This window comes from Crotalus tigris, unplaced genomic scaffold (genome assembly GCF_016545835.1).
Source record: "Crotalus tigris isolate CLP2741 ecotype Arizona unplaced genomic scaffold, ASM1654583v1 scf7180000021055.717220, whole genome shotgun sequence".
NCBI lineage: Eukaryota > Metazoa > Chordata > Lepidosauria > Squamata > Viperidae > Crotalus > Crotalus tigris.
In genome coordinates, this window is record NW_024098332.1 from 151,428 (window position 1) to 289,625 (window position 138,198).

The 138,198-nt window shown below is 38.8% G+C and overlaps 1 protein-coding gene and 2 pseudogenes across 1 annotated transcript; 2 read left to right on the forward strand and 1 right to left on the reverse strand.

Moving 5' to 3' along the window:
• Positions 1 to 17,264: 17,264 nt before the first annotated feature.
• LOC120319962 (vomeronasal type-2 receptor 26-like) lies at positions 17,265 to 64,586 on the reverse strand. The gene is made up of 8 exons (XM_039369364.1): positions 64,465 to 64,586; positions 62,735 to 62,860; positions 30,216 to 30,384; positions 28,411 to 28,702; positions 21,197 to 22,042; positions 20,349 to 20,576; positions 19,580 to 19,706; positions 17,265 to 18,166 (listed from the first exon to the last, which is right to left on the reverse strand). The coding sequence occupies exons 3-8, from the start codon at positions 30,272 to 30,274 to the stop codon at positions 17,265 to 17,267; spliced, it is 2,454 nt and encodes an 817-aa protein (XP_039225298.1). The 5' UTR covers positions 30,275 to 30,384; positions 62,735 to 62,860; positions 64,465 to 64,586.
• Positions 46,387 to 65,142, forward strand: LOC120319963 (annotated as a pseudogene).
• Positions 65,143 to 69,398: 4,256 nt separating this feature from the next.
• Positions 69,399 to 101,043, forward strand: LOC120319964 (annotated as a pseudogene).
• The last annotated feature ends 37,155 nt before the right edge of the window (positions 101,044 to 138,198 follow it).

Below are 138,198 nucleotides of genomic sequence, written 5' to 3' on the forward strand. Positions count from 1 at the left end.
CCTAAGCATCCCCTCCATGAACAATCAGCACCCAGATCAGCATAGATCAGACATGTCAAACTCAAGGCCCAGGGGCTGGATGCGGCCTGCAAAGTGGTTTCATGTGGCCCACAAAGCCATCCTGGAAACAGTGAGGGAACGGCCCCCTCTGCCTTGGCCCTAGCCCAGGCCAGCCGGGAGCCAATGTACAATTTTGTGGTGGCCATCTATGCTGAAATGCATTCAGTCTTAGCTCCATAATCCCCCCCCCCCGCATGGCCTAAGAGGAACAGTGAAGCTCCTCCAGTGGAGCATGCCTTGGCACATGCCCTGGTCCCACTCCCTTCTGCCAGAGACCCTCAGATCTATCCCACTCCTGCCCAGGCCCCCACAGGTACCCTTGAGGTGAATGGTGTAAAGCTGGCCACACCCACCCAGTAGGCCACACCCACTCCATCCATGCCCACCCAGTAGACTGCACCCACCCTGGCCATACCCACCTGGCCCCCTGAGGGCAACCGCAATGCTGATGCGGCCCTCAATGAAATTGAGTTTGACATCTCTGGCATAGATTAACATCAGACCAATAATCAAGCAAACTATACCCCAATCAAGAAACTGCAAAGAAGCCAACAGCAAACAGCCCAATCAAAGAATATCTAAGACTACTTCAACCAAGACTGACAGGCAAGTCACTAGAATATAAACTGACAGCAAACAACACTCCTTACTAGCACTGATGATGAAATCTAGTTTGGGTAATGAATTGTGTGGAAGAAAACAAGCAAGCTCAGAGAGCACCAAGGACCCTGAAATGTTGTCCATAAATATCAGATGCTTAGTAAAGCTAAAAAATTATGTTTCCATTACAGTTATGCTGCTAGCCCAATTACTTGTAGCCCCTTGTAACTTTATGATCCTAGGAATGTATCCAGCAATGTTGGACATTAATTTCAGACCACAGACATAAAAGCAATTGTACCTTGATATAGTGACTAAATATCAGAATGGGTTTGATAATTCCTTTTCTAAATAACCAATTGTATTTATTTAATTTTATTAACTACAATAGGTTTAAACTGCAACTCACAAAAGCTCATACTTTTAAACAAAATTTGTATACATTTTTTTCTTAATCTCAGATCAGTGACATAAACATACCCCAGTTACGTAGGATATACATTTTGTGGTCTTGTTTCCATATGGAGCATAATGGGTGATCCCAATAACTCTGCTTTATCCAGAGTTAAATATTGAGGTGCTGATCTTTCCACCTGGCTACTGATTTTGTTATGTCCTGGGCTGGCAGACACAGGCTACAGCGATTGGCCCGGGGCAGACCATGTGGATGCCCGGGACAAGAAAGGCTGCTCCCAGCCTTGCGTGCATGTGCATGGCGGGAAAAGATCCTTTGCAATGATTGGCCAGCAAGGTATTGTGCAGGGGTGCTATAAAAGAGGGCTGCACCATTTTTAAAATCTGTTCTGTTAGTGTTTGCAATAAAGGAGAACTGTTGGAACTTGTTGCTTCGTCTCGATGCCTCTTCTTCTGAAACAGAACATTGCCGACAAAGGTGGGATGCCTGCAAGGCAAACAAAGTAAGAAGCCAAGCTGACTCACAGCTCGGAAAAGTGTGGCGCCTGGAGGTCGAGGCTCAGCCTGCCAGCACAGAAATGCTGAAGGTGAGCTCAGCAAAGGGGGCCCCTTCTCAATCCTTGCAGCACGAGGTGTGGACGAAGTCCTGAGCTCCAATGATGGCAAAGATAGGCTGGCTGTCAGAATTTGGAGCTCGTATGTGGCCTGGGTGGAGAACTACCTCCGGGTGAATCAAATTTGCGAAGATGACCTCAAAGCTGCCACGCTGCTGTGTGTGTGTGGGCAAGAGACCTTCAAGATTGCAGAGAATCTGGTCACCCCAGCACCACTGGAATCAATCGCCTACACAGACTTGAAGAGGATGCTGCAAGAACATTTTGAACCCAAGCTCTCAGTGATTGCCTGGTGACACGCATTCGAACAGAGGGACCAGAGGCCTGGTGAGTCTGCAGAATTTGTTGCGGCCTTGCGACAAGCAGCTAGGCCCTGTGAATTCAAGGACTTGGAGGAGAGACTGAGAGATCGACTGGTCTGTGGCCTGCGAAGCTGGGAGTTGCAGCAGAAGCTCTTCGTGAAGGAAGGCCTCACATTCCAAGATGCCTTGAGGGAAGTTTCAGCCAAAGAGGCAGCAGGTGGAGCGGTGAAGTCCTTGCGGCTCACCAAGCCCCCTTAAGTTCCAGCCACCATCAATTAAGAGATTGCTCACAAAGAATCCAAACTGGATCCAGAATTGGAAGTGGACCAGCTGCATCAGACTCCAGAGAGAAGGCCTCACAGAGGGAAGGCCCAGCCAGCATTATCCACTTGGTGCATTGGGTGTGGAGACTGCCATCGCCGTGCAGACTGCCATTTCTGCTCCGCCATCTGCAGGGCCTTTGGGAGGCAAGGCCACATTGCCTCAGTCTGTCTGGGTTGCCAGAAGGAATGTTACCCAGGAGAATACCTCAGAAAGGTACCAGGGTCCCCAGCCAGAACAGGGTGGGCTTCTGCATGTCACATAGGAGCATTTTTAGAACAGGGTCCACAGGCCACTTAGAAGAAGCTTCACATCGACGTGAAGTTGCAAGGGGTCCTCTTGTTGATGGAGCTGGATACAGGGTCCACTCTATCGATCATCTCCCTAGACACCTTTAACAAGGTTTGCAGCAGAAGCGGCCTACAGGTTAAACTAAGGCTGTCAAACCTCATCCTCACAGATTTCCAAAATTCCAGAGTCAACGTGAGGGGGGAGGCCACGCTTAACGTGCAGTGTAGGAATTTTGAGGGGCTACTAGATATAGTTGTGGTTGGAGGAGACCGCACAAGTCTCATTGGACCCGACTGGTTTGAGGCCCTGGGGATTCAGGTGACTGGAATAAACAGCGTGCAAACAACAGGCCTGACTGGGGTCTGCAAGAAGTTTGTAGATGTGTTTAGTCCAGAACTTGGCTCCTACAAAGGCCCTCCTATTTCTCTGACCCAGCCATAGCCCCAATAGAATCAAACCACGCAGGGTGCCCTTTGCCTTAAAGGGTAAAATAGATGCAGAGCTGGATAAACTGATTCAGCAGGATATCTTAGAGCCTGTGGACAGTAGTCCATGGGAAACCCCCATAGTTACACCACTGAAGGCCAATGGTGAAGTCCGAATCTGTGCGGACTACAAATGCATGCTTAACAAAGTGCTGCAGCAGCATTCGTATCCGGTACCAATGGTCAGCCACATTCTAGCCTCCCTCAAGGGGGGGGGGCAGATCTTTGCTAAGCTTGACCTGGTTTAGACCTATCAACAATTGCCAGTTGATGAGGCAACAGCTAAGGCCCAAACTATAGTGACTCACAGGGGGGCATTCAAGGTAAAAAGATTGCAATTTGGAGTAAATGTGGCCCCTGGCATCTTCCAGAGTGTAATGGAGCGAACGCTCTGAAATATCCCTAGTGTTTGCCTATACTTTGAGGATGTCCTCATCGCTGGGGACTTAGCTGACAATTTAGCCGAAAGGCTGAGAGCTGTTTTGCTACGTTTCCGCCAAGCGGGGCTTAAGCTTAAGCAAGACAAGTGCAAGATCAGGGTTAGCTCCACTGAGTTTCTAGGATTCCGCATTGATGTTCAGGGCATTCACCCTGCTGAATCCAAGCTGCAAGCAATTCAGCAGGCTCCAAGTCCCAAATCCAAGGGTGAACTTCCGGCCTTTCTGGGACTATTAAACTTCTACCACTCATTTCTTCCCAACAAGGCTGCAATGGCCGAGCCATTACACCAGCTCTTGGACAAAAAGGCCCCTTGGCAGTGGACACAAGTACATGAAAAGAGTTTCAAAGAGATCAAGGCCTTGCTCTATTCAAATGAGGTCCTAGCGCATTTCAACGAGAAATTGCCGGTGTGCATCACCTGTGATGCGTCCCCTTATGGCAGTGGTTCTCAACCTTCCTAATTCCATGACCCTGTAATACAGTTCCTCATGTTGTGGTGACCCCCACCCCCCCATCCAGCTGGCCAGGGAGGGAGGCAGGAAGGCTGCTCCGCCGACTCTACTCAGCCTGGTTGGAGAAGCACCATTCCTCTCCCTTTTTCTCTCTCTCTTTTCTCTCTCTCTTTCTCTCTTTCCTCTCTCTTTCTCTTTCCTCTCTTTCTCTTTCTTTTTCCCCTCTCTCTCTTCTCTGTCTTTCTTCTTTCTCTTTCTCTCTCTCTTTCCTCCCTCTTTCTCTTTCTCTTTCCTTTCTCTTTCCTCTCTCTCTTCTCTTTCTCTCTCTTTCCTCTCTCTCTTCTCTCTCCCTCTTTCCTCTCTCTTTCCCTCTTTCCTCTCTTTTTCTCTTTCCTCTCCCCCTCTTTCTATCTTTCTCTCTCTTTCCTATCTCTCTTTCTCTCTCTCTCTTTCTCTGTTCTCTTCCTCTTTCTCTTTCTCTCTCACTTTCCTCTCTCTTATGGCAGCATCGTTGAGGGTCCCTGTCACCCCTGGCCCAGACTCCGCCACATCCTCAGCCAAACAGGCAGGGAGGGGGAGTAGGAGGGGAGGCAGCAGCTCTGGTGGCAGCGGTGGCGGCATGGCTGCATCGCCGGGGCTCCCCACTGCCCTCGGCCTGGTTGCCACCCCCCTGGGATTCCAAACTGCCTGCCCTCGCCCTCCATCCATCGATGGAGCCGCGGTGGGGACAGCACCTGCCCAAGCTGCCTGGGGGGGTAGCAGGAGGAAGAAGGAGAGGTGGAGGGCGAGGAAGCACTGCCCCAGCCAGGATTCCGCGCTGCCCGGCTTCACCCTCTGCCCATCGATGGAGCCGTGGAGGGGGCTGGTGCTGTGCAGCCCCTGCCAGCCCCTCTGCCAGCCCAGCTGCTCCCCCCAAGCACCCCTCTTGTCCCAGTGCCAGCCCGAGCCGCCTGGGGGCAGCTGGAGGAAGAAGGAGAGAAGGAAGAGGAGAGCAAGAAAGCTGCCACCAGTGTGGGGCCCCAGGAGGAGGCTCTCCTCTCCTACTATTGCTGCATCTCCTTCTTCCTTGCCGGCAGCCTGGACTCCAGCGTGCCTTCCTGGCCAGCGGGGCCAATGGTCGGGTTGGCTGGGGATTGCAGGGGCTGGTCTCCCTTGGGCCACGGCTTGTGGGAGGGCTGGCCTGTTCAGTGGAGCCTCCAGTGGGCTACTCCCAGCAGGGATCCCGGGGCTTCCCTGGGTAGCTCCAAGGTCATGAGGCCCTGGCTGCACTTCTCCCAGAGGGTAGAGCACAGGGCCAATCAGGAACCCTGCAAGAAGTAAGTCCACCTGAGAGAGAGAGAGAGAGAAGGGAAGCAAAAGTGCCTCTCTACCTCTCTCTCTGCAAATGGCAGAGGAGGCCATGCGGAGACGGATGTGGAATGATGTCTTGGTTCCTAAGATCATCAGAAATATGTGTTTTCCGATGGTCTTAGGCAACCCCTGTGAAAGGGTCGTACGACCCCCCCCAAAGGGGTCACGACCTACAGGTTGAGAACTGCTGCCTTATGAGATTGGGGCTGTGTTAAGTCACTTGAAGGCTGATGGAATGCAAGTCCCAATAGCACACTACTCTAGAACCCTATCATCAGCTGAATGCAATTATGCACAGATAGATAGGGAAGCCTTAGCCATAGTGGCTGGTATAAAGAAGTTCCATGACTTTGTATATGGCTGCCATTTCACGGTCTTTACAGACCGTAAGCCACTGCTGGTTTGTTCACAATGAACAAACAAACCCCACAATAATATCCCCATGAATGCTGAGGTGGTTTATCTTCCTGTCTGCATATGACCATACACTTGTTCACAAGCCAGGCAAAGAAATGGGCCATGCAGATGGGCTCATCAGGTTGCCATTACAGCAGATAGAGGCAGATCCAGCACCTGCCAACCGCATCCTGTCTATTCAGGACTTGCCTGAATCTCCCCTCAGTGCTAGGGATGTGGCTGCAGAAACAGCCATTGATCACATGCTAACACACGTGCTGACCTGGGCATTGTCTGGATGGCCTGACACATGTCCAGGCTCAGAATTCCAGAGCTTGTGGCAGAGGAAGCACGAGATTTCCACCTTCAAGGGGTGTGTCATATGGGGTAGCCAGATAGTAATCCCAACCTCATTGAGGACTAGAGTCCTGCAGTCTCTGCATGAGGGACATCTGGGAATAGTCCAGATGAAGGCATTAGTGCACAGCCATCTTTGGTGGCCTGGGCTCAACAAAGACATTGAGGACCAGGTCCACGGGTCTACACCTTCAAGGGGTGTGTCCTATGGGGTAGCCAGGTAGTAATCCCAACCTCATTGAGGACTAGAGTCCTGCAGTCTCTGCATGAGGGACATCCGGGAATAGTCCAGATGAAGGCGTTAGCGCGCAGCCATCTTTGGTGGCCTGGGCTCAACAAGGACATTGAGGCCCGGGTCCACGCATTGTTTGTCAACAGTCAAGGCCGGAGATGCCCCAGGCCCCAGTTCATATGTGGGAGAAGACTCATACCCCATGGTTGAGGGTCCATATCAACTACGTTGGGCCCTTTCAGGGGCAATTCTTCTTTATCCTCATGGACAGCCATTTCAAGTGGCTAGAGGTCATGCCTGTCTCCTCCACTACCACTGCTAGGACCATCCAGGTGCTGAGAGGGATTTTCGCCACACTGGACTTTCAGATGTCCTTGTCTCTGACAATGGGCCCCAATTCATATCATTTGAGTTCAAGGCATTCCTCCAGCCAACATGATTCTGCATGTCACATCTGCACTGTTCCATCCAGCTTCCAACAGCCAGGCTGAACGGATGGTGCACAACCAAGGATGCCTTAAAGAGGATCACTCACGGGAACTGGCATCACAGGTTAGCGGACTTTCTTCTTTGCCACCGCACCACACCTTGCACAGCTACTGGAAAGAGCCCAGCTGAACTCCGCTGGGGTTGCTGCCTCATCACAAAACTGGGTGCAAACACAGCCAGACCAGGTGGCTTCACAGGTGTCATAGCCATGGGCACCTAGGAGACTACAGGTGGGCATTCCGGTCTGGGCAAGGAACTATGGTCCAGAACATCTCTGGGTCACAGAAGTGGTATGCAAGGTCTCTGGGCCGCTGTCATACTAAGTGGACTTGGACGATGGTTGTGTGATCCAATGTCACATTGACCAACTGCGCTGGAGGCTTCCCAGCAACTCTTCTGCTCCTGGCTCTGCTGTCGGGGGGGGGAGGACCAAATGACAATTGTGGACCATGGTGTCTCCAACATCCCCAGGCTTCAGCTATTGTTCCAAACAGGGAGTCTGCAGAAAGGGGGTTCGCCATGGAGGTGGCTCCAGCCTCTGGCACTTCTGGCACATACATGGGGGCCATGGGGTATTGGGGCACATCAGCCACTCAGGCCACTCCAGCTGTTGGTCTAGGGCTTGAGGGGCAGTGCTCCCAAGAGGAATCCATTGTGGGCTTGGGGAATTCCACCCCACCACTGGACTTGGGGAATTCCACTCCCCCAAGGAACCCTAGCTTGGATTTAGCGGATCCAGCCAGTTAGCAGCTGGGTGGGTCCCCTGGGTCCTTGGGGCAACAAAATCCTGGTCTGCCTAGCCTGGCAGGCAAGCTGGCAGGCTAGGTACCCACCGGCCATGAGAAGATCAGGGCAGGCCAAAGGTCCTCGCAAATATTTACAAGACTATGTACGGTCCTTGTCAATTCATGGGCAGGCCTAGTAGTCTGGGTAAGTAATGCAGCTCAAGAGGAGTGGGGAGCATGGCTGTAGCAAGACTGTAGTGTTGTGTATGTATATAGATGCAACATAAGCAATGTAATGGAGTGTTGGAGTATTTAAAATAATAAGTGTGCCTTATTATTTTAGACAAGGGGGCAGGCTGCAGCTATTGGCCCAGGGCAGACCGTGTGGATGCCTGGGACAAGAAAGGCTGCTCCCAGCCTTGTGCACGCATGTACGGCAGGGAAAGATCCTTTGCAATGATTAGCCAGCAAGATATTATGCCTGGGGGCTATAAAAGGAGGCCACACCATTTTTAAAATATGTTCTATTGGTGTTTGCAATAAAGGAGAACTGTTGGAACTCGTTGCTTCGTCTCGATGCCTCTTCTTCTGAAACAGAACAGATTCTACCATGGCCATTGCTTCCACTAAAAGTGAAGCTGTCTTGAGATCACATTTTTTCCCTGAATATGATACACAGAGAGATTTCTCAATTGCTGTGAACTGTGATGCCACTACAGGGACCTACTATGCTGTTTTATTTTTAATTAGTTCAGCTATAGTAGAATCTGCATCTGTTGAGGCTGGGAAAATAAATCCACAATCTCCTTGGATTTTAATGTAGCCAAAGAAGAAGCTTTTTCATTTCAATATGTGGGGATCTGTTATCCAGTTGAAATACTGCAGAGTGTTCTGTAGTGATATACCAGGAAAGAGATGACTTTCTTTAAACTTTCTGAATAAATTCATCATTTTCAGCATGTTAGTGTCTTGCAGTGTATGGATGACTTTTGCTCCAAGAAACATGAACATCAAAGGAAAAAATATAGTGACTGTGGAGATAGTAATCTTAAATGCTGGATTGCTGGGTTGCAGCTTTGCTTCCAAATGCTATGTTATTTTATTGAGGATTGAATTAAACAAAAGAGAGAAATTAATCAGCAGGAAAATACAAAGATATCACATTTGCTTTGGTTGTCTTGTGAATCTTATTACAGTGAGTTGTCTGGTGAATCTTATTACAGTGGGTTGGTTCATATTGTTATTGAAGACATTTAAGTAATTTATTTTAGATATTTATTTTCTATTTCTTTTAGATCAGGGGTGTCAAACTCAATTTCATTGAGGGCTGCATCAGCATCGTGGTCTCCATTGGGGGGCTGGGTGGGTGTGGATGGCATGGGCGTGGCCTACTGGGTGGGCATGGCCAGCTCCATGTTACTCACGTCAGGGGCACCTGTGCAGGCCTGGGCAGGAATGGGGCGCATATAAGGGTGGGGAAGGGTGGGTGGGACAGGGTGAGCACCAGGCATGGTCCACTGGAGGAGCCTCACTGAGCCTCAAGCTGTGCACGGGGCCCCTGGACAGTGGTATGGACTGCCCAGAACCCTGGGCAGTGGAGGTCAAGTGCCCAGCTGCACTTACCTCCTCCTCAATGCTGTTGCTGCTATGCTCACTCTCCTTGGCCAGGTTGCTCATGGTGGGTTCAGGAGGACAAAGTGGGTGGGTCAGAGGGAGGCCCACTCCCTCTCCATGTGAAGAAACCTGGCTTTGTAACCAAAGCATCTTCAGTGATAGGATGGGAGACCACCAGGGGAAGGCAAAAGGGCAACAGGGCTGCTAGTGGCCAAGTGCTAAAGCAGGACTTCCCTAAGACCCTCCCACCTTCCCTCTTACTCCAATCTCCTTTCTTCCTCCCTCCCTCCTTCCCTTCTCTCCTTCCTTCCTTCCTTCCTTCCTTCCTTCCTTCCTTCCTTCCTTTTTCTTTCTTTCTTCCTTCCTTTCCTTCCTTCCTTCTCTTTCTTTCCTTCTTTCTTTCCTTCCTCCCTCCCCTTATTCCCTGCCTCCCTCCTTTTTATTCCCATCTCCTTCCTTCCCTCCCTTACTTTTTTTCCTGTTTCCCTCCCCTCCTTCCTTCCCTCCTTCTCTCTGCACCCAGGAAGGGACAAGGAGAGAGCGGGAAGTTGGCAGCACTTCTCTCAAAGAATAAGAGTTGGAAGAGACCTTTGAGGTCTTTAGTCCAAGCTCCTGCTGAAGCAGGGGACGTATACCATTCCAGACAATGGAATATCCAATCTCTACTAAAAGGCACCAGTGATGGAGCATCCACAACTTCTGAAGGCACACCTTTTCACTGGTTAGTTGTTTTCACAAGTCCTTAGTTCTAGGCTGGTTTTCTTCTTGATTAGTTTCCATCTATTATTTGCCTTCTGATGCTTTGGAAAATAAGTTGACCCCTTCTTCTCTGTTGCAGCCATCAAATATTGGAACACTGCTATCATGTCACCACCCCTAATCCTTTTCACTAAGCTAGACATACCCAATTCCCACAAACATTTGTCATATGTTTTAGCCTCCAGCCCCCTAATCATCTATGTTTACCATCCATTTAGACCAGATGGTCCCCCTGGTTTGGTTTATAAAACAGTGGCCACAAGCAGAGCCTTCTCAGAGACAGCACCCTCATTATAAAACTTTCTCCCAAGAAAACATGAACAGTGCAACCCTCACCCATTTAGAGGCAACTCCAAACACACTGTTCAACCAGACATATGTAAAACAACAACACATTTTATGGTCAAACAGCACTAAGTAAATTACTACTACTATTTTTCTTTCTTAAAATACATACTTCTAATATTGTTTTAAGCAATGCTAGTGATGCTTTACAATAGCTGTTTTTAAGAGTTTTCTTGTAAACCACCCTGGATTTCTCAGAAACTTTTAATTTCAAATTAAATGTTGATTTAATAAATTAGGCAGAAGAAACAAATGTTTAAATACATCTAAATCCCACAGACCTATTGCCTCCTAGGCGCATACTGCAGAGAAAATAAGGCATTGCATTTCTAGCCAGCATAGCCACAGGATGATGGAAACTGTGGTTCATGACATCCAAAATATATTAGTTTGGGTAAGGCTGGATTAAATTATAAAAGAGCAGATGAAGATGTCATCTGACAAAATAATTTGGGGGGGAGTTGACTTGGTCTTTTAATTTCAACTCACACCAATTCCTAACTTCTCATTCAATCCAAAGAGTTTTATTATTGGCTGGATTTTAAGAAGGGGAGGAGGCAAGAATAGACCACAAAGCTAATCTGCAAGTTTGCTCTCTTGCCGCCTGCACACCACCTTCCCGTATATATGTGTATGTGTATGAGAGACAGAGAGAGAGATCCCCTTTTTGTAAGTTGCTTACTCTGCAAGGGAGTTTACTCCCTGCTGGCTCAATCTCTCTCTCTCTCTCTCTTTCTCTCTCTCTCTCTCTCTCTCACACACACACACACACATACAAAACACACACACACAGGTTAATAAGGGGAGAAAGGTGGAAGCTCTCCTTTTTTGTAAAACTCGGCTTCCTCCTCTTCCCCTCCTGGCTCTCTCTCTCTCTCTCTGTCTCTGTCTCTCTTACACACACACACACACACACACACACACACACACACACACACTCTTCCTGTTTTCTCCTCCTCATCCTTTTCCTTAGCTGCACCTGAATGGAGTGGGAGGAACTTAAAAAAAAGAGAAGGGTAGAAGAATGGGGTAAGCTCTCCTTTTTTGTAACACCTCGGCTTCTTCCGCCTCCTCCTCTTCCACTCCTGGCTGGGCCTGACGGGGTTAAGCTGGGAGGGGAGGGGTGGCCTAAAGCAAATGAGTGCTGCTGCACACCACCAGCCCCTAAGCGCTTGCTGTTTCCTGCGCTTGCTCCAAGGCACCCAGCTGGGTTGTGGTGGGCCAGGGCTGGGAAGCGGGGGCCAGTCCCTTGCCATTTCTGGGACAGCCCTGGGGGGGGGCAAATCTGGATTCTCCCTGGCCAGCATCCAGCCCGCGGGCCTTGTGTTTGACATGTCTGAGGTATCAGGTTAAAAACCAGGAAACTATGAATTGTAGTTCTGTTTTATGTATGAAACCAACAAAATTATTACATTTGAAGAGTGAGTTTAAATAATTTGAAATGCATAAGGCTAGAAACTGGGAGATTGTAAGTTCTAGTCCTCTTTTAGGCACAAAAGAATTGACTGACCTTGGGTCATTCATTCTTTCTCAGTTTTTTCTACTCAAAGATAGAAAAAAAAATAAAATAAAAAGCAAGTAAACATGCACTGGTATAAATTACAAAATTGAAAATACTGGATCTTCAGCATAAAGCTTTAGAAAACTTCCGGTTCCAGTTCGTGGCGTTTGCGATAGTGCAAAGAGACTTGCACTGATTTTCTTTCTCCGGTAGCCCCCAAAGGGAGTTGAAAGTTGCCCTGGAGGGGCAACCACCAATGAGGGGGCTTGCTAGTGACTGTGAGAAGGTGGCAGCTTCTCCCGTGGCTCCAGTTGACTCCTTAGGGCTGACGGAGCAAAGATTGTCCTGGAAGATGGCCGATCATCTAGCTGCACCAACCAAAAGTCACAAGAACATCTAAGCATTAAGAACCACCATGGATGATCTGGGTGAGATCCTTCTTTTTCCGCTCTTCACCCTATTTTTTTTTTGCCTGTAAAAAGCCCTCTTGGAACTATTCCCCTGCCTTAAGAGAGCTGCATTTGTCTGAGTGGGAAGAAAAGTGCTGAATAAAAGGACAGAATAATTAACTTTAATGCCTTTAACTTCTAACTGGGGTCCCTAAAAAACTCTTTTATAGGGCTTTTTTCTATTAAAAAAAGGAAAATTCGTTTTATTGGTGTCTGGGAAAGAATCTGTAACCCACTGAGGTCATCTTGTGGTGAAACCTAAATACTGCAATTACCTGAATATGTTTGGAGATGAGGTTGGTCTGACCCTCAAACTACTGTAAAAGAGAAAAGATTAAGAAGTTTGCAGCTGTTAGAAACTGTGGGGGTGGACATTGGTTAACCGTGATTAAATATAGCCTCCACTAAAAGATAAAAGGACTGCTTCTAACTATTACTGAAATGGAGAAACCCTATTTACAACTAAACTGTAAACTTATATTGGAAAAATGGAGCAAGTATGCACCAAAATAAAAGAGATTACTACAGAAATAAGAAACCTCACTATAAACCTTCAAACTGACTTTCAGACTTTAATTGACTACCCTATAGGCCAAAATAAACCAGAAGAGGAATTAACCTACATTAAAGAGGAATCTATATTACCTTATAAGCATCCTATTGAGACTTCTGAGGACCAAAAGGTAACTTTAATCAAAATATACACAACTCCAAAAACGACAGGAATTGATGTATAAACACAACTTATTGAGAATGATGATAACTTTGATAAGCAACCATTAACCATAAAACTGGATACAACTGAATGTTTTATTCAACTGAACCAAACATTGAGACTTGAACTTTTAAAGCAACAAGGGTTTAACTTCAATGGAGTCAGGCTCCTAAAACAGAGGATGGGACATCTTCCATTGACCCAAATGACATCACAAGGAATAAAGGGAGATCTATCTATTGAAATAGAGTCTCTGTTATGGAAGTCGGCTTGGCACAAAAAGAAAGCCAGAATAAGACTGAAAAAAAAGCCTTAAAACTACATATAATGGGTCAAAAAGGTTTTGTAGGCATGGATTGATTTAAGGTTTAAGATCTAGAATTAGAAGTGAGAGAATTTATGAAGTAGAATATATATATGAAATAGAATAAGAATATACTTTCTGAAATAAGAAATAATTTTACCTATGAAAACTATTCTATAATGGAACAAGAATAAGAAATTGGAAGAGGCTTCAGAGATTTGGACTGATTTAACAATCAATTGAGTATGTTAAGTTAGTAAGATGATATTTTGTGTAATAATATGTGTCGTTTAGCTATGATAATTATTTGGATGAGAGTTAAATTCTACCTAATGGACGGAAAGGATTTTGTGTTTTGTTTTGTTTTGATATAGAAATAGATTGATAGACTATATATAGAGAGAGTAATGTTTTTATTTTAACTAGGATAATTATTATGTACTGGAAGAAAATATAAGAGAGATTTGTGATAAAATTAATGATTTATTAGATTAAGAATTAGAATACATCTGAAAATATTTGAATGTTATTGTTGGAATATTATGTGTATTTTAGAAGGGATACCCAAAGTGCTAATAATATGTTTATTTAAGATTAAATTGTATTATGGTAATTGTAAATTAGTAAAGCTTAAAAACAGGATTTGGATTTATAAAAATGTAATCTAGAAATGGACTATTTTAAATATGCTATACTATTTGAGGGAAATAGAGAGGGAATGTTTAAGGTATTAATGTGATTTATATATATATATGACTTTGTCTTTTGATGATTGATTACCCCATCACCACAATGTTTCTAGAGCACCTCATTATAAAAGTTAAAAAACCAATAAAACTTGTTTTTAAAAAAGAAGACAATTCCTAAATTCTTTTTATTTTATTGTCAGTAATTATAATATTAATAATGTAGTGACTTTCTGCATAATATCCAAAAGATGTTAAAGATAACCTTTTCTCATCCATTAAGTCTGTGGACTTGAATCTCTAAAAGTGGGGGAACATCCAAAAAGAACAAAATAAGACAAAACAAGACAAGATAAGACAAGATAAGAATAGACATGCTACCATTGGCAGCAGTTGTTGTAATGTAGTAGCATTTCTACACTGGATGATATTTTTTGATTGAAAAGAATTTATATATTCTTAATTGCCCATTCTTATATTCAGGTTGAAGCTATTGGACCAGTCATGTGAATTGTAGAGATAAAGAAATAAAGAGAAACTTGAGTTAGAATCAGGAGGGAAACAAGAATTAATATAGTGAAGCAGGCAACACATGAGTATGACTTGTCAATAACTCTTCTCACACAACTGACTCCTTGACCAATTACAGATTATAAGACTTATTTAAGAAACTAATTGCAGTTGTCCATTCTTGAGGTGTCTATGGCAAAAATGACTACTAAAAGTCCCCCAGCTATAGAAATGTGCCCAACTGGTGCCTGAGCTATACCTGTACAAAACTTATTGTGTCAACAGCTGCAACTTGTACTTTAAGACAAAGTGAGGAAAGGTAAGGCTCAAAATGAACTAAGGCTTTGCAACCAAAGTCAAAAATATCAAAAAAAGCTTCCTTCAACATGTAAAAAAACAAGAAAAAAGTGAAGGAAATGATTGATCAATTAGTGGGTGAAAGTGGCAAGAAGGTGACAAGCAACAGGGAGAAAGCAGAACTATTTAACTCGTTTTTCGCATCTGTCTTTACACAAAGGGAAAAAACAGACCAACCTATCAAAAATAGTGCCATAAAAAAACAAAATAGAAATACAAGTTAAGATAGGCAAGAAAATTCTCAAGGAACTGGCAGATGTGATCTCAGAACCACTGAACTATCAGAGGACTGGAAAAGAGCTGATGTAGTTTCCATCTTCAAAAAAGGAAAAAAAAAGGATCCAGAAAATTACAGACCTATCAGCCTGACCTCAATACCTGGGAAGATTCTGGAAAAGATAATCAAACAACAAATCAGCAAACATCTACAGGCAAACAAGGTCATTACAAAAAGCCAACACGGGTTTGTCAAAATCAGACCATGGCAGACAAATCTTATTGCATTCTTTGACCAAGTGACAAAATTAGTGGACCAAAGGAATGCTGTGGATATAATTTACTTGGACTTCAGTAAGGCATTTGACAAAGTAGATCACAACTTACTACTTGATAAGGTAGAAAAATGCGGGTTAGACAGCATCACCACCAGATGGATCCGTAGCTGGCTGACTGGCCGAACTCAGTGTGTGGTCCTCAATGGAACCACATCTATATGGAGGGAAGTGTGTAGTGGGGTGCCCCAGGGCTCTGTTCTGGGCCCAATGCTCTTCAACATCTTCATCAATGATCTGGACGAGGGGATAGATGGAGAACTCATCAAATTTGCAGACAACACCAAGCTGGCAGGAATAGCCAACACTCCAGAAGACAGGCTTAGGATATAGGAGGATCTGGACAGACTTGAACATTTGTCCGAAATGGTGTAAGGTTTCCTGCCTGAGCAGGGGGTTGGACTAGATGACCTCCAAGGTCCCTTCCAACTTTACTACTATTACTATTATTACTATTACTATTATTATTATTACTACTACTACTACTACTACTACTACTACTACTACTGCTACTACTACTACTACTATTAAATCTTACAATGCCTATTTCAATACAATCCAGAACCATGTATATAAACCTGGTCATATTTTGTCCTTTCATCAAAGAAAAAAGTGGAGAAGATATTTTAGTTATTCTGACATGCCTTGGACACCCCATAGTTGGATTATTGAACAAGCTCTTCATAGCTTAGCCCCTGAAGTCCAAGCACAAATTACAATGATCCAGAATTTGGTAGCTTATAGGATATTGTGTTCCATTCAGTTTGCCTATGTTAAACTATTGTTGTAACAGCTGCATTGGCTGCAAGCTTATTTTCTTACACAATTAAAGGAATGATTATCAGTTTTAACATCTAAATGGCATAGGGAAATGCTAGTTGCAAAACATTTTGAGAATATCTGCTCATTCAAACAAATTGGATAAAGTGGGCATGCTCCGTGACTAATTACTTAAATGTTGCCATATAGAAGTGCTTGGGAGACCTGCATTTTCCATAGCCACCCCTACCCTGTAAAACCTTCCACATGTCATCCATCTGGCTCCATGCTCTTAACATTGTGAAAATCCTTGAAGATATGCTTTCTTGGCAGGCATTAAGATACTGAGGATGGAGCTTAACTGCATATTATGAATTGGAGGCATGAAACTGATAGTTGTACTATTTGTACTTTTTAATATTATTGTTATCTAGCCAGGAATATTAAACCCCAATACATATGTCAGCTGTATTTACTGGCATACCTCTATCATCTGCAATGCCTCCCCCAAAAATACAAATAAATTTTATTACTGATATTGCCCTTGTAAAAAAATACTGACAGCAAACTGAAGAGGAGAAAACTAAAACAGGAACCTGTGGCCCAATAAACCAGATTAATTTTATCTGCTGACCATATCTCAACTATAGTATAGCTATCCTGGCCTAGTTGGAACCAGTAATTAATAATAATGTCAAAGGAATGTATTTATCCCAGGGATTCCAACATAAAAGCTGTAATTTTCACCATATTTTTATTTTTCTGTAGTCATGTCTTTCATATGCTTTGGGCCAAATGTATACAACATTTGGCCCAAACTCTGGCTCTGCTTTGTTGGGATGCTCAGCTTTGTTGGGCATGCAGTATACTATAGAAATTGTAAATCCATTTTCAAAAGGACATAGTTGTTTTAGATGTCATATTATCACCTCTATATGTGTGTGTGCCAGAAAATGAGCAGAGCGAACATATAAAACTAGGAAGGAAGGAAGTAAACAAGTTAGTTAAAAAGTAAGGTAAGTATACAAGGAAGAAGGAAGTAAGGAACAAAGGAAGGAAGGAACAAACAAACAAACAAACAAACAATATAAATCATGAATATACAAGGCTTTGTCACTTAAATATCTTCTAGTTACAGTATGTTGATGATGCAGCCACTGGAAAACTGAAATCTTCAAGAAATCTTCAAGTTTTATGGCTGATTAAGTGCTCTCTTTTGTTCAGTTCAGGTCTCAATAGAATAATGTAGCACTTGGGAGCAAAGATACAACCCAGCAATCCAGAACTGGAGGTTAAGATAGAGAAGATCTCCACAGTGACCATATATTTTCCCTTTGTGCTCAGGTAAGTTGGAACAAAAGTCAGCCACACATTGCAAAATACCAGCATGCTGAAAGTGATGAATTTGGCTTCATTAAAAGTGTCTGGCAACCTCCGAGTAAAGAAAGCTACAGCGAAGCTGGCAATGGCCAGCAAGCCCAGGTAGCACAAAACAAGATAAAACATGATGGGTGATGACTCGTTACACTGAAGAACAATTTCTTCACTCATCGAAAGCATATCACTATCTGGGAAGGGGGGAGATGTTGCAAGCCACACAACGCATATTCCTACTTGAGGAAAAGTACAAGAAAAAACAATGAAGATGGTCAGTTTTCTCCCTGTCCACTTCTTCATCTTGGATCCTGGATGCTTGGCCATGAAAGCCAGAACTACAATAAAAGTTTTTGTCAACACACAAGAAACTGCCATTGTGAAAATGACTCCAAAGGTAGTTTGACGAAGAAGACATGTTATTGTTATTGGTCTTCCAAGGAAGAGCAATGAGCAAAGAAAACAGAGCAGAAGTGAGATGAGCAGAAGGTAGGAAAGGTCACGATTGTTGGCTTTCACTATGTGAGTATTGTGATGCTTCCAAAATGTCTTCAAGATCTGAACAGTAATAGCAGACAGCAAGACTGTACAAATGGCTATGCTGATACCTAATGGTTCTTCATAGGACAAGTAGCTAATAACCTTTGGAATGCATCTGTTCTGTTCCTTGTTTGCATACTGATCCTGTGGGCATTTAAAGCAATTGTCCATATCTGTAAAAATTCACAAAATTAAAAGGAAAAAATAACAATCTGTGAATTTTTAATTCTTTCTGTTAGTATATAGTAGAAGTGGAATCGATAATCACATTATGTGTTTGTGTATATATAGACAGTGATTTTTTTCTAAAAAAAAAAAGGTGCAAGAATTCACACATGTGATACAACCCACCTTGCCTAGCCTACAAGGTTCCATCCAAAAAAGGTGCCGGAACTCCATTCTGGGCGTTCTATGAGAAAAAAGCCCTGTATATACGTGTGTGTGTGTGTGTGTGTGTGTGTGTGTGTGTGTGTGTGTGTGTGTGTGTGTGAGAGAGAGAGAGAGAGAGAGAGTGTCTTTGTGTGTGTATGTATGTGTATGGCCTAATATCTGGCCTATTATTTAGAATGAACAAAGAACATCACTTTTTATATGACAATCTGTCTCTCGTTGATCTGACTTAACATTCAATCGTATAAATTGTGCCCTGAACAAAAATGACAAATTTAGGCAGTGTTCTGTGTTTACATTATTTCCTGATCTGCATGGAAACCAAGCAATTATAAAGAATAATTAAAAAAAATATTTTAAAGTACAAGGATAATAAAGGAACTCATGATATTTATAAATAATACTGTGAAAGATAACCATTGCCGAGGAGAATGAAAAGAATGATTGATGCCTCCTGGGCAGTATTGTTCCAGCAGATGAAAAACTAGGATACAAGCTAATAGTTGAAAGTTTCTGGCCAAAATTGCCCCATTTTACTTGTGCTGAAACTTATTTCTAGGTGGGAAGAACATCACTGGGACTAATATTATTCGGTTACCAGTTAATATAAATAGATTTTCTAGTAATCCTAATTAAGAAGTGGTTAAACAACTCTTTGGCTTTACATACCATTTTCTCAACACACATGTAGGATACTATATAGACAAGCAGAGTGTGGTTATTCATATTATAAGAAAGGGAGAAAACAGCTACAGAAAAAGATGTTGCATTAGTTTTTTGTTGTAGCTTTTTGTTGTAGTTGTTTTTGTTCAACCTGTTTATTTTTAGCTATCACCTCACCCATTTTGTTTGACAAGGCACACAACAATCATTCTCTCTTTTTTTCCTGATAACTAGCCTGACAATTGACATTACCTACAGAGATAGGTTATGTCTGTTGGCAAGACAACATGAAGAGGAACATCCTCAAAATTTTGGTTTGAGAAACATTAATGCTTGGGTTACATATTGGTATGCAGTGAATTTTTGTAGTTTCTAAGTAGAAGGACTCCTACTGAAACTTTTTTCAAGACAAAATAAGAAAAATCCTTAATATTAAATAATTGAGTTAGCTGAGATTTTTACAGCTTGGGAAAATGTGAATTGTGTGAAAGGAAGATAATCCTGTTGTTTAATCTTTTACCTATTCATCTCACCTGTTTTGTTAGATATCCACCCTTTTGGACAAGGCACACAATTGTAACAACAAAACGGTTCTTCCTCCTTTGTTTCCTTCTGATAACCAGGCTGACAATTGGCATTACACACAGAGATAGGTTGTGACTGTTGGCAAGGTAAGATGAAAAAGATCATCCTCAAAGATATCGGCTCAGAAACATTAATGCTTGGGTTATAATGTTCCAAGCAGTGACATTTTTTTAGTTTCTAAATAGAATGATTCATATTTAAACATTTTTCAAGATGAAATAAAAAAAAATATTCCTTAATATTAAATAACTGAGTTAGCTGAGATTTCTACAGTTGGGGGAAAATATCATTCTTCCGAGAGAGGTATAATTCTGTTTCACAATAACAATCACATAATTATCAGCATTTCCAAATGGTGTTTTTACACAATGGAAATTCCTCATTTTGGAATTCTGAATAATCAATGGAAATGTCTTAGTGTGGTAGAAAGTATCACATTGCTTATGGCTAATACTGACCAAGGAAAAACTTAAAGGTACTTGATTAAATTTTCTGACCCGTTTTCTTGAGTTCCTCAATTGGCTGCACATTGAGGAAAAAGTAGAGAATTCTTATCAGGAATATATGACATTTTCTGGAAGAACTGATATAGGACTCCTCAGAGGAAGGAAATGTATTTCAATCTACATTCACTGGAATTAATGGCATGAAGATCAATGAAAAAAAATCAGGTAGCCAAAGTCTTTCAACGAATGGTAATAAGAGGTTTTTTTTAACCTGGTTAAATCCATGGTGCCATACTATCTCTTCTTCCTTAATGGTAAGTTGTTTGTGTGGAGGTGCCCATGGATCCATCCTTCCAACTTTCACTCCAATGAAAGATTGGTTTGGGAATGTGACCCAATTTATGATATCAAATCTTGCAAGCAGAGAGCCTTCCTGATCAAAGGAAATTTTATCTCCAGCACTGTTGTTAAATGATAATGTTTTCAACAGATGAGAAAGCTGAAATGGGAAACAAAAAGTGATTGAGGTTTTGCTTGATCCAGTTTTGGATTCAGGGACATCTTAAAGGAGGCTCACAATGACAGTAAAAAAATCATTTCAGCATCACATAGAATACTTTTATTTGTTAAACTTCCTTACACAAATTCTTTTCTAGTCATGTTGCTTTATTTTGTGACTGTTAACTTTGGGTTTGAAACCAAAACATGAGAATTTTGGGAAAAAATGAAATAAAGAGTGGAACACTGTATTTTTAAATTCACAATCATAATATAAATTTTGGACTTCAGTTATCATTATATCTCATATATACAATTGTATATATTGTTATATCTCACAGTTTGATGTTCTGCTCTATATAGTATATTGTATTTTATACTATATACCATTGTATCTCACAGATTGATGTTCTTTCTTTGTTAACTGAAATTTCAATCATTTTATGAAAATGAGTTCAGAGTGGCAGTTAATGTTTAATCAATCAGAATACTACGTTCATTACCTATAATGTAACTATAGATGATCATTAATTCTACTGGGTAGGACAGATAGATACTGCAACTCTGCCATATGAAAAGTACCAGACATCATTTTCTATAGCACAATTTTTGAGCCATTACCTGCCAGAGCTGCTGATTCAGATGTTTTCTTCTCTCCCTTCCATCCATTACCTTGTGTCTAGAGACTGATGCATAGATGGCATGTAAGGCATGAGCCACAGCATAAACAGCATTGTAGATGCTATAGCTTTGGCCTGAGATCCTCATTGGAAAGACATGCTCAGGAAGGTTCTCCAGTTTTTCCATCCCTGTGCAGGCATCCCTATTCTTAGGATGGAACCTAGAATTCTGGAATGGACAGTCAAATGTCCGAGCCCAGAAATCTCTGATGAAACCATCCCCTTCTGAATTCAAAGGGTTTCTCTTCTGGAGAAATTGCTGGAATCCCTGGATTTCCTCAGAATGTACTGTAAAGGAATATGAACCATGGAATTCAAGTATAGGCCTCTCAGAAGCTGCAATGATGTTTTTCAGCTCCATCCCAGCAATCATAAACCAAACATGGCCTTTAGATTTTTCTATCAGACACTCAAATTTGAAAGAGAGCAACCATCTCAAAAACATCATGGAACGCATGTCTCCACTGAAAACCATCACATTGGTTTCACTGTTCATGACTTCATAGTAAGATTGTTCTAAACATTTCATGTGGTTTTCACCATGACACCAAATGAATGTATATATGTTTGCAGTACATATACCATTTTTTGCAAATTCTGGAATGATGACGTTCATAACACTCTCTAAATGCATCCCATTGGCAATAAAGAATCCAATCCAATTCCAGTTGAAATGCTGGATTAACTTCATAATCCCTCTATACTGATAAAGTACATTTGGAATCATTTGAAAGTAGTAAAGTAGATTGTCCTTTTTTGTTACCACCATTCCAGAGCCATATATGAACTGAAAAGACATTCAGATAAGAAATAGGGTTTCTCAAAAGGTCAGTAATAGTAATAAAAGACTTCCTTACTGAAACCTTTTGCATTTAAGAGATTTTTATCTTTCCATCCAAAAGTCTTTTATTGTGTTTTTTTTTAATTTCTATATTTTAATGAATCATGTTTCAAGTGAAAAACAATGAAATTCATTCTGACTTTGCAATAATATAGGAGGCAGTGAAATATAATTCTGGGCAAAATATAGACGACACTAAGCTGGCTGGAATAGCTAACACCTTAGAAGGCAACCACAGAATCCAAAAAAGATCTTGATAGACTTGAACCATGGGCCCTGTCCAATAAAATGATATTTAATGTGCAGAAAAGCAAGGTTTTACACTTAACAAGAAAAAACCAAAGGTACAAGTATATATTTGGGGAAACCTGGCAGAAAAACAGTAATTGACAATCATTTAAACATGAGCCAGCAGTGTATATGTTGGAATATTCATCAGCAGGAAAAGTCATGTGGTAACTCAGTCAGCCAATGTGAAGAAAGTGCTACTGAGTCTGTGCAAAAGGGTATTGAGTTAGAAGCTGGATTTCCAGTCTCAGGTCTGTCTCTGTATCTCTCTGTAAGAAGTCTTTTTGAGCTATGTTGCTGTAAAGAAGAATGTATGGTATTGTAAATATTTTGATATTAATATAAAGGAGTTATTTGAATCAGCTAAATGCAGTCAACTGTGAGAGCTTCTGATTTATTTTTTACCAACAGAGAAATTAAAATTCTCTAACAGGTTATGGGCCCAGAGCTTACTAAGGATTGCATTGTAATTTAAAGCTGAAAGAAATTGCCTGTATTTACAAAGTATAAGAACGAGGCAGAATTATCAGAATGGCTGCAATGGAATTTAAGGAAAGCTCTTGCCTCATTTAGGCCAGAAGAATTACATTTTATGGGCTGCAAAAATGGAATGTTTGCTCAAAGCAAAAGAGCTGTGGTATATTGTAGAAAATCCACCACAACCGTTTGCAGCTGCTGATCAGAAAAGTCATGATCAAGCAACGGCTTATCTCATCTTGAATTTAGATGATGAACAATTTCTAAATGTTGCAAATTTAAAAACTGCAAAGGAGATTTGGTTGAAATTGAGAGCTGTGCATGTGAATGTTTCTGCCTGCAATATAGTGCAATTGTCAAGAAAACTTTACAGGGTCTGTTTGCAACCAGGTGAATCTGTGGAACAGCATTTAAATAAAATGCAAAGTTTATTTTTGGACTTAGAACAATGTGGGATTAAATTCTCTGAGTCCCAGAAGGTTTTATTGGTGTTGAACAGTTTAGATAAAATCTGGGACACAGTTTCTGTGATATTTGAGTGTAAAGAAGAGCACGACTTAAATTTTGAGGCTTTAAAGGCATGTTTGCTTAATGAAGAAGAAAAGCACAATTTTAGAAGCAGCCACGAGGAGGTGAAATTCCTGAGGAGGGGGTCCAGACTGCAAGTCTCCGGAGAAGAAACAAGCAGATGGGACCAAGTTGCATCAAAAGAGAGATTTTGCAAGCAGAGGGCTGAGCAAGAAAAGAATTGCTACATTTGTGGAGCAAACACACATCTGAAAAGGAACTGTTTGCAGAGGAACAATTTGCAGTGAAGGACATTTGTGCAAGCAAAAAAGACTGATTTGCAAAAGGAACATTTTGGTGTTGCAAAAGTTTGTTATAGCAATAACAGAGACAAGTGGCTAATAGATAGTGGGACAAGTCAAACAATTGTTAATGACTCTGAATTATTTTGCAGATTTGTTCCAGTAGCACAAGAAGCTGTGGCTTTGGCAAATGGCCAGAAAGCAAAAGTCATTGGAAGAGGCGATGTAAAAGTTCCATATTTGGAATCAAAGTTTACCAATGTGCTTTGTGTACCTGAGATGGAACGTAATTTGTTAAGTGTGTCTAATTTAGTCAAACAAGGTTTTGAGATCATTTTTGTAAATGGGAAGTGTCTCATCAAAAGGAATGGGAATATTTGTGCAGAAGGAATAAAGGAAGATAATCTATATGTATTGCAGGGACAAAAGGTTCAATGTTCCCATATATTTAAGAATGTTGCAGAGCATGATTTGTGTGTTCATCTTCTACATAGAAGACTTGGCCATGCAAGCTTTAAGGTTTTGTAGCAAATGCAAGAGTTTGCAGAAGGGCTAAATTTGAAGGGATGCAAAATATATTTCGACTGTGCAGTACGCAAAGCATCAAAGTCAAAGGCATTCCCAGTTAGTAAATATAGCACAAGACAAACAAAAAGAGCTCTAGAGCTGGTCCATGCAGATCTGGTGGGACCTATGCAAGCCAGTTTGGGAGAAGCAAATATGCACTGGTAATTGTTGATGATTATAGCAGGTATTCATTTTGCTACTTGCTTAAAGACAAAGGTGCTACAACAATTCAAACAGTGGGTAAGTTTTGTAGAGAGAAGGTATAGACAACAAGTGTGTCAGTTGCAAACTGACAGAGGTACTGAATTTATGTCAACTAAATTCCAACAATGGTTGGGGCAGTTGGGGATAAGACACAGACGTACAAATCCTTACAAAGCAGCAGAGAACTGTGTAGCTGAAAGAAGGAATGGTGTTTGCAAACAATGAAAGATTCATTATTAGAGGATTCTGGTATGAGTAGGTCATATTGGGGAGAAGCCATATTGACTGCCAATTATATAGTTAACAGGCTGTGGAGTTCCACCATTAATAATACTCCATATGCCATTCTATATGGGAGAAAGCCATCACTGGCACATTTGAGAATTTTTGGAAGTACTGCATGGGTATATATTCCGAAGGCAATCAGAAGAATGGGACAGCAAAAGGCAAGAAGCTCAGGTTTGTGGGCAGTGTGTCAGGGTCAAAAGGATATCGCTTTAGCGATGGAAGTAAAAGAATTGTAATTTCAAGGTCTGCTAATTTTGCAGAACAAAATTGGGACAGAATTAATGCAAATTCTCACTTAATGATGGTGGTCTATTTAATGTCAATAACTCATCTAATGATGGAAAAATGATTATTGAAGATGTCAATGTTCAGGGAGGAGAGGCTGAACAAGACATGAAACCAGAAAGACTTGAGACACAGGAGCAGTTAATACCATGTAGGTCAGAGCGATGTAACAAAGGAATTCCGCCTGACAGGTATTCTGCCATCAAGGTAAAGGTTTGCAATGTGTGGTATGAGCCAAGAAGTTATAAAGAGGTGTTGGCATTACCAAAAGCTGAACAAGAAAGATGAAAGGAGGCCATGGATAAAGAGATGAAATCCATGGGAGAACATGAAGTATTTAAATCAGTGACTTTGCCACAGGGAACTAAAGCTGTGGGTAGTAAGTGGGTATATAAAAAAAAAGGTATTGCCAGATAATGATGTACAGAATAAGGCCAGGTTAGTGGCACAAGGTTTTTCACAATTAGAGAATTTGGGAGAAATAAAAAATTATCTAGGTGTAGAGATACAGAAAAATAAAAAGGTGGTTATATTCTCAGTCAAAGGAAAAAATTGAGCAGTTATTGGAGAAATTTAATATGAAAGATTACAATACTGCTCCCACACCCATGAGTAGGGATTTTTATAATAGTTTAAGTGTGGACAAAGGTGAAACCTATGATCAAGAGATATATCACTCAGCAATAGGGAGTTTGTTATATCTATCACAGTGGTCCAGACCAGACATAGCTTGCGCAGTAAGCATTTTGAGTTGTTTTACTGCTGCATTGGATGGGTGTAAAAAGGGTTCTCAGATATTTAAAGGGAACTATAAATTTCGGTCTTCAAATACAGATTACTGAGGAATTGAAATTAAAGTGTTATAATGATAGTGACTATGCAAATGACATAAACACAAGGAAATCAAATTCTGGGATTATAATATTGTTTGGAGGGACTCTGATTGGATGGAAGTCCAGAAAACAAACAACTGTTGCTATTTCAACAGTGGAAGCAGAGTTTATTGCTTTATCGGAATTGTGTTCTGAAGTAACATGGTATGTACAGTTATTGCAAGATTTAAATATTAATGTAAAAGAATCTGTAAAGGTATTTGAAGACAATGCTGCCTGTATAAAAATGGCAACTGGTGAAGAACAGAACTAAACATGTAGACATTAAGTATTGTAATGTCAGGGAAGCCGTAAAAGGAAAATTGATTAGTTTACATCATTGTTCTTCTGAGGATAATTTGGCAGACATGATGACTAAACCATTGGGTGGTGTTCACTATGGAGAATGTATTGTCAATAGGTCTGATGTCTCTTCCTGTCATGAAGGGAGGAGTATTGGAATATTCATGAGCAGGAAGAGTCATGTGGTAACTCAGTCAGCCAATATGAAGAAAGTGCTACTGAGTCTGTGCAAAAGGGTATTGAGTTAGGAGCTGGATTTCCAGTCTCAGGTCTGTCTCTGTATCTCTCTGTAAGAAGTCTTCATTGAGCTATGTTGCTGTAAAGAAGAATGTATGGTATTGTAAATATTTTGATATGAATATAAAGAAGTTATTTGAATCAGCTAAATGCAATCAAGAGAACTGTGAGAGCTTCTGATTTATTTTTTACCAACAGAGTAATTAAAATTCTCTAACAGTATAGCAGCAGACAAAAAAAGCTAATACAATCCTTAATTGTATAAACAGAGGCATAGAATCAAAATCACGTGAAGTATTAGTACCTCTTTATAAAGCCTTAATAAGGCCACCTCTGGAATACTGCATCTAGTTTTTGGCAGCACATTACAAAAAGATGTTGAGACTTTGGAAAAAGTGCAAAGAGCAACTAACATGACTAAGGCTAAAACATATAAAGAACAGTTGCAGGATTTTGGAATGGCCAGTCTAGAGAAAAGAAGGATTAGGGGGTGACATGATAGCAGTATTTCAGTATTTGAGAGGCTGCGACAAGGAGGTGGGGGTCAACTCATTTTCCAAAGCACCAGAAGGCAAGACAAGAAACAACGGATAGAAACTAATCAAGGAGAGAAGGAATCTGGAATTAAGGAGCAACTTCCTAACAGTGATAACAATTAATCACTGTAACAGCTTGCCTTCTCTTAATGTTTTTCAGAAGAGACTGGAGAGTCACATGTCTGAAATGATTTAGGTTTCCTGCTTGAGCATGGGGCTGGACTAGAAGACCTCCAAGGTCCCTTCCAGCTCCATTCTGATTCTAATTTTAGGGTAGAAGTATCTTAAATATAGTAAAGCAAAGTAAAACAATGTATTCCTGGCATTAAAAATAACTTCAGTTTTAAATGATTATTACTGATTATTAAGAATGAATTTGAAAATATTTTAAATATATTTCAGTCCAAATGTAACTTCACCAGTTCCAAATTTTGATGGTCATCACTGTGACATAGTTTTGGAACTGATAATGAAATTAAATAAAAACCAAGAACTACTTTTTGGAATATTCTATAACAGCTGAAAATATGGCAAACATTGATGTTTTATATGTTATACTTTACACTCAGAAATGGAAGTCTACATTGATTCCCAGAATGGAGGAATCGTTACAAAAGCTGATGGAGCTAGCAAAGATGGCTAAACTGACAGTACTTATTAAAGAAAAGAATATGAACATTTTTACTGTTACATGGAGACAACTTCTAGTCTTTGTGCTTGAAGTAAAAAAAATGAAATTTTGATTTTGGGTTTTACCAATTAAATCAGTGGTTCTCAACCTGTGGGTCAGGACCCCATGTGGGGTCAAATGACCATTTCACGGGGGTCGCAAAACCACGCTGTCCGCCATTTCTTTCCCTTTTACCTAGCTGTCCTACTCCCTCTTATTGGTGGCCACACCCACTTGGGGGTCACCACAACATGGGGAACTGTATTATGGGGTCACGGCATTAGAAAGGTTGAGAACCACTGAATTAAATAGACTTGATGTTATCAAAGTGGCTAGCTTATATTATATTGTGAAGTTAATAATCAACTTTGCTGCACAAAGGGAAGTCAGAAGTCAAAGCCCTTTTTTTCCCCTTCAAACTTCACTATCCCATTCCCTTTTCCCTTCTCCATCTTTCCCACTATTTACTTTTGTATTTTCATTGAATCATATATTGTAATCTAATAAAACTTTAAATGGTCTAAAAGCTGAGAACATGGCTTTGATGGGAACATACAAAATATACAGATAGAACTTGGCTATCTCCTGTATTAGTGTTTGATGGTCCTTTGGTAGTCCAATGAGTACAACCATTTTGCCATCATTCTCTTCCTTTTCCTCCTCCTTCTTCTCCTCCTCTTCTTTCTCCTTTTGTCAATAGCAGCTATGGGAAAGATGTGCAGATATGAAAAAGCTCTCATGCATTTTCTATCTTCTTTTCCACATATACATATTCTACCTGTGGAATCTTGTAAATGCCCAAAATATTGGGCTTTCGATGGGAGCGTTCAGAGGTCAGATCTTCAGTAACTGCCAATAGGGTGTCCTGGATGCCACACTTGTAGTTGGGTACAAGGTTGTTTTTTGAAGAGAGAAATTGTATTGCAGCATGATAGGTCCATTTGGAACTTAAACAGCTGTCATAAATATTGAATCCCAGTGTAATGTTCGGCAATATCCTGGGGTTTTCATTGAGTTCCTTAACAGCAAAGGCCAGAGCTAAGATTTGCTGGTAATTCTCAGTCACTACTCTGCAGAAAGGTTTTCATTACATGCTGTTAGCATTGGACATATTTTCAATTCACCATTTTATTGTCTGGTTCTTAGTAATTTTCATTGTAATGTTTCTTGTCCATTAAAATATTTTAGATATTGATTAAGAAGGAAATGTTGTTTTAATAGGCAGTACACTTGAGAATGAAATTTCCTAATTTGGGGTCCTTGGTTCTCTCTGAGCTTGCTTGTTTTTTTGCAAACATTTCATTACCCAAACTAATAACATCATGAATGCTGGTGATGTTACCTAGTTGGATAAAGAAATGTCTGCAAGAAAACAAGCAAGCTCAGAGAGTAGCAAATACCCCTAATTTCAACTCTGAGCTACAAATATACTCCTTTATTTCCTAATGTTTGACCAGTTATCTAATCCAGTAAGTTTTGTTAGTCCAGGTTTGCTTAAAAGAGTTTTTTCCCCTTTACTATCACTCTTCAAATTATAAAGGAAAAATGCAAACATATAAGAGAGTGTCTTATAAACTTGACTACAGGTAAAGAAACTTTTTTTAGGGGGGTGGGATTTTAGGTTTGAGTTTAATAGGTCACTTTCTAGTGATTTTAGGCAGATTCTTTCATCCTTTATAATAAGAAACAATGAGAAATAATTAGAACAAAGGAAAAACTATTTGATAGATAGGTATAAAGTGATAAAAATTATAAAGGAAAATAATTTAAGCATCCAGTTTCTCACCATATTGTCAGGACATATTTAAAAAAGCAGGATATTTATCTATATACATGGAGGTATTCCATGTTGTTGGAAACTGTGAATAGCACCTTTTTACCTAATATATTCCTGAAATTCAACTATCCAGTAGATTTCATGTATGCTACATTTCAATGACAGATATTTCCATGCAGTAGAACCATGACAAAATCTATGTCTAAATATTTTTTGTTCACAAGTCCACAATTTAAAATTATTTTAAACAAAATTAACCATTTAATTTCAAAAGTAAAGTTGTAATAATAATAAAACATTGGCATCAGTGGGGAAAATAGAGGGGGACAGAGGATATATTCACTGTCTTCAGTTATTTCTTAATACAACAAAAGAAGGTAAATAAATTTAACAGTAATTCAAATAAGAAATGAAGAGAGAGAGCTGCTTACAGAAACTGGCTTAAAACAGGGAGACCATGACTTCTAATCTACCATTAGACATGAATCAAGTAGAAGACTTTGCCTAGTCATACTCTTCCAGCTCTAGCAAGAAGGCAGTGATAAGCAACTATTGAAAATCTTGCTAAGAGAGTTTCAGGGATTTATGCAGGCAGTCAACTGGATTCAAAATTAAAGTTCTCTTCAGAACAAATGATTGGGTTTCCTAATAGCTTCTCAGAGAAAATAACTATCCCAGGCACTCCTTCTTTTACTGGTTGGGTGGAATTACTGTGTAAGACCTGCTAGATTTGTTTTCTGTATCTTTGGCCCTACCAAGAATGAAATATAAGTAGGCAAGAAAAAAAATAAAGAAGAAATACCAACATCTCTGATAAGGCAGGTTCAAGTGGAAGTTGGATGAAGTCTATTTTCTTGCCCTCCATGATAGACAAAGAAATGATACCTCCATAGATGAAATCTTCTGACTGTGAATATCTGTGAACTCTTGGTGGGGAATGCCATACTCTACATTTAGCATCCTGAGTTTGGCTCACTGTGTGAGGAAACAGAAGAAACAGAAGTATTAATGTCAGTATGGGGAATTCAAATATGTCCTGCAAAGATAGATTCCTGTGTTCTCTCATTCCCTGAATTATTATGAGAATCTCTTACAGCAAAACTATTATTCTGCTCATTTTGGAATTCTAACCTTATATTCCCTGTATCATGACTAAGTAGCAGGTATCAGTAATAATAGCACAGAAACCTTATATCTATTTTAACTACCATATTTATAAAATTCTTCCACCTCTGCTTTGTTCATAACATCCCCATTTCCCTTAGCTACTTTATTTATCTTTGATATATAATTAATATAGAGGAAAAGGACCATATTTCTTGCAAAATAGTATGGGGATTTCGTTGTGCTGCAATGGAAAACTTTTTTGTGTGATCAAGGTTCACAGGGTCCAATGTCCCCAGTGTCTTTTTAAATCATTAACCTACCTCCCTGCTGTGCTGACAGCTCTGCCTCCTCCCCCTCCTGCCTCCCTGCTTCTTTGCCTCTCAATATGATTCCTTCTTCCTCATTAACTCCTATAGTAAAATTAAACATATATTTGCTGACCTCCCAAACTGTTAATGAGACCTGTCCCATTTATCAAGGAATGACTGAATGTTTAAAAGAGAGAAGAACTTTCTTGCTTAGACAGGGAGCCAAGTCTAGCTCCATAATATGTGTGTTTCAAGATAAGAATGAAGGAAAAATATTGCCAAACTGGTGGATCAGATATATCTGTGCAAAACGAGTTGTGTCAACAGCTGCAACTTGCAATTTAAGAGGAAACCTTACAATGCCTGTTTCAATACAATCCAGAATCATGTGTATAAACCTGGTCATATTTTGTCCTTTCATCAAAGAGAAAAGTTGAGAAGATACTTTTAATTATTCTGACATGCCTTGAACACCCCATAGTTGGATTATTGAACACACTTTTCATAACTCAGCCCCTGAAGTCCAACAACATATTACAATGATCCAGAATTTGGTAGCTTATAGGATATTGTATCCCACTCAATTTGGTAGCTTATAGGATATTGTATCCCACTTTGTAACAGCTGCATTGGCTGCCAGCTTATTTCCTTAGATAATTAAAGAAACAGTTATCAATTCTAATGCCCTAAATAGCACAGGGAAATGTTAGTTGCAAAACATTTTGGGAATATCTGCTCATTCGAATAAATTGGATAAAGTGGGCATACTCCAAGACCAATTACTTAAACGTTGCCATATAGAAGTGCCTGGGAGACCTGTATTTTCCATAGCTGCCCCTGCCCTGAAAAACCTTCCATATGTCATCGATCAGGCTACATGCTCTTAACATTGTGGAAATCCTTGAAGATATGCTTTCTTGGCAGCCATTAAGATACTGAGGACAGAAGCTTAACTGTCTATTATGAATTGGAGGCATGAAACTGATCGGTCTTTTAAGCTGTACTATTTGTACTTTTAAATATTATTGTTATCTAGCCAGGGATATTAAACCCCAATACACCTGTCAGCTGTATTCACTTGCATACCTCTATGATCTGCAAACCCTCTCCCCCCAAAAAAACCCACAAACACAAAAATACAAGTAGATCTTGATAGATTATTTAAGTTGCATTATTTGTACTTTTTAATATTAATATATCCCTGAATGAGACCATGCTGCAACCTGCCAAGGATGCCGGATGTGATCCAGCAATAACTCTGGGTGATTGCGGGCAGCAGGTAGATGGGGGGAGCAAGTGAGGGGGGGGCACAAGGTGGCAAGTGGATGCAGACGAGCACAGCACGATCATGAATAACACAGCTGATTGAGGGAGAACGAGGGGCGGATATATTCCCCATTCTCTGTGTTACCCTAATCGCACCAGCTTCCCATCTCTCCCCCAATCCCACTGTGGGCCGCATCCATCTCTTCATCCCTCCACCTGCTGGGATCTTATGTTGCTGTATGGATGGGCACCCCAGGTCCCTCCTATCCCCATCTGCCCTGTGTGTAGGTGATGGTCCTTGCACTTATCCATTCTGCATGCAGCCACACAGCCTCACCACTGGATCACCCCTTCTTTCCCCTCATCTAGTAGCTTTGGTGAATTGCCAGGTAGTTCCATCTAGAGGAATTTCCTCTGTCCTACATCTTGTCCTAATCACACCGGCCCATCATCTCTCCCCTGATCCTACAATGGGCCATGTTGGCATTCCATCCCTCCACCTGCTGAGGTCTCATACCGCTCTATGGGTGAGCGTCTCAGATCACTCCTATCTTCACTCATCCCATGTATAGGTAGCCCTCTTTGTGTTTGCTTGTTCCACTATCTACAGTTGCAGGCTCACCTCTGAGTCATTGCAGGATCACCTCTGAGCAACCGTAGACAATGGAACGAGCAAACGCAAAGAGGGCTGCCTAAGAATGAACAAAGAGCTAATGACTTTTTCTGTGAGAAATCGTCATTGGTTAATCTGACTTGACATTAAAGCCTATAAATTGTGGCATGCACTAAAATGACAAATTTAGGCAGTGTTCTGAACAGCATATAGTAATTTTTGGGTGTTTACATTATTTCTTGATCTGCATGGATACCTAGTATCTATACAGAATGTTTTTCTTTTTTAAAAAAGAAACTATTCTAAAGTAGAAGGAGAACAGAGCAATTTATGATATTTATGAATAATATTGGGGGAAAATATCCACTGCAGAAGAGAATGAAAAAAAAAAAGAGTGATGCCTCCTGGGCATTATGGTTCTAGCTGTTGAAAAACTAGGATACAAGCTGAAGATAGCTGCAAGTCTCCTGGCCAAAACTGCCCATTTTTCTTGTGCTGAAGCCTAGATCTAGGTGTGGAGAACATCTCTGGGACTAATATTATTGGGTTACCAGTTAATAGAGATTTGGCCTCAGAAATATTAATACTTGGGTTACAACATGACATGCAGTGACATTTTCAAGTTTCTAAGCAGAATGTCTCTTACTAAAACTTTTTTCAAGACAAAATAAGAAAAATATTCCTTAATATTAAATAATACATTTAGCTGAGATTTCTACATCTTGGGAAAAAGTGTCAGTCTTCTGAGAGGAAGATAATCCTGTTTCACAATACCAACTACATTATTATTAGCATTTCCAAATGGTGTTTTTCCATAATGGAAATTCTGATTTTGGAATTCTGAATAATCAATGGAGAAGTCTCAGCATGGTATAAGGCATGGGTTGGCAACCCATGGCTCTGGAGCCACATGAGGTTCTTTCAGCCTTATGCTGTAGCTCCCGGTTTTCATCCACCATTTGCAGTCCCACAAAAAAAGTGGGAGTTCAATGAATCAATTCCAACTTCTCATGAAATAAAAAGATCTCGTGAAGTTGAATTTGATTGATTGAATTATTTTGTTTGTGGGACTGCCCACAAGTTTTTGTTTGTGGGGCTGCCCACAAACTTCTTTTCTTCTTGGGACTGCATATGGTGGCAGCAGAGAAAGAGACGGAAGACTGCTGGAAAGGACGTGCGTGCATCAGATGGGGAAATTGGCTGGGTGGGGGGAGCTTCCAATGCCACTGCTATGATCCCCCCTCCCCACCCAGCCACCATTGCCATATTCTCACCTGGCCTCACACTCTTCTTCTTTTCATCTTCTGCACTCTCCCATGTAGAGTTGGATGAGGTTTCTCGAAGAAGAGGGGGCTACCTTGTCCAAGTAACTGATTGAAGGAGCAGTCCGGGTTGGAAGGGGTTGGCCAGACTTGAGCCTAGAGAACCTTTACCTTGCCTCAGTCTTATTGAGTGGGAAGGTGCCTCCGCTACCGCTTCTGACCATCTTCCTCGTGCTCCGAGGCATGAAGGAGGTGGGCGCCTTGTGCATAAACATTCCCACCAGCTGAAGTGACCCATGCCAAAACTAGCTGAGAGCCAGAATTGATCTCCGGCACTGTTGTTAAATGATAATTGTCAGGAGTATCCGCCGTCGTCCACGAAAAGAAAGAATGTACTGGAACACCGGTATACAACGAACTCATCAACTAGTTTATTCCAAGGATGAAATGAAGTTAGCACTGGGGGTGGTAATCCTCTGGTGCTCTATAACTGTGTGCCACACCCTGTTTTCCCGCCCCCGGCCCCAAACCGACATCCGCCTAAACTCAATAAATGCCCTGCCCCCTCCCTGTATCCTCCCTTTCACTGACGCTATCCCGCCTCCGCATTCCTCTGCTTGGGCGTCTGCTCCCTGTGCATTGTTCCCACCCTTCCCCAGCTGGTATCCCACCTGTCCGGTAAGTATCCCCTTCCCCCAATCCACCCTGAGCACGCCTGTAAGGTTCTCCAGTTTTGTCCGCCTCGCTTTACTTTGCAACGCGCTGCCCCGCCCGGGTCCCATGTTCGTGCACTGGCGTTCCCCCAGCAAACTGGCATCAGCTGGGGTTTGGAGCGCGCCGGGAGCAGCTAGTAGTCAGAGGGACCGGAATCCGGAAGCGAGCTGGCGCCTGTCCAGAGCGGTGTGGCGGCGCCAGATAGCGGTTCGTGAGGACGCGCAGCCCCGGGTCCCTGCCTGGTGTGGTCCGCGGTTGTGGCTGCTTGCATCCCAGCATCCTCGGGGTTTGGTGGGGCACCAACCATGTTCTCTCGACCCCGTGTGTATGTCAGGCCCTTGGGGGCTTGACATGCGGCCCCTTCTACCATATCTCTCCCTGGAAAGAGAAAAGGAGAGGTTGAATCTGTCGCGTTACACCAGTCCCGCCCTGGCTTATTTGGGCATCTATGATGAAACTCCCGAAGTAGTCTTGGGGCATTAATATCCCCCACCCCTACCCACGTAGCCTCCGAGATCGGGTATCCCTTCCATTGTAGAAGGTATTGGAGTTTTCCACGCCTCACCCGGGAGTCTAGGATATCTTGTATCTCGTAATGGGACCCCGTAATCAGCCCAGGCCCCCTGGTGGTAGAGACACCCCCCCGCGTTTGTTTAAGGAGGCTACAATGGAAAATGGAATGGACCTTCCCGAAGAACGCTGGTAAGTGTAGTTGGACCGTGACCGGGTTGATCACTTTGGTTATCTGGAATGGGCCCACATATTTTGGCCCCAATTTCCTACACATTACCTGTAGCCAAAGGTACTTGGTGGCTAGATACACCCAGTCTCCCACCTTGAAGGGTTTGTGCTCTGCTCTTTTTTTGTCTGCTTGTATTTTGACAGCTGCTTCAGCCTTTTTCCGTGCTTCCTGGACCCGTTCCCACAACCCTGTTACCTGCGAAAGCCATGTTTGGGGGTCCCGACCCCTATCCGTTTCCAGTGACCATTCAGGAATGGGATTGAACTCCACACCATGCACCACCTTGAATGGGGTATACCCAGTACTGCTATGGACGATGTTATTATAGGCTACCTCTGCAAATGGCAGGAGATCCACCCAATCTGTCTGCTGGAAGGATACATGACTCCGAAGATACCGCTCCACCATCACGTTAGCTCTCTCCGCTGCCCCGTTGGTACTGGGGTGATATGCTGAGCTAAGCCCTTGTGATGAGCCCAGCAGGCAGATGAACTCTCGCCAAAACCGTGCGGTGAATTGCACCCCTCTATCTGATATAATCCATCTTGGTGTACCATGGAGCCGATAGATATGTTGGATGAACAGTCGTGATAACCGTCGTGCAGACGGTAGCCCTTTACATGGGATGAAATGTGCCTGTTTGGAGAACAGGTCTATGACTGTCCAGATTGTATTATAATCCCGGTTGTCGGGCAGTTCTACAATGAAATCCATAGCGATTTCCTCCCAGGGCCGAGATGGGTCGGCCACCGTCTGTAACAGGCCCATGGGCTTCCCCATCTGGGGCTTCACACTGGCACACACATGACAGTCACAGACATACCGTTCTACATCTCCTTTAAGTCCAGGCCCCCAAAACTGTCGTCGCAGTAGATGTAGGGTTTTCAGGAACCCAAAATGCCCTGCCTGTTTGGTGTCATGACCTCTTTGAAGGACTACTTTTCGGAGGGTCTCAGGTACATACATTCTATCACCCTTCCAACCTATTCCATCTTGCTTAGTCAGCCACCCTGAATGCTCCTGTGCCCACTTATCTGTCCGCATGGCAGCCCTCATAGTGTCTAACTCATCGGCTTTCGACCTCTTACGTACACTATTAGTGATCTCCTGCCTAGTACAAGGCATCAGCGCCTGTATGACCTCCTCCTGTTTACTGCGATAATGTGGCATCTGCGATAACACGTCCGCCAGGAAGTTCTTTCCCCCCGGTATATACTTCAACACAAACTTGAACCGAGCGAAATATTGAGCCCAACGGACGTGTTTGGGGCCCAGGCGCCGCGGGGTTTGGAGTGCCTCTAGGTTTTTATGATCTGTCCATACTTCAAATGGCGACTCGGCCCCTTCTAGAAGATGTCGCCATGTTGTCAGAGCCCATTGGACAGCAAAGGCCTCCTTTTCCCAAATAACCCAGTTTCGTTCAGCTGTCGTAAATTTTCGGGAGGTATAAGTGCAGGGCTGTAACATTCCAGTCTCATTCTTTTGAAGGAGCACTGCCCCCACAGCCACGTCATTGGCATCAACCTGTACCACAAAAGGGACACTCAGGTCTGGAAGGCGTAATACCGGCTCTTTTGCAAACAAGGCTTTTAGAGCCTCAAATGCCTTTTGGCAGCCCATGGTCCATTCTAATGGTTGACGTGGATGGGGTTTTCCTGGGAGGTGTTTTGTCTGCAGGAGATCGGTGAGAGGCTGAACTATGGTGGCAAATGAAGGTATGAAGTGGCGATAGAAATTTGCGAATCCGAGGAAACTTTGCAGCTGGCGCCTCGTCTTGGGGGCTTGCCACTCCAACACTGCTTGTACCTTACCGGGGTCCATTTCCACCCCGTTCCCTGATATGCGATATCCCAAATAATCTAATTGCTTTTGGTGGAATTCGCACTTCGATAACTTAACATATAGTTGGGCGTCAAGAAGTTTGTGTAATACTTGTCTTACTAGCTTAATATGTTCACCCATCATTGTGGTATATATTAAGATGTCGTCCAAGTACACAAGTACCCCATGGTACAGATGGTCATGCAGCACCTGATTTATCAGCTGCATAAATACCGCAGGAGCCCCTTGCAACCCGAAAGGCATAACACGAAACTGGAAGCTACCTAATGGGCAGTTAAACACTGTTTTCCATTCATCCCCTGCTTTAATTTGAACTCTGTAGTAAGCTTCCCGGAGATCTAACTTGGTGAATATACGACCCTTCCCTAAGTGCGCCAGCAAATCCTTCATAAGGGGAAGGGGGTATAAATGCTCAACGCATACAGCGTTTAGATCTCGGAAATCCACACATAGGCGAAATGATCCATCCTTTTTCTCCTTAAAGGGCACCGGGGCAGCTATCCGGGAACGGGCTGGTTGAATGAACCCCCGCTCTAAATTCTGGTCAATATATCTGCGCAGCTCTTGTACTTCCTTCGGTGTCATGGCGTACATCCGGGGTTTGGGGAGCTTAACCCCCGGCAGTAGCTCGATAGCGCAGTCCGTCGCTCAGTGTGGAGGCAGTTGATTACATTCCCCCTCACTGAAAACATCTGCTAAATCACCGTATTCCTTGGGGTATGGCTGTTGGCCCCTTTCTCCTGGAGTCACACTATCCTGGGGACCCTGGGGACTGGATTCCCAGCACCCCCCTCCACTGGCGACGGGCCTATCCCCAAGCGTATCTTACGATAACTCCCCTCCCACCATATTGTGGGGGTCCATCTATCCAGCCAAGCCAACCCCAGTATGACAGTTTCCGTCATGCAAGGCACAACGATGAACTGTAAGACTTCCCAATGATCTCCCAAATCCATACGGACCCGTTCAGTAATGTGGGTAGCAGGGGCCCCTCCCAATAGCGACCCATCCACCTGTTCGAATCGAATAGGCTGTTTTAACTTGTATATTCGGATACCACTGCCTACTGCCACTTTCCTACTAATCAGGCACCGTGTGCAGCCGGTATCTATCAAGGCCTGGTGTGTTCCCCGCACCCCCGTCACTGGACTCATTAGGACGATAAGTAGTGCAAATGGGCTAATGGGGTCACTTACCATCGGATCTGCGGAGCCATCGTCCGGACTGTCCTCATCGTCTCCGGGTTGGTAACGTGCCACTGCTGCAGACTCTGTGGCAACTGGGGACCCTTTTCTTGCTCCTGGGCTAGCTTGCTGCATTGGAGCTCTCGGACGCTCCGTGAGGTTTTTCATCGGGGTGGCACTGCCAAGGGGTGCGGCCTTACACGGGCTAGGCACTGGGCATTCAGCTGCACAATGACCGGGCTGATTGCAGCGGAAGCTCCGGAAACCAGCTCCCCCAGTCCCAGCAAGAGGCTTCGGTGATGGCCGTGGAGGTTCCTGGCCCTCCTCTCGAGGCCTATCGCTAGCATGCTGTGGCCGGATGATGTCACCCACTCCTTTGCGCACCTCTTTGAGGCCTACCTCCAGCTCGACCACTACCTTAAACCAGTCCCGAAGCCTATTTGGAACCCCCCGGTACATGCAGGCTTGACGCAATTCGGGATCGAGGCCATCCCGGAAATGGTGCACGAGTAGACGCTCTGGCCATGAGGAATACAACCGACCAGCCAATCTACGAAAATCCCGCACATAGTCTATGGCTGGCCGCTTTCCCTGCTGTAGTGCAAGGAGGTCTGCTTCCGCCCTCTGCGCTCAGGTGGGATCCTCAAACCTTGCATGCAAGGCATCCAAAAATAGACCTGCATTCACCACCTCCCGAGCGTGGTCGCTGTACAAGTCAGCCGCCCATGCTGCCGCCTCTCCCCACAGGGCAGCAGTAACAGCGCCCACCATGGCCCATTGGGAGGTATACAACTGGGTATACTGATCTAGATGGCTTATGGCCTGACCCATGAACATTGCTAGTTGGTCGGGGTTGCCATTGAACGTTACTGGAATAGGAGGGGCCCCCAAGAAATTCCCTGGGGCCCACAGTCCCAGGGGTTGGCCTGGCATGATGTTGAAACGTCTAGGTGCAGGGCCTTGGGGTTCCACACCCCCTCGTACTGCAGGGTCTCTAGCCACATTCCCGAGACCCACTTTGTGTGCTGGCTGCGAGTGGCCCGACGGGCCACCCGTCGGGAGACCCGTGGTCAGAGACCCACCTGCTGGAGGCGGTAACCGTAGTCTTGGTCTGCTCAACCAAAACCAGGACGATGGGGTGTGCACAGTGGAATCCTCCTTCTGATGCCACGTGCTAGAACCGTGTCTATAACTCGCCTCCCCAAACCGGTTCCGCAGAACATCCATCGTATCCTGGCCTGGAGCCGTGGAATAACTCCAGTCTTTGTCATCTTCTGTAGTAACCCGCCTCTCCCGCCACCCTGAATGAGCAGGTTTGGGCCTGGGTGTCCAACTGTGCTCAGCTTGCACACCAGTCACCAGGAGGCTCTGCCACCACTCCTCCTGTGGTCTTGTAACCCCCGTATCTTCCACTCCAGCCCCTTGTTTCGCAGGCAGCAACAGTTTCGGCCACACCACGAGTTGCTCCGCCGCCTGTTCCGGCGCTGGGGCGACATCCGCAGCAGCGCCGGTATCCGCCTCCCCCTCCACCAGGGGCGCTCCCTGTGTGCCTTCCACCATGTCTCCCCTTCACAGCACGTGAAAGGGGAACAGAAGCAGTAGGTATTGATGGTGAGTGCTGACTTACTTGTCAGGAGTATCCGCCGTCGTCCACGAAAAGAAAGAATGCACTGGAACGCCGGTATACAACGAACTCATCAACTAGTTTATTCCGAGGATGAAATGAAGTCAGCACTGGGGGTGGTAATCCTCCGGTGCTCTATAACTGTGTGCCACACCCTGTTTTCCCGCCCCCGGCCCCAAACCAACATCCGCCTAAACTCAATAAATGCCCCGCCCCCTTTCTGTATCCTCCCTTTCACCGACACTATTCCGCCTCCACATTCCTCTGCTCGGGCGTCCGCTCCCTGTGCGTTGTTCCCGCCATCCACCCTTCCCCAGCTGGTATCCCACCTGTCCGGTAAGTATCCCCTTCCTCCAATCCACCCTGAGCACGCCTGTAAGGTTCTCCAGTTTTGTCCGCCTCGCTTTACTTTGCAGCGCGCTGCCCCGCCCGGGTCCCGTGTTCGTGCACCGGAGTTCCCCTGGCAAACCGGCATCAGCTGGGGTTTGGAGCACGCCGGCAGCAGCTGGTAGTCGGAGGGACCGGAATCCGGAAGTGAGCTGGCGCCTGTCCAGAGCGGCGTGGCGGCGCCAGATAGTGGTTCGTGAGGACGCGCAGCCCCGGGTCCCTGCCTGGTGTGGTCCGCGGTTGTGGCTGCTTGCATCCCGGCGTCCTCGGGGTTTGGTGGGGCACCAACCGTGTTCCCTCGACCCCGTGTGTATGTCAGGCCCTTGGGGGCTTGACAATAATGTTTTCAGCAGATTAGAAACAAAATGGGAAACAAAAAGGCAAAAGTGATTGAGATTTTACTGGATCCAGTTCTAGATTCAGAGACACTATAAAGGTTCATCTGATATCAAAGATGTCAACTCAGCATCACAACAGGATTCCTTTACTTGTTAAACTTTCATACATCATTATTTTTCATATTTTGAATTACTTTATTTTGAGATTGGTTAACTTTGGGTTTGAAACCAAAACACGAGAATTTTTGGAAAATATAAAAGAAATGTAAAATATTATATAATATAAATATTATATAATATTTTATATTTTTAAATTTGTGGTCATTAGATAACTTTTAAACTACAGTAGTCTTTAATCTTATATCTCTATTGCATCACACAGACTGATGTTCTTTCTTAGCTAACTGAAATTTCAATCATTTTATGGAAATAAATTCAGGAGGCAGTTAAATTTCATCCAGAAAGAATACAACATTCACTACTTATAAAACCGAACATAGATGATCCTTAATTATACTGGTAGGAAGGATAGATATTGGAACTCTGCTATATGAAAAGTACCAGACATCATTTTCTATGCTACAGTGTTTGAGCCATTACCTGCCAGAACTGATGATTCAGATGTTTTCTTCTCTCCCTTCCATCCATTACCTTGTGTCTGGTGACTGATGCATAGATGGCATGTAAGGCATGTGGCACAGCATACCCAACATTGTAGATGCTATAGCTTTGGCCTGAGATCTTCATTGGAAAGACATGCTCAGTAAGGTTCTCCAGTTTTTCCATCCCTGTGCAGGTATCCCTATTCTTAGGATGGAATCTAGAGTCCTGGAATGGACAGTCAAATGTCCGAGCCTAGGAATCTCTGATGAAACTATCCCCTTCTGAATTCAAAGGGTTTCTCTTCTGGATAAATTGCTGGAATCCCTGGATTTGATTAGAATGAAGTATAAAAGAAAATGAACCATGGAATTTGAGGCCTCTCAGAAGATGCAATGATGTTTTTCAGCTCCATCCCAACAGTCATAAGCCAAACATGGCCTTTAGGGGTTTCTACAATATATTCAAATTCAGAAGAGAGCAACCATCTCAAAATGAGCATGGAACACATGTCTCCGCTGAAAACCAACACTTTGGATTTGCTGCTCATGACTTCATAGTAAAATTGTTCTAAACATTTCATGCGGTTTTCACTATGACACAAAATGAATGTATATATGTTTGCAGTACAGATACCATTCTTTGCAAATTCTGGAATAATGACGTTCATGACACTCTCTAAATGCATCCTGTTGGCAATAAAGAATCCAATCCAATTCCAGTTGAAATACTGAATTAACTTCATATTCCCTCTATACTGACAGAGTGCATTTGGAATCATTTGAAAGTAGTAAAGTAGATGGTCCTTTTCTGTTATCACCATTCTAGAGCCATATATGAACTGAAAAGAAATTCAGATAAGAAATAGCGTTTTTCAAAAGGTTGTGAAGGTCTACTATTTCAATGTGGTGCAGAAAGTGGGATTTCTTCAGTTATATAATTTTCGATTGATTGTTTTTATATTTATTACAACCATTCCAGTTTAATAATAAACGATCTCTTTATCGAGGCCTAACACACTTAAGAGATTTTTTATCATTCCATTAAAAAGCCTTTCCTTGTTTTTCAGTTTCTACATTTTACTGAATCATGTTTTAAGAGAAAAAAATAAAATTCATTCCTATTTTGAAATAATATATCAGGCAGTAAAATACAAAGCTGCACAAAATATCCTTTTTCTAGGGTAAAAGTATCCTAAATATAGGAAAGCAAAGTAAAATAATATATTCCTGGGATTAAAAATCACTGCAATTTACCATGTTAAAGCATTATTACTTATTATTACGAATATTTTTTAAAATCATTTGAATATATTTCAGTCCAAATGTCACTTCATCAGCTTCAAACTTTGATGATCATCAATACAATGTGACATAGTTGTCCTGTAACTGGTAATGAAATTAAGTAAAAACGAAAAACTACCTTTTTCAACATTCTTCAAAAGCTGAGAATGTGGCTTTGATGGGGCTTTACAAAATATACAGGGAGAACTTGGCTACCTCATGTAAAATTTTAAATTCTCCTTCTTTGGTAGTCCAATGACTACATCTGTTTCCTCAACCTTCTCCTCCTTTTCCTTCTCCTCCTTTCTTCTTCAATCAATAGCAGGTATAGAGAATATGGTAGGAATGAGAAACCTCTCATTCTATTTATCATGCATTTTCTATCTTCTTTTCCACATACACATATTCTACCTGTGGAATCTTGTAAATGCCCAAAATATTGGGCTTTCAATGGGAGTGTTCAGAGGTCAGATCTTGAGTAACTGCCAATAGAGTGTCCTGGATACCACACTTGTAGTTGGGCACAAGGTTGTTTTTTGAAGAGAGAAATTGTATTGCAGCATGATAGGTCCATTTGGAACTTAAGTAGCTGTCATAAATACTGAATCCCAGTGTAATGTTCGGCAATATCCTTGGGTTTTCATTGATTTCCTTTACAGCAAAGGCCAGAGCTAAGATTTGCTGGTAATTCTCAGTCACTACTCTGAAGAAAGGTTTTCATTACATGCTGTTAGCATTGAACATATTTTCAGTTCACTGTAATTCTTTTAGCTCGTTAAAATACTTTGAGATATTGATTAAGAAGGAAATTGTTGTTTTAATATACAGTACACTTGAGAATGAAATTTCTTAATGTTTGACCAGCTATCTTTTCCACTAAGAGTAGTATGATTAGCCTAAGTTTGCTTAAATGGGTTTTTAAATGAGAAAAATGTAAATGTACTGTATAATCCTAGGAATATAAGTGGGAATCTCACAGACTGCCTTATTAAACTTGACTACAGTAAACAGGAGGGGGAATTTTATATTTGAGTTGAATAGGTCACTTTCTAGTGATTTTAGGCAGATGCTTTCACCCTTTATAATATGAAACAATGAGAAATAACTAGAATGGAGTCAAAATTATTTGATAGATAGCTATAAAGTAATGGAAAATCATTTAAGCAGTCAATTTCTCATAATATTGTCAGGATATATTTCAAGAAGGCAGGATAGTCATTTGTTTACCTGGTGGCATTTCATCTTATCAGAAATTATGTGAATAGTATTTTATTACCTAATATATTCCTGAAATTCAACTATCCATTAGATTTCTTTTATGCCAGATTTCAATGATGGCAAAATGAAGTAATATCATGGCAAAATCTATGTCTAAGTAATTTGGTTCACAAGTCCACCTTTTAAAATTATTTTAAACAAAATTAATCATTTAATTTCAAAACTGAAGTTGTATTAATTATAAAATGTTGACATTAGTGGGGAAAATAGGAGGAGGACAGAGTATATATTCAGTGCATAGAGTTATTTATTAATATAATGAAAGAAGATTAATAAATAAATGATAATTCAAATCAGATATACCCAGAGAGCCTAGCGCCAGCAAGAAGACAGTGGAACAATTAAAGCAACAATTGTTCTTTCTTCGTAAGAAAGCTTCAGGAATTTGTGGAGGCAATCAACTGGGTTCAAAATGACTTACGTAGAATAATTTTGGGAGAAAAATATATTTGCTAGTAAAAGTTTTTTTGAATTTTCATTTTGATTTCTTAATGTTCCCTTCAGAACAAATAGGTAACTGCTTGGATTCAGAAACAGCTATACCAGGGAGTTTCCCTTTCCCTGGTTGGTTGGAATAGAAATATTGTATAAGAAATGCTGGATATGTTTTATGCATGTTTGGCTCTAACAGATATGAAATATAAGTAGGAAAGATTAAAAAATAAGGAAGAAATACCAATGTCTTAGATAAGGCAGGTTCGAGTGGAAGTTGGATGAAGTTAATTTTCCTGCCATATAGACAAAGAAATGATACCTCCATAGGTGAAATCTCCTGACTGTGAATATCTGTGAACTCTTGGTGGGGAATACCATATTCTAGATTTAGCAATCTGAGTTTGGCTCACTGTGTGAGGAAACAGAAGAAACATGAGTATTAATGTCAATATTGTGAATTCAGATATGCTGTACAAAGGTAGATTCCATTCACTGAATTATTATGAGAGTCTCTTACAGCAGTTTTATTTATCCTGAGAGGATAGATAGCATTATTCTATAATATTATTCTGGTCATTTTGGATTTAAAACCTTGTATTCCCTGTGTCATGACTAAATAGCATGTATCAATAAAAATAGCAAAGAAACCTTATATCTATTTTAACTACAATATTTACATAAGTCTTCATCCTCTGCTCATAACATCCCCATTTTCCTTATCTATTTTATGTTTGGTATATAATTAGTGGAGAAGAAAAGGACCATATTTTTGGCAAAATAGTATATGGATATTTTGATTCCTGCATGATGGCTAACTTTTGGCCATGGATTCTACAGTCTAATGATCCCAGTGTCTTTTTAAATCATTAACTTGCCTCCCTGCTTCTTTGCCTCCCTACCTGTTGCCTTCTGCCTCATTGCTTACTATAGTAAAACTAAACATATATCTGCTGACCACCCAAATTGTTAATGAGACCAGTCCAATTTACCAATGAATGATTCAATGTTTATACACTGACCATATAAAAAAAGAAAAAAATGTATTTTATAAGATCTAGGTATTGAAAATGGATTGGAAAAATAATTAGGGAGCACATTCCTTCTGAATCAACTGCTCTACCAGTCAATGAAAAGGAAATACATTACCTGGACTTCCAGTTTTGCGCCTGCAGTACATGGCTGTGCAACAGCGGACCTCTGCTCCCCACGGCTAGTTTCTTTCTGCTTCAGGGACCCTAGATGGGTCCGAAGTTGCCCCGGAGAGCTGACCATGAAGGAGGGGCACCCCATTGATCACAAAGTGATGGCAATTGCTTTATTTGATCTGGGGAAAGCCCTCCAAACCCAACAGGAGAAAAGCTAGCATGAGATCAGCATTTAGACCAAGCTGCTTTCAGCCGAAGTCCCAGAGCACAAACATCAGTGAACAGCATGCTTGGATCTTCTTTCTTCTATCTACTATCTAAATCCTTGAAAAGATCCCCAAAGCAAGAAAACCTCCAGACGTGAAGGGAGGGGACTAAATCCCCATTCCCTTACAGATGGAAGCGGCAAATTAATATTAAAGGAGGGAAGAAATATATTAAAATTTGATTTAAAATACTACTTTTTAGTTCCTACTTTAAAGTAGGAACTAAAAAACTGTCAGGATTATACCCTAATTTTTTTGATGGAATTATAAAAATATATAACAAAAATAACTTTTGATTGAAAGAAAAACTGAAAAAAGAAATAACTGCTGACATCTAGTGGAGACTCAGATAATAGAACACTAACAACTTCTGCAAGGTAATATCTTTAGGTTTTCCTGCAGATTAAGTGCTCTCTTTTGTTCAGGTCTCAACAGAATAATATAGCATTTGGGAGCAAAGATGCAACCCAGCAATCCGACACTGGAGGATAAGATAGAGAAGATCTCCACAGTGACCATATATTTTCCTTTTGTGCTCAGGTAAGTTGGAATAAAAGTCAGCAACACACTGCAAAACATCAACATGCTAAAACTGATTAATTTAGCTTCATTAAAAGTGTCTGGCAACCTTCAAGCAAAGAAAGCTATGGTGAAATTAGCAATGGCCAGTAAGCTCATGTAACTTAAAACAAGAAAAAACATGATAGGTGATGACTATTACATTGAAGGACAACTTCTTCATTCATCAAAAGCATGTCAATTTCTGGAAAGGGGGGAGATGTTGTGAGCCACACAACACAGATACCTACTTGTAAAAAGTACAAGTGGACCTGGCATTCTTCTCCCTGTCCACTTTTTCATCTTGGATCCTGGCTGTGTGGCCATGAAATCCAGAACTACAATAAGAGTTTTTGACAACACACAAGAAACTGTCATAGTGAAGATGACCTCAAAAGTAGTTTGGCAGAGGAGGCATATTAGTGGTCTTCCAAGGAAGAGCAACAAGCAAAGGAAACACAGTAGAAGTGAAATGAGAAGAATGTAAGAAAGGACTTGATTGTTTGCTTTCACTGTGAGAGGGACCTCGGAGTCCTAGTAGACAATCACTTAAATATGAGCCAGCAGTGTGCGGCAGCTGCCAAAAAGGCCAACACAGTGCTAGGCTGCATTAACAGAGGGATAGAATCAAGATCACGCGAAGTATTAATACCACTCTTCAATGCCTTGGTAAGGCCACACTTGGAATACTGCATCCAGTTTTGGTCACCACGATGTAAAAAAGATGTTGAGACTCTAGAAAGAGTACAGAGAAGAACAACAAAGATGATTAGGGGACTGGAGGCTAAAACATATAAGGAACGGTTGCTAGAATTGGGTATGTCTAGTTTAACAAGAGAAGGACAAGGGGGGACATGATAGCAGTATTCCAATATCTCAGGGGCTGCCATAAAGAAGAGGGAATTAAGCTATTCTCCAAAGCACCTGAAGGCAGGACAAGAAGCAACGGGTGGAAACTAATCAAGGAGAGAAGCAACCTAGAACTAAGGAGAAACTTCCTGACAGTGAGAACAATTAATCAGTGGAACAGCTTGCCTCCAGAAGCAGTAAATGCTCCAACACTGGAAGTTTTTAAGAAGAGACTGGACAGCCACTTGTCCGAAATGGTGTAGGGTTTCCTGCCCGAGCAGGGGGTTGGACTAGATGACCTCCAAGGTCCCTTCCAACTTTACTACTACTATTATTATTATTATTATAATGTGAGTGTTATGATGCTTTCAAAATATCTTTAAGATCAGAACTATAATAGCAGACAACAAGATTGTGCAACTTGCTATGCTGATAGTAGATCAAAATCTTTGGAATGCATATGTTTTGTTCCTGGTTCACATATTGATTTTCTGGACATTTGAAACAATTGGACATATCTGAAAATGTTTAGAAAATTAATTAAAAGTATTTTTTCTAAAAAACAAAGCTATTTAAATAGAGGTTCTATGGTTGTAATAGTTGTGGCAGAACCTGTAATGAGATTTTAAATTCCCTAATAGCCAATAAAAAAATAAGTTAGCATTGCTGGATATTAATATTGAAATAAGCCTGTAAATGGAACACTTGGTGAAAGTGAGTGAAGATGGAGCCCAACTTGAGACCATTGTAGGATTACCCAGATTAACAATTTTCCTTTAATCTTCATTAAGAGATTATCTAAATCAGACAAACACAAGACTCAGGGGCTGCATGCGGCCTACAAAGTGGTTTCATGTGGCCCATGAAGCCATCCTAGAAGCAGTGAGGGAACGCCCCCCCTGCCTTGGCTCTGGCCCAGGTCAGCCAGCCGAAGCCAATGTACAATTTTGTGGTAGCCATCCATGCTGAAATGCATTCAGTCTTAGCTCCACGTGGCCCTCTGGAAACAGCGAGAAACCAGCCCCTGCCGTGTTGGCCCCACCCTGGGTGCATGCTGGGGAGGTGTCACCCTTTGTGAGGAATGAAGAAATGCACCATCACCTGGAAGTGGCCAGCAAATGGCTCTGGCCTACTTCACATATCCGGCTCTGGGGGAGGGGTTTCGGCAGGCAATGGGGTGCTGTTCTCATAGTGCCGAGAGGCTGAGCCAGATAGCATGAATCTGATGAGAAATGCAATGCTGCCTAGCCCCCAGCCTGCCCAGTTTCAGCAGGCAGCAAGGTACAAAGCTGGCAAGCTTCGCACCGCCTGGTTCAACCTCTCAACACTGTGAGGAGAGTGCCCCACTGCCTGCTGAGACTGGACAGGCTGGGGGCTGGGCCGTGTCATGCTTCTTTTTGGATTTGCGCCGCCTGGCTTAGCCTCTCGGCACTGTGAGGAGAACATCTCACTGCCTGCTGAAACTGGGCAGGCTGGGGGCTAGGCAGCATTGTGCAGGTAATGTTGACTCTCGTGCTGCTCATGGCATTCCCTCTCCCAGAGCCCACTAAGCCAGATATATGAAGTAGGTGAGGACGATGTGCTGGCCACATCCAGGCGATGGTGCATTTCTTCATTCCTCACAAAGGGTGACGCTTCCCCAGCTGCGTTTCTTGCCTGTTTTTCTCCCTCCCTCATCTCAAATATTTTCTCACCACTCTGTACTTAGGAAGGAAGGAAAGAAGGAAAGAAGGAAAGGAGAGGGAGGGTCTGAGGGAAGTCCTGTCTTAGTCCTGTCCTGCTGCCCTTTCAACATCCTCTTGCCTCCTCATCCTGGCCTATCCTGGGGGTCTCCCATCCTATTGCTAAGGAAGTTTTGGATACAAAGCTGGGTCTCCTCCCATGGAGAGGGAATGGGCCTCCCTCTGACTTTGCCCTGGTACCCATCATGAACAACCTGGTTAAGGAGAGCAAGCACAGCAGCAGCAGCCTTGAGGAGGAGGTAAGTGCAGTTGGGCATCCCCTTGGTGAAATGGGACTGGGCTTGGTGCCACGGATGCTTGAGGGCCAGGTTGGGCATTTGACATCTGCTGCCCAGGGCTCCAGGCAGCCCACACCACCATCCAGTCCCCCCACATGGCCTGAGAAGAACAGTGAGGCTCTTCCAGTGGACTATGCCTTGGCACTTGCCCTGGTCCCATCCCCTTCTGCCAGAGACCCTCAGATCTGTCCCACTCCTGCCCAGGCCCCCACAGGCACCATTGAAGCGAACAATGTAGAGCTGGCCATGCCTACCCAGTAGGCCGCACCCACCCTGGCCACACCCACCCATCCCCCCAAGGGCAACCACAATGATGCGCCCCTCAATGAAATTGAGTTTGACACCTCTGATCTAAATTGATTAAGCAAAAAATGTATTCCCATTGCATTATTTCTGCATTCTCATAAATACTATATAAAGAACTAGGATGTGTTCATTCATATCATAATAAAGAGGAAATAGCTATAAAAACATGTTGCATTGCAATTTTTTGGTGAGTGGGTGTGTTCAGTTTCTTTATATCCTACATATCACCTTACCTGTTTTACTAGCTATCCACCCATTTGGACAAGGCACACAATTGCAACAACAAAATGGTTTTCCTTCCTTTGTTTCTTTGTGATAACCAGGTTGACAATTGGCATTACACATAGAAATAGGTTTTGTCTTTGGCATTATAAGGTGAAAAAGATTGTCCACAAAGATACTGATTTATTTAAAGCATTTATATCTTCTCCCAAGAAAAAAAGAAATTTGTGGGCAGTCCCACAAACAAAAACTTGTGGGCAGTCCCACAAACAAAAGAAGTCCAATCAATCAAATCCAACTTCACAAGATCTTTTTTATTTCATGAGAAGTTGATTGAACTCCCACTTTTTTTGTGGGACTGCAAATGGCAGATGAGGAGGGAGCCACAGCAGAAGGCTGAAAGAGCCGCATACGGCTCCAGAGCCGTGGGTTGCCAACCTATGCCTTATACCATGTTAAGACTTCTCCATTGATTATTCAGAATTCCAAAATCAGAATTTCCATTATGGAAAAACACCATTTGGAAATGCTGATAATTATGTATTTGGTATTGTGAAACTGGATTATCTTCCTCTCAGAAGACTGACACTTTTTCCCAAGCTGTAGAAATCTCAGCTAAATGTATTATTTAATATTAAGGAATATTTTTTCTTATTTTGTCTTGAAAAAAGTTTTAGTAAGAGACATTCTACTTAGAAACTTGAAAATGTCACTGCACGTCATGTTGTAACCCAAGTATTAATATTTCTGAGGCCAAATCTTTGAGGATCTTGTCTAGCCAACTCTCCTGACCTATCTCTGTGTATAATGCCAATTGTCAGCCTGGTTATCAGAAAAAAACAAAGGAAGGAGAACCATTTTGTTGTTACAATTGTGTACCTTGTCCAAAAAGCTGGACATCTGAAAAAAAAAGGTGAAGTGGTAGCTAAAAATAAAAGATTTCAACACTGGAGCTTTGTTTGCACCCAAAATTTATGAACCTGGGAAAGGTAATTTCATATAAAAACATTCTAAATGAGACCGGAGAATTGAAAACAAGAGGGGAACTATTAGAAGATGGCATAGAGTTGGAATGGTGGGCATACTTGCAAATACAAGCACAATATAGAAAAGATAAAAAAGAACCTAGGATTAAACTAGAATATATAGCACTAGACAAAATTCTGCTAGGAACTGAAGACAAAATGATAAAAAAGATTTACCAATATTATTAGAACAAAGTATGCCAGCAGAACAGGTAAAAAATACAATGTTAATTTGGAATAAAAACTTCGTCTATAATATCGAGTTAGATTATTGGCAACTACTATAGGACAGGAATAGGAGATTAACATTAGCTACTACTTACAAAGAAAACTTATACAAGATGTTTTATAGGTGGCACCTCCCCCCTATAAGGCTAGCAAAAAATAGACAAAAAATCTTCACCATTATGTTGGAAATGTAGGAAAATATCAGGGACTTACTATCATACAGTATGTGATGGGAATGCTCAGAAGCTCGAAAATTTTGGCACTTGATAAAGAATTTGTTAGAAGAGATACTAGCATTAAAAACTGAAGTAAAACCAGAACTCTTTTTATTAGGGATCACTATGGATAAATTCAGCAAACAAACTTTATATTTAATTCTGCACATTTTAACCGCAGCAAGATTAACATATACTCAAAATTGGAAAAGAAAACAAACCACTCCTGAAGAAGAAATATTACAGAAAATTCTATCCTGTGCGGAAATGGACAGATTGACATTAGAACTCAAAAATAAAACAGAAACAGAGTACTTTGAAATTTGGAATAAAGTATATAATTGGTTGGATTTAAAGAGATACGCTGGGACAAAGGCTGATGATTAAGTAGATAACCTAGAAATTCTTATTTTAATATTTGCTATATCAGATAGAACCAAAAGTTATTTAACTAGGATGTACTTTATTGAAAGAAAGCATACTGTGTAACAATGTAATAACTTAATGTAAAGTAATATTAATAGTATTGTTTAAACAGAGAAGTTGTATCATGTCCAATGTGTCTTTTTTGTCTTTAATTATATTATGTTTAATGTATCTTTTGTGTTTTTTAATTGTATATTCAATAAAATTTTGTAAAATAACAATAATAATAATGTAGTTGGTATTGCGAAACAGGATTATATTCCTCTCAGAAGACTGACACTTTTTCCCAAGCTGTAGAAATCTCAGCTAAATGTGTTATTTAATATTAAGGAATATTTTTCTTATTTTGTCTTGAAAAAAGTTTTAGTAATAAACATTCTACTTAGAAACTTGAAAATGTCACTGCATATCATGTTGTAACCCAAGTATTAATATTTCTGAGGCCAAATGTTTGAGGATCTTGTCTAGCCAACTATCCCGACCTATCTCTGTGTATAATGCCAATTGTCAGCCTGGTTGTCAGAAAGAAACAAAGGAAGGAGAACCATTTTGTTGTTACAATTGTGTACCTTGTCCAAAAGGATAAATATCTAAAAAAAAAAAAAAAAAGTGAGGTAGTAGCTAAAAATAAAAGACTGAACAATAACAGCTAGAACTACAATAAACTGCAACATGTTTTTCTATAGCTGTTTCCTACCTTTCTCATAATATGAATAACCACACTCTGTTTGTCTATACAGTGTCCTACATGTGTATTGAGAAAATGGAATGTAAAGCCAGTCAGACTTACCCCGGTAAGGTGCCTTAGGAAAGGAAGACCCTTGACTCCATTTGACTGAAGTGATATGTTCTTTTATGAAAGGTAGTTGGCTGTAGTAAAGTCAGGCTAGAATTAAGTTTCCCACATGAAAGTCTACAAATATTTCCCCTTATCCCACCATGACCAGTTTGTCTTCAGCCAACGTACACCTGCATAGGTGTTTTGAGAATTGTTGAGATGTTTGAAGCAATCCACATTCCATTCTCAGGGTTTGTGGCCTTGAATATTGGCATAAAATGGTTTTGTGATTCCCTGGTCTTTGAAAGCTGTCACCCCCCTTCCCTTTTTCCCATCACATCCTCATACATATTTACTGCCCATTTCTCCTCCAATGCTCCCTCCTCTCAGCTTTTGATGGCAGGATGCCAGCAAGGGTGCCAAGATGAAGATGGCAGAACTGACAAAGCTAAAGAGTTGTTTAACATGCTTTCACCACTTCTTAATTAGGATTACTAGAAGATTTATCTATATTAACTGGTAACCCAATAATATTAGTCCCAGAGATGTTCTCCCCACCTAGATCTAGGCTTCAGCACAAGCAAAATGGGGGAGTTTTGGCCAGGAGACTTGCAGCTATCTTCAGCTTGTATCCTAGTTTTTCATCATCTAGAACAGTGGTTCTCAACCTTTTTAATGCCGTGACCCCCAACCGGTCGTAAGTCGAGGACTACTCAACCGGTCGTAAGTCGAGGACTACTCAACTGGTGCAGCACCCTTTGCAGAATGGGACTTTTGGTGGGCTCAGCAGGGCAGAGACATCCTGGACAATTCCTATTGGCTTTTGAAAGCCAATAGAATTAGACTCTATTCAAGAGAGTCTATTCTATTGGCTTTCAAAAGCCAATAGAATAAAAGGGAGTAGCACAGCTAAGGAAAAGGGGGGAAAAATGGTGGACTGCGTTGTTTGGCGACCCCCGTGAAATGGTTGTTCGACCCCAAATGGGGTCCCGACCCACAGGTTGAGAACCACTGAGCTAGAACCATACAGCCCAGGAGGCATGACTCTTTTTTTTTTCATTCTCCTCTGCAGTAGATATTTTTCCCAATATTATTCATAAATATCATGAATTGCTTTGTTCTTCTTCTACTTTAAAATAGTTTCTTTTTTTAAAAAAGAAAAACATTCTATATAGATACTAGGTATCCATGCAGATCAAGAAATAATGTAAACACACAAAAATATTATATGCTGTTCAGAACACTGCCTAAATTTGTCATTTTAGTGCATACCACAATTTATAAGCTTTAATGTTAAATCAGATTAACCAATGACAATTTCTCACAGAAAAAGTCATTAGCTTTTTGTTCATTCTTAGGCAGCCCTCTTTGCGTTTGCTCGTTCCACTGTCTACGGTTGCTCAGAGGTGATCCTGCAATGACTCAGAGGTGATCCTGCAACCATAGATAGCGGAACGAGCAAACACAAAGAGGGCTGCCTATACATGGGATGAGTGAAGATAGGAGTGATCTGAGACACTCACCTATAGAGCGGTATGAGACCTCAGCAGATGGAGGGATGGAGTGCCAACATGGCCCATTGTAGGATCAGGGGAGAGACGATGGGCCGGTGTGATTAGGACAAGATGTAGGACAGAGGAAATTCCTCTAGATGGAACTACCTGGCAATTCACCAAAGCAACTAGATGAGGGGAAAGAAGGGGTGATCCAGTGGCGAGGCTGGGTGGCCGCATGCGGCAGAATGGATAAGTGCAAGGACCATCACCTACACGCAGGGCAGATGGGGATAGGAGGGACCTGGGATGCCCACCCATAGAGCAACTTGAGATCCCAGCAGGTGGAGGGATGAAGAAACGGATGCAGCCCGCTGTGGGATTGGGGGACAGATGGGAAGCTGGTGTGATTAGGTCAACACAGAGAATGGGGAATATATCCACCCCTCGTTCTCCCTCAATCACCTGTGTTATTCGTGGTTGTGTCGTGCTCGTCTACATCCACTTGATACCTTGTGCCCCCCCTTCTCTCACTTCTTCCCCCTGTCCACCCTGCACTCGCAATCACCCAGAGTTATTGATGGATCACATCTGGCAGCCTTGGCAGCTATGGAAAATACAGGTCTCCCAAGCACTTCTATATGGCAACGTTTAAGTAATTGGTCATGGAGTATGCCCACTTTATCCAATTTGTTCGAATGAGCAGATATTCCCAAAATGTTTTGCAACTAACATTTCTCTATGCTATTTAGGGCATTAGAATTCATAACCGTTCCTTTAATTATGTAAGGAAATAAGCTGGCAGCCAATGCAGCTGTTACAACAGTGGTTTAACATAGGCAAACTGAGTGGGGTACAATATCCTATAAGCTACCAAATTCTGGATCATTGTAATTTGTAGTTGGACTTCAGGGGCTGAGTTATGAAAAGCGTGTTCAATATTCCAACTATGGGGTGTCCAAGGCATGTCAGAATAATTAAAAGTATTTTCTCAACTTTTTGATGAAATGACAAAATATGACCAGGATTATACACATGATTCTGGATTGTATTGAAACAGGCATTGTAAGGTTTTCTCTTAAAGTGCAAGTTGCAGCTGTTGACACAACTCGTTTTGCACAGATAGATCTGATCCACCAGTTTGGCAATATTTTTCCTTCATTCTTATCTTGAAACACACATATTATGGAGCTAGACTTGGCTCCCTGTCTAAGCAAGAAAGTTCTTCTCTCTTTTAAACATTCAGTCATTCCTTGATAAATTGGACAGTCTCATTAACTGGGAGTTTGGGAGGTCAGCAAATATATGTTTAATTTTACTATAGGAGTTAATGAGGAAGAAGGAATCATACAGAGAGGCAAAGAAGCGGGGAGGCAGGAGGGGGAGGAGGCAGAGCTGTCAGCACAGCAGGGAGGCAGGTTAATGATTTAAAAAGACACTGGGGACATTGGACCCTGTGATCCTTGATCACACAAAAAAGTTTTCCATTCCAGCACAGTGAAATCCCCATATTATTTTGCAAGAAATATGGTCCTTTTCCTCTATATTAATTATATATCAAAGATAAATAAAGTAGCTAAGGGAAATGGGGATGTTATGAACAGAGAAGAGGTGGAAGAATTCTATAAATATTGTAGTTAAAATAGATATAAGGTTTCTGTGCTATTATTACTGATACCTGCTATTTAGTCATGATACAGGGAATATAAGGTTAGAATTCCAAAATGAGCAGAATAATAGTTTTGCTGTAAGAGATTCTCATAATAATTCAGGGAATGGGAGAACACAGGAATCTATCTTTGCAGGACATATTTGAATTCCCCATACTGACATTAATACTTCTGTTTCTTCTGTTTCCTCACACAGTGAGCCAAACTCAGGATGCTAAATGTAGAGTATGGCATTCCCCACCAAGAGTTCACAGATATTCACAGTCAGGAGATTTCATCTATGGAGGTATCATTTCTTTGTCTATCGTGGATCTCAAGAAAATAGACTTCATCCAACTTCCACTCGAACCTGCCTTATCTAAGACGTTGGTATTTCTTCTTTATTTTTTTTCTTGCCTACTTATATTTCATTCTTGGTAGGGCCAAACAAACAGAAAACATATCTAGCAGGTCTTACACAGTAATTCCACCCAATCAGTAAAAGAAGAACTGCCTGGGATAATTATCTTCTGTGAGAAGCTATTAGTAAATCCAATCATTTGTTCTGAAGAGAACTTTAATTTTGAATCCAGTTGACTGCCTGCACAAATCCCTGAAACTCTCTTAGCAAGATTTTCAATAGTTGCTTATCACTGCCTTCTTGCTAGAGCTGGAAGAGTATGACTAGGCAAAGTCTTCTACTTGATTCATGTCTAATGGTAGATTAGAAGTCATGGTCTCCCTGTTTTAAGCCAGTTTCTGTAAGCAGCTCTCTCTCTTCATTTCTTATTTGAATTACTGTTAAATTTATTTACCTTCTTTTGTTGTATTAAGAAATAACTGAAGACAGTGAATATATCCTCTGTCCCCCTCTATTTTCCCCACTGATGCCAATGTTTTATTATTATTACAACTTTACTTTTGAAATTAAATGGTTAATTTTGTTTAAAATAATTTTAAATTGTGGATTTGTGAACAAAAAATATTTAGACATAGATTTTGTCATGGTTCTACTGCATGGAAATATCTGTCATTGAAATGTAGCATACATGAAATCTAATGGATAGTTGAATTTCAGGAATATATTAGGTAAAAAGGTGCTATTCATAGTTTCCAACAATATGGAATTCCTCCATGTATATAGATAAATATTGTGCTTTTTAAATATGTCCTGACAATATGGTGAGAAACTGGATGCTTACATTATTTTCATTTAAAATTTTCATCATTTTATACCTATCAATCAAATAGTTTTTCCTTTGTTCTAGTTATTTCTCATTGTTTCTTATTATAAAGGATGAAGGAATCTGCCTAAAATCACTAGAAAGTGACCTATTAAACTCAAACCTAAAATCCCATCCCCCTAAAAAAATGTCTCTTTACCTGTAGTCAAGCTTATAAGACACTCTCTGAGATGCTCACTTATGTTCCCAATATTATATGTTTGCAAACATTAGGAAATAAAGGAGTATATTTGTAGCTCAGAGTTGAAATTAGGGGTATTTGCTACTCTCTGAGCTTGCTTGTTTTCTTGCAGACATTTCTTTATCCAACTAGGTAACATCACCAGCATTCATGATGTTATTAGTTTGGGTAATGAAATGTTTGCAAAAAAACAAGCAAGCTCAGAGAGAACCAAGGACCCCAAATTAGGAAATTTCATTCTCAAGTGTACTGCCTATTAAAACAACATTTCCTTCTTAATCAATGAAAATTACTAAGAAGCAGATAATAAAATGGTGAACTGAAAATATGTCCAATGCTAACAGCATGTAATGAAAATCTTTCTGCAGAATAGTGACTGAGAATTACCAGCAAATCTTAGCTCTGGCCTTTGCTGTAAAGGAACTCAATGAAAACCCCAGGATGTTATCAAACATTACACTGGGATTCAATATTTATGACAGCTACTTAAGTTCCAAATGGACCTATCATGCTGCAATACAATTTCTCTCTTCAAAAAACAACCTTGTGCCCAACTACAAGTGTGGCATCCAGGACACTCTATTGGCAATTACTGAAGATCTGACTTCTGAACGCTCCCATCGAAAGCCTAATATTTTGGGCATTTACAAGATTCCACAGGTAGGATATATATATGTGGAAAAGAAGATAGAAAATGCATGAGAGCGTTTTCATGTCTGCACATCTTTCCCATAGTTGCTATTGACAAAAGGAGAAAGAGGAGGAGGAGAAGGTTGGCAAAATGGTTGGACCACCAAAGGACCACCAAACATTAATACAGGAGATAGCCAAGTTCTATCTGTATATTTTGTATGTTTCCATCAAATTCCAACGGAAGAAGGGATCCTGTATAAAATCCTTTCATGTGCTGAGATGGACAGGCTTACAATGATTATGAAGGACAAGACAGAACTCGAATACTTTGAAATCTGGGACAAATTTTACCATTGGTATGAATTAAGGAGAACTGTTCGGATCTCAAGTTAATGATAGGATTGAAATATATATATAACTCTACATATAATTGTATATTTAATTGTATTACATAGAAGGATGAGGCTTATATAGAGGTTAAGAATGATGTATTAAGTTTTTGTACCACAAGAAACAAACTGTTAGGAATACTTACTCTGGAATTTCACGCTTGTCCATTTTTGTTTTAATTGTATTATAAATAAAAAACTTTTTAATAAAAAAAAACAACCTTATGCCCTACTACAATTGTGGCATCCAGGACACTCTATTGGCAGTTACTGAAGATCTGACTTCTGAACGCTCCCATCAAAAGCCCAATATTTTGGGCATTTACAAGATTCCACAGGTAGAATATGTATATGTGGAAAAGAAGATAGAAAATGCATTAGAGCTTTTTCATGTCTGCACATCTTTCCCATAGCTGCTATTGACAAAAGGAGAAAGAGGAGGAGGAGGAGGAGGAAAAGGAGGAGAAGGATGGCAAAATGGTTATACTCATTGGATCACCAAAGGACCATCAAACACTAATACAGGAGATAGCCAAGTTCTATCTGTATATTTTGTATGTTCCCATCAAAGCCATATTTTCAACTTTTAGATCATATAAAGTTTTATTAGTTTACAGTATATGATACAATGAAAATACAAAAATAGTTGAAAAGATGGGGAAGGGAAAAGGGAATGGGGAAGTGAGGTTTAAAGAAAAAAAAGGGCTTTGACTTCTGACTTCCCTTGATGCAGCAAAGTTGATTATCAACTTCATACCTCAACTTTTTACTTTTACAATATAATATAAGCTAGCCACTTCGATAACATCAAGTCTATCTAATTGGTAAAACCCAAAATCAAAATTTCATTTTTTTTTACTTCAAGCACAAAGACTAGAAGTGGTCTCCATGTGGCAGTAAAAATGTTCATATTCTTTTCTTTAATAAGTACTGTCAGTTTAGCCATTTTTGCTAGCTCCATCAGCTTTTGTAACGATTCCTCCATTCTGGGAATCAATGTAGACTTCCATTTCTGAGTGTAAAGTATAACATATATAACATCAATGTTTGCCATATTTTCAGCTTTTATAGAATATTCCAAAAGGTAGTTCTTGGTTTTTATTTAATTTCATTATCAGTTCCAAAACTATGTCACAGTGATGACCATCAAAATTTGGAGCTGGTGAAGTAATATTTGGACTGAAATATATTTAAAATATTTTTAAATTCATTCTTAACAATCAGTGATAATCATTTAAAATTGCAGTTATTTTTAATGCCAGGAATACATTGTTTTACTTTGCTTTACTATATTTAAGATACTTCTACCCTAAAATTAGAATCAGAATGGAGCTGGAAGGGACCTTGGAGGTCTTCTAGTCCAGCCCCATGCTGAAGCAGGAGACCTAAATCATTTCAGACATATGACTCTCCAGTCTCTTCTGAAAAACATTAAGAGAAGGCAAGCTGTTACAGTGATTAATTGTTATCACTGTTAGGAAGTTGCTCCTTAATTCCAGATTCCTTCTCTCCTTGATTAGTTTCTATCTGTTGTTTCTTGTCTTGCCTTCTGGTGCTTTGGAAAATGAATTGACCCCCTCCTCCATGTGGCAGCCTCTCGAACATTGAAATACTGCTATCATGTCGCCCCCTAATCCTTCTTTTCTCTAGACTGGCCATTCCAAAATCCTGCAACTGTTCTTTATATGTTTTAGCCTTAGTCATGTTAGTTGCTCTTTGCACTTTTTCCAAAGTCTCAACATCTTTTTGTAATGTGCTGCCAAAAACTAGATGCAGTATTCCAGAGGTGGCCTTATTAAGGCTTTATAAAGCGGTACTAATACTTTACGTGATTTTGATTCTATGCCTCTGTTTATACAGTTAAGGATTGTATTAGCTTTTTTGTCTGCTGCTATACACTGCTGGCTCATGTTTAAATGATTGTCCATTAGGACTCTAAGGTCCCGCTCACAATTTTTGTTTTTGTGCCAGGTTTTCCCTAATATATACTTGTACCTTTGGTTTTTCCTGGTTAAGTGAAAACCTTGCTTTTCTGCACATTAAATATCATTTTATTGGACAGGGCCTATAGTTCAAGTCTATCAAGATCTTTTTTGGATTCTGTGCTTGCCTTCTAAGGTGTTAGCTATTCCTGCCAGCTTAGTGTCATCTATATTTTGCCCAGAATTATATTTCACTGCCTCCTATATTATTGCAAAATCAGAATGAAATTCATTGTTTTTTCACTTGAAACATGATTCATTAAAATATAGAAATTTTTTAAAAAAAATAATAAAAGACTTTTGGATGGAAAGATAAAAATCTCTTAGGCGCAAAAGGTTTCAGTAAGGAAGTCTTTTATTACTATTACTGACCTTTTGAGAAACCCTATTTCTTATCTGAATAACTTTTCAGTTCATATATGGCTCTGGAATGGTGGTAACAGAAAAGGACCATCTGCTTCACTACTTTCAAATGATTCCAAATGTACTTTATCAGTATGGAGGGATTATGAAGTTAATCCAGCATTTCAACTGGAATTGGATTGGATTCTTTATTGCCAACGGGATGCATCTAGAGAGTGTCCTGAATGTCATCATTCCAGAATTTGCAAAAAATGGTATCTGTACTGCAAATATATATACATTCATTTTGTGTCATGGTGAAAACCACATGAAATTTTTAGAACAATCTTACTATGAAGTCATGAACAGTGAAACCAATGTGATGGTTTTCAGTGGAGACATGCGTTCCATGATTTTTTTGAGATGGTTGCTCTCTTTCAAATTTGAGTGTCTGATAGAAAAATCTAAAGGCCATGTTTGGTTTATGATTGCTGGGATGGAGCTGAAAAACATCATTGCAGCTTCTGAGAGGCCTATACTTGAATTCCATGGTTCATATTCCTTTACAGTTCATTCTGAGGAAATCCAGGGATTCCAGCAATTTCTCCAGAAGAGAAACCCTTTGAATTCAGAAGGGGATGGTTTCATCAGAGATTTCTGGGCTCAGACATTTGACTGTCCATTCCAGGACTCTTGGTTTCATCCTAAGAATAGGGATGCCTGCACAGGGATGGAAAAACTGGAGAACCTTCCTGAGCACGTCTTTCCAATGAGGATCTCAGGCCAAAGCTATAGCATCTACAATGCTGTTTATGCTGTAGCTCATGCCTTACATACCATCTATGCATCAGTCTCTAGACACAAGGCAATGGATAGAAGGGAGAGAAGAAAACATCTGAATCAGCAGCTCTGGCAGGTAATGGCTCAAAAATTGTGCTATAGAAAATGATGTCTGGTACTTTTCATATAGCAGAGTTGTAATATTTATCTGTCCTACCCAGTAGAATTAATGATCATCTATAGTTACATTATAGGTAATGAACATAGTATTCTGGTTGATTAAACATTAATTGCCACCCTGAACTCATTTTCATAAAATGATTGAAATTTCAGTTAACAAAGAAAGAACATCAATCTGTGAGATACAATGGTATATAGTATAATATATAACATATTATATAGAGCAGAACATCAAACTGTGAGATATAACAATATATACAATTGTATATATGAGATATAATGATAACTGAAATACAAAAATTATATTATGATCATGAATTTAAAAATACAGTGCACTCTTTATTTCATTTTTTCCCAAAATTCTCATGTTTTGGTTTCAAACCCAAAGTTAACAGTCACAAAATAAAGCAATATGACTAGAAAATAATTTGTGTAAGGAAGTTTAAAAAATAAAAGTATTCTATGTGATGCTGAAATGATTTTTTTACTGTCATTGTTAGCCTCCTTTAAGATGTCCCTGAATCCAAAACTGGATCGAGCAAAATCTCAATCATTTTTTGTTTCCCATTTCAGCTTTCTCATCTGTTGAAAACATTATCATTTAACAACAGTGCTGGAGATAAAATTTCCTTTGATCAGGAAGGCTCTCTGCTTGCAAGATTTGACATCATAAATTGGGTCACATTCCCAAACCAATCTTTCATTGTAGTGAAAGTTGGAAGGATGGATCCATGGGCACCTCCACACAAATAACTTACCATTAAGGAAGAAGAGATAGTATGGCATCATGGATTTAACCAGGTAAAAATAACCTCTTATTACCATTTGTTGAAAGACTTTGGCTACCTGATTTTTTTTTCATTGATCTTCATGCCATTAATTCCAGTGAATGTAGATTGAAATACATTTCCTTCCTCTTAGGAGTCCTATATCAGTTCTTCCAGAAAATGTCATATATTCCTGATAAGAATTCTCTACTTTTTCCTCAATGTGCAGCCAATTGAGGAACTCAAGAAAACGGGTCAGAAAATTTAATCAAGTACCCTTAAGTTTTTCCTTGGTCAGTATTAGCCATAAGCAATGTGATACTTTCTACCACACTAAGACATTTCCATTGATTATTCAGAATTCCAAAATGAGGAATTTCCATTGTGTAAAAACACCATTTGGAAATGCTGATAATTATGTTATTGTTATTGTGAAACAGAATTATACCTCTCTCGGAAGAATGATATTTTCCCCCAACTGTAGAAATCTCAGCTAACTCAGTTATTTAATATTAAGGAATATTTTTTTTATTTCATCTTGAAAAATGTTTAAATATGAATCATTCTATTTAGAAACTAAAAAAATGTCACTGCTTGGAACATTATAACTCAAGCATTAATGTTTCTGAGCCGATATCTTTGAGGATGATCTTTTTCATCTTACCTTGCCAACAGTCACAACCTATCTCTGTGTGTAATGCCAATTGTCAGCCTGGTTATCAGAAGGAAACAAAGGAGGAAGAACCGTTTTGTTGTTACAATTGTGTGCCTTGTCCAAAAGGGTGGATATCTAACAAAACAGGTGAGATGAATAGGTAAAAGATTAAACAACAGGATTATCTTCCTTTCACACAATTCACATTTTCCCAAGCTGTAAAAATCTCAGCTAACTCAATTATTTAATATTAAGGATTTTTCTTATTTTGTCTTGAAAAAAGTTTCAATAGGAGTCATTCTACTTAGAAACTACAAAAATTCACTGCATACCAATATGTAACCCAAGAATTAATGTTTCTCAAACCAAAATTTTGAGGATGTTCCTCTTCATGTTGTCTTGCCAACAGACATAACCTATCTCTGAAGGTAATGCCAATTGTCAGCCTAGTTATCAGAAAAAAAAGAGAGAACAGTTGTTGTGTGCCTTGTCATACAAAATGGGTGAGGTGGTAGCTAAAAATAAACAGGTTGAACAACAACAACTACAACAAAAAGCTACAACAAAAAACTAATGCAACATCTTTTTCTGTAGCTGTTTTCTCCCTTTCTTATAATATGAATAACCACACTCTGCTTGTCTATACAGTATCCGACATGTGTGTTGAGAAAATGGTATGTAAAGCCAAAGAGTTGTTTAACCACTTCTTAATTAGGATTACTAGAAAATCTATTTATATTAACTGGTAACCGAATAATATTAGTCCCAGTGATGTTCTCCCCGCCTAGAAATAAGCTTCAGCACAAGTAAAATGGGGCAATTTAGGCCAGAAACTTTCAACTACTAGCTTGTATCCTAGTTTTTCATCTGCTGGAACAATACTGCCCAGGAGGCATCACTCATTCTTTTCATTCTCCTCAGCAATGGTTATCTTTCACAGTATTATTTATAAATATCATGAGTTCCTTTATTATCCTTGTACTTTAGAATATTTTTTTTAATTATTCTTTATAATTGCTTGGTTTCCATGCAGATCAGGAAATAATGTAAACACAGAACACTGCCTAAATTTGTCATTTGTGCCATTTTGTTCATGGCACAATTTATAGGATTGAATGTTAAGTCAGATCAACCAGAGACAGCTTGTCATAAAAAAGTGATGTTCTTTATTTATTCCAAATATTAGGCCATACACATACACACACACACAAAGACACACACACACACACACACACATACACACATATATGTATATACAGGGCTTTTTTTCTCATAGAACGCCCAGAATGGAGTTCTGGCACCTTTTTTGGATGGAACCTTGTAGGCTAGGCAAGGTGGGTTGTATCACATGTGTGAGTTCTGGCACCTTTTTTTTTTTTTTAGAAAAAAATCACTGTATATATATACACAAACACATAATGTGATTATCGATTCCACTGCTACTATATACTAACAGAAAGAATTAAAAATTCACAGATTATTATTTTTTCCTTTTAATTTTGTGAACTTTTGCAGATATGGACAATTGCTTTAAATGCCCACAGGATCAGTATGCAAACAAGGAACAGAACAGATGCATTCCAAAGGTTATTAGCTATTTGTCCTATGAAGAACCATTAGGTATCAGCATAGCCATTTGTACAGTCTTGCTGTCTGCTATTACTGTTCAGATCTTGAAGACATTTTGGAAGCATCACAATACTCACATAGTGAAAGCCAACAATCGTGACCTTTCCTACCTTCTGCTCATCTCACTTCTGCTCTGTTTTCTTTGCTCATTGCTCTTCCCTGGAAGACCAATAACAATAACATGTCTTCTTCGTCAAACTACCTTTGGAGTCATTTTCACAATGGCAGTTTCTTGTGTGTTGACAAAAACTTTTATTGTAGTTCTAGCTTTCATGGCCAAACATCCAGGATCCAAGATGAAGAAGTGGACAGGGAGAAAACTGGCCATCTTCATTGTTTTTTCTTGTACTTTTCCTCAAGTAGGAATATGCATTGTGTGGCTTGCAACATCTCCCCCCTTCCCAGATAGTGATATGCTTTCAATGAGTGAAGAAATTGTTCTTCAGTGTAACGAGTCATCACCCATCATGTTTTATCTTGTTTTGTGCTACCTGGGCTTACTGGCCATTGCCAGCTTTGCTGTAGCTTTCTTTGCTCGGAGGTTGCCAGACACTTTTAATGAAGCCAAATTCATCACTTTCAGCATGCTGGTGTTTTGCAATGTGTGGCTGACTTTTGTTCCAACTTACCTGAGCACAAAGGGAAAATATATGGTCACTGTGGAGATCTTCTCTATCTTAACCTCCAGTTCTGGATTGCTGGGTTGTATCTTTGCTCCCAAGTGCTACATTATTCTGTTGAGACCTGAACTGAACAAAAGAGAGCATTTAATCAGCCATAAAACTTGAAGATTTCTTGAAGATTTCAGTTTTCCAGTGGCTGCATCATCAACATACTGTAACTAGAAGATATTTAAGTGACATAGCCTTGTATATTCATGATTTATATTGTTCCTTCCTTCCTCCCTCCCTCCCTCCCTCCCTCCCTCCCTCCCTCCCTCCCTCCCTCCCTTCCTTCCTTCCTTCCTTCCTTCCTTCCTTCCTTCCTTCCTTCCTTCCTTCCTTCCTTGTATACTTACTTACTAACTAACTTGTTTACTTGTTTAATTCCTTCCTAGTTTTATATGTCCACTCTGCTCATTTTCTGGTACAAGGATTTATAGAGCTCATAATATAACATCTAAAACAACTACATCCTTTTGAAAATAGATTTACAGTTTATACAGTATACTGCATGCCCAACAAAGCTGAGCATCCCAATAAAGCAGAGCCAGAATTTTTATTCAAGCAAATGAAAGACATGACTACAGAAAAATTAAGAGACAGTGAAAATTATAGCTTTTATGTTGGAATCCCTGGGATAAATACATTCCTTTGACATTATTATTTATTGCTCCCAACTAGGCCAGGACAGCTATACTATAGTTGAGAAATGGTCAACAGATAAAAGTAATCTGGTTTATTGGGCCACAGGTTCTCCTCTACTGACTTTGCTGTCAGTATTTTTTTACAAGGGCAATATCAGCAATAAAATTTATCTGTGTTTTTTTTTGGGGGGGGGCGGCATTGCAGATCATAGAGGTATGCAAGTGAATTCAGCTGACATGTGTATTAGGGTTTAATATCCCTGGCTAGATAACAATAATATTAAAAAGTACAAATAGTGCAACTTAAAAGATCTATCAGCTTCATGCCTCCAATTAACAATATGCAATTAAGCTCTGTCCTCAGTATCTTAATGGCTGCCAAGAAAGCATATCTTCAAGGATTTCCAAAATGTTAAGAGCTTGTAGCCTGATGAGTGACATATGGAAGGCTTTACAGGACAGGGACAGCTATGGAAAATGCAGGTCTCCCAAGCACTTCTATATGGTAACATTTAAGTAATTGGTCATGGAGCATGCCCACTTTATCCAATTTGTTCGAATGAGCAGATATTCCCAAAATGTTTTGCAACTAACATTTCCCTATGCTGTTTATTGTGTTAGAATTGATAACCATTCCTTTAATTATGCAAGAAAATAAGCTGGCAGCCAATGCAGCTGTTACAACAATGGTTTAACATAGACAAACTTAGTGGGACACAATATCGTATAAGCTACCAAATTCTGGATCATTGTAATTTGTGGTTTGACTTCAGGGGCTGATCTATGAAGAGTGTGTTCAATAATCCAACTGTGGGGTGTCCAAGGCATGTCAGAATAATTAAAAGTATATCTTCTCAACTTTTCTCTTTGATAAAAGGACAAAATATGACCAGGTTTGTACATATGGTTCTGGATTGTATTTAAATAGGCATTGTAAGTGTTGTTTCCTGAGCCTGCAAAAGCAGGCTCGGGACGTTGCATTGGTTCGGGCATTCCAAAAACTGCCTGGGACCAGACAGAGTGGTACCAGCTTTGTGTGCATGTGCAAGGCACAAAAACACTCTGTTCCTATTGGTTGACATTGTCCGGGTTTCTGGCTATATAAAAAGGCCTGCGTGCCTTTTGCTTTTGCTTGGTTGCTGTAGAATGAGAATAAAGCGTTTGTTCAGCATCACCATGTGTATTCATCATTCGAACGCGAACAAAGTACACAACACTGGCAACCAAAGTGGGATCCTTTGCAAGCTGGAACAAAAGATTTGAGGACTTATCCAGGAAGTCCTGAAGAGGGGAAGACGGCATCTGAATCAGCATCCCAGCCTGCCAGTACAGCATCGTTGGAGGTTGAACTCAGCTAAAGGACCCTTTCCCCAACAGCAGCTTGTAGAGGAAGCGAGTGGTGAAGGCCGTAAAGCTTACGATGTCAAAGATTGGCCTCTTGACTGATTTCGATGTCTCCCACCCAGAGAGATGGAATTCCTACATAGTTAGTGTGGAGAATTACTTCCGAGTAAATCAGAGAAGACGGCCTGAAGGCAGCAACTCTTTTGTGTGCCTGTGGACAAGAAGCTTTTGACATCGCAGAAAATCTGGTGGCCCCTGCACCTCTGGAGTCAGTAACCTATGCTGACTTGAACAAAATGTTGAAGGAACATTTCCAACTGAAGTTATCCATCATTGCTTGGAGACACGCGTTCACGCAGAGAGACCAGAGGCTGGGTGAATCTGCTGAAGACTTTATTGTGGCCTTAAGGCAAGCAGCCAGACCTTGTGAGTTCAAGGATCTAGAAGAGAGGCTGCGAGATCGTTTTGTCTGTGGCTTAAGGAGCAGAGACTTATAGCAAAAGATTTTTGCAAAAGAAGATGTCTGTTTCCAAGATGCGTTGCGAGAGGTGGCAGCTGAGGAAGCAGCAGGCGGGACTGTGAAGGCCTTGTGCCTCACCAGGAATCCTCCAGACACAGCTACCATCCATCAAGAGGACGCTTGAGAAGGATCAGATGTGAATCCTGAAGAAGAGGTCGACTAACTTCACCAGCCAGCTGAGAGGAGGCAGAAGGGACATCCGGTGAAGGCCCCAGCATCTCTTTAATGCTTTGGGTGCAGAGGACTTCACAAGCAAGCTGACTGAAGGTTTCGCTTCACCATTTGCAGGGCATGTGGCAGACAGGGCCACATTCCATCCATCTGTTTGGGTCACCAGAAGGTTCAACCTCGGGAAGAATTGCTTCAGAAAGGTACCAGGGTCCCCAGCCAACATAGGGTGGGTTTCTGCACATCGCACAGGAGCATTCTAAGAACAGAGACACGCAAGCCCCTTAAAAAGAAACTTTCCATTAATGTAAGGTTGCAAGGGATTCCTTTACTGATGGAGTTGGACACAGGGTCCGCTCTTTCCATTATTTCAATTAATACCTTTAAAAGGATTTGCAGCAGTAGTGGCCTTCGAGTTAACCTCAGGCCATCAAATCTAATACTCACTGATTTTCAAAATTTTATGGTGTGTGTTAAGGGGGAGGCCATCCTTAGGGTACAGTATAAGGATTTTGAAGGATCCCTAGATGTGGTAGTTGTTGGAGGTGAACGTATGAGTCTTATTGGACTCGATTGGTTCGAGGCTCTGGGAATCCAGGTAATGGGGCTGCACAGCTTGCAAACGCTGGGCCTTGCAGAGGTTTGCAAGGAGTTTGCAGATGTGTTTAGTTCAGAGCTAGGATCCTACAAGGGACCTCCCATTTTGCTACAATTAGACCCAACCATCATGCCCATCAGGGTTAAGCCTAGGAGGGTACCTTTTGCCCTCAAAAGTAAGATTGATGCTGAGCTGGACAAATTGCTCCAGCAGGGCATTCTAGAACCTGTGGATTCAAGTCCATGGGAAACCCCCATAGTAATGCCTCTAAAGGCTAATGGGGACATACATATATGTGCAGACTATAAATGCACACTGAATAAGGCGCTGCAACAGCACGCTTATCCAGTGCCTGTGGTAAGTCACATTCTGGCCTCCCTCAAGGGAGGGCGCATTTTTGGGAAGCTTGACCTGGCACAGGCCTATCAACAGCTACTTGTTGATGAGGCAGCTGCAGAGGCCCAGACTATTGTAACTCACAGGGGGGCCTTCAAGGTCAAGAGACTACAATTTGGAGTAAATGTAGCCCCTCGCATATTCCAAAGTGTCATGGAGAGCACACATCAAGGTATTCCTGGGGTCTATCCCTACTTCGATGACATCCTCATTGCTGGGGAGTCATCTCAAAATTTAGCAGAAAGATTAAGGGCTGTCTTGCTTTGTTTTCGAAAAGCAGGCCTTAAATTAAAGAATGATAAATGTAAGATAGGAGTCACTTCTACTGGATCCAGGATAGATGCTCAAGGCATTCACCCTGCTGAAACTAAATTGCAAGCTATCCAGTAGGCCCCAAGCCCTAAGTCTAAGAGTGAACTGCAAGCCTTCTTGGGGCTATTAAATTTTTACCATGCATTTCTCCCACATAAAGCTGCAGTGGCAGAGCCATTACACAGGCTCTTAGACAAGCAGGCTCCTTTGCAGTGGACTAAAGTCCATGACAAGAGCTTCAATGAGGTTAAGGCCTTGCTCACTTCTAACGCTATTTTAGCACATTTCAATGAGCAACTGCCTGTTTGCATCACATGCGATGCATCTCCTTATGGGGTGGGAGCTGTACTTAGCCATCTGAAGGCTGGTGGGACACAGATCCAAGCATCCAGGATCCAAGATGAAGAAGTGGACAGGGAGAAAACTGGCCATCTTCATTGTTTGTTCTTGTACTTTTCCTCAAGTAGGAATATGTGTTATGTGGCTTGCAACATCTCCCCTCTTCTCAGATAGTGATATGCTTTTGATGAGTAAAGAAGTTGTTCTTCAGTGTAATGAGTCATCACCCATCATGTTTTATCTTGTTTTGGGCTACCTGGGCTTGCTGGCCATTTCCAGCTTCGCTGTAGCTTTCTTTGCTCGGAGGTTGCCAGACACTTTTAATGAAGCCAAATTCATCACTTTCAGCATGCTGGTGTTTTGCACTGTGTGGCTGACTTTTGTTCCAACTTACTTGAGCACAAAGGGAAAATATATGGTCACTGTGGAGATCTTCTCTATCTTAACCTCCAGTTCTGGATTGCTGGGTTGTATCTTTGCTCCCAAGTGCTACATTATTCTATTGAGACCTGAACTGAACAAAAAAGAGCACTTAATTAAAACGTGAAGATGTCAGTTTTGCATCATCAAATAACCAGAAGATATTCAAGTGACATAGCCTTGTATATTCATGATTTATATATTTTTTTCTTTCTTTCTTTCTTTCTTTCTTTCTTTCTTTCTTTCTTTCTTTCTTTCTTTCTTTCTTTCTTTCCTTCCTTCCTTCCTTCCTTCCTTCCTTCCTTCCTTCCTTCCTTCCTTGTATACTTACTTACTTATTTGTATACTTATTTAATTACTAACGTTTACTTGTTTACTTCCTTCCTACTTTTATATGTCCACTCTGCTCATTTTCTGACACACACATATAGAGATTATAATCTGACATCTAAATCAATCAAATCCTTTTGAAAATGGAACATAATATATTATAGTTTATACAGTATACTATATACTACATGCCCCCAAAAGCTGAGCATCCCTGGGAAAAAGCAGAGCCAGAGTTCATATTCTTTTGTCCCACCACATATGAAAGATATGGCCATAGAAAAATGAAGATACAGTGAAAATTACAGCTTTTATATTGGAAAACAAATACCTTCCTTTGACATTATTATTACTTACTGCTTCCCGCTAGTCAGCATGACTAGTTGAGATATGGTCAGCATATCTGTAGTTGAGATATGGTCAGCATATCTGTAGTTGTGATATGGTCAGCAGATAAAAGTAATCTGGTTTATTGGGCCACAGGTTCCTGTTTTAGTTTTCTCCTCTTTCCATTTAGGGTCTCTTCAATTTGCTGTCAATATTTCTTTACAAGGGCAATATCAACAATAAAATTTATTTTTGTGTTTGGGGTGTGTGTGTGTGCAGATCATAGATGAATGCAAGTGAATACAGTTGACATGTGTATTGGGGTTTAATATCTTTCGCTAGATAACAATAATATTAAAAAGTACAAATAGTACAACTTAAAAGATCTATCAGTTTCATGACTCCAATTCATCATTTCAATTAACCTCCACCCCTGATACCTGCCAAGAAAGCATATCTTCAAGGATTTGCACAATGTTAAGAGCATGTAGCCTGATAGATAACATGTGGAAGGTTTTACAGGACAGGGCCGGCTATGGAAAATGGCAATATTTAAGTAATTGGTCATGGAGCATGCCCACTTTATCCAATTTGTTCGAATGAGCAGATATTCCCAAAATGTTTTGCAACTAACATTTTCCTATTCTGTTTAGGGCATTAGAATTGATAACCTTTCCTTTAATTATGTAAGGAAATAAGCTGGCAGCCAATGCAGCTGTTACAACAATGGTTTAACATAGGCAAACTAGATATTTGGTAGCTTATAGATATTCTATAAGCTACCAAATTCTGGATGATTGTAATATGTTGTTGGACTTCAGGGGCTGAGCTAAGAAGAGCTTGTTTAATAATCCAACTATGGGGTATCCAATGCATGCCAGAATAATTAAAAGTATATCTTCTCAACTTTTCTCTTTGATGAAAGGACAAAATATGACCAGGTTTATACACATGGTTCTGGATTGTATTGAAACAGGCATTGTAAGATTTCCTCTTAAAGTGCAAGTTGCAGCTGTTGACAACAAGTTTTGAATAGATATATCTGATGCACCAGTTGTGCACATTTCTAGAGCTTGGGAACTTTTAGTAGTCATTTCTGCCATAGACACCTCAGGAATGGACTACTGCAATTTGTTCTGAATGGAGCTTTTTTAAAATACATCTTATAATATATAATTGGTCAAGGAGTCAGTTGTGTGAGAAGAACTACTGACAAGTCATATCCACATGTTACTTGCTTTGCTACATCAATTCTTGTTTCCCTCCTGTGTTTAATTCAAGTTTCTCTTTATTTCTTTATCTCTGCAATTCATATGATTGGTCCAATAGTTTCAACCTGAATATAAGAATGAGCAGTTAAGAATATATAAGTTTTTTTAATAAAAAAATAACCCAATATAGGAATGCTACTACACTACTCTCCTTCATAGATTACTGCCTTGTCGTGGTGAAGGGTCTTGCATAGCTCAATGAAGCTATGAGCTATGCCGTGCAGGGCCACCCAAGACAGACACATCATAGCAGAGAGTTCTGACAAAATGCAATCCACTGGAGAAGGAAATTGCAAACCACTCTAGTATCTTTGCCATGAAAACCCCATAGACAGTACCAAAAGTCAAAAAGATATGATGCTGGAAGATGAGCCCCTCAGGTCAGAAGGTGTCCAATATGCTACTGGGGAAGAGCAGAGGGCTTTTACTAGTAGCACCCAAAAGAGTGAAGCGACTGGGCCAAAGCCAAAACTACGCTCAGCTGTGGATGCATCTGGTGGTGAAAGGAAAGTCCGATGCTGTAAAGATCTTTTCTCCATAGGAACCTGGAATGGTGGCTTTCTTCTAGCTGTCCATCATGGGAATGCATTAAAGCCGGCAGAGATGGCGATCATCAGCTGTTTTGTGGTTTGGAGCCTTTCTTCCCGGGAGAAGGGGAAAAGGTGAGCTTTTTCAGATAGAGGTTGAGTTCCCCTAGCCCTCTATAAATTCTTTTTTTGGGGGGGGAGGACGAAGGGGGAGAACTCCCTCGGAGTCTGGATTTTCTCCACATCCCAAGACGTCTTTGTTCTTTGGAACAAAGCTAGACGCTGCTTCCACATCTGCTGTTTAAAGAAATCTGTGAGTAAAACTAAAAGCAGAGGGAGCTGATCAGGAGGATCAGAATTGTGTAAATTTGGGACTTTAACTCAGCAAATAATTAAAGTATCTTCTCCACCTATTACTTTAACAAAAGGAGGAAGAAAAAAATGGCGGAGGAATGCCATTTCTTTGTTTGAAAGGACATTGTTAAGAAAAACTTTTACTTTTACTTTTACTTGGCAACAAAGTTTAAACAATGTAACGGACTTTGCATTTGGGAGGGGATTTGTTTGTTTTACTATCTCCTCCTTTTATTCTTTTATAAGAAGTGGTTTTTAAAAAGTTAGAAAATGGCTTCAAAACGTCCTGGAATTTCATCTCTTCCTAAAGGCTCAATTTCCTCTCCGGTAATTCAGACTCTACAGCAATCTAAGCCCAAATCTTCTCCACCTTCTCCCCCACCGCCGGCATTCACTCTCAAAGATTTTACAGGATGCTTTGGATAAAACAGCATGACAGATTAGACAAGAAACGGCAGAGCTTTTTGAGGAGAAAGATAGGGAGATGAGAGAAGATATAGTGCTGACTCTTCAGGGGTAGCAGCTCATGTAGAACAACTGGATGAGCGTGTGGATGATGTGGTGGAAAATATTGAAAGATTAGAGGACAGAGTTGGAAAAGTTGAAAATAATGTTGATACAGCACAGAATGAAATTATTATGTCACAATACAGAGATATGGAATATGCTTTGCGAATAAGAGGGTTGAAGGAGAACTTGCAAAAGAATCTGAAAGAAGAAATTGCAGCAGAATTAGCCTCCATGTTGGGATGTGAACCTGAAGAAATGTTGAAAGAGATAGAAAAAATTGTTAGGGTTAATTCATGGATTGCGAGGCAGAGAAACTTACCAAGAGATATGGTTATTTACTTTTCCAAAAGATCACTTCGTAATGAAATCATACAGGCTTTTTACAAGCAGAGATTTCAGATTGCAGCTCAAGAAGTTATAATTTTAAAAGAAATACCACCAAAAATTCTTAGAAAAAGAAAGGACTTTGCCTTTTTGGCTGAGGAGCTCAAAAAATGTCAGATTCAGTTCAGATAGGATGTACCTGTTGGAATAGTGGTGAACTATGTTGGGGCACGTTATAGACTTAACACAATTTTAAAAGCAAGATATTTTTTATGTTTCTGTCCTGAAGGCAGGTGCACCACCATCTCCACGATCTAAATGGAAGGGAAGTTTGAAGAACAGCTGGCTGAAGCAGCAATGTCATTAGTAGGAGGAGAACTGCAGGTTGAATCTATACAACAGTGTTTGGAGATAAAAGATGATCCAAAGGAACAGAGAATGACCTGTGCAGCTTATAGGCGTAAAGAAAGAGAACAGCAAAAAGTGGATGTTGGATCTACAATACATTTAACTACCTCAGAGCCAGTGGGAGGGACAAGACCGAAGAGATCTTCAACTGCAGATTTACAAGTAGTGATCTGGAGGCTTCAGGCCACTAAAGATGGCAAAGTTCCTGACATGGAATGTTAATGGTTTGAATTCACCACAGAAAAGGAAGAAAGTATTTCATTATTTGAAACAACATAAGAATGATGTTGTATGTTTGCAAGAGACTCATATTGCTTTAAAGGACCAAAAGTATTTGATCAATTCCCAGCTGGGATTACATTTTACAGTCTCTGCTCCACAGAAAAAAGGAGGAGTAGTGATTTATGTGAGGAAAGATTTATTGCCAAAATTAATTGATTCTGATCCACAAGGAAGATATGTTAATATTGATTTATTATTAGATGGTAAGAGATGTCTTATCATTGGATTATATGCCCCTAATCAACAACAAAAACAGTTTTACAAGTTGATACATCAGAAATTAACTCAATTGGATTATAAATCTGTTATTATAATGGGAGATTGGAATGGAGTTTTAGACTCAAGAAAGACAAGAAGGGCTCTTTTAAATCCTCTAATCATGCTAAATTACCCAAAGCCTTTTTTGATTTGAAGAATGATTTGGAACTTAGAGACATTTGGCGAGAACGGCATAATGCAGAAAGAGACTTCACTTTTTTTCAGACAGGCATCAATCTTATTCTAGAATTGACTTTTTTAAATTACTAATGATTTCTTTTCTAGGATGAAGAATGCTAAAATATTCCCTAGAATATTATCAGATCATAGTCCCGTATGGTTGGAGTTATCTACTGAAGATGGGAATAGAAAGACTTGGAGACTGAATGAAAATTTATTTAGATATGAGGGGAATTCACAGAAATGTAGAGAATATTTGAAGGAATTTTTTCTTTTGAATATGCATAAAGGTACTTCGATGCCAATGGTTTGGGATGCTAGTAAAGCATATATGAGAGGGATTTTGATTCATATGAATAATGCATATAGGCACAAAGAGAAGCAGAAACGTGAAGAGTTGGAAGAAGAAATTAAACTCAAGGAAAAGGCTCTTATTTTAAATCTATTGGACAATAGTTTAAAGGTTTCTATAACTATGCTTAGGGAGAAATTTAATATGTTAATGGCTGATCAGATTGCAATTGATTTGCGGTATATGAAACATAATACATTTTGTAATGCAAATAAACCTGGTAGGTGGTTGGCTTACCAATTACGAAAGAAACAGAAGTAGAGAAAATAGATTATAAAGGTAAAGAAGTATACCAACAAAATTTAATCAAAAGGAATTTTTTGGATTTTTATTCAAATTTATATCCTAGTGAAAGTATACAAGTTTTAGATATAGAAAAGTATTTACAGGTAGCACACTTTCCTAGACTTTCAAATGATCAAGGAGATGAGATGAATTGCTTAATTACTTCTGAGGAGATCATTTGGCAATTAAGCAATTAAAGGTTGGTAAGGCTCCGGGTACAGATGGATTAACAGCAATTTATTATAAAATGTTATTTGAAGAAATGATAGAACCATCGAAGGACCTTTTTTTTTTTTTTTTTATTGAAAGTTTTATAAATTTTACAAAAAAGGAAAAATAATACAAAACAAGAAGCAACATATACAGAAAAATAAAACTAAACAATACATATATTAAATAAAAAAAAAAACCCATCCCCCAGCCCTCCCCCAAAAAAAAAAAAAAAAAAAAAAGGTGGGAGGCGACGGCGATGGCGGCTAGCTTTTAGCCGTCCAGCTGGGGAAGTGTCAGAGCCGCGGAGCGCAGCGCGCATCAGCTGGCCCGCAGCTCGGAAATCCCTTCCCGGGCAAAGGGAAGGGACAGAGAACGCAAGAGTAGAGGTAGAACCCCTGAACCCCCTCTGGATTTATTTCTAGAGGGGGTGAAAGGAGTGTTCCCTCGGAGCTCTTGCTGATCTCCGCCTCCCAGCTGTTTTTGCTTCCTAGGAAGCAAAAGAAACCGCCGCTTCTATCTCCGTGTTTACAGCATTTTGGTGAGTAATTTTTAAACGGACGGAGCAGTTTAAAGGATTTTTTGTTATATTTTAGGTGTTTATTTTTTTATCTTTTGATTTTTACTATTTTTCCTCCTTTTTTTTGTTATACTAGTGAAAGGATTTAAGATGGCGTTTTGAAACTGTCGGAGTTTTTTTTCCTTTCTCTTTTGTTTTACTTTCCCTTTCTAAGGACTGTTTTTTGCTTCTGCTTTTGCTTTTGGTTTAGAATTTTTTCTTTTGAACTGTTTGCTCTTTTACTACTTATTCTTTGGATTTACTCTGGACTTTTAATGACTATAGTTTGTCTCTTTTTAAAAAATTTTTTTTTTCTTTCCTCCTCCCTTTTTGGCTGGAGGGGAAAGGGAAGTGACAATTGTGCTTTTTAAAATGGCTTCAAAGAGGCAGCAGCCTTCCTCAGCACCTAAGGTTATTTCTTCTCCTATAACTTCCACTGCACAGCCACAACAACAATCTAAACATGTACCACCGGCTCAGCCACCACCCTCCCCTCCTCTACCTGGACTTTCAGTACAAGAGGTTAGAGGCATAATGGGAGAGATTGTAGTTCAAATGAGAGAGGAAATGAATCAATTTGTTTCACAGATTAAATCAGAAATTAAATCTGATCTCAAAGAAGAGATAACGGGGATAAAGTCTAAATTGCAAGAAAATAATAATGAACTACGACAAGATATATTGGCAGCTGTTTCAGGTTTGGCTACTGTGGTGGTTAAGCTCGACGCAAGGCTTGAGGAAGTGGAAGACAAAGTTGACTCTTTGGATGACAAAATTCAAGACGTGGAAAGGAAGGTGGACTCCTCACAAGAAGATATTTTGATGTTTCAGTATAGACAGATGGAGTATGCCCTGAGGATTAGAGGCCTCAAGGAAGATATCAATCAAGATTTGGTGGAGGTGGTCCTTACTGATCTGGCGCTGGCCTTGGATATGGATAAAGGAGAATTACAGAGAGAAGTGGAAAAAATTTATAGACTCAACTCCTGGATTGCTAAGCAGAAGAATTTGCCTAGAGATGTGGTGATTTACTTTACAAAGAAGTCCCTGCGGAATGAGATTATACAAGCCTTTTACAACAAAAGATTTCAGATTGCCGCCCAAGATGTCATCATTCTAAAGGAAATCCCATCCAAAATTTTAAGAAGTAGAAAAGACTTTGCTTTTTTAACCAATGAGCTTAAAGCTAGATCGATGCCATTTAGATGGGAAATTCCGATGGGTATTGTTTTGAGCCATGCTGGGACACGCTACAGATTGAACACAGTTGATAAAGCTAGAGATTTTTATACTTCGGTCCTGGGTGCAGGCTCAACTTCATCTGGTCGGAAATCTTTGAGTGGTAAGGAAGCTGAGCAGCAATCTGAGGCATTAGATTTGGTTTCCGCAGGGATGATAGAAGCGGCAAAGCAACGCCAGACGGAGGTTAAAGAGCAGAGGATGACTCGTGCAGCCTATAAGCGTAAAGAGAAGGAGCAACGTAAAAAAGAGTCTAAAGAGAGTTCTCCTGGAAGTGCTTCACCGCCGGTGGGAGGAGCAAGACCCAAGAGTTATGCAACACACGCAGCTCTGTCAGATTTTGATGGTGTCTTCTCCAGGCTGCGTGCCAAGGGAGATGGCAAAGTTTTTGACCTGGAATGTTAATGGATTGAATTCTCCTCAGAAACGGAAAAAAATCTTTTATTATTTGAAGCAACATACCAATGATGTTATTTGTCTACAGGAAACTCATATTTTACTTAAAGACCAGAAATATTTAGTTAATGCTCGTTTGGGATCTCATTTTATATCTCCTGCTCCTGGGAAGAAAGGGGGAGTTGTTATATATGTTAAACAAAACCTACCAGCTTGTCTGGTAGAATCAGATCCCCAGGGGAGATATGTGATGATTGAACTTGGTATATATGGTAAGAAAGTACTTATAGTTGGACTTTACGCTCCAAATCAACAACAGGAACAATTTTATAAACAGTTACATCAAAAAATAACTTTGCTTGATTATAGATCAGTGGTATTAATGGGTGATTGGAATGGTGTCTTAGATACACTAAGGGATAAGAAAGGTTCCTCTCCTTTTCTTAAACAAGCAAGGCTACCTAAAGCCTTTTTTGACATGAAAGAAGACTGGGAATTAAGGGATTATTGGCGGGAACGTAATCAAGAGGAGAGAGACTTTACTTTTTTTTCTGATAGACACCAATCTTTTTCAAGAATTGACTTTTTCTTGATTACCACGGACTTGTATAATAAAGTAAAGAATGTAAAGATTTTTCCTAGATCACTGACGGATCATAGTCCAGTTTGGATGGAGCTGATTCAAGAGAAAGAGGAAAGAAGATCTTGGAGAGTTAATGAAAATTTGTTTAGACAAGAAAAGAATGTTCAAAAACTAAAGGAGTGTTTAAAGGACTATTTTGCTTTGAATATGTATAAGGGGACTTCAATGTCAATGGTATGGGATGCAGGTAAAGCATTTATGCGCGGTGTTTTGATAAAAATGAATAATTTTTATAAGCGAAATCAGATTCAGAAACGTAGAGAACTTGAAGATGAAATTAAATTAAAAGAAAGGGCTTTGATTTTAAATCCTTCTGATGAGAGTATTAAAGAATCTGTAAAGTTATTAAGGTCACAATTTAATATGTTGATAGCAGATCAAGCTGCAACCAACTTATTATTTATGAAACAAAATACATTTTGTAATGCCAATAAGCCTGGGAGATGGTTGGCTTATCAATTAAGAAAGAAACAGAGACAAAGAATAATAGAGAAAATAAACTATAAGGGTAAATTAGTTTCTCAGAAGGAATTGATTAAAAAATCTTTTTTGGATTATTATCAAAACCTATATAAATCTACTAATATACAAATGCTAGATATAAATAAATATTTAGCTGAGGCAAGTTTTCCTAAACTGACTGAGGATCAGAAATATGAAATTAATGGTTTAATTACTAAGGAGGAAATTACCTCAGCAATTCAACAATTGAAATTAGGGAAAGCACCGGGTACGGATGGGTTAACAGCTGTTTATTACAAAGTTCTAATAGAGGAGATGATCCAACCATTACATGATCTTTTTAATGGTATTTTACAGGGTTTAGAGATTCCTCCTTCATGGCGTAGTGCTTTTATATCATTGATTCCAAAGGAGGATCAAGATCTTACCCTACCAAAAAATTACAGGCCTATATCTCTTTTAAATGTGGATTATAAGATATTTGTAAAAATTTTGGTAAATAGGCTTATGAGGGTGGTGCATCATCTTGTGCATAAAGATCAATCAGGATTTATAACAGGAAGGTATATGAAAAATAATGTCAGACAAATTATTAATTTACTAGAATATTTAGACAAGAACAACCAAGTTCCTGCAGGGCTCATATTTTTAGATGCTGAAAAAGCATTTGATCAATTGAATTGGCATTTTATGTTAAGAGTAATGGAAGAAATGAATTTTGGTGAAAAGATATTACAAGCCCTTACGGTAATATATCAAAAACAAACGGCACAACTTATTGTTAATGGAGGTTTGTCGGAGGTTTTTACAATAGAGAAAGGTACTAGACAGGGGTGTCCTTTATCGCCATTGTTGTTTGTTTTAACATTGGAAATATTATTGATCAAAATTCGAGAGTCTCAGGAAATTAAAGGAATATATGTTAATAAAAAAGAATATAAGTTGAGAGCTTTTGCGGATGACTTGGTTGTTACTTTGTCGCAACCTGATTATTCTGTAGTAAACTTATTACAGTTGATTCATCATTATGGTTTGGTCTCGGGTTTTAAGATTAACGTAAATAAGACTAAAATTTTACCTAAAAATATGTCGAGTCAGGAGAAGCAGATTTTGGTCAACTTGACGGGTTTTGAGATTGTTAATAAGGTAAAATATTTGGGGGTGATGCTGTCTGTTTCTAATGCAAAATTATTTAAAAATAATTATGAAAGGTTGTGGGTCAGGGTACAGAAGGACTTGAAGAATTGGGAAAAGTTGCAATTATCCCTCATGGGAAGAATTGCAGTGATAAAAATGAATATTCTACCCAAGTTTCTTTTTTTGTTTCAAATGTTACCAATTTTGAAAAATGAGATTAATTTAAATGAGTGGCAGAAGGGTCTCAACAAATTTATTTGGGCAGGGAAAAAACCAAGGGTTAAGTTTAAAATTATGCAAGACTTCCGTGAGAGGGGTGGACTTAAGGTACCAAATTTGAAATTATATTATGATGCGGTGGTTTTAACATTAATTAGTGATTGGGTAAATTTGACAAATTCTGAGATACTTTACTTAGAGGGATGGGATTTACTTTATGGGTGGCATGCCTATTTAATATTTAATAAAAAAATAGATTGGGCTTTTAAATCTCATATTTTAAGAATTTCTTTACTTAGGATTTGGAGAAAATATTATAAAAGTGATTTTAAAGTACCATTATGGGCTATACCTTGGCATGCGATAGAAGGAATAAAAAGAGGGGTTAAAATGGATATGGTGTCTTATAGACAGTTACTTAAATGGGATGGACAAAACTGGCAATTAAAATCACGGGAAGAGTTAGCACAAGAAAATTTTACTTATTCTTGGTTCCAATATAGGCAATTATTAGATAGATGGAAGATGGATTGTAAGGTGGGTTTTCTTAGAGAAGATGAAAACCTTATTAAGCAACTGAAGGATCAAAGACAAACCCACATTAAGAGAATTTATGGGGTTTTAGTTGAATTGGACTCAGAAACGGAACTAATTAAAGATTGTATGATTAGATGGGCGCAGAATTTTGGTGAGCCAGTTTCATTGGACACCTGGGAAACTATTTGGGTGAGAAATGTCAAATTTACTCAAGCACAGAACTTAAGGGAGAATTTTTATAAAATGTTTTATAGATGGCACCTTGATCCACAAAAAATGTCTTATATGAAGGACCTTTTTAACATTATTTTGTTGGGAGCAGAGGTACCCCCGTCTTGGAGAAGGGCTTTTATATTGTTGATTCCAAAGAAGGATCAAGATTTGACTCAACCTAAAAATTATAGACCCATATCTCTTTTGAATACAGATTATAAGATTTTCTGTAAGATATTGGCAAATAGATTAATGCAAGTTTTGAAGCAATTGATCCATAGTGATCAATCTGGATTTATAACTGGAAGATATATGAAAGATAATGTAAGACATATTGTTAATTTAATTGAATATTTGGACAAGAATAATCAAATCCCTGCAGCTTTGATATTTTTGGATGCTGAAAAAGCTTTTGATCAATTAGATTGGCAATTTTTGTTGAGAGTTGTAGAAAAAATGAATTTTGGGGATAAATTTTTGTATGCTGTTAAGACTATATATCAACAACAATCGGCACAAATTATAATTAATAGGGGATTAACAGAAGCATTTAATATTGAAAAGGGTACTAGACAGGGATATCCTTTATCCCCATTGTTATTTGTTTTAGCAGTGGAGATTTTACTTATTAAACTTCGAGAATCATCTAGAATAAAGGGAATAAAAGTAAATAAGGATGACTACAGGTTGAGAGCTTTTGCTGATGATATGGTTGTGACATTATATCAACCGACAGAGTTGGTAAGGGATTTGGTTGAAATTATAACTCAGTATGGGAAAGTTTCTGGTTTTAAGGTGAATAATAATAAGACTAAAATATTATCGAAAAATATGTCTATGAAGGAAAAGGATATTTTGCAGATGATACTTGAAGGATATCCTTCAATATTTGAAGGAATTTTTTGTTTTGAATATGCATAAAGGTACTTCGATGGCAATGGTTTGGGATGCCAGTAAAGCTTATAGGAGAGGGGTTTTGATTCATATGAATAATGGACATAGGCTCTCTCGTACTACTATTGGGTATTTTTGTGGATTTAAATGACAAAGAAACTACTTTAATGTTGAATTTATTAACTGCAGCAAGGTTACTAGTAGGCTCATATTGGAAGAAAGATTCATTGCCTACTTTAGAAGAATGGATGTTTTAATATGTATAAGGGAATTTTAATGTTATAAGTAATGTCTAAAAAATAATAATAATAATAATAGTAGTAAAGTTGGAAGGGACCTTGGAGGTCATCTAGTCCAACCCCCTGCTCGGGCAGGAAACCCTACACCATTTCGGACAAATGGCTGTCCAGTCTCTTCTTAAAAACTTCCAGTGTTGGAGCATTTACTGCTTCTGGAGGCAAGCTGTTCCACTGATTAATTGTTCTCACTGTCAGGAAGTTTCTCCTTAGTTCTAGGTTGCTTCTCTCCTTGATTAGTTTCCACCCGTTGCTTCTTGTCCTGCCTTCAGGTGCTTTGGAAAATAGCTTAATTCCCTCTTCTTTATGGCAGCCCCTGAGATATTGGAATACTGCTATCATGTCCCCCCTTGTCCTTCTCTTCGTTAAACTAGACATACCCAATTCTAGCAACCGTTCCTTATATGTTTTAGCCTCCAGTCCCCTAATCATCTTTGTTGCTCTTCTCTGTACTCTTTCTAGAGTCTCAACATCTTTTTTACATCGTGGTGACCAAAACTGGATGCAGTATTCCAAGTGTGGCCTTACCAAGGCATTGAAGAGTGGTATTAATACTTCACGTGATCTTGATTCTATCCCTCTGTTAATGCAGCCTAGCACTGTGTTGGCCTTTTTGGCAGCTGCAGCACACTGCTGGCTCATATTTAAGTGATTGTCTACTAGGACTCCGAGGTCCCTCTCACAGTTACTACTATTGAGCATGGTGCCACCTATGCTGTACTTGTGCATTTGGTTTTTCTTGCCTAAATGTAGAACCTTGCTTTTTTCACCATTGAATTTCATTTTGTTAGTTAGTGCCCAGTGTTCAAGTCTGTCCAGATCCTTCTGTATCTGAAGCCTGTCTTCTGGAGTGTTGGCTATTCCTGCCAGCTTGGTGTCATCTGCAAATTTGATGAGTTCCCCATCTATCCCTTCATCCAAATCGTTGATGAAGATGTTGAAGAGTACTGGGCCCAGAACAGAGCCCTGGGGCACCCCACTACACACTTCCCTCCATATAGATGCAGTTCCATTGAGGACCACTCGCTGAGTACGGCCGGTCAGCCAGCTACGGATCCATCTGGTGGTGGTTCTGTCTACCCCACATTTTTCTATCTTGTCAAGTAGTAGGTTGTGATCTACTTTATCAAATGCCTTACTGAAGTCCAAGTAAATTATGTCCACAGCATTCCTCTGATCCACTAATTTTGTCACTTGGTCAAAGAATGCAATAAGATTTGTCTGGCATGATCTATTTTTGACAAACCCATGTTGGCTTTTAGTAATGACTTTGTTTGCCTCTAGGTGTTCGTTGATTCGTTGTTTGATTATCTTTTCCAGGATCTTCCCAGGTATTGAGGTCAGGCTGATAGGTCTGTAATTTCCTGGATCCATTTTTTTTCCTTTTTTGAGGATGGGAACTACATCAGCTCTTTTCCAGTCCTCTGGTAGTTCCCCTGTGTTCCAGGATCTTTGAAAAATATAGTTCAGTGGCTCCGATATCACATCTGCCAGTTCCTTGAGAACTCTGGGGTGTAATCCATCTGGTCCTGGCGATTTGAACTCATCTAGGCTGGACAGGTGCTCACTAACCATTTTCTTGCCTATCTTAACTTGTGTTTCTGTTTTGTTTTTTGTGGCACTATTTTTGATAGGTTGGTCTGTTTTTTCCCTTTGTGTAAAGACAGATGCAAAAAATGAGTTAAATAGTTCTGCTTTCTCCCTGTTGCTTGTCACCTTCTTGCCACTTCCACCCACTAATGGACCAATCATTTCCTTCACTTTTTTCTTGTTTTTTACATGTTGAAAGAAGCTTTTTTTGTTATTTTTGACTTTGGTCGCAAGCCTTAGTTCATTTTGAGCCTTGGCTTTCTTCACTTCATCTTTGCAGGCTCGGGCTATTTGCTGATATTCTGACTTAGTTATGTTCCCCTCTTTCCACTTTCTATACTTGTCCTTTTTATCTTTCAATTTGTCAGAGAGTTCTTTATGCAGCCATGCTGGTTTCTTTTGAGAGCTGTTATTTTTCCTCTTTGTTGGTATTGTGCTAGACTGTGCTTTTATTATCTCATTTTTCAAAATTTCCCAAGCTTCTTGAGTTGTTTTCCCCTTGAGGATTCTCATCCATGGAATCCTTCCCAAGCCCTCTCTAAGTTTATTGAAATTAGCTCTCTTGAAGTCCAAGACTCTAGTTTGACTGTGTTCTATTGGTTGTGCTTCTATAATGTTGAATTCTAATATTGCATGATCACTTCCTCCCAGGGTTCCTATGGCTCCAACACCGTCTATCATTTCATCTCTGTTAGTGAGAATTAGATCCAAAATGGCTAATCCCCTAGTTCCATTCTCTACTTTTTGGGAGACAAAGTTGTCTGCTAGGTTTGCCAGGAACCTGTTTGATCTTCCACTTGGTGCGGAGTTTGTCTCCCAGTTGATGTCAGGGTAGTTAAAGTCCCCCATTACTATTGTGATGTGCTTCCTACATACCTTAGTTAGCTGACTAGCAAAAAGTTCATCTATTTCCTCTGTTTGGTTGGGTGGTCTGTAGTATACACCTATGGCAATGTCATTTCCCCCCCCCTTTTATATTGACCCAAATGCATTCAAGACAGTTTTTATCATTGTTGTACTCTATTTCTGTGAAGATGTAGTTATTTCTTATATAGAGAGCAACTCCACCTCCTCTTTTATTTGGTCTGTTTCTTTTAAATAATTTAAATCCCTCTAGCTGTGTGTTCCATGTGTGAGTTTCATCCCACCATGTTTCCGTAATGGCAACAATATCGTATCTGCCCTCATTAACCTGAATTTCTAGTTCACCCTGTTTGCTGTTCATACTTTGTGCATTGGTGTATAAACATTTGAGTCCTTTGTGGGTGGCCCTGTGTTTCCTTTCTACATAACCTGTGTGGTGCCTGAGTTCCCCTATTGTCTTACCACCTATTTGGTTAGTGCACTTTATATGGCACTCGCTATTAGAGGCTTCATTTTGATTGGTAGCAAGGTTGGTATTCTTGTCCACACACACATCTGTGCTACATGCACTGATAGCCCTATAGTTTTTAAATTGCCGGGGACAGGGTTGTTCCGTATCAATTAACTCCCTGTCCCCGCTGTTTAGTTTAAATTTCCCTCCAGAAAATCTGTGAATTTATAGCCGAGTAACTCAGTCCCTTTTTTTGATGGATGCAAACCATCTCTTTTGTACATCTTTTGATTGGACCAGCTACTGACATCGTGACTAATATATCCAAAGCCTTCCCCTTTACACCATTCCTTTAGCCACATATTGAATTGTGCTATGCGCTGGCCTTTTCCGTTTTGCTCCTTATACACTGGTAAAACCTCTGAGAAAGTAAGCCTACAGCCTATTCTGCTAAGTTCCTTCCCCAAGCTCTGGAAATCATTCTGCACAGAGAGTACATCTTTTTGGGACAGATCATTAGTGCCAAGGTGTACAATAGCCTCCACATCACAGTTCTTGCTGCCATTCTTGATTATTTTAGAAATACGCTTCTTGTCCCTACTGGCAGTAGCACCTGGAAGACACCTGACCTCTTTCAAAGCCTCTGTGTCCTTTCCTAAATTTACATCCCTTATAATTGAATCACCTACCAGAAGGTAGCTTCTCTTTTTGGGAGCCTTTCTATTCTTGCATGACTGATGTGCAATACCTGATTCACACTTCTCCCTATCAAAATCTAGTTCTTCATCTCGGACCACAATCCCCTGCTTATTTGAGTTATCTTCACAAATACCTTTACCAGTCTCCTTAATGTCCCTATTAAGGTCAGCAAGAGCACTGTAGCTGTTGTGCAGGGACACAGCGAAAGCTTTGTGTTTATGGTTCACAGCTCTCACCCTGCCAGATCCCACGGTTGTCCACACTGCCCTTTTCCTGCAGGATCTTTGTGGTAAAGGGGGCTGATAGCAGGGAGGCTTACTAGAGTAGAGGGGCTGAACTGGACACCTAATTTCTGCCCGAAGAGCACGGATTACAGACCCTAGGTAAATGATCTGTCCTTGTAGGCTAGTGATTTGTTTACAGATAGGACAGTTTCCAAGTTTGAAAAGGGTACTGCGAAGGACGGCTGCAAAGCAGGTGTTGCACTGAACTAAGCCGGACATCTTAGATACAGGGGGTGTCAGACACACTTGCCCTGAATGTACTGCTACTGTTTGTGATTTTTAGTTATATAGTTATATAATTCGCGCGCCGTTAGGCGCGCGGGCTGCTACTTTCCTGGTGGATTCTCCCAAAACTTACAGTTTAAGCAGCAGCTGGTGGAATGTAGCACGTTCCAGCAACCCGATCAGAGTTGGAATGGGGTTTAAATAGAGTTTAATGTTTATATGTGTGTTTTTGAGGGTGTTTATAAAGAATGATGGATAAATTTTGAATAATATAAGTATGACATTAGAAAATGTTCAGAGTATTTTATAATGTGTCTAATGATTATATTGGTCTTAAAGTATTTTATAAATTGTTTAATTATTGTAATTAATTGTTTATGCTATATAGTTTATATGTGTATTTTTGAGTTCGATAACAAAGAAAGAGGGATAGATTTTATATAATATAAGTATGATATTATGGAGATTGAATGAAAATTCTAGATAAGTAGTGTATTTTTAGATATAATTTTTCTTTTTGTTTTGTTTTTTATATATTGGCTTTAAAGTATTTTATAATTTGTTTAATTATTGTAATTAATTGCTTATGGTTTACAGTGTTTAATTTTTTTTTAAGTTTTAATTAAGCCTATATTCAGCTCTGGGAAGGTTGGGGGAGGGTTGGCGTGGGTTGGGAGGGTTTGAGGAGGGGGATTTTTTTTTCCTTTGTAAAACTTCAAAAAACTTTTAATAATAAAAAAAGAATGGATACTTAAAGTTTCTAACTTTGCAGAAATGGCAAAAATTTCTGTTTATTTAAAGGATCATACACAAGAAAGATATATTATTGTATGGAGAAGATGGATAGAATATATTCAGAAAAAGTATGGGACTACAAAGTTTCATTTACTTTATGAGTAAATTTTATAGCAACTGTTGTAGAGATTGGTTTATATGACTTAATTTAAGGGGAGTTAAAGGTTAAGTATGATGTTAATGGCTGATCAGATTGCAATTAATTTGCAGTATATGAAACATAATACATTTTGTAATGCAAATAAACCTGGTAGGTTTTGGCTTATCAATTACGGAAGAAACAGAAATCATGTATTATAGAGAAAATAGAATATAAAGATAAAGAGGTATATCAACAAAAGTTGATTAAAAAGAGTTTTTTAGATTTTTATACAAAATTATACGCTAGTGAAAATATACAAGCTTTAGATATAGATAAGTACCTACAGGCAGCACATTTTCCTAGACTTTCAAATGAACAATGAAATGACATGAATTGTTTAATTACTTCTGAGGAAATTATTTTGGCAATGAAACAGTTAAAAGTGGGTAAGGCTCCTGGTACAGATGGATTAACAGCAATTTATTATAAAATATTATTTGAAGAGATGATAGAACCATTAAAGGAACTTTTTAATAGTATCCAGATTGGAGGAGAAGTGCCTCCATCTTGGAGAAGGGCTTTTATATCGCTGATTCCAAAGGAGGATCAAGACCTTACCCAGCCTAAGAATTATAGACCTATATCGCTTTTGAATACAGATTATAAGATTTTCTTGAAAATATTGACAAATAGATTAATGCAAGTTTTGAAGTAAATGATTCATAATGATCAATCTGGACTTATAACAGGAAGATATATGAAATATAATGTAAAACAAATTGTTAATTTAATTGAGTATTTGGATAAGAACAATCAACTCCCTGCAGCATTGATATTTTTGGATGCTGAAAAAGCTTTTGATCAGTTGAATTGGCAATTTTTATTGAAAGTTGTTGATAAAATGAATTTTGGGGATAAATTTTTATATTCTCTTAGGGATATATACCAACAACAATCGGCACAAATCATAATTAATGGGGGATTAACAGAGGCATTTAAAATTGAAAAAGCTACAAGACAGGGATGTCCATTGTCACCATTGTTGTTTGTTTTAACAATGGAGATTTTACTGATTAAAAATTATGAATCAACTATGAATAAAAATAAAAAAGAATGATAATAGGTTGAGAGCTTTTGCAGATGACTTGGTGTTATCTCAACCGATTCAATCAGTTATAGACTTGTTGGGAATTATAACTCAGTATGGGAAAGTTTCTGGTTTTAAGGTAAATAATAATAAGACTAAAATATTATCTAAAAATATGATTATGAAGGAAAAGGAAATGTTAGTTAAATTGACAGGTTTTGAAATAGTGAAAAAGGTTAAATATCTGGGAGTATATATTACAGCCTTTAATGTAAAATTGTATAAAAATAATTATGAGATATTATGGTTAAAAGTACAAAAGGACTTAAACAATTGGAAAAAATTACAATTATCCTTGTTGGGGAAAATTTCAGCTGTTAAAATGAATGTTCTACCAAAGTTTCTTTTTTTGTTTCAAATGATACCTGTTTTAAAAAAAGATGCCAATTTGGATCAATGGCAGAAGGGTATTAATAAATTTATTTGGGCGGGGAAAAAACCAAGAGTTAAGTTTAAGATTATACAAGATGCACGGGAAAGAGGAGGACTTAAGGCACCTAATTTGAAATTATACTATGATGCGGTGGTTTTAACACTGGTTCGTGATTGGCTTAATTTAACAAATAAAAGTATACTTCACCTTGAGGGATGGGATTTATTATATGGGTGGCATGCATACTTAATTTATAACAAAAAAGTTGACCAGGCTTTTAAATCTCATATTTTAAGAAGTGCTTTATTGCGTGTCTGGAAGAAGTATTATTATAGGTTAAATTATAAAATACCAATCTGGGGGATTCCTGGACACGTGATAGAGGGGGTATCTATGGGTGTGAATTTGGATATGATTTCTTATAAGGAATTACTTAGATTGGTAGGGAAGGATTGGCAATTAAAACCATTAGTTGAGTTAAAGCAAGAAAATATTGTACAGTCTTGGTTTCAATATAATCAATTGTTGGTTAGGTAGAAGTTAGATCAAAAGGTTGGTATTACCTTAATGGATGAGAATTTGGTAAAACAGATTAAAGATCAAAATCAAGTGCATATAAAGAGAATTTATAATGCTTTAATAGAATTGGATTCGGAAATGGATTTAGTTAAAGATTGTATGGTAAAATGGGCCCAAAATATTCAAGAACCGATTCCATTGGATATATGGGAGGTAATTTGGGTTAGAAAAGTAAAATTTACCCAGGCCCAAAATTTAAGAGAAAATTTTTTCAAAATGTTTTATAGATGGCATCGGGATCCTAAAAAGTTGCCTTGTATGTATCCCAATTTATAGCCCAAATGTTGGAGATGTGATAGCTTGGATGCTACTTATTTTCGTATTTGGTGGACTTGTAGAAATATAAAAGCTTTTTGGATTAAGATTTGGTGGAACATTCAAAAGATTTTTAGGAGAAAGATAAAGTTTACCCCACAATTATTTTTATTAGGTGTTATTGTAGATTGTGATGCTAAAGAAATTAATTTGATGTTGAACTTGATAACAGCTGCAAGGTTATTGGTAGGGCAATATTGGAAGAAGGATTGCTTGCCTACTATAGAAGAAAGGACGCTTAGAGTGTCAAATTTAGCAGAAATGGCGAAAATTTCTGCTTACTTGAAGGATCATTCACAAGAAAGACATTTTGGTCTGGAGAAGATGGATAGATTATATTCAAAATAAATATGGGACTAAAAAGTTCCATTTAGTTTATGAGTAAATTTTAGAGTATTATTATTATTAATAGTTCATTATAGTTGAATTTTTATTAGTTTTATTATTATTTTTAGTATTAGTATTGTTTAACAATTTGGATATTGTATTGTTTAATAATATTGATTTGTTTATATTATTATGTTTATTTTTGATTTGTTTATACTTATGTTAAAGGGGAGTTAAAGCGCATTATGGACGTGGTTATTTATACAGTTGGTTAATGTTAGTTAGAGTTTGATTATTATATTTGTAACCCTGTACTCAGCTCTGGGAAGTGGGGGAGGGAGGGGGGTTAGGGTGGGTGGGTTTGGGGGTGTATACTGTAATTTTTATAAAACTTTTCAATTTAAAAAAAAGAAAGGCTGAGCGCCAAAGAATTGAGGCCTTTGAACTATGGTGCTGGAGAAGACTCCTGCGAGTCCCTTGGACTGCAAGGCGTTCAAACCAGTCAGTCCTAGAAGAGATCAACCCCGACTGCTCTTTAGAAGGCAGATCCTGAAGCTGAAACTCAAGTACTTTGGCCATCTAATGAGAAGGAAGGACTCACTGGAGAAGAGCCTCATGCTGGGAAAGAATGAGAGCAATAGTAGAAAGGGACCACAGAGAATGAGGTGGTTGGATGGAGTCACTGAAGCAGTAGGTGTGAGCTTAAAAGGAATCCAGAAGATGGTAGAGGATAGGAAGGCCTGGAGGAATGTTGTCCATGGGGTTGCGATGGGTCGGAGACAACTTCACAACTAATAACAACAACAACACTATAACTGCTGCCAAATGATAGAGCCTCTTCCCACAGACCCCCAACAACTGTACAATTTCAATACTACAGCTTTTCAACAAACCTGGCTGTGCTTCCTAAGGGTGAATTTTTCCATTGTTCTATTGCATTTATCTGGATGTACATTCTCATCTCATCTCATCTCATCTCATCTCATCTTATCTTATCTTATCTTATCTTATCTTATCTTATCTTATCTTATCTTGTTCCTTTTGGATGTTCCCCCACTTTTAGAGATTCAAGTCCACAGACTTAATGGATGATGAAGACGTTATCTTTAACATCATTGGATATTATGCAGAAAGTCGCTACATTATTAATATTGTAATTACTGACAATAAAATGTTCCAGGAACTGACTTCTAAAGCTTTGTGCTGAAGATCCAGTATTTTCAATTGTGTAATTGAAAATTACATGTAAGTGCATGTTTACTTGGATTTTATTTTATTTTTTCTATCTTTGAGTAGAAAAAACTGAGAAAGAATGAATGACCTAAGATCAGCCAGCTCTTTTGTGCCTAAATGAGGACTAGAACTCACCATCTCCCAGTTTCTAGCCTTATGCCTTTCAAATCACTCTTCAAATGTAATACTTTTGTTGGTTTCATGCATAAAACAGGACTACAATTCATAGTCTGCTGGTTTTTAACCTGATCCTTTAACCACTAAACCTAAATGTCTCTCCATCTTTCCTTATCAAGTCTAAACTATTACATTTTTATCTGTCTTCAAAGAGACAAAATTTGCCCTCTTTCAGCCCTCTTTTCTTTTATTTATTCCCCAAGCTTTCTCAAAAATCATCTATAAGGGAATATCACCTGGCCCTGAAGGATTCAGATTGAAAAACCATTCCCATATAATTGTTCTATTCATCTCAAGAGTCAGGACTGATCCTTCAAGACACAAACATTCTCTCCAAAAATCATAATAACCTCTTTCACAGTAATACAAGGTGATATGATGAATTGCACTGCATTGTGTTAAGTTCAGTTCAGTTCAATTCAATTCCATTCCATTCAGTTTCTTTAGAATGACTCAGAACGACCCAGCACAGTTGATAGCTGAGAATGTATGTTGGTAGCATGTCTGCTGGAGTTACCAGTTTGACTTAGTGTTGTTGCAAAGCAAGGTATAGAGTATGGCTGTTCTGGTGGCTGTGGCAGTGACCATGAAGTCAATCGCAGGGATCAATGGCTGATGTCCTTAAGCAGTGGTAATAAGATGATTAATTACATGTAATGCCTTTTCTTATTAACTAATTAACACTGGTAAAAATCAAAGACAGCTTTAGAATTAAATGCAGCTATGATTTTGGTTTGTGCAAGATCAAAATCATAATGATTTCGTGATCACATATTTCCATCTCACTGATTCATAGAATAGCTTATTTAGAAGGAGTGTGTTCCCTAATTATATTTTCAAATTCTTTTAAACCATTGTCATTTTCTAGATCTTCTAAAACACAATTTTTTCCTTCATTCATATCTGAAAACACAAATATTACAGAGTTAGAACTGGGCTCCCTGTCTAACCAAGAAAGTTCTTCTCTCCTTTAAACATTCAATCATTCCTTGGTAAATGGGACAGGTCTCATTAAAAGTTTGTGAGGTCAGCAAATATATATTTAATTTTACTATGGGAGTTAATGAGGAAGAAGGCATCATGTAGGGAGGCAAAGAAACAGGGAGGGAGTAGGGGGAGGAGGCAGAGCTGTCAGCACAGCAGGGAGGCAGGTTAATAATTTAAAAAGACACTGGGGACATTGGACCCTGCGATCCTTGATCACACAAAAAAGTTCTCTATTGCAGTACAGTGAAATCTCCATACTATTTCGCAACAAATATAGTCCTTTTCCTCTATATTAATTATATACCAAAGATAAACAAAGTTGCTAAGGGAAATGGGGATGTTATGAACAGAGCAGAGGAGGAAGAATTCTATAAATATTGTAGTTAAAATTGATATAAGGTTTCTGTCCTTTTATTATTGATATCTACTATTTAGTCATGACACAGGGAATACAAGGTTATAATTCCAAAATGAGAAGAATAATTGTTCTGCTGTAAGAGATTCTCATAATAATTCAGGGAATGGGAGAACACAGGAATATAACTTTGATTGGCATATTTGATTTTGCAATACTGACATTAATACTTCTGTTTCTTCTGTTTCCTCACACAGTGAGCCAAACTCAGGATGCTAAATGTAGAGTATGGCATTCTCCACCAAGAGTTCACAGATATTCACAGTTAGGAGATTTCATCTATGGAGGTATCATTTCATTGTCTGTCATGGATGGCAAGAAAATAGACTTCATCCAACTTCCACTTGAATCTGCCTTATTAGAGATGTTGGTATTCCTTTATTTTTTTTCTTGCCTACTTATATTTCATACCTGGTAGGGCCAAAACATATCTAGCAGTTCTTACACAGTAATTCCACCCAATCAGTAAAAGAAGAACTGCCTGGGATAGTTATCTTCTGTGAGAAGATAACTAGTAAATTAGTAAATCCAATCATTTGTTCTGAAGAGAACTTTAATTTTGAATCCAGTTGACTGCCTGCACAAATCCCTGAAACTCTCTTAGCAAGATTTTCAATAGTTGCTTATCACTGCCTCCTTGCTAGAGCTGGAAGAGTATGACTAGGCAAAGTCTTCTACTTGATTCATGTCTAATGGTAGATTAGAAGTCATGGTCTCCTTGTTTTAAGCCAGGTTCTATAAGCAACACACCAAACTGTCTCTCTGTTCATTTCTTATTTGGATTACTGTTAAATTTATTTACCTTCTTTTGTTATATTAAGAAATAACTGAAGACAGTGAATATATAATCTGTCCCCCTCTATTTTCCCCACTGATGCCAATGTTTTATTATTATTACAACTTCACTTTTGAAATTAAATGGTTAATTTTGTTTAAAATAATTTTAAGTTGTGGAATTGTGAACAAAAAAATATTTAGACATAGGTTTTGTTATGGTTCTACTGCATGGAAACATCTGTCATTGAAATGTAGCATACATGAAATCTACTGGACAGTTGAATTTCAGGAACATATTAGGTAAAAAGGTTCACATAATTTTCAACAATATGAAATGCTTCCATGTATATAGATAAATATCCTGCCTTTTTAAATATGTCCTGACAATATTGTGAGAAACTGGACGCTTAAATTATTTTCATTTAAAATTTTCATCACTTTATACATATCTATCAAATAGTTGTTCTTTTATTCTAATTATTCTCATTGTTTCTTATTATAAAGGATGAAAGAATTTGCCTAGAAAGTGACGTATTCAACTCAAATATAAAATCCCTCCCCCCTAAAAATATCTCTTTACTGTAGTCAAGCTTATAAGGTATGCTATGAGATGCTCACTTATGTTACCAAGATTATACATTTGCATTTTTCCCTTATAATTTGAAGAGTGATGATAATAATAAAAAACCTCTTTTAAGCAAATGTGGACTAACCACACCACTCTTACTGGATTAGATAACTGGTCAAACATTAGGAAATAAAGGAGTATATTTGTAGCTCAGAGTTGAAATGAGGGGTGTTTGCTGCTTTCTGAGCTTGCTTGTTTTCTTGCAGACATTTCATTACTCAACTAGGTAACATCACCAGCATTACTGATGTTACTAGTTTGGGTAATGAAATGTCTGCAAGAAAACAGCCAAGCTCAGAGAGCACCAAGGACCTCAAATTAGGAAATATCATTCTCAAGTGTACTGCCTATTAAAACAACATTTCCTTCTTAATCAATACCTAAAATATTTTAATGGACAAGAAACATTGCAATGAAAATTACTAAGAACCAGACAATAAAATGGTGAACTGAAAATATGTCCAATGCTAACAGCATGTAATAAAAACCTTTGTGCAGTCTAGTGACTGAGAATTACCAGCAAATCGTAGCTCTGGCCTTTGCTGTAAAGGAAATCAATGAAAACCCCAGGATGTTACCGAACATTACACTGGGATTCAATATTTATGACAGCTATTTAAGTTCCAAATGGACCTATCATGCTGCAATACAATTTCTCTCTTCAAAAAACAACCTTGTGCCCAACTACAAGTGTGGTATCCAGGACACCCTATTGGCAGTTACTGAAGATCTGACTTCTGAACGCTCCCATCGAAAGCCCAATATTTTGGGCATTTACAAGATTCCACAGGTAGGATACGTATATGTGGAAAAGAAGATGGAAAATGCATGAGAGCTTTTTCATGTCTGCACATCTTTCCCACAGCTGCTATTGACAAAAGGAGAAAGAGGAGGAGGAGGAGGAAAAGGAGAAGAAGGATGGAGAAATGGTTGGACCACCAAAGGACCACCAAACACTAATACAGGAGATAGCCAAGTTCTATCTGTATATTTTGTATGTTCCCATCAAAGCCATATTTTCAGCTTTTAGATCATTTCAAGTTTTATTAGTTTACAGTATACGATACAATGAAAATACAAAAGTAAACAGTGGAAAAAATAGGGAAGGGAAAGGGGAATGGGGAAGTGAGGTAGAGAAGAGAAAAAAGGAAAAAAAGGCTTTAACTTCCAGCTTCCCTTGGTGCAACAAAGTTGAGTATCAACTTCATACCTCAACTTTTTACTTTTACAATATAACATAAGCTAGCCATTTCGATAACATCAAGTCTATCTAATTGGTAAAACCCAAAATAAAAATTTCATTTATTTTTACTTCAAGCACAAAGACTAGAATGGTCTCTAAGGTCCTTCTCACAGTTACTGTTTTTGAGCCAGATTTTGCGTAATCTGTACTTGTACCTTTGGTTTTCCCTGCCTAAGTGTAAAACCTTGCTTTTCTCCACATTAAATATCATTTTATTGGATAGGACCCATAGTTCAAGTCTATTGAGATATTTTTTGGATTCTGTGCTTGCCTTCTGAGTTGTTAGCTATTCCTGCCAGCTTAATGTCATCTATATTTTGCTCAGAATTATATTTAACTGCCTCCTATATTATTGCAAAATAGGAATGAATTTCATTGTCTTTCACTCAAAACATGATTCATTAAAATATAGAAATTTTATAAAAACAATAAAAGACTACGGATGGAAAGATAAAAATCTCTTAACTGCAAAAAGTTTCAGGAAGGAGGTATTTTATTATTATTACTGGCCTTTTGAGAAACCCTATTTCTTATCTGAATGTCTTTTCAGTTCATATATGGCTCTGGAATGGTGGTAACAGAAAAGGACCATCTGCTTTACTACTTTCAAATGATTCCAAATGTACTTTATCAGTATAGAGGGATTATGAAGTTAATCCAGCATTTCAACTGGAATTGGATTGAATTCTTTATTGCCAACAGGATGCATTTAGAGTGTGTCATGAACGTCATCATTCCAGAATTTGCAAAAAATGGTATCTGTACTGCAAACATATATACATTCATTTTGTGTCATGGTGAAAGCCACATTAGTTGTTTAGAAAAAACATACTATGAAGTCATGAACAGCAAAGCCAAAGTGCTGGTTTTTAGTGGAGACATGCGTTCCATGGTGATTTTGAGATGGTTGCTCTCCAAATTTGAGTATCTGATAGAAAAACCTAAAGGCCATGTTTGGCTTATGACTGCTGGGATGGAGCTGAAAAACATCATTGCATGTTCTGACTGGCCTATACTCGAATTCCATGGTTCATTTTTTGTTACAGTTCACTCTAACGAAATCCAGGGATTCCATAAATTTCTCCAGAAGAGAAACCCTTTGAATTCAGAAGGGGATGGTTTCATCAGAGATTTCTGGGCTCGGATATTTGACTGTCCATTCCAGGATTCTAGATTCCATCCTAAGAATAGGGATGCCTGCACAGGAATGGAAAATCTGGAGAATCTTCCTGAGCATGTCTTTCCAATGAGGATCTCAGGCCAAAGCTATAGCATCTACAATGCTGTTTATGCTGTGGCTCATGCCTTACATGCCATCTATGCATCAGTCTCCAGACACAAGGCAATGGATGGAAGGGAGAGAAGAAAACATCTGAATCAGCAGCTCTGGCAGGTAATGGCTCAAAAATTGTGGCATAGAAAACGATGTCTGGTACTTTTCATATGGCAGAGTTGCAGTATCTATCTGTCCTAGCCAGTAGAATTAAAGATTATCTATAGTTATATTTATAGGTAATGAACATTTATTCTGGTTGAGTAAACTTAACTGCCATCCTGAATTCATTTCCATAAAATGATTGAAATTTCAGTTAACAAACAAATAAAAATATCAATCTGTGAGATATAATAGTATACGTATGGTGAAAATGCGACTCCCGGGCATAATTATAAATGGAATGAATAAAGCGCATTCACCAGGAGAGTTTAAAGTTAAAATACTTTAATTAAAGTATTTTACTATATTAAAAGGTTGCCAAGCTTTCGTTGGGAAAACTCCCCAACATCTTCAGGGCTGAGAGACCGTTTCTAACAAGGTGGTTCAAACGGGTTCCGTAGACGTCTGCGCTTGGTTCCTAGACTGTGCCAGCATTCCCTGCTGAACAGCTGATAGGTGGGAGGGGGAATCGGAGTAAAGATTTCTTCTGTCATTCTCTCGAGCACTTGTGTTCACATCTCAGGATCGACTATACTATATAGTATATAATATATTATATAGTGTATATGAATATATATATATGCATATACACTTTATAGTATATTATATACTATATAGTATATAGTTTATAGTATCCTATACAATATACTATACAGAGCAGAACATCAAACTGTGGGATACAACAATATATACAATTGTATATATGAGATATAATGATAACTGAAGTCCAATAATTATATTATGATCGTGAATTTAAAAATTTAAAAAGTTCCATTCTTTATTTCATTTTTTCCCCCAAATTCTCGTGTTTTGGTTTCAAATCCAAAGTTAACCAATCACAAAATAAAGCAACATGACTAGAAAAGTATTTATGTAAGGAAGTTTACAAATAGAAGAATTATGTGTGATGCGGAAATTATTTTTTTACTATCAGGTGAGCCTCCTTTACAATGTCCATGAACCAAGAAATGGATCGAACAAAACCTCAATCACTTTTGCCTTTTTGTTTCCCATTTCAGCTTTCTTATCGGCTGAAAAGATTATCATTTAACAATAGTGCTGGAGATCAAATTTCCTTTGACCAGGAAGGCTCTCTGCTTGCAGGATTTGACATCATAAATTGGATCACATTCCCAAACCAATCTTTCATTGGAGTGAAAGTTGGAAGGATGGATCCATGGGCACCTCCACATAAAAAACTTATCATTAAGGAAGAAGAGATAGTATGGCATCATGGATTTAACCAGGTAAAAAACGTTATTGTTTGTTGAAAGACTTCAGCTGCCTTTTTCACAGATCTTCATGCTATTAATTCCAGTGAATATGGATTGAAATATATTCCCTTCCTCAGATGAGTCCTATATCAGTTCTTCCAGAAAATGTCATGGGTTCCTAATTAGAGTTCTCTAGATTTTCTTCAATGTGCAGTGAGTTGAGGGAACCCAAGAAAAGGGTTCAGAATATTTAATCAAGTACCCTTAAGTTTTTCCTTTGTCAGTATTAGCCATAAGCAATGTGATACTTTCTACTACACTAAGAGTTTTCCATTGATTATTCAGAATTCCAAAATCAGAATTTACATTGTGTAAAAACATCATTTGGAAATGCTGATACCATAAATGCCGGCGTATAAGGAGACTTCCGCCAAAGACTGGGGTCGTCTTATACGCCGAGTCATCTTATACGCCGGAAATACTGGTAGTTTCCGGCATATAAGATGACGTTCTAGGAATGCGACTCGGCGATAAAGACAGGGATCGTCTTATGCGCGGGTCTCCTTGTACGCCGGCATATACGGTAATTATGTAGTTGTTATTGTGGAACAGCATTATGTCCCGCTTAGAAGATTGATACTTTTTCCCAAGCTGTAGAAATCTCAGCTAACTCGATTATTTAATATTAAGGAATATACTTTTTTTATTTCATGTTGAAAAAAGTTTAAGTATGAATCATTCTACATAGAAACTAGAAAATGTCACTGCTTGGCATGTTTTAGCCCAAGCATTAATGTTTCTGAGCCCATATCTTTGAGAATGATCTTTTTCATCTTACCTTGCCAACAGTCACAACCTATCTCTGTGTGTAATGCCAATTGTCAGCCTGGTTACCAGAAGGAAACTAAGGAGGGAGAACCATTTTGTTGTTACAATTGTGTGACTTGTCCAAAAGGGTGGATATCTAACAAAACAGGTGAGGTAAATAGGTAAAAGATGAAACAACAGGATTATCTTCCTTTCACATAACTCACATTTTCCTAAACTGTAAAAATCTCAGCTAACTCAATTATTTAATATTAAGGATTTTTTTTATTTTGTTTTGAAAAAAGTTCTAGTAGGAGTCATTCTACTTAGAAACTACAAACTTTCATTGCATACCAATATGTAACCCAAGCATTAATGTTTCTGAGACCAAAATTTTGAGGATGTTCTCCTTCATGTTGTCTTGCCAACAAACATAACCTATCTCTGTATGTAATGCCAATTGTCAGCCCGGTTATCAGAAAGAAACAAAGGAGAGATAATGGTTGTTGTGTGCCTTGTCTAAAAGGGTGGATATCTAACAAAACAGGTGAGGTGGTAGCTTAAAATAAACAGATTGAGCAACCACAACTACAACAAAAGCCTACAACAAAAAACTAATGCAACATCTTTTTCTATAGCTGTTTTCTCCCTTTCTTATAATATGAATAAACACATCCTGTTTGTCTATACAGTATCCGACATGTGTGTTGAGAAAATGGTATGTAAAGCCAAAGAGTTGTTTAACATTCTTTCACCACTTCTTAATTAGGATTACTAGGAAATCTATTTATATTAACTGGTAACCGAATAATATTAGTCCCAGTGATGTTCTCCCCACCTAGAAATAAGCTTCAGCACAAGCAAAATGGGGCAACTTTGGCCAGGAAACATTCAACCACTAGCTTGTATCCTAGTTTTTCATCTGCTGGAACAACACTGCCCAGGAGGCATCAATCATTCTTTTCATTCTCCTCAGCAATGGTTATCTTTCACAATATTATTTATAAATATTATGAGTTGCTTTATTATCCTTGTTTTTTTAAATATTTCTTTTTAAATTATTCTTTATTATTGCCTGGTGTCCGTAAAGATCAGAAAATAATGTAAACACTAAAAGAAATTACTATATACTGCACAGAACACTGCCTAAATTTGTCATTTTTGTTCATAGCACAATTTATGTTAAGTCAGATCAACCAGAAACAACTTGTCACATAAAAAGTGATGTTCTTTGTTCATTCTAAATAATAGGCCAACTATTAGCTCTTTTACAGTTTACATATATACACACATACATACATACATGCATTCATACATACATGCATACATACACACACACACAAACACACACATACACATACAATGTCATTACCGATTCCACTGCTACAATATGCTAACAGAAAGGAAATAAAAATTCATACATTATTACATTTTTTCCTTTTAATTTTGTGAACTTTTGCAGATATGGATAATTGCTTTAAATGCCCACAGGATCAGTATGCAAACAAGGAACAGAACAGATGCATTCCAAAGGTCATTAGCTATTTGTCCTATGAAGAACCATTAGGTATCAGCATAGCCACTTGTACAGTCTTGCTGTCTACTATTACTGTTCAGATCTTGAAGACATTTTGGAAGCATCAGAATACTCACATAGTGAAAGCCAACAATCGTGACCTTTCCTACCTTCTGCTCATCTCACTTCTGCTCTGTTTTCTTTGCTCATTGCTCTTCCTTGGAAGACCACTAACAATAACATGTCTCCTCCGTCAAACTACCTTTGGAGTCATTTTCACCATGGCAGTTTCTTGTGTGTTGACAAAAACTCTTATTGTAGTTCTGGCTTTCATGGCCAAGCATCCAGGATCCAAGATGAAGAAGTGGACAGGGAGAAAACTGGCCATCTTCTTGTTTTTTCTTGTACTTTTCCTCAAGTAGGCATCTGTGTTGTGTGGCTTGCAACATCTCCCCCCTTCCCGGATAGTGATATGCTTTCGATGAGTAAAGAAATTGTTCTTCAGTGTAATGAGTCATCACCCATCATGTTTTATCTTGTTTTGTGCTACCTGGGCTTGCTGGCCATTGCCAGCTTCACTGTAGCTTTCTTTGCTCGGAAGTTGCCAGACACTTTTAATGAAGCCAAATTCATTGCATTCAGCATGCTGGTGTTTTGCACTGTGTGGCTGACTTTTGTTCCAACTTACCTGGGCACAAAGGGAAAAAATTTGGTCACTGTGGAGATCTTCTCCATCTTATCCTCCAGTGCTGGATTGCTGGGTTGCATTTTTGCTCCCAAATGCTACATTATTCTGTTGAGACCAGAACTGAACAAAAGAGAGCACTTAATCAGTCGTAAAATTTGACGATGTCAATTTTGCAGTAGCTTCATCATCAATATAACCAGAAGATATTTAAGTGACATAACTTGTATATTCATGATTTATGTTCTTTCTTTCTTTCTTTCTTTCTTTCTTTCTTTCTTTCTTTCTTTCTTTCTTTCTTTCTTTCTTTCTTTCTTTCTTTCTTTCTTTCTTTCCCTTCCTTCCTTCCTTCCTCCCTTCCTTCCTTTTATACTTACTTACTTATTTACTTACTTACTTTAATACTAACTAACTAACTAACTAACTAACTAACTAACTAACTAACTAACTAACCAACTAACTAACTTCTTTACTTATTACTTCCTAGTTTTCTATGTCCACTCTGCTCATTTTCTGGCATACACATATAGAGGTCATAATCTGACATCTAAATCAACTAAATCCCTTTGAAAATGGAACATAATTTTGTACAGTTTATACAGTATACAGTGTAGTGCATGCCCAACAAAGCTGAGCATTCCTGGGAAAAAGCAGAGCCAGAGTTCTTATTCTTTTGGCCCACTGCATATGAAAGACATGGCCACATAAACTGAAGATACAATGAAAATTACAGCTTTTATGTTGGAATCCCTGGGATAAATACCTTCCTTTGACATTATTATTATTAACTGCTTCCCATTAGGTCAACATGACAGCTGTACTGGAGTTGAGATATGGTCAGCAGATAAAAGTAATCTGGTTTAATGGGCCACAGGTTCCTGTTTTAGTTTTCTCCTGTTGTCACTTAGGATCTCTTCAATTTGCTGTCAATATTTCTTTACAAGGGCAATACTTCAAGGATTTACACAATGTTAAGAGCATGTAGCCTGATGGATAATATGTGGAAGGTTTTACAGGACAGGGGTGGCTATGGAAAATGGCAATATTTAAGTAATTGGTCATGGAGCATGCCCACTTTATCCAATTTGTTCAAATGAGCAGATATTCCCAAAATGTTTTGCAACTAACATTTTCCTATGCTGTTTAGGGCATTAGAATTGATAACTATTCCTTTAATTATGTAATGAAATAAGCTGGCAGCCAATGCTTATACAATATTTCCATTCCAACCAACTATGGAAAGGGGAACTCCTGGTATAGCTGTTTCTAAATCCAAGCAATGACCTATTTGTTCTGAAGGGAATTTTAAGAAATTAAAATTAGACTTGAAAAAAAATCATTTTACTAGCAAGTATTTTTTCCATAAAATATTATTCTCTATAGACCATTTTGAGTCCAGTTGATTATCTTGCAAATCACTGGATTTTATTGGTAAGATTTTTAATAATTACTTGCTACTGCCTTCTTCCTAGAACTGGGAGACTGGCTGTCATGTTCACCATGCTGGTGTCTTGCCATTTGATTGGAAGAGAGCTTTTGCTATACCTCAGCATTCTCAAAACAACCCTGTGGCATCACATTGGCTGCCAGTGGACTGATTAGGGGGTTTGGATTTGGGGAAATAAAAGAATTGCTTTGTGCTTCATGTGGAAACTTCAGATTCCAGTTAACTTTTCTGCACCCACTTTCTCTCAGTAAAAGTTATTTTGATTAACCTCAATGGAGTCAACAGTTTTACTTTCCTGAGGGACTTTCCTAAGGTCTTTCCTTAGGAAGAATCTGCATACTTGGTCAACCCAGAGAGGCACCCAGCTGTGGGATGGGGACTATGCAAACAATGTCAGCTCAAGGCAGCAACCAAGAGGAAGCTCATTTAGGGCTCCTCCCCAGTTGGTCCTCTCTAAATGGATGGGGGAGTCATCAGTCTGGGAGACTCATGGAGACCCAAATAGTCCATAGGCATTGGCAAGAAAAAATATTGGCAAGGCAGAGCCTCACCTGAGGCAGTTGTGGCAACTGATGATGTGAATGGTAAGAGGATCTAGAAGAGTTTGAGGACATCTTTATCAGCTGTTTCAAGAATGGATTGAATGATGACTTGTACAATATCTGCATCTCGAGGGGAGCCCCTGCAAACCTCCACAATAGGTATGTCCTAGAGGAGGTGGAAATTGATCAGGAATGCAACAAGTATCATGTGGCATGGCCATGGAAAAAAAGAGGGAGGTGACCAAGCTGCAAGCCCCAGAAACTCACTTCACTGACTGCTTCAAGTGTGGCCAAGAAGTGCATAGGATGGCCAAGTGCACAGCCAACTACCTGACCAATAAAACAAACCCCAGAGCTGCAGAGAAAGTCACCAAGCCAGTAGTAGAGAAATGGCACTGATGGGAGTGGAAGTTGTTGAATTCAACCCATCACCAAAACAGGCTGAGGGAACTCCAACTTCACTGACTGATCATACCTGTAACGTCTTCCATAGAACTGAACATTCACATTTTGGGGCTAAAGGCTAGTTTAAAGACCTTGTTAGACTCAGGCTGCACCAGGTACCTAGTTAAAATAGCACTGGTAAAAAAAACCTGGGAATCTAACTGAGACGGCTAAAAGTCCCAATTGTTTTTTGCCAGCTAGTTGGTTCAGTAGCAGGGGGCATCCTGGCAACTTTCATCACAGAGCCCATAGAAATGCAAAATGAGGCCCCATTTAGAGACTTTGAGCTTTATAGTGGCACTTTGGTACTAGGGCTGACTTGGTTAAAGAAATGGAACCCCTATGTGATTTGGAGGAGGGGGATACTAAAAATCCAAACAGGCAAGCCTTCCTGGGAATGAGGGAAAATCCAGAAGGCAACACCTCGACAGTGGGAATTGGGGCAACCATGCAGGGGAAGGACCTTCTCAATCTTACTTAAGGAGTATCAGGGCCTGAGGGAGGTGTTCAGTGAAAAGGGGTCAGATGAACTCCCTCCCAAATGATCTACAGACTGTGCTATAGAAATCCTGACAGGGGCTAAACTACCAAAACTGAAACTATATTCTATGGCCTCATGGGAGTGGGGGAACTGTGGCTGTTTATTGACAAGAATTTTGCCTGAGGTTTCACCCAACCAGTGTGATCCCAGATAATGGCTCCTGCTCTTTTCTGAGAAAAGAAAGATAGGATGATTCATCTATGTTTTGACTATAGAAAGTGTGTGTGGTATGTGTGGAGAATGGCTACCCCTTACCCACTTGGTTAAGGGCAAGATATTCACCAAGCAGGATTTATGAGAGGCTTACTACCACTGCCAGGATCAGAGAAGGGGATGAATGAATGGAATTGCCCACTGGGCTATCAAAGTCTTCCCCTGCCATGTTCATGCAATTGATCAATGAAGTTCTACATGAGCACTTGTATAAGGGGGTGCTAGTGTATTTGGGTAGCATTTTGATTTACACTAAAATAAAAGCTGAGCATGTGAAGCTGGTGAGGGTAGTCCTTCAGAAACTATGAGCTGCCAATCTGTATGCCAAACTCTCTAAAAGCAAATTCCATCAAAACAAAATAGATTAACTGAGTTATTGTATTTCACATGAGGGTATTAAAATGGTTCCTCAAAGCAGTGTTGGAGTGGGCTCCATACCAAATCAAGAAGTAACTGCAAACTTTCCTGGGCCTCACTAACTTTTGCCAGCAATTCATTCCATCGTTTTTCCAGATAGCCCTTCCTATTACAAACCTGTTAAAGCCCAAAGAGGAGGGAACAAACCCAACCCAATCAACCTCTAAAATAGAGGAAGGACAAGTAGCATTCAGGAAGCTAAAAATATTGTTCGTTGCTGAACCAGTTTTAAAGCAACTTAAGCTATGGGCTCTATTTTTCATTCAAACAGATGCTAACAATGTAGCTGTCATGGCTGTGCTGTTACAGAAAAACCCTCTAGAAAACTGTCAGAGATGGTGCAAAGGTGGGCTGTGTGGTAGAAGGAGGTTTATGCAGTGCTCTTGGAGCACTACCTGGAAGGAAGCAAAGTAATTTTTAAAATATGAACTGATCATAAACATTATAAAAATCTAGAGGCATTAAAAACCCCACAGAAACTATGTCTGAAGCAAGTGCAATGAGTGCAATACTTTAACCATTTCATCTTCATATTACTTTCTAGATGATGTTTTATTGCATATGCCTCAACACAATTACCCTAAAGCAGAAATAATCAAACCAGTGCTTCTGTCCCACTTCTTAGCCAGCCAGGTGACCATCTGAGTGCAGACAAAGGAGAGGTGTCTAATAGACAATGAATTGACCACAGTTCTTAAACTGTGGTAAAGGAAGACAGGTGGTTTCAAAGTCATGAGAATGTTCACTTGATCCAAGATGGGCTGGCTTGAGTAGGGAGTAAGCTCTATATACTGGAGATTCAAAAATTGATGGTTTTAAAGAAAAGTCACAACTCCAAAGTGGTGGGACACTTTGATTTTCTAAAGACTTTACACCTGATTTAAAAAAAAAACTGTTCTGGTGGCCATGCCTCAAAAAGGACATTGAGAGTATGTAGCAAGTTGCCTTGTTTCTGCTTCAGCCAAACAGTGACAAGGAAAAACCCCAGAGTTCTTTTAGATCATGGCTGAGCCATCAGCACCCTGGAGAGAGCTCTTCATGGATTTCATAGTGAAACTCCCTGAAAGCTAGGAAATAACATAATATGGGTTATGACTGGTTTATTTTCTAAACAAGTACATTTTGTTCCATGTCTGAAAATTCCATCAGCGCGGGGGCTAGTCAAACTGTTTTTACATCATATTTATCAATTACATGGGGCACTGCAATGCATCAATTTGAAGAGGGGTGCAATTCACTTCTAAGTTTTGGTGGACCTTCTTTAACCTACTTGGGACTGATCAGGGCCTGAGCTCCAGTCACCACCCCCAAACAAATGGATGTGAATGAATGAACTCAGTATTGAAACAGTACCTCAGATGCTTTATTAATTATCAACTGACTAATTGGACCGACTTGTTGCCTTTTGCTGAAGTGGCATACAACAAGTCTCTACATAGTAGCATAGGATTCACCCCTTTCAGGGTGGTTAAGGGTCGGGAATTTAAGTCTATGCCTGAGCTACCCATAAATGTCCCTCTGGTGCATTAATTTAAAGAATCGGTCTCCCAATTATGAAATACATGGCCAGTTATGAGAAAAACCCTTATAGATGTTTGGAAGGCTTATAAACGCAGGCTGACAAGAAACACATAGAACCCAAATTGTTCAACATTGGTGATCATATCTGTCTCTCCACCAGCTAGCTACAGACTCTACAAACTTCAAAGAAATTATGACTCAAGTTGGTGGAGCCTTTTCCCATCAAACATATTATAAATCCTGTGACTGTACAGCTGGAATTGCCAAAGTCCCTTCATTGGGTCCATCCTTTGTTCCATTGTAGTCTACTAAAATGTGATGTTATTTCTCCCTTTAGGATAAGCCTTCCACCACCTCCTGAGCCAATAATGGTCGAGAGGGGACAACATTTTAAAGTTAGAGAGATCTTGGACTCCTGCAAGCACAGGGAGAACTCTAATATTTAGTAGCATGGAAAGATTTCCCCAAAGCCCAAAATGAATGTGTGAATCACCGTAATGTCAGAGCTTCCAGACTTGTAAAGTGTTTTCATAACCAATACCCTGATAAGCCTAAATAATGTTTCCCTTAACTTTCTAATTTTCTTTCCCTATTTATCATGTTTCCTTCTGCAAGACTGATAACATTTTTTGGGGGGAAGCATGTCAGGTCCACCATATTGGTGTCCTGCAATTCGATTGGAGGGGAGGGAGGAAGGTTGCTGGCATTCTTTTTGCTTTTGCTGTACCTCAACATTCTCAAAACAACCCTGCAGCATCACATTGTCTACCAGTGGATTAGTTAGGGGGGGTAGGGTTTGGGAAGTGAAACCTTCAGATTCCATCTGACTTTTCTGACTTTTCTGCATCCACTTTCTCTCAGTAAAAGTTATTTTGATTAACCTCAATGGAGTCAAGAGTTCCTGAGGGACCAGCTAGGGTAGGACCTTATACTAGCCAAAAGTCATCCATATGGTTTATGTCTAACAATAGATTATAAGGTCACCCATTTTCAAACTGTTTTAAATACTACAATAACCAGCTCAATATGTATGTCTGGTTTGGATTGCTGTATGTTTATTTATTAATTCATTCATTTATAACCAGTTTTTATAATTTTTATAAATATCTCAAGGCAGCAAATGCATAGAATGCTTCTTCATCTTCCTATTTTCTCTGCTACTATCATTATTGTTGTTGGATTGTGATTGTTGTTTATCACACAGTCAACCAGATGCTCAGAATGGATTTGGTATTTTTGTTTACTATCGAGTTCTTTCCAAGGTTGTTGTTGTTGTTATTGCAATTTCAATTTTAAAATTAAATTTATGATTCATGCAAAATAATTTTAAAATGAGGAATTTCTGCCCAAAAATATCCACAAGAGATTTCATCATGTTTTTAGCATAGAGAAGTGTATCTGTCATTCAGATCTTGATTATATGAAATCTGGTGAGTAGCTGAATTTTGTTAATAAATTAGCTAAAAAAGCACTATTCACATCATTTGAAATAAGTCAAAATATGATTATGTATATACATAAATATCTAGCCCTTTTCAAATATGTCCTAATATTTTTTTTTGAGATTGCCCGGTTATTTTCATTAAAATAATCCATCAGTATGTAGCTATTGTCTGAAATATTTTTTAGCCATTCTAGCTATTTTTCATAGTCCTTTTTTAAAACTAGTGAAAGCATTTACTTAACATCCTTTTTGTTATTGTTGTAGTTGTGAAATTGTGTCTGACACATCACAACCAATGGACAACATTCCTCCAGGCCTTCCTGTCCTCTTCCAACTTCTGGAGTCCATTTAAGCTCAGGCCTACTGCTTCAGTGACTCCATCCAGCCACCTCATTCTCTGCAAATTCCACTACACATAACATGTGTTCCAGATTTCTCTTTATTATCAACAAGCTTACCAAGGCAATCTATTGTATTTGCACTTATGTTCCCAAGATTACATATTTTCATCTTTTCCCTTATCATGCCAACAGTGATCATTAAAAAAATACCTCTGTTTGTCCATTTAAGCAAAGTTAGGCTGGTCACATTGCTCTTAATGGAAGAAATAGCTGGTCAAACATTAGGAACTCAGATACTGCATAATAAAATAACAATTTTCTTTTAACCAACATCTCACAATATTTTTATTAACAAGAAAAGATTATAATGAAAGTTATAACAAACAGAAAGTACATTATGAAGGGAATATTTGTGAATATGTAACACACATCTTTTTGCTATGCTGGGACAGGTAATTATCGACACATCTTTGCTTTGGCCTTTGCTGAAAAGGAAATCAATGAAAACCCCAGCATATAGTGTTACCCAATATTATACTGGGATTCAATATTTATTATAGCTATTTAAGTTACAAGTGGATTTATTGTGCTGCAATACAATTTCTCTGCTCAAAAAACAACCTTGTGCCCAACTATAAGTGTGGTATCCAGAATACTCTTCTGGCATTAGATCCCTCTTATTGAGGATTAATTTCTGAACGTTCCCATTTGGGACATTTACAAGATTTCTCAAGTAGGATGTCTTTATAGAGAAAATAAGGTAAAAACTGCATGAGAGTTTATAACAGTAGTTCTTAGCTTTTACTTATTTTATTTCCACTTACAGAACAACTTCATTACAGTATACTGATGATCAACTTTTACAACTGATTAAGTAACTTGTTTGCTGGAATACATTTGACTGATTTTAAAATACCTTCCTAATAAAATAACCACTTTAAAAATAGTATTGCTGTTAAAATTAAAATTAATTGCTGCTAGTGATTTGCAGCTATTTTAATACCAATAATGCACTCTTTTATTTTGTTTTGCTACATGTAGAATATTTCTATGTTACATATTTGAACATTCTATTTGGCTGAGGACCATATTTCTCTATATTTCTGCAAAATAGGAATTAATATATTTTCACTTAAAACATGACTCATCATTTTTTTAATTTTAAAATTAGTCAGCTATGTTTGAGCACAGAAGTTATTTAACAGAAACTGAAAATTAAAAAACTGAAAAATAAGAAAAAGCTTTTTTAACAGTTGGAAAAAATATCTTACATGTACAAAGGATTTCGGTAATGCTAACTCTCAAGATTGTAATAAATATAAAAAAAGTCAGTCAGAAAATTATCTTGTAAAATTATAACAAATCTCACTTTCTATGGCTTATTAAAATAATAAACCTTCATTACCCTTTGAAAAACATATTATTTCTTATCTCACTGTCTTTTCAGTTCATGTATAGTTCTGGAATCTTGGAATCTGAAAAGGACCATCTGCTTTACTACTATCAAATGATTCCAAATGTACTTTATTAGGGATTATAAAATTACTCCAGCATTTAACTGGAATTGTATTGGATTCTTTGTTGCGAATTGGATATATTTACAGAGTTCATAAATGTTATCATTCCAAAATATTCAAAAAAATTGTATCAGTTCTGAAAAGGTATTTACATTTTCAGTTTATTTTCTGAAGTAAATTACATGAAATGTGAGCAAATGCTTACCATGAAGTCATGAACAGCAAAGCCACTGACTGGTTTTCAGTGGAGACATGTGTTCCATGATCCTTTTTTTTTTTAATAAAAAGTTTTTATTTTCCATTTATTCAACATATACAAAATTCAGTTTACAAAATAAGATAAATTCATAATCATAGCCATTGGTGCCGCTTGCTCATTCCCCCCAGGCTGCATCCACCCTCTCTAATACCTTCCCTACTTCCCTCCTCTTTCTCTCCTCCCCTCCTACTCTCTTCCCCTCCCCTTCTCCTCTTACCATCCTACTTCCTCCCTGCACCTTCCTCCCCTCTCATCCCTCTCAAACACAGGAATACAGCATAGGGGAAGTGCCCAAGCAGCACCTCTCTCATAAATTACCATATCTATATTATCCTATTCTACCTATTTACCCACCCACTCACCCACCCACCCACCCACCCTCAACCCTCCCTCACTTCCCAGAGCAGAGTACAGGGTTATTAATAACAAAGTTAACGATATACAATAAGAAAAAAGAAAGAAAGAGAAAAAAAAATCATACATAGCCCTTAACTCCCCTTAAATTACATCATTATAAACAAATCTCTTATACAACATTTACTATAAAATTTACTCATAAAATAAATGATACTTTGTAGTCCCATACTTTTTCTGAATATAATCTATCCATCTTCTCCACACAATGATATATCTTTATTGTGTATGATCCTTTAAATAAGCAGAAATTTTTGCCATTTCTGCAAAAGTAGAAACTTTAGATATCCATTCTTCTAAAGTAGACAACGAGTCTTTCTTCCAATATGAACCTACTAGTAACCTCGCTGCGGTTAATAAATTCAACATTAAAATAGTTTCTTTATCATTTAAATCCACAAAAATACCCAATAAGAATAATTGAGGAATAAACTTTATCTTCCTTTTAAAGATCTTTTGAATGTTCCACCACATCATAATCCAAAAAGCCTTTACCTTCTTACAGTTCCACCAAACGTGAAAATATGTCGCATTCGTATTACCACATCTCCAACATTTGGGTTGTAAATTAGAGTACATACAAGATAATTTTTTAGGATCTAGATGCCACCTATAAAACATTTTATAAAAATTTTCCCTCAAATTTAGAGCTTGTGTAAATTTAACATTTCTAATCCAAATTATCTCCCATAAATCCAATGAAATCGGTTCCTGGATATTCTGAGCCCATTTAATCATACAGTCTTTAACCAATTCTGTTTCCGAATCTAATTCTATTAAAGCATTATAAATTCTTTTTATATGAGCCTGATTCTGATCTTTAATCTGAATTACCAAGTTTTCATCTTCTAATGTTATCCCCTCTTTCTTATCTACAGTCCACGTATCCACTATTTGCAAATATTGAAACCATGACTGTAAAATATTTTCTTGCCTTAATACATCTAAAGATTTTAAATGCCAATTCAAACCTGACCAAATTAATAATTCTTTGTACGAGATTTTGTCAAAATTCATCCCCTTAGAAATTCCCTGAATTGCATGTCCAGGAATCCCCCAGATAGGTATTTTATAATTTAACCTATGATAATACTTTTTCCAAACTCAAAGTAAAGCATTCCTCAAAATATGTGATTTGAAAGCCCAGTCAACTTTCTTGTTAAAAATTAAATATGCATGCCAACCATACATTAAATCCTACCCTTCAAGAGAAAGAATATCCTTATTTGTTAAATTAAGCCAATCACTTATCCAAGTTAAGGTGGCTGCATCATAATATAATTTCAAATTAGGTGGTTTAAGTCCTCCTCTTTCTCGGGCATCTTGCAAAATCTTAAACTTAACCCTTGGTTTCTTCCCAGCCCAAATGAATTTATTGATACCCTTCTGCCATTCCTCCAAATTTACATCTTTTTTTAAAATAGGTATCATCTGAAACAAGAAAAGAAACTTTGGTAGAACATTCATTTTTACAGCTGAAATTCTCCCCAACAGTGACAATTGCAATTTTTTCCAGTCATTTAAGTCCTTTTGTACTTTTGCCCATAATAATTCATAATTATTCTTATACAATTTTCCATTTGAAGCAGTTAGATATACTCCCAAATATTTAACCCTTTTCACCATCTGAAAACCTGTAGATTTAACTAAACTTTCCTTATCATTAACTGACATATTCTTAGATAATATCTTAGTCTTGTGATTGTTAACTTTAAAACCAGAGACTTTCCCATACTGTGTTATAAGTTCTAGTTCCATGATCCTTTTGAATGGCTGGTTCCATGATCCTTTTGAATGGCTGGAATCTTCTCAAACTGAGCACATAATCAAGACTTCATCAGAAAAATTCAAAGGCCATGCTTGGCTTCTGACTGCTGGGATGGAGCTAAAAACCCTCATGGAAATACTGATTGGAATTTATTTGAATTCAACTGTGCTTTTTCCTTCCAGTTCTTTCCTTCAGTTCCTTCCAGGGATTCCAGCAATTTCTCCACTGCAGAAACCCTTTGAATTCAGAAAGGGATGGTTTCCTCAGAGATTTCTGAGTGAAGGCCTTTTACTGTCCATTCCAAGATTCTAGGTTTGCTCATAAGAATGGGGATGCCTGTACAGGATGGAAATCTGGAGAGCCTTCTTGATCACATCTTTTCAATGAGGATCTCTGGCTAAAGCTATAGCATCTACAATGCTGTCATGCTGTGGCTTGTGCTTTATATGCCATCTATTCCTCACTCATCAGAAACAAGGCAACAGATAAACGAGAGAGAAGAAAATTTCTGAATGGGAAGCTCTGGCAGGTAACAAAATAACATAATAATTAAATATTGAAAATAATTTATGGAATTGTTGACATTGCAGATCCATAATCTCTACAGCCCAGATCAGAATAATTAATAAGCACCTATATTTGGTTTACATGTAATCAACATTTTATTCTGATTGGTTAAAATTGAATTGCTGCACTGAATTCATTTTTATAAACTAAAAAAAAAAACCTAGCTAGCAAACAAAGAAAATCAATCAGTGATATGAAGCTGTGATATGAGACATAAAGACTATTGCAGATTAAATGTTATACTATAGATAGTATATTTAAAAATATAGGATTTCATTGTACATTTCATTTGTTCCCCATAATTTTCATGTTTTGGTTTCAAAGCTGAAGTGAACCATGATAAAACAACTAAATAAAATCATTTGTGGTATGGTATAAGAGGGTTTAGCAAATAAAAGAATGCTATTGTAATGCTGAATGACTTTTGATGTCACATGAATGATGTCATTTCCAATGTCCCTGAATCTAGAACCGGATCCAGAAAAATCTCAAACACTTCTCTCATTTTTCTCTGCTTGTAGGATTTGATATCCTAAATTGGGTCACATTCCCAAATCAATCTTTCATTGAAGTGAAAGTTGAAAAAATGGATCCATGGACATCTCCACACAAACAGCTTATCATTAAGGAAAAGAAGATAGTATGGCTCAGTCACTATAAGCAGCAAGGTAAAATCTGATTAGTATGTATTGATAGTCTTCAACTAATGATTTTTTTTTCATTGTTCCTTATGCCATTAATTTCCTAGTTTGGAAATTCCCACAGAAGGGAACATCACTTCTACAAAGAATATCATATGTCCCTGATCAGAATTATTTGGATTTCCCACTATATGCATCCAGTTAAAGAAAAGAATTCAGAAAATTTAATCAAGAACACTTAAGTTTTTCCTTGATCCTGTTGGCCAAAATCCATCTTAACTTGCAGCACATTAAAAGTTCTAGTCATTTAGACCAAAATCAAAATTGCCATCATATGAAAAACATCTTTTGGAGATGCTGATAATAATGTAGTGGACTTTCTGAAACAGGATTATTTCCCTCTCACAAGATTCACACTTTCCCCAACCTGTTAAATCAATTGTTAAATTGTTAAAACAACTATTAAATCAACTTTTTTATATACCTCTTGATAAAAAAATTAATAAGAGTCATTCTTCTTAGAAAATAGAAAAACAGACTGTATGCTAGGTTGTAACTGAAACTTTAATGTTTTCAAGCCCATATCCTTGAGGATGATCCTTTTCATCTTGCCTTGCCAACAGTCACGACCTATCTCTGTGTGTAATGCCAATTGTCATCTTGGTTTTCAGAAGGAAACAAAAGAGGGACAACCATTTTGTTGTTACAATTGTGTGCTCTCTCCAAAAGGATAGATATCTAACAAAATGGGTGAGATGGTACCTAAAAGATAGAAAGACTGAGCAAATACAACTGCAACAAAAGGCTATTAATATAACATGTATATCTCTTTCCTATCTTTCTTATAGGAAAGCCTGTCTACTCAGTGTCCTACATGTGTGTTGAAAAGATGGAATGTTTATCTTACTTGGTCCACTTCTTAAATAATATTACAACAATATCTATTTGTATTAATTGGTTAATCCAATAATATTGTTCCCACAGATTTGCTCATTAGAAATGCCAAGTGAACAAACTTGCTCAATTATCCGGGAACAGTGTGACTCTGTTGGATTTGAGGAAACGGACAGGATCCTCAATGCAAGTACTTGTACATTAGTCCCTTGTCCCTTCTACTAATTACAAAATTGTGATAAATGCATAATTTCAGCACCATGTAAAGAGGCCTCATTTGAGTCTGCCTCATTTTTAAGAAACCATCATTGGATCCTACCTGTCTGGACAATTTTCACCCAGTTCCTCAGCTTCCCACCTTCCCTTCATAGATTGTGGAAAAAGTGACTGCAATGAAGGTCCAGAAGGTCCTGGATGAAAGACATTACCTGAATCCCTTTCCATCAGGTCTCAGATGTGGTTAAGCAATGGAAAAATCATTGGTCAGGCTTGTGGATGATCTCTGGTGACAGCAGGATGAGAACAGCACATTCATCTTGGGTCTGTTTAACATCTCAGCTGCTGTAGATTCTATCAACTGTGATATCCTTTTGGGATAGCTGCAGGAACTTAGTGGTGGAATATTGAGCTGGTTCAATCCTTTCTTCAAGGCTGCTCCCATGAGAGGTCCATCCCATGGTCACTCCTCTGTGGAGTGCTTTAGGTCTCCTTGCTGCTCAAACATCTTCATGAAAATTCTAAATGAGATCATCATGGGATGAGATATCATCAACATCAGACAATAGCCAGCTTTACATAAGAATCTCTGATGATCTAAGTGATGCTGTGGCTGCTGCTTTTAGTGACAGGAGTCTACAAGGATCTCAATGAGGATAACAAGTTTTAACTGAGCACTAGTAGGAGAGAATGGCTATGAGTTCAAAGTGCCTCTGTATCTAGGTATTTGTCATTTTAGTTATGGATGGGGTTGCAGAACTCCATACAGATCCACTGTACAACCAGAAGGTTCTCCTAGATTGACAACTCCTGCTTAAAGAACAGGTGGTAGTTATGGCTAGAAGGATCTTTGTGCAACTTCATGTTGTACACCAACACCAGTTATGCCCTCAAATGGATTGCAAGGTGCTGAACACATTCACTTGTGTACTGACCATCTGTCAATTGGATTTCTGCAACATACTCTACATGCTTTAGGAGCATACAGAAGCTATAACCACTGCGGAATACAACTGGTAGGCTCCAGTTGCAGAAATAAAATCATTATTGCTTGATTACCAGTTTGCTTCCAGGTCCAAGTTATCTCTCTTGGGAGTATTCATATTGTCAAAATAATGATCACCAATAGAATATCTATCAAAAATAGAATTTAATCCACCAAGCTTTCGTCAAATACATTTGACATCGTCAGGGTTAAAAGGCAAACGCCGGGGGAAGTCTTATATACAGTTGTTTAATGCCTGTTTCCGGCTCCTGGAGCGTGTCATCGGCCCCAGCTGATCAAGTTGAGTCCCAAGCACATGCCTCACATCAGCACCTATCCTCTTTCCATTGCTAATTTGCATTCTGTCATACGTTACTCCATTAGCTATTCCAGGGTTGGTCCAGTTGAGGGTCAGGATCTTTTCTCCTCCCCTGCTCATAACACCCCCACCATCCCACACGCGGCTTCCCTTAGGGAGCAGGGGTGGGCAATTATTTAAATTGCTTCCAATATCCCTGCAAGCCCCAAGACCACTTTGATCTTGTTTATCTATCCCTCGGGGTTGTAACTCAGGCTCATAGTCACAGCCCATGCTATTCCTCCTCCCCTCCTCCTTCCCGTGAGTTCTCCTGAATAATCTACTGTTCGTTTCCACACTCTCTCCCTTGCGCACACTCAGGATGTTTTCTGCCATTGTCCCATTGTCAGTGCCTTGTTGTTCCGTCCATTGTCGGTAAGCATCATTCCCACTCATCCCCAATTCTCCATTCTCACTCTGTACGGGGCTCTTCCCCTTTAATTGCAGTCACTGTTTCACTGCGCAGATTTGTGTTGAGAATGTCAGAGGGGGGTGCCTTCCTCTGCTCGACTGTGACTGGGTTATCATAATGTGCCTGGTAGTATCCTCAGGGGGGGATTCATCCTCGTTCTCATCGTCCTCGTTAGACTTTATTATATTCCGTTTTCCCTCCAGTTCTTCAAGCCCCACTCCATCTCCATTCCACCCCAAAAAGAGTCTGCTCCTGGCGGGTCGTGACAAACCTAGCCGCAGTTGTCCGCTGAAGTTAGTCTGTTGTCGGTCCGGGAGGGAGGAGCTGTCAATAGAGGCTCCATTGGTGTAATTACGCAGGGAGGGGGGCCGGGCGGTATTTTTTTGATTACAAGTTTTTTGATTGGGTCCCCTCCACACGTTAGTACGGTTACTAGCACTCCACATTTTCAGAGCTTGGTGCGCTGCACACAAGTCTACGCGCTGATTGATGGACTCCATTCCTGAAAAACATGCCTCTTTCAGTAGGCGACCTCCTTTTGTCGTATCGTTGGCCAAGATTTGGGCATTCTCAAAATCAAAGCAATGATCATATTCTGCTACATGGGCCCAAATCTGCAAATGTTGTTCGCCTCGTCTAATAGCCAGCCTATGCTCATGTAGACGAGTCTTAAGTCTTTTTGAGGTCTTGCCTACATAATTACTCTGGCACCCCGTGCAGTTGATCTTGTAAACTATAGCTGATCTCTCAGTGGTAGGGAGCTGGTCCTTGGGGTGCATCACTTTAGCTCATAGGGTCTGAGTAGGTTTGTGGGCTACTTGTATATTGTGGGGTGCCAGAACCCTGGCTGTGGCTTCTGACACATTACTAATGTACGGTAGAGACACCCGTACGGTTCGTATCCGGGGTTCCTCTCCTTGCTGTCCGTTTCGGGGGTCTGATACCATACTGTGTCGCTTAATAAACTTTAGGGGGTACCCATTCATCCGGCATATGCGGAATAGATGTTTCCTTTCTTCTGCCTTAGACTCCATGGTGCTGCAGTGTGATTGCACCCATTTAAACAAGGTCTTAATGCAGCTGGCTTTATGGGAGGCCAGATGGTTGCTATGGTAGTGGAGGATTCGATCTGTATGATCCGCGGAGGAATTCTTGGAAAGTATTAGGATCCTTAGGGTGGAGGAGGATGAGGTGATGGTCTCTTTTGACGTCACCTCACTCTTTACCTCCATCCCCCAGGATCTGGTCCTAAGAATCCTGAGAGATCAATTAGAAAAACTAGGAAAAACTGGACACCGGGATTCCCTGCAACCTGGGGATCTGGCGCAACTCATTGAGCTATGTCTTACAACTTATTTCTCCTTTCAAGGCAGTATATATGAGCAAGTCAAGGGCACACCAATGGGCTCCCCAATATCCAGCGTGGTGGCAGAAGTGGTTCTACAACAATTAGAACACGAGGCCATGACCCGTCAACAGCCCATGTTTTGGGCACAGTATGTTGACGACACCTTTGCTGACGTCAAACGGTGTCATCTAGCTGACTTTATGGGAGTGTTAAACTCAATATATCCGGACATTAAATTTACGGTGGAGGAGGAGATCCGGGGCTCGATAGCCTTTTTGGACGTATCGGTCCAACGTTCCTTAGATGGAACTTTGAACACCAAGGTCTATCGGAAGCCCACTCATACGGATCGAATCCTCCACTACCATAGCAACCATCCGGCCTCCCATAAAGCCAGCTGCATTAAGACCTTGTTTAAACGGGTGCAATTGCACTGCAGCACCATGGAGTCTAAGGCAGAAGAAAGGAAACATCTATTCCGCATATGTCGGATGAATGGGTACCCCCTAAGGTTTATTAAGTGACACAGTATAGTATCAGACCCCCGAAACGGACAGCAAGGAGAGGAACCCCATATATATATATGTGTGTGTGTGTGTGTGTGTGTGTGTGTGTTTTCTGAGGTTTTCGCGAGTGTTTGTATGTAGGTCTTTGGTTATTTGGGTTTTCTACTGCGTAAAATTGGAAGTGTCTTGGTGACGTTTCGACGAAGTCCCATTCGTCATCTTCAGGCTGGTGCTTTTGGCTTCGTGCTTCTAGGAGCATTAAAAATTGAAGAACAGTGATTCCTTTCAATAAAAAAGGAAGTGATCACCAGGAAATAAAACACCAAGGTTTTAATAAATAAAATCAAGTTTTCGATGGCTAGCACCTGCCATCATCATCAGGATACAAGCTAGCTAGTGAGGAAACCTGCTTATAAGCATAGCCACACCTAAAGTCTACGCATGGACCTTGTAACAGGTCCAAGCCGACTAATCCTTACTTCACTTACAGCCTTCAGTGATTCTTTCTTATAGCTCTTACTTACATCCACCTAGCTTTCGATGGCTAGCACCTGCCATCATCGTCAGAATACAAGCTAGCTAGTGAGGAAACCTGCTTATCAGCATAGCCACACCTAAACTCTACACATGGACCTTGTAACAGGTCCAAGCCAACTAATCCTTACTTCACTTACAGCCTTCAGTGATTCTTTCTTATAGCTCTTGCCTACATCCACCTAGCTTTCGATGGTTAGCACCTGACATCATCGTCAGGATACAAGCTAGCTAGTGAGGAAACCTGCTTATCAGCATAGCCACACCTAAACTCTACGCATGGATCTTGTAACAGGTCCAAGCCAACTAATTCTTACTTCACTTACAGCCTTCAGTGATTCTTTCTTATAGCTCTTACTTACATCCACACAACCACCCACTTTCCCCCTCCCTTTAGTTCCTGAGTCATATAGGCAATGTGTGTTTCTCAAAGTTAAAGGGTCCTCTGCACTATTGAGTTGATTCTTCTTCCTGTGTTCCTCGGGATGTTTCTCTCTTCCACTCCTCCGGCACGCATCGTACTCATTTGCATTTCCATAATCGCAGTATTTCATGCCGGGGATTCTGTCTCGGTTCTCATTTTTTAGTGCCTTCAATCCTGTCACTCCTCCAATCCCCCCACAATCCTTGCCACCAATCTCATCCACACTTTTATTTTCCCCCACTGTTCCCAGCGTATCGCATCCTCCATGCTCCTCCTTCGTGCCATCTGGTGCAACTCTCAATCCAGTTGCCTCTCTTTCAGTCCTCCGTAATGCCGCTCTCTGGGAGTGCGTGATCATCCCCATAACGGGGCAGCTGTAAGTATTTTAATAATCTCCCAAATATGGATGTTAGAATTTCACTGCAATTCCTTTTAATCTGCTATACACAAATTGAAATTTATTAAAATGCCTGCAAATTTCAGAAAAGTAAAACAAGGATCCCTACTCATTTGAACAAACCTTTTGTGTATCTTTTTCTCCCTATCACTCTACCTGATTCCCTCTCCCATTTTCTTTTCATTCTGCATGGCTGTTTCTGTGCCTGCTAAAGAAGAAACCTTTTTCTTTTCCTTCCCTAAAGGTTAACCTCCTTGTATGTTCCATCCTTGATTGCCCTTAAGCCATGCCTCATTGATAGTCTATCTTAATATTCCTGCTTCTTTTTTTCTTTAACAAGAGCTCTAGAGCTTTGTTCTTTCTTTGATGTAGTAAGAAGTTTTAAGGGTACATTTTTAAATACAATCTATCCCAATTAAGCAGGATTTAAAAGTCTTTTGCTCACTGTTAAATCTTAATTGTTTTGATAGAATGGCATGAAAGTATAAAATTACATAATAGGAAAGAGAACAAATTTGATATTTTTAAATCCTTAGAAAAGTTTGATACATATTATATATTGTTCCTGTGTCTTTATGTATCAGATTGATGATCTGTATTCTCTCTAAGAATTTCCAAATTCAAAGTTGACATAAAGAATGATATTAGGGATTCTCAATGTGTTTCATTGCTTATTGTCACTTCTTCAAAGTTTTGCATACTACTAATGAATAAAAAACAAGTTAATAAATTATTTGTTTATTGAATAGATCTTGAATCTGAATAGATTGTAGGAACAACAAGGAGAAAAATTAGGCAGGTACCTGTAGTAAACAAGATTTCCTCAGGGGCTGATCTATGAAGATTGTGTTGCAATAATCCAACTATGGGATATCAGAATAACTAAAAGTATCTTCCTCTCAACTTTTGTCTTTGATGAAAGGACACAATAACCAGGTATATATGTATGATGTATATGACCAGGTATATAGTTATTGAAATAGACATTATAAAGATTCCTCTTATAGTGCAGGTTGCAACTATTGACACAACAGATATATCTGGTCCATTAGTTGGGCACATTTCTAGTGCTGGAGGACGTTTGGTAGTTATTTCTGCCATAGACACCTCAGGGATGGACTACTGCAATTTACTCTAAATGGAACTTCCCTTGAATACTTCTTAGAAATTATTTGTTGGGAGGCAGTTCTGTGGGGGAAATGACAGACATGACACACCCACATAGTATTCGCCTCACTGCACCAATTCTCATTTGTCTCCCAAGTGTAATTCAAGATGCTGATCATTTCTTTTCTATTTAATTTTTATGACTGTTCTAATAGTTTCATCCGCAATATAAGTACACACAGTGTAAGAATGCATGTGTCTTTTCAGTTAAAAATAAATGTTATCCAACATAGGAATGCTGCTATGGTATAACAACTGCTGCCAAATGGAAGAGCCTCCAACCCCCCCCCCCAAGAACTGCAGCAAATCCAATCCTGCAGCTTTTCAACAAATTCCTGAAAATCTGGCTGTGCTTCCTATTGGTGAAGTTCTCAGTTGAGTTCCAGAACTTGATTATGAAGGTCCTGTATTTGAAATTTTATAATTTATCCTATGGTCCAGTGCTGGATTGCTATGTTGTATCTTTGCTCCCAAAGTTATATTATTCTGTGGAGGTGTGAATTGAGTCAAAGGCAGCAGTTAATCAAGAGGAAAACTTGAAGATGTAATCTGTGAAGAAGTCGAAGCATGAATCGTTAAATCCTAGGAAGCAGCTTGGGAATTCATGGTCACTATAGCAGTCTTGAGCCTGTCCCAGATCGTCCAAGGCCTGATTCAGGTCAGTGGTCATATTCTGGATATGATTTTCATTTCAGATCTGGTGGTAAATTTGTTGGTATCCCCTTTGACATGATCAGATCCTGCCATTGTGGCCTTGAGAGTCTGCAACACTTCACCCCTCTTCAGGCAGGCAAGGTCCATTTGAATGGTCTTCCCTTGCAATTAATGGACTCATTTTACTTCTAAAAGAAACTGAAGCACATCCTGCTGCTTTGGAGACTTTGACTGCAGCCTGGAATCAGAAAGTGGCCAAGATTGCATCTGTGTTTGCTCTCTTGATCCATTGCTCCAAACAGTCCCCATGGTTGATGGAGGAACTGAGGATACGAAAAAGGGCCAGAAAATGTCTAGAGCATCATTGGAGGAAAATGAAGAATGAATCTGACCAGCCAGAGTTGAAGCTGATCTTAAAGCCTATGTTGAGCAGTAAGAAGATCAAAACATCACTTTTTTTCTTAATGAGTTTTCATGAACTGGTCTTAATGAGTTTTCATGAACTTTTCAAGGTCATCTAATCCCTTCTTGGAACAATCTCTCATAGCAATGCTCTGAAGAATTGATCAAATATCTGATCGATAAAATTATTTGGATCCTTTCTCAGCTCAATACCAACTGTGCAGTAGGAACATTAAAGATGCCAAGAGAGCAAGCTTGCCCAATTATCTGGGAACAGTTTGACCCTGTTGGACCTGATGAAGTGGAGAGGGTCCTCAGGACTATCAGTACAACTACTTGCCTATTGAATCCTTGCCCCTCCTAGTCATCACAAGATTGTGATTAATGTATTGTTGCAGTACTATTTAAGGAGGACTTGGTCTACCTTTTCCTTAAGAAATTATCATTGGATCCCACATGTTCGGATGATTTTCACCTAGTTTCCTTCCTAGAGAAGATCAGGGAAAAAGTAGCTGCAATAAGGGTCCAGAAGGTCTTGGGGAAAGAGATTATCTGTATCCCTTTCAATAAGGTTTCAGACCTGCTTATGGGATGAAAAATCATTGGACAGGCAACTTCCGGTTCTGGATCGTAGTCCCTCTAGTCGTACCAAGAGATTCTTCTCTTCGTTGGCTAGCTTCCCTCTGCCGGTAGACCCTTATGTGGGTCAAAAGTCACCCTGGAGGGCATGACTGCCGTCGAGGAGGCTCTGCTCAGTTGAGGAGGAGCAGCAGCTCTTCCAACTGTCTGAGCTAACTCTGAGGACCAACGGAGAAGAAGATCAGCCAGTAAAATGGCCAATCACCTAGCCGCACCAACCGCAAGTCAAAAGACCACCTAAACATGAAAAACCACTGTGGTGAATCCGGGTGAGACCTTTCCCTTCTCTCACTGTCCTGCTTACTTTCCTGTAAAGAGTTGTTGACTATTTCCCTTTTCTAAGAAAGCGGCGACTGCCTATATGAGAAAAAGAGCTAAAAAGAAAGAAATTAATATTTTTTTTGTTTTTCTGCTTGTTTTTTTTACTATTGGACATTTTTGGGGGAGGATATTTAGGGGAAAAGAAGAAAAAGGGGACATTGTTACCTTCAATTTTATAATGCTGGAGATACCTCTCTTGTTAACTTTTTAAAGAAAGAGATTTTTTTCCCTTTAACTTCATTAACTTGGAAAAAGGACTTTACAATCCACTGAGGACATCTGGTGGCAAAATGTGACATTGCAACTGTACTTCTCTTTGTTATTTGAAGAGGGATTGGACTTTCATATGATAATAGAAGAGAAAAAATAACTTGACAGCTGGATGGTGAAGCTGGCTATTAGATCTTTGGAGGCAGACATTTGTGGATCTTTTTCAAATACAGTCTCTAATAAAGGAATAGGCTATTCTACCACCAAAATAGAAGAAAGTTACCCACATCTTGACTAGGATTTAATACTGGAAAAAAAATTAGAATTCACAGAAGACTTAAAACTTATTTGAAATCTCAGAGAAAACTTAAAGATGCTACTTTGGAACCTCAAATTGACCCTCCAATAATGAATCAAGTTATAGAATAAGGAACAATAGAGGAAGAGCAGAGTAATCCTGAACAGGTCTCTATACATCAAGATATATAATTTAAAGAGACAGAGGAATTATGCTTACAACCCAATTGTGAACTTACACTGGGAGAAAATGCGGAAACCACTGAGCCAACTAATTTTACACAACGTTACCTACAACTGATGGATAACTTCAATCACCATAATTGATTCATTTCAACTACCAAAAATAACAGAGATTGATATCCAGATACAATTCTCTGAAAATTACAACAAAGTGGATAACTTATTTCTAACTATAACATGGAATAAAAGTGAATATAACATTCAGATGATATTGGCAGAAAGGGAAGAAAACTTTGTTCAGTTTGAATTGGTGAGAAATTTTTGTAACCAAATTTTAAGGCTCAATAACCGAAAAGCTTTAATATGGGAACTAACTTGGCATAGAAAGAAAGCTAGAGTTGGGTTTAAATGTGACATAAAATGTTACGATGGGTTAAAAAGGCTTTAGAGATTTTGTCTGATTTAATAACGAATGAAGGATGTGAATTTACTGTTATCATGATGGAAGGAGTAAACTTTATTAGGAGTAAACTCTATTAGGGGTTAAAAGATTTTCTATATGTAGATTGATGAAATGATAGAACATATTTTTAAAAATAGAAATGTATTTGTTGGACTTACATTATTATTTTAAACATGATAATTATGCTGTAATAGAGAGAGAGATTTTGTCTGATTTAATAATGAATGAAGGATGGGAATTTTCTGGTATTATAGTTGATAAGTATTTGAAGGTCTAAACTTTATTAAAGGGGTTAAAAAGATTTTTTACAAATGTAGATTGATGAAATGACAGAATATATTCTTAAAAATAGAATTGTATTTGTTGGAGTTATATTATTATTTTAAATATGATAACCATGTAATAGAGAGAGAAAGGAAGAGCTATTTGTGATAGGAAAAAAATTAGTCTCAATGAATGATCTATCATTAAGGATACCTGAAATCCCAACTATATGTTCATTAAAACGTACTTGGAGTATGAGAACTGTAATTAGTAAAGCTTAAAAACAGGATATATTATACTTAGGAAATAGAGAGGAAATTTTTGATAATTAATCTGAGCTATACTTATATGATTTTGTCTTCGAATGATATGTCACCCTGACCACCACGTTGTGTTCTAAGCTTTCGTACAAATGGGGAAAAAAAACAATAATTTTTTTTTACAAAAAAAAATCATTGGACAGGCTTGTAGGTGATCTCTGTTGACAGCAGGATGGGAATAGCTCATCCAACTTGGGTCTCTTTGATCTTTCATCTGTGGTATTCTTTTGGGATAGCTGCAGGGGCTTGGTGGTGCAATATGTCCAAGCTATCTTAGGAGGGTCATTCCATGTCAAGTGGTCTGAGGGTCCCTGCTCAACCATCACAGATTTTGATGAAATTTTGTGTGAACATGCACACATGTCCCCAATGAACATTGGTAAAGTTTTATGTTTGTCAATGCAATACTTGCGGAGATATAGTCATTGTTTGATCCCATACCGGAGACTTCTACCATATGACTCTGAAATTCCAGCAACTTTGAGACATAATATCTCCAGCAATATTTTGTTGAGAGAAATAAAACTTGGCCATATTGTACAACTTTTTGTGCTCTATAAAACAAAATAATAAACACATTCTCATGAGCGATTTCCATCTAGATAATTTGGAGCAAAGTTGGCCGAAAATATTGCGGCTCAAAAAAAAAGTTCAAAGTTTGGCTTTTTATACCGCTGGAAAGAAAGGTATGATAAATGTGAAACTTGGTGTGTAATAACTTAGCAACACAAGGTTTTCAAATATATTCTTGGTATCCTGAACCAAGAATCCCACCCGTGGCTGGTGTTGCACGGCTATTGGGCATGCCCCCAATGGCGATGGGGTTGCTGGTTCAAGTGCCTGAACTGGTAGTGACAATGTCACCATGGACCAATACAATATAATAGTAGCAATGATGTTTATATAAAACAAACAAGATGAAAAAATAATAGAATACATGTGACGTTGCCATAGCAATGTCCTCAACTTTGTCCCCGTTTTTAGGGCTTTATACATCGGCGACGAAAAACCAACCCTACATATTTAGGGGGGTTGAAACATGCTCTTTCTAATGAGAATGATTTAAGAGAGTTTTCAGAAGATCTTTTTTTTTGTAAAAGCAGGCTGAAAATGCCCTTTTTTGGTGTTTTTACAAAAACATCAACTTTACACTCAATTTGTAAACTATTGAAAAACAGTAGGAGAATGAAATTTTATATTTGAAACTCAGGGTTTCTGGATTTTCATCTGATGCTGTAACCACAACTCAAACTAGCTCTCCATGTTTATTTATCAAGGCTAAACATTTTTTTGACTTTATTTAAAATGGTCAACATTTCCCCTTTTTCAATCATCTTGACTTCTACCCATTCTTTGAGATTTCTAAAAAAAGGGGAAAAAAGCATAAAGAGTCATCTCCTCTCCAGGTCCTAGAGATTTAAACCTCTGTTATGTTCATCTCAAGCCCCAATGCTGAACATTCTAGACAATGTTTGTACTCTGGCACACAATCATTCTTCCATGAAATCATAAGCTCCTCTTTCACAGTAGTCCAAGTTGATAGTTTTAAATATATATATAATTAATTACTGGCCAATGGAATGTTTCTGAGAAAAACTGCTCTGTCATCTGATTTTTACGTCATGATCATTTTTATTCAGAATATTATCACAGATATAACTGTCACTTTAAATGGCTCAGTTTTACATATTAACATCAAAATCATAACGATGCTAGGGTAATATATTTTATTCCCACTGATTGGAGAGTAGTTGATTCAAAAGGAGTGTGCTTCCTGATTATTTTTCCAAATTCTTCCAATCCATTGTCTATTGCTAGATCTTATAAAATACATTCTTTTCCATTATTTATATAGCTCATGGCTGTCAAACTGGTGGCCCACAGGCCATATGTATCACCTGCAGGCCATGTCCACCCTGGCTTCCCAAAGGCAAAAAATACATCACAATATGTCATGTGACATAATCGAGTCTGACACCTGTGATATAGCCAATATATAAATATTAAAGAATTTAAAATTGCTCTAGAATTCCAATTTGTTGCATAAACAAGAAAGTTAAAAAATAAAAAAATCCATCTTAAACATTCAGTCATTTATTTATTTTTTGTAAGCTGGACAGGTCTCGTTAACATTTTGGAGATCAGTAAAAATGTTTAATTTCACTAGAGGAGGCAATAAGGCTGGCTGGAGGTAGCAGGCAGGAGACAAGGGAGCAGTGAGGCAGGTGGGGGAGGAGCCAGAGTTGTCAGCCCAGTAGGGAGGCAGGTTAAAAAAACGCTGAGGACATTGGAGCCTGGAATCATTGGGCATGCAAAAGGTTATTCATCATGAAGGAATCCATAAAATCCCATCAACAATTTGGATGAAGGGATAGATGGGGAACTCAACAAATTTGCAGACGACACTGGCAGGAATAGCCAACACTCCAGAAGACAGGCTTAAGATACAGAAGGATCTGGACAGACTTGAACACTGGGCACTAACTAACAAAATGAAATTCAATGGTGAAAAAAGCAAGGTTCTACATTTAGGCAAGAAAAACCAAATGCATAAATACAGCATAGGTGGCACTATGCTCAATAGTAGTAACTGTGAGAGGGACCTCGGAGTCCTAGTAGACAATCACCTAAATATGAGCCAGCAGTGTGCTGCAGCTGCCAAAAAGGCCAACACAGTGCTAGGCTACATTAACAGAGGGATAGAATCAAGATCACATGAAGTATTAATACCACTCTTTAATGCCTTGGAATACTGTATCCAGTTTTGGTCACTACGATGTAAAAAAGATGTTGAGAGTCTAGAAAGAGTACAGAGAAGAGCAACAAAGATGATTAGGGGACTGGAAGCTAAAACATATAAGGAACGGTTGCTAGAATTGGGTATGCCTAGTTTAATGAAGAGAAGGACAAGGGGGGACATGATAGCAGTATTCCAATATCTCAGGGGCTGCCATAAAGAAGAGGGAATTAAGCTATTTTCCAAAGCACCTGAAGGCAGGACAAGAAGCAACGGGTGGAAACTAATCAAGGAGAGAAGCAACCTAGAACTAAGGAGAAACTTCCTGACAGTGAGAACAATTAATCAGTGGAACAGCCTGCCTGCAGAAGCAGTAAATGCTCCAACACTGGAAGTTTTTAAGAAGAGACTGGACAGCCATTTGTCCGAAATGGTGTAGGGATTCCTGCCTGAGCAGGGGGTTGGACTAGATGACCTCCAAGGTCCCTTCCAACTTTACTACTATTACTATTACTATTTTGTCCTAAACATGGTACTTTTCCTCTCCACTAATTATATGCCAAAGATAAATAAACTAAATATGGAAAATGGGGATGTTATGAACAGAGTAGAGGAGGAAGAATTCTGTATATATTGCAGTAGATATATACAAAATAGATATAAGGTTTCTGTGCTTATTATTACTGATACCTGCTATTTAGTCATGCCAGAAGGAATACAAGGTTATAATTTCAAAATGACCAGAGTAATTCTGCATGCAAAATCTCTCTAGATAAATAACAAACTTCTATAAGAGGCTCTCATAATAATTCAGAGAATGGGAGAACACAGGAATCTACCTTTGAATGGCACATTTAAATTCACAATGTTGATATTGATACTCCTGTTGCTTCTGTTTCCTAACATAGTAAGCCAAACTCAGGTTGCTAAATCTAGGGTATGGTATTCCCCACCAAGAGTTCATACAGTATTTTCCGGCGTATAAGACGACTTTCTAAATACTGAAAATCTTCTCAAAAGTCGGGGGAAGTCTTATTCACTGGGTAGCTGTTCTCTGAATTTAAAACCAATCTGCCCCCTAGTGGCCAGCCCTATTTTTTTTACAGAAATAAGCACTAACACAGTGTTTCTCAACCTTGACAATTTTAAGGCATGTGGACTTCAACTCTCAGAATTCCACAGCCAGCAGGACAAAGCAATCAAAAATCCCATTTAAATTTTTAAATTTTTCTTTACAAATGTAAACCCAGCAAACACACTGTTTACCAACTATTAAGTGATTTATGTTTTAAAAAATCAATAAAATATATGGGGAAAAAAATACCAGCTGAGTTCAGGAAGCATTAGGGAAGCAGTGGTGGGCAACACTCGCTTTCTAGCAGCAAAGGAATGGACCTCCTATTGTGCTCATCTACAAACAGAAATTCAATATTGTACCGTATTTTCTGGCGTATAAGACGACTTTCTAAACCCTGAAAATCTTCTCAAAAGTTGGGGGTCGTCTTATATGCCCAGTCGTCTTATATGCCGGAATATACAGTAGATATCCACAATCAGGAGATTTCATCTATGGAGATATCATTTCTTTGTGTATCATCCATAGCAAGAAGAGGGTCTGACTTCTGAACGCTCCCTTCGGAAACCTAATATTTTGCAGATCTATAAAATTCCACAAGTAGAATATTTATATGTAGAGAATGAGATAGAAAATGCATTAGAGCTTTTTCATTTGTACACATATTGTCCCTAGCTGCTATTGACAAAAGAAAAGAGGAGGAGGAAGAGGAGGAGGAGGAAAAGGAGGATAGGGAGATGGAGATATTTATTGGACCACCAAAATAATGTATAATGATTAAAACTCTATTTCTTTTTTTTTCCAAAACAATTTTATTGGTTTTCCAATTTACACCAACACAGCTTAAGAACCCACGTGGAAACACGCTGATCCATTTTTAAAAAACAAAAACAAAAAAACAAGCAATAACATAATAAATATATACCCAGTTTACTTAAAGATTTCCCTCTCTATCTATATAGAATATTATAATCAAGTTAATACATTTTCAAATGGATTCATTCATTACTATATCTAATCATCCTGCATTAATCAATAAAAAATTTTAATCTATAAAAACCTATATTTCTTCACACATTTAAACTTAAGCTAAATGAACTCCATTTATTTAAAAACATTATAATCAAGTCAATCTCTTTCTAAAACCAATTCATTCATTAATATAACATTTCATCCAAGTTATATGATTAAAATAAACTAACATTATCTATTTATATTGTTATAGGCTCATTAAAACATTTCTAAGACAAATTTTCATTGAATATATCACTATATATAAATTTCACTAATCAATAAAAATTTACAAATTCCTTGTCCATCCCAAAAATCCTGTATCATGCTTTCTTAATTTTGCAAATATTTAATCTTAAACTAACATATTCATTTATTATTCAAGTGTTTTTCTATTTAAACAATATTAACTCCAAAAGTAAATTCTTCTCTTTCTCACCAATCTTCTGTTGTTTTTCACTGTGTCTCCAAATCTCCAATAATTAATTGCATCATTTCCCATATTTCAGTTATTTTCTCATTATACCATCTCTAATATTAAAACCATATAAAGCCCTTTTAACAAGTCCAAGTCCAAATCAATCCAGATTGCTATAAGGCCTTTACCACATTACTATAATCAGATTTAATATTTGTATCTTATTCTGGGTTTCTTTCTAGTCCAAATAGGTTTCCATAATCGGGCCACCACCTTCCACACTATATACTCCAAAAAGAAAACTCCCATTGTGCATTTTGTTAAATTAGTATAAAAGTTATAGTTAATCTGAATGACTTGTAACAGAACATCATTTCCCCTTTTTTTTTAACATTGAATAAATTTCACTTAAAATCCTTTATTTTATATCGTCCTCTTTGATCACATATTTCTCTTCTTCCCGAGTTTTTCTTTATCTCAAATTCAAATGGCCTCTGCAGGCCAACTTATTCTTCTGAAGTGAGATCATCCAGTTCCTTATCATAAGTCCTTTGCCTGTTGATATCAAGTCTTTTTTCCAAAATCAATTGATTATCCAACTGTGGATTTACTTTTTCCACCTCGGTAAGCAGGCCACAAGCCTCTTGTGTATAAACTGATGTTTCATTTAGTCCTTGTCTTTTGCCTTGTCGATACAAAGAAATCTCATTTGAACAAGCAATTATTTTCTCTGTGTTTTCCAAAATTTTGTCCAAAATATATTTATAAGTAATATCTACACTGGTTTCCTCCATTTTTATTATCTTTCAAATCCTTATCCTTTTAAAAGATACTTAAAAAATGATCACAATATCCATCTCCTCCCAGTTTCCTCGCCGTTTTCCTTTGTACAAAATGAAAATCTTTCCAGCGAAGAAAAGATAACAAGTACAATGAATAAATTTGTCAAAGAGTGTCCGCAGAAAGTAATCAGATGTTCAATCCTTCCAGACACCATAAAAATAAAAGCAAACAGTATTCTTCAAATATTATAAAAAACTTTCTTGAGGCTCCCAATATCCAAAAATAAAATCATCCATTAAAACAAAAATAAATTTAATCCTTTGTGCTTCTCTTCCCCCATTTAAAGAGCCGCTTCACCAGAAAAGGGAATAATTCCAAGAAAAAAAAAAGAATTTTCACAGGCATAAAGAAAATAGAGGTAAAAGGAAAGTCTCATTGAGTTCTCCATGGTGAGTCCGTTTGCTTAGCTGATCTTGTGGCTTGCGGTTGGGGCAGCAAAATGATCAGCCATTTTACTGACTGATCTTTACCCTGTTGGCCGAAAGGAGATACTCAGTGCACAGAAGACACTGCTGCTCCTCTGCAACTATCCAAGAAGCCTCCTCAACAGTAGGCACTTCTCCAGAGCGTCTTTTCGACCCTCTAAGGTATCTACTGGCAGGAGAAACTCGATCAGCAAAGGGACGACTCCCTTCGTCTAACCGCACCGCCGCGAACCGGAACCGAAGCCCGATTAAATTTCTATTTCTATTGGAGGAGATAAATAGATTCTACCTGTATATTTTGTATGGGCTCATGAAAGCCATATTCTTAGCTTTTGAAGAATCTTTTTAAAAAGTTAATTGTTTCTACTTAATTTCATTACCAGTTACAGGACAACTATGTCCCATTGCACTGATGATCATCAAAGTTTGGAACTGAAAATTTGTAACATGTGGACTGAAATATATTTAATTGATTTTAAAATAAATTCCTAATAATCATTAATACCCACTTTAAAAATGTTAAATTACATTGATTTTTAATCCTGATAATACACTTTTAATTTATTTTTCTACATTTAGGATACTTCTATGCTAGTAGAAAGATATTTTGCTCAGAAATGTATTTCACCTTCTGCTATATTATTGCAAATTAGGAATTTATTTCATTTCATTGTTTTTCACTTAAAACATGATTGATTAAAATATAAAAATTGAAAAACAAGAAAAGACTTTTTAATGGAAAGATAAAAAACTCTTAAGTTCAAATATTTCAGTACAAGGGTCATTTGCTATTAAACATCAATGATTGTAATTAATGTGGAAATAATCAATCAAAAATTATATAGCTAAAGAAGTCCCATTTTCTATATCTTATTGAAACAGTAGATCTTCATGATCTTTGTCTGACTGTCTTTTTAGTTCATATATGGCTCTGGAATGGTGGTAACAGAAAGGGACCATCTGCTTTACTACTTTCAAATGATTTCAAATGTACTTTATCATTATAGAGGGATTATGAAGTTACTCCAGCATCTCAACTGGAATTGGATTGGATTCTTTATTGCCAACGGGATGCATTTAGAAAGTGTCATGAATGTCATCATTCCAGAATTTGCAAAGAATAGTATCTGTACTGCAAATGTATATACATTCACCAGTCATGGTGAAAACTACATGAAAAGTATGGAAAAAAAATCTTATTTTGAAGTCATGAACAGTGAAACCAATGTGCTGGTTTTCAGTGGAGACATGTATTCCATGATGTTGTTGAGATGGTTGCTTTCCAAATTTGAGTATCTGATAGAAAAACCTAAAGGGCATGTTTTGGCAGCTGCAGCACACTGCTGGCTCATGTTTAAGTGATTGTCCATTAGGACTCCAAGATCCCTCTCACAGTTACTACTATTGAGCAAGGTATACTATACTATACCTGTACATTTGGTTTTTCTTGCCTAAATGTAGAACCTTACTTTTTTCACCATTGAATTTCATTTTGTTAGATAGTGCCCAGTGTTCAAGTCTGTCCAGGTCGTCCTGTATCTTAAGCCTGTCTTCTGGAGTGTTGGCTATTCCTGCCAGCTTAGTGTCATCTGCAAATTTGATGAGTTCTCCATCTATCTTATTACCATGTGTTGAAATGTTTCAGCTACTTGTTTTTTTTTTTTTTTTGATCCTCATGCCATTACCTCCAGTGAATTTAGTTTGAAATACATTCCTTTCCTCAGAAAGTTCTTCCAAAGAATGTTATGTGTTCTTGATTAGAGTACTCTGGATTTCCTTCCATGTGCATCCAATTCAAGAAAATGATTTAGAAAATGTAATCTTGTACCCTTAAGTTTTGATTTGGTCAATGTTGGCCAGAGGTAGTTTTATGTTCCAGCACACTATGGATAATTTATAATTATTTCTATTGATAATTTGGAATTCCAAAATCAGAATTTTCATGATGTTAAAAACACCATTTGGAGATGCTAATAATAATGTAGTGGACTTTCTAAAACAGGATTATCTCTCTCACACAAAATTCTCACTTTTTCCTAAACTGTAGAAATCTCAGTTAAATCGATTAATTAATATTAAAGAATCATGCTTTATTTTATCTTGAAAAAAGTTTCAGTAAGAGTCATTCTACTTATAAACTAAAAAACGTCACTGCATTCCAAGTATTAATGCTTTCAAGCCCACATCTTTGAGGACGAGCTGTAGAAATCTCAGCTAACTCGATTATTTAATATTAAGGAATATACTTTTTTTATTTCATGTTGAAAAAAGTTTAAGTATGAATCATTCTACATAGAAACTAGAAAATGTCACTGCTTGGCATGTTTTAGCCCAAGCATTAATGTTTCTGAGCCCATATCTTTGAGGACGATCTTTTTCATCTTACCTTGTCAACAGTCACAACACGATATCTGTGTGTAATGACAATTGTCAGCCTGGTTATCAGAAGGAAACAAAGGAAGGAGAACCATTTTGTTGTTACAATTGTGTGCCTTGTCCAAAAGGTGGATATCTAACAAAACAGTTGAGGTGGGTAGGGAAAAGATTTAAAAATAAATAGACAACAACAATAATAATCTACAATAAAAGACTAACACAACATTTTTTCTATAGCTGTTTCCTCCCTTTCTTATAATATGAATAATCACATCCTGCTTGTCTTTACAATGTCCTATATGTGTGTTGAGAAAATGGAATGTAAAAGACAAAAAGTTGTTTAATATGCTTAGACCACTTCTTAATTAGGATTACTAGAAAAACTGTTTACATTAACTGGTAACCCAATAATACTAATCTCAAAGATGTTCTCTCCACGTAGATCTAGGCTTCAGCAGAAGCAAAACGGGAAAGTTTTGGCCAGGAGACCTTCGCTCTCCTTTGGCTTGTATCTGGTTTTGCCTCTACTGAAACCATACTGGCCAGGTGACATCACTCATTCTTTCAATTCTGCTTGGGAATAGATATTTTTCACAGTCCTATTCATAACTATCATGATTTGCTTTGTTGTCATTATACTTCAGAATAGTTCCTTTAAAAAAGCATTCTTTTTAGCTACTCTTTTAGCAGAGAGGAAATGATATATGTAAATAATAAAAAATAAACATTATTACATGCTCCATAGAATATTGCCTACATTTCTAAGGAGATATTGGTTCATGCCATAGTATATAGGCTTAATGTTAAGTCAGATTAACCAGATTATCAAATAAAAAGTGATGTTCTTTGTTCATTCTAAAGTGCCATTCATCCAGTTATAGGCCAACTATTATGTCGTTTCTAGTTCACCTATGGAGAAAAAAATGTCACTACAAGTTCAACTGCTACTATATTGCTAATAGAAGGGAATAAATACACAGACATGATTATTTTATCCCTTTTAATTTTGTGAAATTTTGCAGACATTGATAATTGTTTTAAACGCCCACAAAATCAGTATGCAAACAAGGAATGTAACATATGCTTTCCAAAGATCATTAGCTACTTCTCTTATGAAACACCATTAGGTATCAGCATAACCACTTGTACAGTCCTGCTGTCTGCTATTACTGTTCAGATCTTGAAGACATTTTGGAAACATCATAATACTCACATAGTGAAAGCCAACAATCGTGACCTTTCCTACCTTCTGCTCATCTCACTTCTGCTCTGTTTTCTTTGTTCATTGCTCTTCCTCCGCCAAGCTACCTTTGGGGTAATTTTCTATGGTGGTATCTTGCATATTGGCAAAAACCCTTATTGTAATTCTGGTTTCATGGCCACACAGCCAAGACCCAAGATAAAGAAGTGGACAGAGAAAAGATTGGCCAGCTCCATTGTTTTTTCTTGTATTTTTCTTCAAGTAGGCATCTGTGTTGTGTGGCTTGCAACATCTCCTCCATTCCCAGAGACTGATATGCTTTCAATGAGTGAAGAAGTTGTTCTTCAGTGTAATGAGTCATCACCCATCATGTTTTATCTTGTTTTGAGCTACATGGGCTTATTGGCCATTGCCAGCTTACTGTAGATTTTTTTGCTCGGAAGTTGCCAGATACTTTTAATGAAGCCAAATTCATTATTTTCAGCATGTTGGTGTTTTTCAATGTGTGGCTGACTTTTGTTCCAACTTACCTGAGCACCAAAGGAAAATACGTGATTATTGTGGAGATCTTCTCCATTCTATCCTCCAGTGCTGGATTGCTGGCTTGCATCTTTGCTCCGAAATGCTATATTATTCTCTTGCAACCTGAGCTGAACAAAAGAGAGCACTTAATAAGCAGAAAAACCTGAAGATGTAACTTTTGCAATGGCTGTATCATCAATATTACCAGAAGTGGGTTGGAGTCATATCAAAGATTTTTAAATGCAAAACTTGGGATATTCATGATCTAGGTTCCTTTCCTTTCCTTTTCCTTTCCCTTTCCCTTTCCCTTTCCCTTTCTCTCCCTTCCCCTCTCCTTAGCTTTCCTACTTGTTGCTTGCCTGCTTTATCTTTTAGTCTTTTTTTGATTTCCCAGGTTATACAGTAACTATACTCTTTCTCTTTGTTCTAGGCTTAATATTTCTTCTGAGTATGGGTCTTATCTTAATAAATGTAATAAAGTCCTAATCTCTATCCTGTTTTTCCAGCCATTGGTAAAATACATCCCATATCCAAAAATAGTCTGTGTCTTCTTTTTCTTTAATCTTCAATGTAAGTCTATCCATTTCTGCACATTCCAGTATTTTATTATGTCATCTTCAGAAGGCATTTCTTCATTTTTCCAATTCTGCGCAAAACAGTTATTGCTGTTGTTAATACATGTACCATTAAATATACATTTTCTTTCTCATATTTTACTGAAATTATACTGTAACAGGGCTGTCTCAAACTGTTTACAGGAGCTTGGCTGGGAAGAGAGAGATTGGGACAGCTGCTGCTGGTTGTGGGTGCGGCAGACGTGGAGAAGGGGAAAGACAGAAAAAGGAAGGAAGGAAAAGAGAGGGGGTGGTTGTTGTTGCAATTCGACAGGTGAAGGTAAAGAGGGTTTGGAGGTTTTAAGCTGATCCCTTCCCATGAAAGAGGGGGGAAGGAGAGAGTGAAAGAGAGTGAGGGGGTGGAATTTTACTGCTTTCTTTCACAAAGGGAATATCCCAAGCGGAGGCAAGAGAGAGTGTGTGGAGAAAGAAAGTGGCTGGGGCCGTTAACCTCAGATTTTAACAATAAAGGATAAAGGGGGAGGGGTTTGATACTGACGGGACCTGAGACTACAAGAAGCAACAGAAGAGGAAGAGAGACTGGTCACTGCTACTGTTGCTGTGAAGACTGGAGGCTATTCAAACTGTGATTATTGCTGCTTGTAAAAGTTTTACACATTGTAGGGAGTTGCCCTGGAGGGGGGGTGTGAGCCATTACTGCAGCACACTGACTGGTTTCTATTGCTGCCTGGAGCCGGAGGTTTTCTCGACTCCACTTGTTTCCAAATGGTCGCTGAGGAATTATTGACTATTGCTGCTATGACAGCCTGGGGCTGCATTGACAATTGAGGCTAGGGGCTGGTCATCTTTGTTCCTGGAAGCCCCTTCTTGATGACAAGAGCCTGCTACCTTTTCACTTTGCCTGAGCCTCTGCTAAAGGAGACACTTTACTAACCCTTAGAGAAGAAAGCTGCTGAGCTCGACGGAGGGAGGACCTGAGCTTTAGTGGCCTCTGAGGAGGTAACACTACAATACTTAATAAAAATAGTTCTGATTTAAAATCTACATGCTTTCTTAACAATTTTCCTAACCAAGTATGTATTTTTGTCCAAATTGTTTTTGTTTTAGGGCACGTCCATCAAAGATGATAGTACGTGCCTGGTTTTTGCCTATATTTCCAACAATTGTTAGACATATTTTTAAACATTTTTGCTAGTCTCGCCAGGGGTAAGTGCCATCTGTAAAACATTTTATACAGATTTTCTTTATATACAGTTGCCATTGTTATTTTATAGTTTCTTTCTCAAAGATTTTGCCAGTTTTCTAACTCTATATTGTGTCCAAAGTTTTAAGCCCATGTTATCATTGTTTCTTTTACTTGTTCATCTTCCATCTTTAAGCTTAACAAAAAGTTGTACATTTTTTAAATCAATTTTTCATTTGATGTTAATGGTACCTGATCAAACATTGTCTGCTTTTTATAGAAACCATAAATGACTGGACATCCATTTTTCCGAAATGATATAGGGTTTCCTGCCTAAGCAGGGGGTTGGACTAGATGACCTCTAAGGTCCCTTCCAACTTCATTACTATTATTATTATTATTATTATTATTATTATTATTATTATTATTATTATTATCTTTCTCATATCTTGTTTGTATTTGTAAATGAGGCCACCATGATAAGTCGATGTCCTGTTTTTCCAACTATTGCTTGGTTTTTAAGTTCCCTTTGATATTCAAGTTATCTTCGTACATTAGAATTTTCTCAGGATTAATTAAATGTGGGTGAGTGAGCGCTTCCATTATTGAAAGCCACCCTGGAATTTTCATATATATTTTCACTTTTATCTTGTCCCATATTAAAAATAAAACATTTCTTAAATAATGGTTTTGAAAATATCTGTGAATTTTGTTCTTCCCATACCATAAGAAAATGTGCCATCCCAATTGCAAATCATGCCCTTCTAAGTATAGTAGTCTTTTGTGTCTAAGAGTAATCCATTCCTTTAACCATGTTAATGCACATGCTTGGTAGTATAAAACCCAGTTCGGTTTTATACTATTTTCTTTAGATTCTTCTCAGAGTTTCAGTCTGATTCTAGCTTTTTTCCCTTGCTAGATGAATTTCAAAATCAATGCATTTAAGTCATCAAAAAAAAATTTCTATCTTTATAGTTATTGTTTTAAATAGAAACAGTAGTTTTGGTAAGATATTCATCGTGACCATAGCTATTCTTCCTAACATTGACAATTGTATTTTTTCCCCATTTTTCCAGGTCTAGTTTTATTTGTTTTAATAGTTTTATATTATTGATCCCCAACGCAGACACAGAAAAAATATGGATTCAAAATTATAGACCCATATCTTTATTGAATTTGGATTATAAAATGTTTGCTTCAATAATGGCGGAGAGATTCAAAAAGTATTTAATTGATTTTATACACCCGGATCAAAACAGCTTTTTACCAAAGAGGCAAATTAAACAGAATATGAGAACAATCTTAGATATCTTTGAATTTTATGAATTTCACAATGATCGGCAAATGGCACTACTGTTCCTTGATGCACAGAAGGCTTTTGATAACGTTAATTGGCAATTTATGATACAACAATTAAAAATAATGGAAGCCGGAGGGAATTTTTTAAATGTAATAAATGCAATATATTTTGAACAACACGCGCAGATTATAGTGAAAGGGGTGGCCACTGATAGATTTAATATACAGAAAGGTACTAGACAGGGATGTCCACTCTCACCATTGCTGTTTATTTATACTCTAGAAATTCTTGCTAGAGCGGTAAGGCAAGAAAATTAGAGGACTTAAGATTAAGAGAGAAACATATAAACTTCAGGCTCATGCAGATGATCTAGTATTTATTATGGAAGACCCAGAACATTCCGGGCATTCCGAAATTATTTGAAATTTTGGAAGTTTGTGGAGAATATGCAGGTTTAAAAGTAAATAAAAATAAAACAAACATTATTACTAAAAATATGACTAATATACAAAAAGGATATCTCGAGAATAACTTAGGTATACAAATAGTTTCTAAATTTAAATATTTAGGGATAGTTATTTCTGCATGTTGCTCTTCAATAAAGAAGTTAATTATGTTAAATTAATACAAAAAAATAAAGTTGATTT

Excerpts from the sequence above, each read along its gene's own strand:
- LOC120319962 (XM_039369364.1), bottom strand. The coding sequence starts at position 30,274 with ATGGAGGGCAAGAAAATAGACTTCATCCAACTTCCACTTGAACCTGCC. Across the intron at positions 20,577-21,196 it reads TGAATCAGCAGCTCTGGCAG|CTTTCTCATCTGTTGAAAAC; the intron begins GTAATGGCTCAA and ends TTCCCATTTCAG. Across the intron at positions 19,707-20,348 it reads GGCACCATGGATTTAACCAG|TCACAACCTATCTCTGTGTG; the intron begins GTTAAAAAAAAC and ends CCTTGCCAACAG.